The following is a 115423-nucleotide window of genomic DNA, read 5'->3' as shown; positions in this document are numbered from 1 at the left end:
TATGTCATTAGCCCTGTCTTGAATTGCCGTTAGTATCCTTGGATTATCACTGGATTGAAAATATTATCTTTGAATTGTCATAAGAGGGACCTTCCTTTTGAAAGGTGACATCATCTATCTCTAGAGACACATTAAGTTGTCGTCATAACTACCTCTAATGACAACTGGACTTGTCGTTAGAGGAACTTGTCGTCAATGAAAGTTGTCGTCAGCTGCCTCTTTTGTGTGCCTCTTGGACAAGATTCATCACCTTATCCTTATAAACTTGAAATTAGATGCTTCAAATTCTCAAAACTCCTTTACTTAGAAAAACCCTCCATCCAAGGCAATAAACCGTGGACAGATCCAGACCTATCGTTTAAAGGCAACCCATTTAGAAGTCGGTCATCTAGATGGATCCTGGATATGCAAGAATGTATCCAGATCTGCCTAAAAAACTATAAATAGGGAGCCACCCCTATTCTGGTTCTAAAATATGAGATTTGGCATCTATCTATAGTTACGAGCTTTTGTAACATCGTCGCTCAAAAAATAAAGATAAAGGGTTTCTGGTTTGACTGATCCTTGCTCAACAATGGAGGAAATGAACATCAACTTGAATAATGATCCCCACACTCTAGCAAATTCAGATTCAGTTTTCAGACCCATTTTAAAAAAAATTAATTTTTTGTAAACAAAAAATTTAGGGATCAACAAAATAGCAATCACAATGGGACTATTCGCTTAACTCCAACATCTAAGTTTATGGAAAATCGATGTTATGAGGTTAGTAGTTTCGTTGTTTTTGTGGTTTTCAGATCTTGGATCCAAAATCTTGTTTTCTTGTTTTTTGTCCTGACAGACATTATTCGATTGATAGAGTCATATCTCTTTGATCATGAGTCAGGTTTCAACATTCTAGGGCTCGTTGGAAAATAGATGCGCTACTCTTTTATTGTCATGTTCAGTGCAAACTCGAATTTTGGTTCTAGAGTCTCTAAAAAAGTGTGTGAACTGGAAAAATAGTTGATCGCCTGACTATTTTCTATAGAAAAATTTCTGCTCTTCGATTTGTACCTCTACGATGCGATGACAAAAATATATGTTTTTAATTCTTCAAAAAGTTGAGACGGTTTTAGCTCAAAGTTGAAAACATCTTTGATGTTCTCGTTGCTAAGATCTAAAACCAAAATTGGGATTTGTCCAATAGACTATAATAGTCAAGCAGATTATATTCCTAGAAGCTTTTCTCCTCAACCGTCCATTAGATCAATGTGATCTCAGTGTTGTTGGAAATCTAACATCTTGATATTTATTTGCTAATTGTACTATTTTCTCAGATTTTTGGCACAGGAGCCCAAAAAAATGGCATATATCACAACCATGCTTGTTTGTCACTAGTTTTAGGAACCTTCCTAAGTTTGTATCTCATCACCCAATTGTCATTTTCCAGGAAGTAAAGTATCATTAGAAAGGTATTTTAATTTGGAGTAATTATCTTGTTTTGATTTTTTACCAAATTCCTCTATTTTCTAGGTCAAAATCAGTAGCAAGATCTATTATTGATCTTCAATCTAGGAAAAATCTGGCAAAACCCTATTTCTTCGGATTGGGTCTTTGTTTTTTAGTCTAAGAGTCTCATGGTTCCTAGATCTGTATGTGTATCTTGCTTTCGAGTGCTTGCTTGTCATGTTTGGATCTTGATAGGCCTTTTGAATAAGGTCTTGTCTCGGATCCAAAATTTGATCCATCACTACCATTTTTTTTCTTGCGTGAAAACCGTTTTGGATACCAAACCATAGCATTTTCTTGTGTGATTCTTTCCTTTTTTATTTTTAAGAAGAAACCCTAGGTAGATTTTGTGTTTTCTTTCTTGTTTTAGTTCTTAGCAAAAATAACTTAAAGATCCTTATTGGAGAATCGCATATCATTTGGTGTTTTTTTTTAGGAAAATATCAACCTTCAACAAGTTAGGAAAGTTACTTTTTATTAAGACATTGCTTGCTTTGTGGTTGCCCTTCCATATTTATCCACACTTTCTTAGGACTTTGATTATAAAGTTGTTTGGTTTTTCAAAACCTTATCATGTCCTATATTTTGGATCTTCAGATCCCCCACTAGTAACATAAGCCTTCAAGTTGGGTATATCGGTGCTGGACCAAAAAGACCGAGAACCCAATCACAATACCAGGAGTCATAGCTCAGGTATATCGCGAAAGGTTCAGTCCAAAGAATAGTATGTCCTATTAGATTCTATTTGAAGCAACCTCACAGATCTGTGGAGCTTTCGAGAAAATCTAGGAAACCTATTTTTCAAAAGCTTGGTATGTGTGTTGTGTGGTTTGCATAGACTCTTGTTTGATTATAGATCCCAAACATGGTTCTACAAAAGGATCTCACCGATCCTCCAAGGAACCTGAACACTAAAGTCGGTCAGAGTTCTAAGAACCTTGACCAACCCAGGTCTGTAGGCCAAAATCCACCTAAGAATACTGGAAAAGTACCCATATGTACTCAGAAGTTGATGGCCCTATTGGTTGAAAGTTCACTTCAAGGAATGGGGATGACCCTTCTGTCTAGAGAAGTATCTTTCGATCACTCCATCGTGAAGGATTTCAATCAAGAAGAAGAACATGATGAGGTCTAGTATATGAAAACAAAAAAAAAGGCAAGGGATAGCCCAAGAATTCCTAAACATGCCCATTTTGGAAGAAGTAGAGAATTCTAATGTCATTTTAAGAGTCTTGATGCAAGAAATGCAACAAAAGTTCCTAGAAAATAAAGCAAAGTTGAGGGATTATAAATAGGTGCACAGACAAACGAGTCAAAATGTCCTAGTTAGAAAAGTTCAGCCTGTTAGTGTGCCAAAAATAGTAATCCCAACTGACAGAACTGCATCCTCCTCCTCTAATGAGTATGACGAGCGAGTCCAAAATCTAGAGAGAGGGACCTACGAAATCTAGGATTTCATCCTAAGTCAGGACACTGAACCATTGGGCCTCACATCTTGGAAGTTCATGAAATTCAACGGAGCAGGAAATTCCTAGACTCATCTCACCCTATTTCTGGGTACCTACTCTGACTAGCTCAATAATGATTGGTCCCTGATCTGATGGTTCTCGAGAAGTCTTAAAAGAGAGGCCTTGTCCTGGTTTTCAAATTTGGACACCCATCAGATCAGACAGTTCCAAACTATCATGAACTTGTTCATTTAGTGATTCTGATACAAGATAGATGTTTTGCCAATGATCTGTCAGGTCTATAATCTTAGTAAAAAGAAGGATGAGGATGCTCGATATTTTATCAACAAGTAGAGATCAGTATATCATCGCATGAAAGACCCAATCTGAGAGTTTTGTGCCATTATCCTTATCATAAAGAACTTCAATCAACTTCTGAAGGGCCTCTTGGTTATTCAAATGTTAGAGACATTTATGGATTTCATTGATATTACCACTTCGATGGAAGGAAACCTCAAAAAAGATATGTATGATGAGATTTTGGTCAATATTGGGTCTGAAAAGGATATATCCAAAAGGAATGAGTCACACAGAAGCCAGGTTAGTGTGGCCACCCCTCAAAGAGAAAAGAAAAACTCAAAGTATTCTAGGCAAAACCAAGGGCAAGCTCGAAATCAAAGATGCCCTAATGACAGAGAGTTCACCGATGTCCAGTAGACTCAATCTCAAGTCTTAGATATTTTGCTATAAAATAAGGATTTTGAATTGCCCAAAGTTTCAAAACCTCCATAAATGAAAGGAAGGAACCCAACAAAGTTATGCTGATATCATCATGCCCTGGGTCATGACACTAAAGAGTATATTCTCCTTAAGCACATAATCCAGAACCACATTGAGAAAGTTGAACTGATCTTGAAAAATAAAGAGGAGGAACTAAATTGCATTCAAAATGATCAATAAAATTTATAAATATTCAGTTTATGCCATGATTTTCTTGCAAGTATCGATTTGTATTAATAGAATATGTTGTTGTAGACCTTTTGTATAAATTTTAAGAATTTCTACAGTCAAAATCTTGAGATATTGCGATTTTAACAACATCGGGTTTCTTAGAAAAGCAATCAGTAAATTTAGAAAGAAAGTGGATTTCGTGGTTGGATTCATGCAAGATTTGATGGTTTTTGATAAATTATGATTTGTTAGATATTCTATGAATTGTGTGATTTTTTTTAAATTTTATTTCATGAATATTGCATATCTTAGTTAATTTATTGCATATTCTTCTGAATTAATTATTGAGAAAATAAAGCATGTGTATCAGGCATATTTTTCTAGCCAAAAGGTTGAGAAAAATATGATTTATCTCAAATAAAATATATTAGATTTAACTATATATTTTATTCTGGTTTTTATTTAAAATATATAAAAAAAATCATAGGTGTACGAATTCGGGTGGCCTGGTTTGGTCTGACTCGAATGCATAGACCCGAAATTACAATTTTCTGACCAGACCTTCGACCAGTAAAATATTTGTATCTTCCTCATCTTGAGGAGTTTTGATGAACAATTTATTGCGTTGGAAAGCTAACAAAATTTTGCATCTACTGTAAAAATTTGGGCTCTGTTCATAGACTGAGCATGACCCTGTGACAGTCGGAACATAATATGTTATGTCTATAGTAGAACATTCATAACTCCCTCATATGGAGGAATTTTTGTGAACAGTTTGCGGCTATGAAAAGCTAACAATTTTTTTTTATATAAACATCACCACTATTCACCAAACATAAAAATTTCTATGAGCTCTATAACAATCTGGCAGAGTTATTGGTTTCATAAATCAAGACCGGTGTTTGGACCGAGGTTCAACCTATGCATAGTTCGCATATTTTTGTGTTAATTTCTTCATTTTGAATAGCATGCAATATGTGAATAAGTATGCAAGTCTAATCCTATGCAAAAGCTTATATGAATATGCCTATGACCTGAATAGTTAATAAAACCTACACATTAAAATCAGTAATCAAAGGGACCAATGAATGCAAGTTTATGCTCTAAAGTATGAATATGTGTTGTTTGTAAGTATGCTCATGTTATGATGATGATATGAATGTTTCACTAAGATGGATGCTCATATTCATATTCTTTATTGCATTGGTCATGTACATACATATGTGTTAGCTAAAGTATGAAAATGAATAAGATTTTTATTTATGAATATGCTCGAGTTTATGCTATAAGTATGATTAAGTGAATTTTCCAATGCTTTATAAGAATGGATCATTGACTCATAAAGTGGCTCAAGTTTTGATGTTGCATGAAAAAAATAAGTATGTAATCAAGTAATCATATGACATTAAAACTCAAGATACTTGCTGGGAGAGTGACAAGTGGTACAAAACTTCATGAGGTAAGTATGTTTCGAGCACGAAGGGTTGCTCCTCTTCTCCCATAATTTTATGAGGAAACCTCTACATTAGACTGCATCGTAGAGGATATAAGGTACTCATGAGGAAAACTGATGCATCAGGTTGAAAGATGTTAAGAATCTCTCTCGTATTAACGTCCATCACCTCGTCCCGGTGAATGGACCTAGCCAGGCTAAAGTCACCCATTATGTAAAACATGTCTTGAGCTATGGTTCTAATATGAGAATATAAGACTGAATCATATCAGCAGGGCTAAGAAGCGATAACTTAAGATATATGTGTATTAGTTAGGCATTGTATGCATTATTTAAGAAAGAAAATATAATTAAAGATAAAAATATATGCGTGCATTAAAGGGCTTCTACGTACGGTAAGTCTTGCATATTAACTGCTCATGCATTTTACTTTTTGAATGTATGAATTGATGCTCTTTTGTTAAATTTGTAAATTTTGAGCATGCAGAATTAGTTGTGTAATTGTTTCAGTTAATTTCAAATGCTAAATTGTGAAATTTGTATTGAAATTTCTGCTTTGAATTTTTTTGTTACAAGCTTAGCATATTTCACTCTACTCAGACATGTTAGACCCTATATGGTTTAATATTTTCCAAGTAATGAGAAATAGCTTACATGCGAAGGCAGAAGGTTGCGACGGGAGCCGAGTCTACCTTTCCTTCGTATTTACAAGATTTTCATACTTTGATTTATTATTTAATTTTTATGATAATAGATAATTTAATTAATATTTTGCATGATTGTGGATATTTATTTATTTTTATGCAAGATAAAATCTATTTATTTTAAGTTCTCACAATCGTATGGTTATGCATGAATTCAAAAAGTAACATGCCAACTTTTAGACCCTATGAGTTTTTTCGCTGCTATTTGTTAAATATTTTTAAAAGCATTTAAAAAAAATCATAAATTTTTGGGTTATAAAAATTGGGGTGTTACATATATATTGTCTATGTTCTATAGATTTTCTCTCGGACTGGTAAGATTTCACGCAATGTATTGCATCAAAGCACATGATCTTGCATGTGAATGCCTTTACATTTTTTTCAGCAATATATCAGCTTCAAAATCACGATATTTTCAAAAACTGATATTATCATTGTTCAAAGTGTAGCAAGGTTTGTCACGAGTAATTCCATTAAAAAGCTCGCACACAAGACATGTGATTGATATTTAATTATCAACATAAACATTGTAATTGTATTAGTTTTTTTAATGCAAATTTTTGAACTTAGAACATGACAATTTTCTAGTCCTACAAAAAGGCGTAAGTCCAAGAAAAACTTAGTTTTCTTCTTGGTCATAAATTTAACATGACTTATATATTACTCATGTCAGGTTCCGAACAACCCATAAATTATTCAAGCAGCCATTTTAGTGCCCATGCCCATGAATTCAGTTCGGGTTGTTGGGTCACATACCTAATGCATAGGTCTAGACAACCGTCCAGGCAGCCCATGGCTCTGCCCTAATAGGTTAGGCTTGGGCCTAGTTTTTGGAATAAGGCCCGACCTGAACTTGACAAAATCACAGGTTAGATCCGGCTAATCCATGAGATAACGGGCTACCCACGGGCCTTATATATATATATATATTTAAGTGTTTTATGATATATCATTCTGCCCTATTATGCCCCATAGGTTTTAAGTGTTTTATGATAAATCTGAACCGTTAGATGTGTTTAACATGCTCAATTTAGTGGGAATCAACTCTTGGATCATGTTTTTCAATAGAAAAACATGTTTTTATGAGCCAAGAAAAAATTGGTACCTTCATAACTATTGATCTTGGTTCACCAAAAAAACCAGTATACAGGTTAGGTTCCGACGATCCAAAAGCCGGTTTCCACTAAACAAAAACTATAGATCACATCTACGGTATTAAATGTGAGAAAAAATACTTAAAACCATGAATTTTGAAAGGACTTAACTATTCCTAACGAAAATGAGAGCTTAAGGAACACATTACTCTCTCTCTCTCTCTCTCTCTCTCTCTCTCTCTCTCTCTCTCTCTCTATATATATATATATATATATATATATATATATATATTCAAATCGAATCAAGTATGTGATTCAAAAAATAGATTCATCTTGGATCCCATCTATTGTTTTTCACTTTTTAAATTTTCGCTAAAAGAATGTCAGAATTCATAAATGAATAAGAAATATTGTTAATATATGATAGTTTGCAACCCTGTCCAACTTGGTCCAAATTAGGCGCAACAGACCTTGGGTTTTGTATTAGACCTGGCCTGACCCGGTGGATCAATCAGTCTACTAAACGAGCCAGGCTGACCCGCCCTGCCCATTGATTAGGCCTACTGAGCTAGATTCCACGCAATGGCAGGCTTAAATGAGACAAGACCTGATGGCATGATTAGAGTCCATATTCAAATAACACCGCTCCATACTTGTTTTATTGATCCCCATTTGCTTTCAGGTAAGGACCCGCCACCAAGAACTAAGCAATCCATATTCGAATCAGGACCCAACTGATCCAACGCATTCATCCATCGCCAACCACACGAAAGGAGAAAGAAAAGTGCAGGGCATTATGTGACCAATGTTTTTCCAAAACTGCATGTTGTGTGAAACACTCCTCGTTCTTGAGATGGTGAAACACTGTTGTACCCCTACAACGGAGAACAGAACAGTGGTAACATGTTTTAAACATATATATCGAAACACAATTAAAGATTTGTCGGGTTGGAAGGCACCGGATGGTTTCCCTGTAGATTTTTTCAAAGTTTTTTGGAGAGTAGTGAAGAGTGATTTGTGTACAGTGTTTAGGGTGGCAATCGGGTCGAGTCGACGGGTTGGCAGGTCAGAATACCTCAACCCGAACATGACCCATTTATTAAACGGGTCAGATGTGGCAAACACGAACACGACCCGTTTATTAAACGGGTAACCCGACCCAACACGGTTAACCCGTTTAATAAACGGGTCGGGTTGTCACGACCCGATTACATGACACGACGACCTGTTTATTTAACGGATCGACCCGATAACATAGACCCTAAACACGACGACCCGTTTATCTCAATTGATTCCAACCTTTAGAACCCTAAAGCCCCTTTTTCTCTTTTTTTTTTTTTTGCTTTTCCTTTTCTTTCTTTTTGCTTTTCCTTTCTTTCTCACCCTCTTCCGTAAATCCCTTTTACGAATGGGTAAAAAACTAGAAGAAGAAGTGGGGTGGTTGCTATCACCTTCATCACGGGTTCTGACAGGCCCCCTCGTCCGGTGGAAGGGATTCCACCACTGGCTGCCTCTGTCGCTCCTACCTTAAAAAACCACCACCATTGCCTCTGAAGCCGCCTCCATTGACGCCGACTACAACTATCCCAGAGAGACCTTGACTATGGCATTGATGCTTGCGCGCTCCAGCGAAAACCTTTGTAGAAGCAGAATGTTGGGTTTCGTGACCGTCCGACGTCCACCACCACCTCCTTCTCAGTGGTGATGCAATAGCAAACCAACGATCTTCTGGCTGAGGAGGTGCCTCAACTCCTTTTCAAATGGGACGGTCCCCGATACGATGTTGAGGCAAGGCAACAGCCACATCAGCTCCTCGTTCAGGCAGAGCTGCTCTCTCGGTTGGCTTCAAACCCTGTCCACCATCTCTTGTGTTTGGAGCTCGCTCTCGAGCCAGTCCGCCTCCCTCTTCACCTTGCCCACAACCCACACCAGGGTTCGTGTCAATGGGTTGACCCGCCCGCCTAACCCGTTTATTAAACGGGTCAAACGGGTTGTTGGGTTGGCATACCCCTAACACAAACCCGACCCGTTTAATAAACGGGTTAGGCGGGTCGACCCGTTTACGACACAAACCCGTTTAAGCCAAACCCTAACCCGACTAAGAAGCGGGTTGGCGGGTCGGGTCAGATTTTGCCACCCCTAACAGTGTTTGATGAGTTTCATTGTAACTCTAGACTGCCTAGGCAGTGTCATGTCAGATTAATCTCCCTTATTTCAAAAGAAAGCATCACCACAGATATTATGCGCTTCCGTCCCATTTCCATAATGGGAGCCTTGTATAGTATAGTCGCAAAGGTCTTAGCATCAAGACTAAAATTGGTGGCATCTAATCTATTTTCTGATTTTCAATTTGCTTTTATTTCTAATAGGAGAGTTCAACAAGCATATATCTCTGCTTCAGAGGTCATTCATTCCATGCACGCGAATCGTACTCCTTACTTTATGTTGAAGCTTGATTTTAATAAAGCATATGATTCTGTGTACTGGCATTTTCTTTTGCAAGTGGTGAATCACATGGGATTCAGTAGCAATTTTTTTAGATGGGTGTCAGAGCTCCTTACCAATGCACAAGCCATGGTGTCCATTAACGGGGTAAAGGGTGAGCAGTTTTCATTGCGGCGTGGCCTACGATAGGGATGTCTGTTATCTCCGCTTTTGTTTAATACAGTGGCAGAAGGACTTGTGGTGGTTCTTAGACGCGCGTAGACAAGGGGCTTCGTACAGTCGTTGGATATCCAAGGTTTTTCTGGGCATATTATACAATTTGCAGACGATATGCGAGTCTTTGGAAGGGCTTCACTGTGACAAATGCTTCGCGTAAGGCTTATTCTCATGTTTTTTTGCAACTTTGTCTGGGCTGAGGCTCAATGAAAATAAGTGTTTGGTCACACTTCTAAATGGCGATCCGACTAGTCGAAACGTGGCAAAAAAAAAATTCAACTGCGCTTTAGGGCCATTGCCGATCAAGTACTTGGGGCTCCCCCTACAAGTCAAGTCAACCTCTAAAACATCATGGGCACCAGTTGTTGACAAGGTGTGTCTTAAGCTCCAGTCTTGGCATGCCAGATATTTGTCTCTTGCAGGCAGAAATACTTTGATCAGACATGTTTTGTCAGCGATTCTGGAATTCTTCATGTCGGTTTGTGTCATGCCAGTCAACGTTGAGAAACAACTTAAGCGTGTCTTGTCAAGTTTTTTGTGGCGTGGTGTAAATGGACCTTATAAGAGACACTTGTTGGGATGGGACTCTATCGTTATGCCAAGGACTATGGCTGGCTTAGAAATTTTTGCTTTGCATAAAAAGAGTGTGGCATTGGCTGTGAAGCCGTGTTGGTTGTCTCATACTTCACAGGATGCATGTGCAAACTTCCTCCGGTTGAAATATGGTCTAATCGATTCTCTTGTTGTTCGTCGGGGGGCTTGTGGACCATACACATCGCATTTGAGGAAAGTGGTTTAGGGTATTGCGTTTGTTTCTTGTCAGAGATTTGGACGTGGGGGTAGATAGATCTTGGCTTCAATGGGAAGTCTCAAATGCGAAAGTTTTTCAACTCCACAAGGTCTACCGTTCTCTTTTACCGCCAGGTCCAGGTTGGATCCCCAAAAATGCTTTATGGGCGAAGGGACCATCTCCGAGGACCAAGGTATTGGCTTGGTTGATGCTTCATGACCGGATACAAACCCATAATAATATCAAGAGGATGGGGTTTCAATTTCCCAGTTGGTGTGTGCTTTGTCGACAGGCTAAAGAAACTACACATCTTTTTTGGTTGTGTGAAGTGTTTCGAGAATTGTTTTCTAAAACTTAGGGCTCTATCAGTTGTCGTGCAGGAGGCTGTTTTGCGTTAGATCTTATCCTCGGCCCTGCTATAATTAGATGCGAAAAGAAGTGAAGGACTATTTGGAGAGTTTGGTTATTTAAAGTGTGGTGGTTCATATGGATGGCCAGAAATGATGCTACTTTTCGGGATGTCTTGTTCAACCTTAACCGTTTTGACTCATAGGGTCTTGGCTGATGTGTATGCTATCTTACGCATATATCTCAAAGACCTGCCTCTGCCTCCAACCGATCCTCATCTAGATGTTTGTGGTCCTTGATGAGTTTTCTGTTTTGTATTCGGGTTTTTATGTTTTTTGTGTAAATGGTGTTTTCATGTTTTGATGTTGTGTTTGTGCGTGTGTGACTCAACGCTTTGTTGAGTTTCACTTTTAAGTAATGTTGATCGCTTTTCGTCTCTCTCATTCACTTTCTCTCTCTTTTTTTCTTCGTTTCTTTTTTTTTCTCCTTTTCTCTCTTCTTCTTCATTTCTCTTTATATATATATATATATTACAATTTAGAGTTTGAATTAGGGATTTCATATTATAGTTTGAATTAAATAAAAAACAAAAAATGTTCTTTAATTAAGGGGTTTGAATCATATTTTTTTATCAAGGATTTTTATGTTTAATTTGATTTTTTCCCCTTGATTAGGGTTTAAAATAAAGTTTTTATATTTAATTTTATGGTTTATTTAGTTTTATGATTTTTTTTTTAGAATTTAGGGTTTTTGGTTTATTTATGATTTATTTTTTTGCAGTTTAGAGTTTATTTATGTTTTATTTTTCTAAAGTTTATTTATTTTTAAATAAAAAATATGACTTCCTATTTAAGTAAAAGCAAACTCTGGACGAAAAACAATTGTTACAAAATAGACAACATGTTCTGTCTGTTCTATTATACTGTACTATCCAATCTTGAACAAGCAATCAAACACGCCCACAGGGCCAAGTCAGTCATGCTAGCTCCCGTCTCAGATCAGAGCAGATGGAAGAGCAACCGCCGAGATATATACTTAAGCTCTCTCCCTCTTCTCTCTCTCAATGGCGACAGCGACGTCGTCTGCCTCGTCAACGAAAAAACTCCTGCCACCGCCACCGCGGGAGATCAATTTTTCCTCCTCCGACGATGATGGTGATGACTCCGACGCCCCCGATGACGTTCATTCCCACGAGATCTTCAAGCCCTACCTCCAAGTCTACGGCTCCTCCTCCCCCGACCTATCCAAAATCCAGGCCTTCCTCCTCGCCTCCAGAAGTGGCGCCCTCTCCTGCCTCATCTGCCTCGAGAGGGTCCGTCGCACGGACCCCGTCTGGTCGTGTTCTGCCCGCTGCTATGCCATCTTCCACCTCCTGTGCATTCAGGGCTGGGCCAGCCAGGCCTCTAGCCGCCCCCCCACCTCCTCCAACCCCATCCCCAACCCCTCTTGGCACTGCCCCAAGTGCCGCACCGACTACCCCCACTCTCTCCTCCCTCGCCGCTACCTCTGTTTCTGCGGCAAGATCGAGAACCCACCCTCTGACCCCTGGATCGTTCCACATTCCTGTGGCGAGATATGCGGCCGCCCCCTCCTCAGCGGTTGCGGCCACGAGTGCCTTCTCCTCTGCCACCCTGGACCCTGCCCCCCTTGCCCCAAGCTCGTTCGCACTGCATGCTTCTGCTGCTCCTCTGTAGACGTCCGGAGGTGCGGCTCCGCCGGATTCTCCTGCAATGGCTCCTGTCCTAGGCTCCTGCCTTGCGGGATCCACCGTTGTGTGGAACGATGCCACGAGGGTCCTTGCCCGCCTTGTCGGAGAAAGGGTGTTTTCCGGTGTCTGTGCGGCAAGAGGAAGGAAGAGAGGGAATGCTGTGAGTCCGAGTTTAGGTGTGGTAGTCCCTGCGGTAGATTGCTCGATTGCGGGAAGCATGTGTGCGATCGAGGGTGCCATTCTGGTGGTTGTGGAGAATGCCCGCTCCGAGGGCGGAGGACGTGCCCTTGCGGTAAGCTGGAGTACAAGGGAATCGGCTGTGACGTGGTTCCGCCTACGTGCGGGTCGACCTGCGAGAAGATGCTCACATGCGGACTTCACCGATGCCCGGAACGGTGTCATCATGGTCCGTGTATCGAGACCTGCAGAACTGTGTTGATGAAATCTTGCCGGTGTGGAAGCTTAAAGAGAGAGGTATCCTTGATGGCTATTAGTCAGAGTTCTACCCTGATTTGTTTATGAAGACTCTTGCGATTCTTTTTTCCCGATCTGGTTACATGATGATAATACAAGACACTTTTATTTATCTATATTGGCTGTTTCATATCCAGGATATGATAAGCTTTAACTGTGATTTACTCATCAATCATGGTTCTCGATATTAATAATATGACTGATACGATATTAACAACCATTGTATTGGAAAAAGGAGCCTACCTTATTATACAGTAGGATTACCTTATTGTATGATGTAGGCCCTATCCTGCCATATCATATGATAGAAGGCATACCATAAGACGTGGCTCTACTTTGGTACGTTTAACCAGAACTTTTTAGTGTTTTTTTTTCTTTCAAAATCTTGTTTAATAAGGTTGCAATGCATGCATCAGTGCATGTTTGGTTCTTTTGCTTATTGAAAATTAATCATTATGTCTACAACGCAATACGATCAAAATACATGGAAAACATTCAATAACAAATATTGTGTTGTTTTTGCTCTGTAATAGTATATTATGCTACTGAATCCCTAATAGGTACCTTGCCACAAAGATTTGGTTTGTGAAAGGAAATGTCAACGTGCAAGGATTTGTGGCCGTCATGCTTGCAAACGTCGATGTTGTGATGGTGACTGTTCCACATGTCCTGAGGTACATGTTAGTTCTATACAAACTGTCCTTACTTACATCATTCAGATTATGCATCTAAACCATTGAGTTCTATTTTTTCCCATCCTTAGATATGTGGAAGGAAGCTTCGTTGTAACAACCATAAGTGTCCTTCACCTTGCCATAGGTATGCAATATTGATAATTTGCTTTTCATGTTATTTGCTTAATATGGAATGAGATTTATTAAGTAAATAGTTTAGGAGAAAACACGATGTACGTGAATGCATATCTTGTCCAATCATCTATGAGTACGAAAAAATAAACAAAATCCTATTTTTGAAACAACTGGTGAGGGGCCTATACATGAATGTATACATGAGGGTACAAGATAAAAAATACTAGAAGATACTATTTCTTTAGACCCACATGGGAGATCATGGTTCTTAACTAACTTACGACTCTCACAATGTTGCATTATGGTTTTTGACTCATTGAGAACACCTGAAAACACATGTTGTAGCCCCCAACTGGATATATGACCCAATCATTGATGCTACAATACCAAAGGACCCAAAATTGCAGTGTTGGGGCGTAAACTATTATTGCACTCAGATCCCAAATCCAAAGAGTCCAACTAGTATAGATGCCATTTTCTATAGCTAGTCCCAATCTTCCTTCTTGATGTCTGAACTTACATTCCAACAAGGTTGTAAGTAGTGTAGCATTACCCATATCGGTCACGCCCAAAGTTAGATACTTATCGTAGGCTATCGAAAAAAATTGTAATTTTTAAATAAATATTTTTTCAAAAATTTCAAAAAATCAAGAAAACCTAAAAAAGTTAGCCAAAATTCTAAAAAAACCATGAAACAATGATGAATTACACAAAATACAACAATAAAATCACATATGAAACATTTATGTCTCTACGAGCTGCATAAGACATCATCAACCATCAACTAATATAGATAATATTGCATATATATCTCACAAGAATAATGTAAAATATTAAATATATTGCGATGAAGAACATGTCACAAGACTCATATTTTCATATTACATAAACAAAAACAAAATAACCAACTTTATGAACACTTTTAAATAACCAAGTTTTAAAAAAATATAATCTCAATCATCATCATCATTATCTTCTTCTTCTTATTCTCCTGATGTTATGCTAGAGATTGTATGATCAAAAGTAGGGAGCTCATCTTCATCATACATATCCTCCCAAGGCTGCACATACTTCATTTTTGCTTCACTAATATCTTTTTTAGTCTTTTTTCTCTCAGACCAATGAGTAATTGCTGGCATTGCCATTTTACGACATCCAACAAATCCTTTGACATGCAGGGGGCAACATTATGATGTGTCCCGACTAAATGATGCTTCAACCGAATGATACCACTTGAAACGATATGATGACAATAGTTGCACTCGATTTTCAATCGGTTTTCATTCACTACTTGAGTGCCCCGTTGCCATGTCAGATTATTTGATGTCATCTTCCCCTAAAAAAATTCAATTTACGGCAAAAAATACGAATTTGTTACCTTAGCCCACTCCCTTAAGTGAAAAAGGATGAAAATGCACTCTTATGTGAGAAATCCGCAAAAGCCTTCTCTTTTGCGAGTATGAATCGGCCCCCAAATTGTTCTCACGCCTCTTAGGGTGCGTGAGTTCTCCTCTAAAGGCCTCTACACAAATGAGAGAATTGGTTCTAGGAAGGTCTTTAAAACCCAAAATTAAAAAAGTTGAGTTTCCACCCTTTTAAAGTGTGTCTGACACTTATCGGATGATACATCATGTATCGTACGATACAGGGCAATATCATATGATTCAACTGATACAGATAACTGTGTATCGTATCGAGTTAGGCCATAGTTACGATACATATCATACCGTATCGTACGATACACTACGTTACTTACAAAATTGCATTCCAGCCAATCCAGGAGAAGAGTTTATGAAATTCCTTATGGAAGTTGATGGTGCATATGTTTAGCTCACAAAATCAGCCAGTCATCATGAAGTACCAGCTACCCACAATGAAAATTTTGTTATCTCAGATAAGTAGGGTAATAATGCTGGCGATGGCAACATAGAAGTGCAAAACCAAAGGCAGGCTTGGATAGGTGTATAAATGAAGAGAAAAATCTTCACGAGATGAGAAGAGTATGGCACCAACTCCAAGGAAACCAACACAAACAATGAAGTTTCAGAAAACTCAAACATACAGATTTTGATAAGGTCTACTTTAATGTGTCATTCCATTGAGCAATGGGTCTCATATAAGGGATTTTCAAATCAGTTTCAAGTTTTCTTGACTGAAGCATTGAAACAAAAGGAACCATGTTCATATTACTAGGCTGCTAAAGATAAAAGATGGGTGAGTGTGATGAATGAATAGATGGAAGCTATGCATTATAATCATAGTCACTTGTATCGTTCAAGGTAATTTCTCATCGGGGTTTTTTCTTGGAGATATTTTCAAAAAATGGGTTTTCTTGAGAAAATCTCAGAAGCCTTGAAAATCGAAAAATATAAATAACAATAATAAAAATAAAATAAAATAATGGGTTTTGTATTAATTTTCTTGCAAAAATATAAAGAAACAAGTTTTTAAAGTTCTGAAAATACAAAAGAAAAAAATGAAAACTGATCTCAAAATGTATATTATATATATTAAAAATATTGCGTTATCGTGATATTTTCATTTTAGCGACATGTTGCTGATATTATTGGCCTATCCTAAAATGGTGATAATATTGCAATATTTTCAAAATACCAGTGACTGATTATAATCAAACATGGGGAATAATAGAAAGAACCCAAAATAAAAATGTTATGGATATAAATGGGTCTACAAAGTAAAACACATGGCTGGTCTGGTGGTAGCCTGGAATGATTCAAGGCAGGATTGATTGCTGAAGGATATAAGCAGTAGTATATGCTTCATTGTGAAGAAAAATTTAGCCTAGTTATAAAATTGTGTGTTGTGACATGGTTGGCTTCCTTATCAATTGGATGTTAAAAATGATTTCTTGCATGGTGAACTGAGAGAAACACATATGGGGTATCCACTATGTTTTAGTGAAGCCGATACAAACAAGTATGTGTGTGAGCTAAATAAGTCAATCTACGAGTTGAAGCAGGTGTTCGAAATATGGCTTTAAAGTATCTACGATGCCCTCAAAGTGAAATGTTTTCGAAGGGATGCTATCAATCATTCTCTTTTCTTACATCGGGGAGATAGAAGTATTGTGATTATCCTTCCTTATGTAGATGGTTTATTATAACTGAAAATTTAGAGTTATTGTGATTATCCTTCTTTATGTAGATGATATTATTATGACTGAAAATTTAGTTAGTCTTATTGCTGAAATAAAAAGATTCTTGCAAGAAAGACCTGAGAGAATTTTGAGATATATGTTGAACATAGAGATAGACAGACAAACTACTTGTTTTAAAATGCCTTAGCAAAATATGTAGCAGATGTTTTGAAAATATGGCTTCTTCCAAACCACTTGTCACTCCTTATGTTATGAACAAAAGGCTTTCTAGCCTGGAGTAGGAAAGATAGAAGTATGGCAAGACCTTTGCAATACCTCACTATTACGAGACCCGATATATCTTATAAGTTTATAGTTTATACATGCTCCTACTACTTATTAGAAAAGGAGTCTTCACGTTCAGCTGTGTAGGAAAAGAAGGAACAAAATAATGGAAGAAGAGGCTGTAGGAAGAAAAGACGTTAGAGACTCAGTCTGTGTCTATCAATGTATTAATAATATATTGAGAATATAATTTTAGGGTACGAAAATACCCTCTAGCAACATCTTAAATTACATTACATAATAACTGGATCTTGACCCAGTTCAATACATGGATCGGGTCGAGTCCTGGGCATACACAAGTTGGGTCCAAGACCCAATAACGACTTCTTTTCAGCCTCCCTCAAGTTGTGCATGGTCCTGGACCATGGCCAACTTGCCTTTTAGAAACCAAAATCTATCCTTTGTCAGCCCTTTGGTGAAAATATCAACAACTTGCTTTTCAGTTCGCACAAACATGGGCTCAATCTCCTTTTCTTCAACCTTTTTCCTAACAAAATGTTGCATGCTTTGCTCGACTATGATGAATGAGATTGAAAGACATATTGATGGCACTTTGATTGTCACACAGTAGCAGTGACCGAGCAATTGGTTCTCCCATTTTGGTTAGGAGATGCCTTATCCATGTGGCTTCAGCAGTGACAACTGCCATCAACCTGTATTCAGCCTCAGTACTTGACCTAGCAATCACCTTCTGTTTTCTACTGCTCCAAGATACCATGTTCGATCCAATGAAGCTGCAATAACCAGATACTGATCGTCGTTCATCTGGATCACCCACCCAATCAGCATCAGCATAAATAATGATCTCATGGCCGCTTCCTGAATCTAATTCACTTTTCTTGTATACCAGCCCATCACCAATGGTACCCTTCAGATAACGAAGTATTCGTTTGACTGCCTCCATATGCGACGTATGAGGTTCATGCATAAACTGAGACAGCTGATTAACCGAATACACTATATCAGGTCTAGTAAAAGTCAGGTATTGTAGCATGCCAACTATGCTACGATACTTAGTGGGATCTCCATATATATCCCCTTCTTTAGAACTCAGTTTCTGATGAATGCCACTTGGAGTTGCTAATGGCTTACAACCTGTCTTGCCTGCCCTGTTGAGAATGTCCAACGTGTATTTGTGTTGAGTAAGTGTGAGTGTATCACATCTTTTATCAACTTCCACCCCAAGAAAATACCGCAGCTCCCCTAAATATTTCATTTTGAATATCTGATTTAATAACTTCTTTACCTCCTCAATGTGACTTTTGCAGTTCCCTGTGATGATGATATCATCTACATATATCAATAGAAGAGTAGTGACATCTCGTTCATTGTGAATGAATAACGAGTGATTCAGAAAGGACCGAGAAAAGTCATGCCTTTTTATCTCTAGTGAAAAACTCTTGAACCAGGAACGAGAAGCTTGTTTCAATCCATAGAGTGCCCTTTTTAGTTTGCATACATACTACTTGGCATCTCGTTCTACATACTCAGTGAGTTGTTCCATGTAGACTTCCTCTTTTAAATCCCCGTGTAAAAATGCATTTTTTACATCTAACTGGCTCAATGTCCATCCATGTTCAATGGCTAGACTCAACACAATACAAATGGTTCTCATCTTAACCACTTGACTGAAAGTTTCATCAAAGTCTTGTCCTTGTTCTTGTGTGAATCCCTTGGCTACAAGTCTAACTTTATACCTTTCGATGCTTCCATCTGGTTCATACTTTATCTTGTATACCCATTTTGACCCAATGACATTTCTATTTAGTGGTCTAGGCACAATCTCTCATGTCCCACATTCATGTAAGGCTTCCATTTCTTCATTCATTGCTTCGACCCATCTTCTAGAACTTGCAGCTTGATAGAACATGAGAGGCTCATCCTCTTTATTTATGGACGTCAAGAATAGCTGAAAATCCAATGAAATTTTTTTATAGCTTACCCACCTGTCAAGCGGATGTCGAATCCGTGAGGATCTTCTGATATCCATCATCTGTGGAGCAGGGTCAGAAGGACCCGTATCTGTACAAGGAATGGATGAGGGCTCTCTCTCTCGCTGAGTGTATACAACACCCTTATACCTTGTTGGCTCCAAGTTTTGTGTGACAATCTCTTTTGTTTGAGTTGCATTTGTTGATTCTTCATATATCTCATTTTGGCTGCAGTCTGCTGGGCAATCTTCCTTAGCATTGGAGAAGAGTTCTGAATTTAACCATGGGTAGTATACCTCAACACTGGGACTTGAGTTAACAACATGAAGACTTGAATTAGGCGACTGATCATCAAAATTCATTTCATAAAAAACTACATTTCTCGATATTTTGACTCGTTTACTCAATGGATCATAACACCTATACCCTTTGTAGTCTTCAGCATATCCCATAAACCTGTACTTTAAGGCTTTGTCTTGAAACTTATGTCTCAATGTTCTGTCAATGTGAACATAGCAAATAGACCCAAATACACGTAATTCATTATAATCGGGTTGTATGCTAAATAGAGAAAAATATTGCGACTTATTTTCTAAAATGGTCATGGGCAGTCGATTTATCACATGAACTGTGAAATGAAAGGCTTCAGTCCATAGTGCTACAGGAAGATTGCTCCCGTGCATCATGCTCATTCACTCTCAACAATATGTCGATGCTTCCTCTCAGCAATCCCATTTTGTTGAGGTGTATGTGGGCAAGACACTCTTCTCTTTATCCCATTATGTTGAAGAAAACTAACAAAGTCACTAGAGGCGAATTCACCTCCTTCATCACATTGAAAATTGAGAATGTTGGTAGAGAAATGGTTTTGAATAAAGGAATGAAAATTTTGAAACAATCCAAAAACTTCTGATTTGTGTTTCATGAAAAATATCCAAGTATAACGTGAATAACTATCAACGAAAATGAGATAATATTTACTGCCAGAAAGAGAAGCAATTGGGGCAGGACCCCAGACATCAGAACATATGACTTCAAAGGGCCTTGAAGCTCTCTTATTAATGGAATTGAATGGCAAAACACGACTCTTACATAAATGACAATTAGAACACTTTATATCAATAACTTCTGAACTCAGACTGGACTTAGGAATGAGATTATTCGAGACGAGTTTTTCAATAAAATGACGACCACAATGACCCAAACGACTATGCCAAAGTCTTGGCTTATTACATTCAGAAATGACAAACACAAACTCAGAAGGAGCGAGAAATTGATGTTGGTGAGGCTTCAAGGATGAATAGTCAGAATGAACAGAGGAAGGATCTTCTTGAAAGATGTACATGTTGCCCCATCTTTTTCCCTCAGCGAATGTCTTCTTCGTGTGAAGATCCTTAACATAAACAGAAGAGGGAGTAAATTCAACTGAAGCATTAACATCATCAACAAGTTTTGAGACAGAAACAATGTTCTTCTGAATATTAGGAGCATGAATAACATTTGAAAGATTAAGAGAGGACTTGGACATGGGTATAATGACATTTTCAATGTGTGAGATGGAATGATGAGAACCGTCTCGCGTGACTATGCTATTCTTACCAACATAAGGAGAGAGATTCAAGAGTTTACCCTCATCACCCGTGACATGAGTCGCTGCTCCGGAGACGATGTACCAAGTGCCTTTATCATTTTGCTTCATATTCAAGCTTGCCAAGGTTGCCAACAACAACTCTTTTACTTCTCCATCCCTCCTAGCCTCTGCGTGTGGAGCTTTTCCCTTGTTTTGAGGGTTGAACCAACAATTTGCTTTAATATGCCCTTTCTTATTACATAAAAAGCATGTGGGAATGGGCCTTTGTCCTTGTATATTGGGCGTTGAAAATATACCATGACCTCCAAAAGTATTTCTCCCTTGGCCTCTCTTTCCTCGAAAGAAATTTCCTCTACCTCTACCATAAGTCATTCCCGTGGCCAACACATCTTGGGTTCCTGAATGTCTATGAATGTCTTCAGAAGATCCTTTCAGAGTCATTTCATATTGCAATAGTTTGGCACGAAGGTCTTCAAACTTTGGAAGTTCTGGCAAACATAATAAAGTCGTCATCATAACATGATAGTCTGACTCCAACCCACTCAAAGTTTGGTGTACCTTATCCTTTTCACTGACGAGACACCCCACAATAGCCAGCTGATCCGTGATGCCTTTCATTTTGTTCAGGTATTCCATAATAGACATGGAATCTTTCTTCAACATTTGAAATTCTCGCTTGAGAAACATGATTCTCGCTTCAGAGATCTGCGAATATGTCTGATCTAGCTTATCCCACAACTCTTTGGCCGAACAATCATCAAGAATGGCTACAAGAACCTCTTGTGAGAGAGTTGAAGTGATGTAGGCCACTAATGATTGATCTCTTTTCATCCAAGTAACATATTCTGGATTCTTGAGAAGAACAATAGATTGCGCCCCCTTTATCGTCCGTCTTTTCCTGCGAAGTGAACTCTGGAGGAGGTGGGACTGATCCATTCAGATGACCAGAGAGGTCCTGACGCCTTATAAACGAAACAATTTGTCTTTTCCAGGTTAAGAAGTTGGAATTATTCAATTTTTCAGAAACTAGTTGACCGAGAAAGTTAAAGGAGAGGCCTGACTGGGGATGAGATAAATCCATTTGAGCGGAAACTAAATTATGACAGAATTTGGCACAGAGATATAAAAGAAAGTTATGACAGAATAAAAGTTTGACAGGGAATGAGATAATATTCAGATAGAAAATGAAATAGATTATTGTATATACTATTTCAGAACTGTGTAAGGCACACAGTAGATCTGAAATAATATTTAGTTATGTGAGGCAAATAATAAAGAGCTCGTGTGGACAGAAGAAACGAGAAAGGACAGATAACCAACAGGTATAAAGAATAAAAGGAGTAGAAAGGGAAGCTCGGCTCTTGCGTGATACAGGAGAAAGGGAATCGGATTCACGTGCCTAAGTAAATCACGTGAAGAGTTAGAAAGTAAAACAAGGGAAGAAGGGCCAGGTTCATGTGATTAGGCATATCACGTGAGAGGATAGGACTCGACTTTGACTTTTGCAAAAAAGAAGAAGAAGGAAGATAGTTAGAAACAGAATCCACTAGGTGACAACAGACTGAATATGATTCAGATCTGCGATGGAAGCTAGAGAAGAGGAAGAATAACTTGACAGAAAAAGAAAAAAGGAGAATAACCTGTCGACGAGGATAGAAAGTCGACTTTTCACGTTGACTGAGTGAAGCCGAGACAACTCTTCGCACCCAGAAGTCACGCTGCTCGGATACCATATTAGAAAAGGAGTCTTCACGTTCATCTGTGTAGGAAAAGAAGGAACGAAATAATGGAAGAAGCGGCTGCAGGAAGAAAAGACGTCAGAGACTCAGTCTGCGTCTATCAATGTATTAATAATATATTGAGAACATAATTTTAGGGTACAAAAATACCCTCTAGCAACATCTTAAATTACATTACATAATAACTGGATCTTGACCCGATTCAATACATGGATCGGGTCGGGTCCTATACATACACAAGTTGGGTCCAAGACCCAATAACGACTTCTTTTCAGTCATATATAAGGTTTGAAAAGAATCATGAGATACATTAAAGCCTATGTTATTAATTTTGCATGTTGATTTGCAAATGTAATTTTATTGCACTATATTGCACTGTTATATGTGGTTCCACGGACTGGAGTCCCGTGATGGTTCTCGCAGGGGTAGATGCGAGCTTTTGCCTTGTTTTTGCATGTTGAATTGCAAAACTCAATAATTAGCTTTTAATAAAAAGACAATGAATAAGAACAGTGTAATATACGTTCTGGGATATCTCATCTGGAGTATGAGAATCTTAGAGATCCGGTCTTGGGGAGACTATGAGGATACAAAAACTCCGTGTGCTTTATTTTGTCCCCTGAACCCGATATTGAGGTTTTTTCTCCTGACCACGGTTTTAGGGAGAATCCGCCACTTTCCCTAGGAGTGGTGTGTTTGACACAACTGTTGTTTTTGGTACAAAAGGATGTATTTGTGGGCATGGGTGTCCCTTGTGTCCCCGACATTAGATGTGGAGGTCTAATATTCCAAAGGTGATTCGGTCGAGGGCTAAGTTTGGAACCCAATAATAAAATACAAATTTGTGTGCTAAGTTACCCTGTGAACCTAACTTGACCTCGGGGATTGTACCCGTTAGGTGTATCTGCGGGCAATGGTAATTAAAAAGAGGAACTTACATTTGTATGCATTTAATAGGGCATGCATATGGAAAAGGAAAATCTTAAGGAAAGATAATAAAGTGTTCATGTATTGCACATAAATCATGCATATTCCTGCAACATGCATATGGTATCTGTTCCCATAATTGTTACATGTTGATGGGTGCATGATGCTTAATTTTTAATGAATGATAAAAGTTCTGTTTACTAAAATTGTGCATCATGGTATTGATTACTGTTATTTTATGCCTAATAGATGCACATTGTTGCATGAATGCTTACCTGAATTATCATTCCTCTTAATCATTACATGGATTCATATCTGTGGTTATGAGATATTTAAATGCTGCTAACGATGTTACCTGCCAGTTAGCTTCTGATATATTATTGACTGTCGTAGCATAGACTTATTCTTGTATATGATGAAAATCACACTCGACACCCGCACCACATACTTGACACATGATATACCTGAAAGAAAAATTACAATAATTTCTACTTAGTAAGTTGTAGCCTAATTCCTATAAATTTATCATTTTTAGGTGAAGAGTAGAGTTTATGAGCGGCTGCGTGATGAGGCTTCGATCGAGATTTTGGATTTACTGTTCCAGAGATAGTTCGAGAAACTCTAATGTTAATTTTCATTGATATTGAAATGAAATAAATGATTTTGGTTTGCTCCCCACTGTAATGTTTCAGAATGCTTAACCTTATAGTATTACTTGTTTCCGCTGTATTGAAAAAAAAAATCCTCAAAATTTGGGTTAAGATTTCGGGGCGTTACACCTTATGTTATGAACAAAAGGCTTTCTAGCCTGGAGTAGGAAAGATAGAAGTATGGCAAGACCTTTGCAATACCTCACTATTACGAGACCTGATATATCTTATCGGTTTATAGTTTATACATGCTCCTACTACTTCTCACATATAAGGTTTGAAAAGAATCATGAGATACAATAAAGGAACCATTAGCCATGGCCCATGGACTCATATATTATAAAAATGACCCAACCAACTTGGACATCTCATCTATTCTAGGATATTTAGATGCAGACTTGGAAAGAGACCCAAACACTCTTGAGAGATATAATATAGTATATTGTTTTTGTGTGTTCTATCCCTCTTTGTATATATTATTATTTGTAGGGATATTCTTGTATTTTATAGTAAAGTCAAGTGAGGAGGTCACAGTTGTCTATTTTAAGAGTGTTTGTTAGGGGAAAGGGTTGACCTCTTAATTTGTTGTATCTTACTCTCTATTGCTTAATGAAGTTTCCTCAAGTGTGCCTCTCTATGCCACTTGTTCTCTTTTTGCTGTGATATGATATCAAAGTCATATCTAAATTAGAAAGAGGGTTGTGTTTGAGCATTGGAAGAGGAGACTCCATTCTTTGTTATATGTGCCTTACCTTGAAGGTTGTGCCAGACTGACATTAGTAGATGCCTGGTGTAATTGAAGGCTTCAAACCAAGGTCAGACATTTTTAATGTCATTAATTCCCTTTTTGTCACTCTCTGTCATGATCATATCATCAACATATAACAAAAGTATGACAATAGTTGTACTTGTATCTTTAACAAAAACAACAATGTCAGTATAACATGACTTATATCCCAAGGTTAACATAACATTGCTAAACCTATCATACCAAGCTTTGAGAGCTTGCTTAAGCCCATACAAAGCTTTCTTTAACCGAATAACTTTCCCTATCTCAACCTCAAGTCTGGGAGGAAGATCCATGTACACTATTTTATTTAAGTCACCATTCAAAAAAGCATTATTAACATTAAGATGGTAAATAGGCAATTTTCTAATGGATGCTAAGACAACAAGTGTTCTAACATAGTCATACGACCTACGGGAGCAAACGACTCTTCATAGTCTATCCCGTATTTTTGGGGTTAAGCTTTGGCCACTAACCTAGCTTTATATCTTTCTAATGATCAATCCCCTTTGGTCTTGACTTTCTATACCCACCTACATAGTCTTTTTTCCTATAGGTAATTGTTGGATTTTTCAGGTCTTGGCTCTCTCGATTGCCCCTAACTCTAGGTTCATGACATCAATCTATTCAGTAATTTCTTTAGCCTCTTTGTAGGTTGAGGGTTCATAGAAGGAGTAGATAGACATAAGACATGCTCTATATCTACGTGAAAAGTTTTCATATGAAACAAATCTTTCAGGATGTCTAGAAGTTCTACTAGATTTCTTAGTGCTAGTTTCTCCTAGATTTTGGTTTTGAGAATACTTATCTAATGCACATGGAGGGTGTTCAACAATTCTTCTAGAATAGTTTTGAATATACTGATTCTGGGTATCTTCTATGGAAACCCCAGAGTCATCAACATGCATATCATTAGGATCATTATCAACATGAATAGCTTCATCAGAAGCTTTGTTTGGAAACAAATCAAATAAAAAGGAATACTAAAGATCATCCTTAGGCTTACCAAAACCATTTTCATTTTTGAGAAATTTAACATTTCTTGAAGCATACAGTTTGTCATTTTTCTTATCATAACATTTGTATCCTTTTTTATTTCTTACATAACCAAAGAACACACATTTGATGGCTTTGGGGGATAATTTGTCTCTTTTTTCTATAAGTACATAACACTTACATCAAAAAATTCTTATAAGTTTTAAATCTACAGAAATTTGATAAAGTTTTTCAATCGGGAAAATGTTTTGTAAAGAGGATGAAGGCATTCAGTTGATAAGATATACCCCGGTTAAGTCACCTTCAACCTAACAACTTTTTTTAACATTTTTAGAGACATGCAAAGTTCTCGTAGTTTCAATGATATGACGATGCTTTCTCTCAGTCAAACCATTTTGTTGAGGGATACTTGGACAATAATTTTGATGTGAAAGCTTACTATATTCCAAATAATTTTTGAAATCATTGGACAAATATTCTCCCTTTGAGTCTGATCGAAAGATGATAATATTATTTTGAAATTGATTTTTCATAATTTTATGAAATTCTTTGAAACAAGAGAATAGATCACATTTTTGCCTAAGAAAATAGATCCAAGTATACCTAGTATAATCGTAAATGAATACAACATAATAGGAGAACCTTCCTTTTGACATGACCGAAGATGGTCTCTGTACATCCGAATGCACAAGTTTAAAAGGTTTGGTTGAGATAAAAGTTTTAGGGGCAAAAGGATTTTTCTTTAATTTTTCAAGAATACATTCATTACATGTTTACATGTAAACTCTTTGGAACAAGCGCTTTCAAAAAAGGAAAAAGAACTTAGATATATTAGGATGTCCTAATGTTTGATGCCACACAAAAATATTTTTTTCTTTAACAAAATTACAAAATGATTATTTAGAAAGATGAAGAAAGTCTATGCAGTAGAGGTTTCTCCTCCTATGTCCCACCAATCACCTTCCCTGATTGGTGATCCTGCACCCAACATTTTTTTGATGAGAAGGAAACCTTATACCTATAATCCGAAATTTGAGAAACATATAATAAATTTAAATTGAGTTTTGGAACAACTCTAACTTTAGGAATTTGATTTTTTTTTGAAATATTTGAAAAAGTTTCAATAGTTTTGATTTCTAAATTAGTTCCATCGGTCGTAGAAACACAAGAATCATAAAAGGACTTTGTGCAATCAGATACTAGGAATTCTAAAGGAGTCCTGTGAAAGGAGGCAGCAGAGTCAAGAATCCAAGCAAGCATACCTGGAGAAGAAGAAGTAGATACAGTGGCACCAGAAGTAGAAATAGTAGAGTTCTTAAGGAATAGTTGAAATACTTCCGTTAGATGTTTAATAGAATCTTTAAGTTCTCCTTCTTTCATGTTACCTTCACCACTTTTTTTGGGTGATGTTTCTTCAACGATTGCTACCTTTCTTTTGAGCTTGGGACAATCCTGTGTAATGTGTCCCGCTTCTTGACAATTATGACAAATAACTCTTCTTTTTTCTCCAAGGTTATATGTTACTCCATTGCTAATTTTCCAAAATTGATGAGGTTTATATGCTTTGACATTGCTAGTGGGTCTGGACACGTCAAAAACCTCCTCACTTTCCTTGGTCATGCCAAGTCGGGTCTCGGCTTGGTATATCTATCTAAGAGCATCATCAATAGAGGCAGTTTCGGTCCTGTGTAAGATATTAGACCTAACTTCCTCAAACTCGGGTCTTAACCCGAATATGAAAAAAAACAAATGTTCTTCCTCAAGTTGCTTTCGCCCCACTTGGGCTCTAGTAATGCTAACTCATCCCAAAGAGGTGAGAGAGTACCGTAGTAATCTCTCACACTCTTATCACCTTATTTAATCATACAAATTTTCTTTTGAAGAAAATACTTTCGTGCCAAATATTTTTGCACAAACATTTTTTTGAGAAAACTCAGCCTCACATGCTTTTTTGAATTTAACTATACTTGCCACAAATTTGAGTTCCATACTATTAAGTAACCAAGAGAGAATTTGGGCATTTTCTGTAATAACCTCAATTTTTGTAATTTATTTATTTAAATTTATTTGAAAATAGTGAGTATTTTTAAGTTTGGGCCTCGGATCCGTTACCGGATCCATAAAAGAACGCGTAAATAACCCACAATGGGGTATTAAAACTATACTTATAATATTTAGTAATTAACAGTGTTTATAAGAAAAAAAATAATAATAATAAATAAATAAACTTTAGTATATAGGGTCGGACCCACAGTTGGATCCACGGATCCAACTGAGGATCCGTCACTCATAGGCGGAACCGGGTCCATTATTAAAATGGACCCAGCGTCGCAGGTCACGGGCTCGGACCCGGACCCGATATCGCTTTTTAAAGGGGGGCGTGAAACAGAAGCCCGATATCTTTAGCAGGCGTTAGGGTTCTGAGAGAACCCTAACCCCGATCGCGTACAAGGAAAAGGGGGTGGTCGGCTGGTGTAACCGAACCCCGCGCCTCTCGGAAGAGGGGGGGTTTCGGCAATAAAATGGGAGGTGGAAGAGGGGGTCTCACCCTCTTCCCTCGTCTCCCTCGTTTCTCCCTTCCCTCATCTCGCCCCTCATCTCTCTCTCCCTCTCTCTGTCGAGTTCGGTGTGCCGGAAGAAGAAGAGGTCGCCGGCGAGCTGCGGCAACTAGTAGCCATCGCCGACCTCCAACGAGCTCCTCGTCACGGCAGCAGCAAGGAGCAGCCCCAACCGACTGTGCGTACGTGCCTCCGATCGCCGGAAAACCAGCGAAAAAGGTACTGGTTTTCCTCTTGATTTCGAGTGAGAGAAAGGGTGCAAATTTGTTTTCCATGGAATAGTTTAGGGAAATCATTAGAGAGAGGCGGATTTGGGGGTTTGAGGCGCCAGAAACCCCAAATCGACAGATTGGTGAGTTGAATGTTGTAATAGCCATGTGTATGCTTTGTTTTTAACGTTGACAGGGATGACCAATCTTTCAGTTGTATTTATCCATCCAAAAAGGCCTCTCTGGACCGCACTTCTTGCATTTTCCTACCATGTTCATTTTAGTTCTGAAGATCACATCACTTGGGAGAGTCTTTTTTTTTTATTCTAACGTTGTGTGTTAATGAATCTGCCACCTGTTTGTCTTATAAAAAAATTCAGTATCAGTATAGTCATATTTGACTTTCGTGGATGGTGTCCTGTTTCATAACTTTGAGTTGTCCACTGCTGTAGATATTTGGAAGTTTTTACTCTTTCATTGGCAGCTGATGGTTGAAAATTTAAAATGTATACTCCCAGTGGTTACAAAGGTGTAAGGGCAATAGTCAATCCATGCCTGTCTTTTATTTGATCAGCTGACAGTGGCTCGTGAGACATTGAAAGACTTCCTTTCCCCCATTTATTGAATTTCAACTATTGTTACAAATTGGGGGCAACATTGGAGATAAAAGAACTCGTTCAAGAAAACTACACGCACGATATCTGGCATGTTCACAAAGATTCTTTGTGCAAGCCATTTGAATTGGGTGTTGTTGGCTTCATGGTTCAGTTTGGTTGTTGTGGAGAATACTTATTGTACAGGCTCCACCTCGGGAGTTTCTTCTCGTCTACTGAGATGGTTAATTGAACAGGAAAATAGATAGATAATATGAGTGGTGGGTTTTAGTTATTAACATGTAAAGTCGTGGTATAAATTTTTAACTCCTGCCAATGAATATAAAAATATGTTCTGAAGCTTTGATATCCAGACCCTTGCAGGAGCTGATTTAACAACCCTGCTAGAAATCACATATGTTCTGAATTCTTTTACATCCTCAGATTTTTATATGCTCATGGTGTGGGAATAGTACCTACCTAGTGTGGCTTATTAGAGCATGTATAAATATCTAGTTGATTAATGAAATCCTAATCACTATAGCTTTGTTGTGTTCATTGTTCCAAGGTTATTATGGTGTGTATCAATTCTAAACCGCAGGTCAATACCCAACTTTTTCTATTATGTCAAACTTTGGGTTGAAACATGATTGTCAAACAACTCGAGGGTTTTATCTGCATTATGTTTAGAAAGCCTATTATGGTCGAGATAGGTTGTTGTTTAGCATAGGCAATATATATTGGAACTGTGAAAATATATATATATATATATATATATATATATATATCAAGTGTATACTTTAACACTTAGTGTTATTATTCTAGAGTTAGATCTTTAAATTTGCAAGTTAAATTTCCAGATTTAGTTATATGCATGTAGGGTAATTTTAATACATGTTATGAATGAGATTGTTCATATGCATTGATTTGATCTGATATGCCTAAGTATTATGCTATCGAAAAATTTGTTTAAGTTCATATACATACATGAAATCGATGTGTGTGTAACATGTATAATACTGCTTGATTGTCCACATGTACTTATGAATCATAAATGAATGCATGTGTATGAAATGATTTCATAAAAGCACATGCACAGGAATAGTGAACTCATGCACATGCATAAATATATTATTGTTTCATGCACATCTTTAAAACTTGTCATAAATATACATCAAAAACATGTGGAAAATTATGCAGAGAGGCATGTAATTGATGATTTTTGTTTATGAATGCATTTATGGTCAATTGGATCATCAGGGGCTGGGTGAGCCTCGAGAACTAGTCGTTCTCTGATTTAGTTATTTTGATGCATTTCAACAAATCAAATGTGAGATTTGTTGTTTTACCACACTGTTCTATGTTGTCATGGGCGGTGGTCTCGTGAAAAGCTTAGCATGCTGATGTGCAAGCTTATGTTATTAATTCTGCATGTAAATTTGCAAACGTAAAAGAAATGAATTAATAACCAGATAAAAGAAAATAAAGAACAGTGTAATTCACTTTCTCCTTGATGTCCCTGCTTTAGCGTGAGAATCTTGGATATTGCGGTTTAGGGGAAACCGTGAGGATACAAAAACTCCGTGTGCGTTTTGTTGCCCCTGAACCCGATATTGAGGTTCTTTTCCTGGCCACGGTTTTAGGGAGAATCCGCCACTTTACCCGGGAGTGGTGTGTTAGTCACAGCTGTGAGTTTGTTTTGGTATACCAAGAAAGTGACGCCAGTGGATGCTGTTTTCCCTGGTGTCCCCGACTTTGGATGCTGTTTTCAAGGTTCCGATGGATGGTGCTGTTTCCTGATATCGGTCGAGTGCTAAGTTTGGAACCCGATAATAAAATACAAATTGTGTGTGAAGCTACCCCGGGAACCCTACTTGACCTCGGGGATTGTACCCGTTTGGTGTATCCGCGGGCAATGATAAAATAAAAAAAGAGGAACTTAAAGATTGTGTGCATTTAATAGGACATGCATATGGAAAGAACAAAGCTTAAATGAAAGATAATAAATGGTTCATGCATTGTACATAAATCATGCATATTCTTGCTCTGCATTAGTTCATGCATGTTTACCTGTTCACTTGGTTGTTTATGTTGATCATTGTATGATGTTGACCTCTTTTACCTTTAATTGCCTTATTGATTAAGTTGTGATCAATGTTACATATTTCGTGTTCCCTCCTGTTAAATGTTTAATTATGCATGAATGGTTAATTGACTTAGGAATTAATTATAATCGTATTCCTCAAATTATTACATGGATCTTATTTATGCTCTTTTTCTTATTTGATTCATTAGGGAAACCTGTACGCAGAATTCTTCGGATTTCTGACCCTCTTATTTTATTGGTTTTTCCCAGGCACAGGTGATCGGTGAAGTCGACTCGCTTCTGAGGGATACGAGGGTCACATTTGTTTCAGACGGCTTCACTTACGGACAGAGTGACTCTACCTGTGTTTTCTTTTAGTTCTTCTGATTTCCTGCAATTTGATATTTCACTTTTGACATTGAACATATTACTCTTATTGATTCATTAATAAAAGAGTTCAGTGGATTGGTTATGATTGATAAATGTAAGTTGCTTTGTGGTGTGTGGTTATCCAACTGAAATTGGAACTGTAGGGACCCCAGGTCTCTGGGAAGTTTTCCGCGACTCTTTAAAAAAAAAAAAATTCCGCATTTTTCAAAGGTAGGAGTTGGGGTCGTTACAGGTTTGGTATCAGAGCCACTACAAAGACTTACACTTTTATCATCTTTCTTGTGTTAAATTTCTAAATTTTGGTATATGAGCCCTGTCCTGAAGCGTCGACAAGTGTGACTCGTCCTCCAGAGCAGTCCTCTTCACTGGTATGATTATTTAATACTTTTACTTTAAGTATGTGAAATTGTGTGATTGATTGAAATTATAGTTTAATATTCCTTGTTGTGAATTTAAAAGTCTTGGTGTGATTTCATGAACAATTATTGTTCGCGATCAACCCTAAGGGGGTAGGATCAGTAGGAGTCTAATTTGTGGTAGGGATGTACGTTGTAGATGTCGCATTATACCCGCAGAGGTGCTTCGTCCTCTACTGCTGCTCCCGCGGACTGGCAGGAGCCAAGGGATTTTATAATGGAGGCCATTCACACTCTGACCGAGACCATGACGGCTCAAGCAACACAAACAGCGCAGGCGTTGCAAGCGGCCCAGAACCTCCAGGCGGCACAGGCTGCACAAACGGCGCAAGCGGCACAGGCTGCCCAGGCAGCTGCGCAGGCAGCCGCACAAGCAGCAACTCGAGACCCTCCTGTCAACGTTGTTTCAAACACGGGTAGCGTTTCTTTCGAAAAGTTCCTGAAGTTGGATTCGCCAACTTTTTCAGGAGAGGCAAACCCAGAGGCAGCGGAGAACTGGGTTGAGGAGTTGGAGCGGGTGTTCGACGTCTTGTCTGTTCCTGAAGACAAAAAGACATCTTTTGGCACGTACCGTCTGAAGGGCGATGCCAAGAAATGGTGGGACACCCTGCGAAGGGTGAAGTTCGCCGATTGGGACGAGATCCCCTGGGAGACGTTCAGGGAAGAGTTTCTGGACACGTATTTCCCCGCGTACGCCGAGGAACAGATGCAACGGGAGTTCCTTGATCTGACTCAGGGAACCATGAGTCTGGTAGATTACACTACCAAGTTCCGGAACCTCGAGAGGTACTGTCCGAACCTCTTTAGAAATGAGAAGGCAAGAACGTCGAAGTTCGTGCACGGACTAAAGGATGGATTACGAGCTCGTGTACTGTCAGGTCGGACTCCTACCTTGGCCGATGCGATCGAGTCCGCCACGGTTCTGACCAAGGACTGGGAGAGGTCTAGGAATGTATCACAAAAGGGAGGCACGAATGGAGGGAATGCTTCAGGCGGAAAGAGGAAAGACCCGCCGATAGGCGAAAAGACTCAGGTTGGCAAGAAGCAGCGAACCCAGGAAGGACGTCAGCAGGGTGCGCATCAGGGACAACCTCAGCAGAGGCAACAGCAGGGGAAAGCTCAATCAATGTGTCGCAGATGTAATGAGAGTCATCCTCAGGGTTTTTGTCCGTTGTTCAAGGGAGTTTGCTACCGGTGCCAGCAGCCAGGGCACATCGCTCCCTACTGTCCAAACCCGCCAGCAGCTCAGGGAGGACAGCAGCAGCAGCTACAACAACAACAACAACAACAGAGACCTCAACAACAACAAAGTCAACGAAAGACCAACGGGAGAGTTTATGCCGTTACGACTACTACACAAGACGATCAGGCTGATCTGGTCTAAGGTATCTTCTTTGCTGTCAATCGTTAGGACTCGTGTGATAATTGATTTTTGGTATTACTCACATTCAGTACGTTTTAATTTCGTGGACGAAATTCTTTTAAGGGGGTAGGGATGTAATAACCTCAATTTTTGTAATTTATTTATTTAAATTTATTTGAAAATAGCGAGTATTTTTAAGTTTGGGCCTCGGATCCGTTACCGGATCCATAAAAGAATGCGTAAATAACCCACAATGGGTATTAAAACTATACTTATAATATTTAATAATTAACAGTGTTTATAAGAAAAAAAATAATAATAATAAATAAATAAACTTTAGTATATAGGGTCGGACCCACAGTTGGATCCACGGATCCAATTGAGGATCCGTCACTCATAGGCGGAACCGGGTCCATTATTAAAATGGACGCAGCGTCGCGGGTCACGGGCTCGGACCCGGACCCGATATCGCTTTTTAAGGGGGGGCGTGAAACAGAAGCCCGATATCTTTAGCAGGCGTTAGGGTTCTGAGAGAACCCTAACCCCGATCGCGTACAAGGAAAAGGGGGTGGTCGGCTGGTGTAACCGAACCCCGCGCCTCTCGGAAGAGGGGGGGTTTCGGCAATAAAATGGGAGGTGGAAGAGGGGGTCTCACCCTCTTCCCTCGTCTCCCTCGTTTCTCCCTTCCCTCATCTCGCCCCTCATCTCTCTCTCCCTCTATCCCTCTCTCTGTCGAGTTCGGTGTGCCGGAAGAAGAAGAGGTCGCCGGCGAGCTGCGGCAACTAGCAGCCATCGCCGACCTCCAGCGAGCTCCTCGTCACGGCAGCAGCAAGGAGCAGCCCCAACCGACTGTGCGTACGTGCCTCCGATCGCCGGAAAACCAGCGAAAAAGGTACTGGTTTTCCTCTTGATTTCGAGTGAGAGAAAGGGTGCAAATTTGTTTTCCATGGAATAGTTTAGGGAAATCATTAGAGAGAGGCGGATTTGGGGGTTTGAGGCGCCAGAAACCCCAAATCGACAGATTGGTGAGTTGAATGTTGTAATAGCCATGTGTATGCTTTGTTTTTAACGTTGACAGGGATGACCAATCTTTCAGTTGTATTTATCCATCCAAAAAGGCCTCTCTGGACCGCACTTCTTGCATTTTCCTACCATGTTCATTTTAGTTCTGAAGATCACATCACTTGGGAGAGTCTTTTTTTTTATTCTAACGTTGTGTGTTAATGAATCTGCCACCTGTTTGTCTTATAAAAAAATTCAGTATCAGTATAGTCATATTTGACTTTCGTGGATGATGTCCTGTTTCATAACTTTGAGTTGTCCACTGCTGTAGATATTTGGAAGTTTTTACTCTTTCATTGGTAGCTGATGGTTGAAAATTTAAAATGTATACTCCCAGTGGTTACAAAGGTGTAAGGGCAATAGTCAATCCATGCCTGTCTTTTATTTGATCAGCTGACAGTGGTTCGTGAGACATTGAAAGACAGAGAGGGCTCTTTATGAATAATTTAGAAAGATCAGAACATTTGTTCATTTAATATGCATGAAATCTCCTTTCCCCCATTTATTGAATTTCAATTGTTGTTACAAATTGGGGAAACATTGGAGATAAAAGAACTCGTTCAAGAAAACTACACGCACGATATCTGGCATGTTCACAAAGATTCTTTGTGCAAGCCATTTGAATTGGGTGTTGTTGGCTTCATGGTTCAGTTTGGTTGTTGTGGAGAATACTTATTGTACAGGCTCCACCTCGGGAGTTTCTTCTCGTCTACTGAGATGGTTAATTGAACAGGAAAATAGATAGATAATATGAGTGGTGGGTTTTAGTTATTAACATGTAAAGTCGTGGTATAAATTTTTAACTCCTGCCAATGAATATAAAACATATGTTCTGAAGCTTTGATATCCAGACCCTTGCAGGAGCTGATTTAACAACCCTGCTAGAAATCACATATGTTCTGAATTCTTTTACATCCTCAGATTTTTATATGCTCATGGTGTGGGAATAGTACCTACCTAGTGTGGCTTATTAGAGCATGTATAAATATCTAGTTGATTAATGAAATCCTAATCACTATAGCTTTGTTGTGTTCATTGTTCCAAGGTTATTATGGTGTGTATCAATTCTAAACCGCAGGTCAATACCCAACTTTTTCTATTATGTCAAACTTTGGGTTGAAACATGATTGTCAAACAACTCGAGGGTTTTATCTGCATTATGTTTAGAAAGCCTATTATGGTCGAGATAGGTTGTTGTTTAGCATAGGCAATATATATTGGAACTGTGAATATATATATATATATATATATATATATATATATATCAAGTGTATACTTTAACACTTAGTGTTATTATTCTAGAGCTAGATCTTTAAATTTGCAAGTTAAATTTCCAGATTTAGTTATATGCATGTAGGGTAATTTTAATACATGTTATGAATGAGATTGTTCATATGCATTGATTTGATCTGATATGCCTAAGTATTATGCTATCGAAAAATTTGTTTAAGTTCATATACATACATGAAATCGATGTGTGTGTAACATGTATAATACTGCTTGATTGTCCACACGTACTTATGAATCATAAATGAATGCATGTGTATGAAATGATTTCATAAAAGCACATGCACAGGAATAGTGAACTCATGCACATGCATAAATATATTATTGTTTCATGCACATCTTTAAAACTTGTCATAAATATACATCAAAAACATGTGGAAAATTATGCAGAGAGGCATGTAATTGATGATTTTTGTTTATGAATGCATTTATGGTCAATTGGATCATCAGGGGCTGGGTGAGCCTCGAGAACTAGTCGTTCTCTGATTTAGTTATTTTGATGCATTTCAACAAATCAAATGTGAGATTTGTTGTTTTACCACACTGTTCTATGTTGTCATGGGCGGTGGTCTCGTGAAAAGCTTAGCATGCTGATGTGCAAGCTTATGTTATTAATTCTGCATGTAAATTTGCAAACGTAAAAGAAATGAATTAATAACCAGATAAAAGAAAATAAAGAACAGTGTAATTCACTTTCTCCTTGATGTCCCTGCTTTAGCGTGAGAATCTTGGATATTGCGGGTTTAGGGGAAACCGTGAGGATACAAAAACTCCGTGTGCGTTTTGTTGCCCCTGAACCCGATATTGAGGTTCTTTTCCTGGCCACGGTTTTAGGGAGAATCCGCCACTTTACCCGGGAGTGGTGTGTTAGTCACAGCTGTGAGTTTGTTTTGGTATACCAAGAAAGTGACGCCAGTGGATGCTGTTTTCCCTGGTGTCCCCGACTTTGGATGCTGTTTTCAAGGTTCCGATGGATGGTGCTGTTTCCTGATATCGGTCGAGTGCTAAGTTTGGAACCCGATAATAAAATACAAATTGTGTGTGAAGCTACCCCGGGAACCCTACTTGACCTCGGGGATTGTACCCGTTTGGTGTATCCGCGGGCAATGATAAAATAAAAAAAGAGGAACTTAAAGATTGTGTGCATTTAATAGGACATGCATATGGAAAGAACAAAGCTTAAATGAAAGATAATAAATGGTTCATGCATTGTACATAAATCATGCATATTCTTGCTCTGCATTAGTTCATGCATGTTTACCTGTTCACTTGGTTGTTTATGTTGATCATTGTATGATGTTGACCTCTTTTACCTTTAATTGCCTTATTGATTAAGTTGTGATCAATGTTACATATTTCGTGTTCCCTCCTGTTAAATGTTTAATTATGCATGAATGGTTAATTGACTTAGGAATTAATTATAATCGTATTCCTCAAATTATTACATGGATCTTATTTATGCTCTTTTTCTTATTTGATTCATTAGGGAAACCTGTACGCAGAATTCTTCGGATTTCTGACCCTCTTATTTTATTGGTTTTTCCCAGGCACAGGTGATCGGTGAAGTCGACTCGCTTCTGAGGGATACGAGGGTCACATTTGTTTCAGACGGCTTCACTTACGGACAGAGTGACTCTACCTGTGTTTTCTTTTAGTTCTTCTGATTTCCTGCAATTTGATATTTCACTTTTGACATTGAACATATTACTCTTATTGATTCATTAATAAAAGAGTTCAGTGGATTGGTTATGATTGATAAATGTAAGTTGCTTTGTGGTGTGTGGTTATCTAACTGAAATTGGAACTGTAGTGACCCCAGGTCTCTGGGAAGTTTTCTGCGACTTTTTAAAAAAAAAACAATATTCCGCATTTTTCAAAGGTAGGAGTTGGGGTCGTTACATTTTCGGCCTCTAAATTCTCTACTTTGATGAGATGATCCTTGAGTGTTTCTCTCTTGCTTCTTCATGATCAATTTTGGTGGGAGAAAGTTGAGGTTCACTTGAATTACCACTCACATGTTCTGATGCTCCATAGTGGCGGCCCACATTAAATAATTGAAGTCATTTAGCTTGAATGCAACCACCATCATGGATTCTTTTTCGCCATTTAATAGAGAGTTGGAGAAGTGACCTTCCTTGCGATCTCGATCTTTGGAGAAATTTCTTTCCTTGTAATCACAATCTTTGGAGAAGTCTCATACAATCCCAAGAGCCGTAGGCTCTTATACCATGTAATGAAACAAGCTAAAATACAAATGACAAATCCACAAAGGGGTTACAATAAACAAAAGAGATTACGCAAGCAATAGTCTACTGTGAGACAATACAACATTCAAATGAGAACAATTACCAAGGCACACTATGTGCATACAAAAGCCACAAAGGGCACACACAACACATAAAAAAATATAGATCTTCACTTATGAAAATGCTTAGCAAGCATTGAAAGATACAAAGGGAGAAGGCCCTATTTATAATACAGCCAAGAGATAATAGGGTAGCCTAATACAGCCAAAAGGTAAAAATGATGCCAAGAGGTAATGGGGGCAGCCCATCTAGTTGGGCTGCTGCCCCAACAGTCATATGAAAACCATAAATAAAAAAAAGAAATAAAGAAATAAATAAAAGAAAGTCAGCCTCTACTAGGCTGACACCCATTACATACAGGAAATGACTGAAATACTCCTGATGGGTATTTCAGTGTGTATATATATATATATATAAAATTTAACAATTACATGTAAATAAGCAAACGCTCCCATATTTAATCCATTAAAAATATCCAAAAATTCAAATTCCTGAAGGATAAAAGCCCACCTTCAGAATTTCGGTACAAATTTCAGAATTTTGCGGTTGGGTAAAAAATTGCGCCTCTTGAAATATTAAGTATTTTTTAGGTCTTATATTTTTAAAAGTTCTCTTTTTACATATTATTACTTTGTGTCAAAAGTCTGAGAGAAAATCTTTCATAATTTAATTATTAAAAACATTTTCCTGTTGTGGGTACCTTTCACAACACTTGGACATATAAAGACCTAGGTTTGTCTTTTATATAAATTGCTATATCTAGAGTAAAATTAAGTCCTATAACTTGGGGAAATAGGGTGGTATGTTACAAATGTAGCATGTAAACTGTTTCGTGCTTATGCTTGTTTATTGCTTATCATTTATTAGTACTCGTTTTAACAAGAGAACATTCTATACCAGGTTTTATTTTTATATGCAAGTCTGGTCTGGTTGTGCTTTGTCCATTTTTTGTCTTTTCACCATGCCTCCCTTATTCTAGTTTCACTTTTACTACAGTGGTGCTTGTGCTCCATGTCCTTTGATGGTGACCATTGCGTGCTTTTGTGGGGAATCTCATTTTGAGGTAAAATTTCTCTAGCCTTTTTGTATGCACTCCTTCATTTTAGTCATTAATCATTAGCTTGTTTTTCATTTTCGACTTTTGAATATGTGATGCTGTCTGTATGCTTAACAAGCTTGCATATGGGTAATTATTCAAGCCTACTGCAACAAACTGCACTCTGGTTATTTCTGCACCATTTGCTGCTGTTCCACCCATATCAACATAAAACAACTATTTCTGTGGACACTGCCTAGTCTGTCATGTACCATTTTCTTTTTCTTTTTTCTTTTTAAAATAAAGAGGAAAACATGCATGGTTACATAATCCCCCAAACCTACACAGTCAAAAACTCACATGATCTCTAAGTCTAGCAATCTTATTTCACGCCCTTTATATCCCATCTACCACACTAACATTTATAGGATCAATATACAAATTTTCTTGACTCAACAAAAAAGATTCTAAATAGATACACTTACAATGATGAAACAAAATGATACTAATGAAACAAATCCAAATATAATTCCCTTCATAGCAACTATAAAATCACTTTCTACTTATACTACTACTATTACCAATACAATTTATTATGTGCCAAATGGTCTAGATTAGCACCTCTAAAATGGAGAAATAAAGTCAATCAACATCGTACAATTAAAAATAACAACTTACAAAAATTAGATTCGTATGAAGAAGACCAATTAATTCTTTCAGAGATAAAGGATTGTTATAAATTGGGCTTATTAAAGAGTCCGAGTCACAAAAAAAAATGGAAAAAACTACAAATATGATATTTTAACATTTAAATATATTAATTATGAACATGTGAAAGACTCCAATATTTATGTATCACCATTACAAGTAAACATGCATGAAGAGATTTTCTCTCTATTTAATTACAATACATACAAATATTAAAATATGGGTAGTTGTTATATATATATACACACAGTCCAGGGGTATTTTGGTCTTTTGACCACCGTAATAGGTGTCACCCCTTTTATCTTTTATTTTATTTTTTATTTTATTGTACATTGTTATATTGTCAAGGGCATTTCTATCATTGACAATACAACAATATTATAGCTGTTGGGAGCTCCCAAGGACTAGATTTCTAGCTGTTGGGGAGCCCCCAACAACTATTTCTTGGAGCATCTCACTCCTTCATTTGTATATAAATATGGGCCTTGAGCCCCTTGTAAAGCCATGCATCTTGTGTGCATTTCAAGTGAAATAAATATTATTTTTTTATTATTGCGTGTACCTCTAAACCCTTAAGTGGCTATTGTGCTTTTGCCCTCTTTGTGAGATTTGTATTGGCCTCTTGTTTGAGGTGTGTGGAGAGCTCTTGGTTTCATTACATGGTATCAAAGCCATTGCTATTTTGATCGTGGTAAAGCGTGCTCATGTGGACGTGAGATCGTAGATCGTATGATCGTGGACTCGTGGTGCCCAAAAGAATTCTGCCTTCACTTTCTTCTTTTTTCTCTCTCTTCCTCTTTTTGTACCTATGAAGAATGAACGAAAAGTGGTTGTCACCCTACCCGTGAGACTCAATGATACAAACTATGTGATGTGGGCATCCACAGTAAAACAGGAAATTAAATATGGTATGCATAATCAAATCATTGGATAAAGAATTGGATGACCAAAAGTTTTAGAATGCATTGACTGCAACACGTTATACATATATATATATGCCTGTATATATATGTATATATACATATATACATATATACATATATAAATATATGCTGATATATATATATATATATATACACTGACTGTTATGTATATATATATCCTGATCAATTTATATATGTTGCTGACTGATATATATATACATATATATCCTGATCGGTATATATATGCTGACTGATATATATATATATATATATATATATATATATATATATATATATATATATATATATATATATATATATATATATATATATATATATATATATATATATATATATATATATATACTGATCAACACATATATGCTCAAGAAAACTGAAGATGTATGTAACAAACAAAATACATGCTTGACATATTCAAGAAAAATCGTAGATACATATTGATTTCAACTGCATTTCATACACACATCCATGACAGCAATCCAGGTTCAAATCATCACCAAAAGAACCTAGGTCTTAAACGGTATTCTATATATTTATATATATTGTCTTTGATCAACTCAAAAATTTGGATTCTTGACACACACACACACACACATATATATATTATACCAAAACCATCAGACCCAACTGAAAAATCAATAATCTGTCATTTAATTCAGGCATAAGTTGAATGTCGACAACTCGAATACAAGGTTTCTATATATAAAAAATTTCAGGATACACGTTAAACTGAACCAGTACATGCGATAATCCAAGAACATCACATTTTAATGGCTCTTGAGCTCATCAACGTGAATGCAGCCCAAGAAACTCACAGATTAGAAAAATAAATAAATAAATAAATAAAATATATATATATATATATATATATATATATATATATATATATATATATATATATATATATATATGCCCAATACATTTAATCCTAGCAGATTTTTTTTTTCTTCAGAGCATTAGTCCCTAAAGAAAATTTACATTGGTAGGTTAGACAATCCCAATCAAGACAGTTGATCAACAATCAAGAAATCAAAGTTTAGTCGATCAAGACATGCAACAACCACGATTTTTCGACAACCAAGATTTCAGGCTTTTCATATATCGAAAATACAGATCTTTATATTAAGCCTAAATCCAGTAAAAAACGCAGATTTATTTATAGGCCCAATGTGAAACATTCAGACCCAAATTTAAAACCAGTACATTAAAAATTCTCAGCAAGAATTTCTAAAGGTATTTAGATTTTAAAGCATAACCAGTTTAGGTTATAAGAACACATATTTAGATATTGAACACCAAACCAAAAACAACTGTAAATAATCCTAACCAGCTTAGGTTTTAAACCCCAAGGAAAAACGCAGGTTCATATATTGAACATCAAACCAAAAAGAAATTTATGTACAGACCAGCAAGAATCAAGGCATGACTATTCCAAAGTCTGTGCATAAAGACACAAATTTTTATTTTTCTTAAATCCAACACTTGATTCAACCCATGCCAGTCTCCTCATCCATCGGATTAAGAGAGGAACTCGTACCTTTTTCCTTGTTGTGGGCTAAACCTCGAACAAAGTAGTAGGAGGAGACGTTGATAGAGCTGCAGTTGCCCCTCCCCACGCTGATCTCTCTCTCATTCTCTCTCTCTTTCTCGGTTCAGCCTCCCCTTCTCTCTCAAAAATCGATGTTGAGAGAGGGAGGCGTGAGCCTCTTCTTATAATACTAATAGGACTCCTCTCTAAAGAGGACGTCCCCTATTTTTTGGGAAAGATTTCTATTCCTTTAAGGCAATAGAAATCTTTCTAAACTAAACATTAATTATAATATTAATATATATCTATATATATTATATATTCTATTTTTTTAAAAGCTTATCTTTCCAACTACTCATGGATCTTGGATCTCGGCCCATAGGGTCGAAGATCCATATCTGGATCCATTTAACATCAGCCACATATATGTATATATATTATATATTATATCAATTTAAATAATAAAAATGTATTTATTTAATAAAAATTATATTTATTAAATTTTAAAATTAGGCAAAATTTGTGAGATATTACATGGACGATGCTCGTTCTTCAAAGGGTCAAAAGGCCCTTTAGCGGCACACAAAAGCATCACTAAACGCTATTATCGGCGCTTAGGCGCGTTGCTAAAAGTCATTTTTTAATGACCGCCAGCATGGGGCATCCATTGCGTGTGCAATAGACATTCCACGTTCATCCACTGGTGGTTAACCAGTTGAATGGTAGGCAGCTACCATTCTCTCTCTCTCTATATATATATATTATACACAAAAAAAATTCTACATTTTACAAATGCTATAGATATGAAGTTATTGATTGTCAATTGCAAACTAAAAGTCCAATGCATGTCAAAGATATATAGTTAACTAACAAATAATGATCAACAAATATAAAATTAAAAGTAGATTATGACTCGAGTTGGACATTTGGTCGGGTGCCCAATGGGTAGTCAGGTAACCAGTTTGAGATGGGCCATGATTTGACTGCTTATGCAGCCCAAAGCCCGATAAGACTTGAGCCTAGCATGGCCCTAGTAAATAGGCTGAGTTTGGGTAGGGATAAAAAATCGTCTAATTGGATCATGACCCTCTCGGCCTGTTTACTTGGGTATAAAATGGCCTGACCCAGCCCACCTTGAACCTAGTCTGGTCAGATCCTGACCGAACCTGAACTTGACAAGGGTAGGGTTGGGCTTTCAGCGGATCATGAATTGGGTCGGGCCCTAATAGGCCTCAGGTTGGGCCGGGTCTAGTCTGCCTGATGTCTATCCATACTTCTGATGTCAAGTGTAAACTGCACAATAAATAAGATGAGTAAGATGGGTCGAGTTAAGTGTGAAACCCAGTTGACCTGTACCTCGGAGTACCCATTATAGGTATGGGTACGACACTGGTATGCAGACTTGGTAGATAATACTCATGTCAAACAGGAGGTTATTAGTTACTTGGATGCAATAAATAGATATACTATTTTTTGTAGATTGACTGATGGAAATGAGGAACGGGCCATGGCCAACATTGTTTTATAACAAAGCGATCAGACATACAAGCAACTGAATGAACACATTCACAAACATAAGAATTACAAAAAAAATGGAGGTATTAACACATCTTATGCTTTTCTGAGGCTAAGTATGTATAAAATGAAATCTATAAATACATGAAACATGCGACACTTCTATTGACTTATCTTACTAGGTTTTCTAGTTGTGATTATGTTATCAATATTTACTAGTCTGTGCTTATGAATTTGTTTCAGGTCCCATGTGGAGTTGAAAAGGAACAAAAGCCACCCAAGTGTGGTCAACCGTGTTCTTTGTCTCGTTTATGCAGGCACGCATCAAGTTGCAAGGCATGCAGTTCATTTTGTGTTTCTTTTCTATTTTGAAATCATTTAGAACTATGGTTATGATTCTACTGTTATTCTTACAGTTGTTATTATTATTTCCTGTTAATGTAATATAAAATGCTACTCAGATCATGAGAAAAGTGGTTAACAGTCATACTACAAGAATTTATTGCACTGGAAATTGAGAATTATTGGAAACATGTTGTCATCATGTTCTAGTTATCATGATATTTAAGTTTCCAGTGCTAGGTCTTGAGTTGATCAAGTTAAAGTTGCAGATTAATTTTGTTTATATATAGGGTTGGTTAGCAGTCCAATATTATGCTCCAGAAACATGCATGAATATTTGTGTGTACTGTTCCAGACAAGATCCAACATGCAAAATCACATGTTATCATGACATATATATATATATATATATATATATATATATATATATATATATATATATATATATATATATATATATATATATATATATATATATATTAGAAAGTGGTAGCTGCCTACCACTTTTCTGGCGTACCACCAGCCTACTGCAAGCAAACAAGTGTTTTCAGCTTGTTTTCTGCAAATCTGACCCTACAGATGTGTTTGGCGTGGTCAATTTGCTAGGAAACGACACTTGAATCATGTTTTTCGATAAAAAACATGAATTTTTGAGCCTTGAATATTTATGAAAATTTTAGACCGTCGACTTATATATATATATATTTATTTATATGAGTAGGTGGTACTTGCCTGCCACTTTTTTGGTCTACCACTAGCCTACTATGATTTTAAAGGGGTTTTTCCATGTTTTCCTTAAATCTGACCATACAGATGTGTTCTACATGCCTGATTTTATAGTAATCGACTTTTGGATCGTCCGGACTTATATATATATATATATATATATATATATATATATATATATATATATATATAAAGTAGCTGGTAGCTGCCTGCCACTTTTTTGGTCTACCACTAGCCTACTAGGCTTTTAAAGGTTTTTCCATGTTTTCCTTAAATCTGACCATACAGATGTGTTCTACATGCCTGATTTTATAAGAATCGACTTTTGGATAATCCTATTCCGACATGCAAGTAGGCTTTTATAAAATTTTAAAATCGACGGTCTAAGATTTTCATAAATATTCCAGGCTTAAAAAATCATGTTTTTTTTTATCAAAAAACTATGATCCAAGTGTTATTTCCTAGCAAATCGACCATGCCGAACTAGTTTTATCAGTATTGTATCTTATCGTATAGTACAATACAATACGGTATATCGTAGTATCAATACAATACGATATATCGTAGTATCACCCATACGTGATACGATATGCCGCTGAATCAGAAAATGCACTGTATCGGACCGTATCATAAGATACAACTACTTTTTCACTTTTTTGTGTTGAAACTTTTCAAGTAATTTATTTTGAATTCTTTTTCACTTTTAGTGACAACTTTTTACATAAATAAGACTTTAGTAGAGTCCTGTTCATTTATTTTGCAAGCTATGTGAACAAAAAAATAAAAGTTTCTTCTTAATTTATTGTGATTAGTGAAGACAAGAAAGAAGAGAAAAGAAATATTATTATGGAAGAGCACACATTGTTCAACTCTTGTGCTTATTGTAATTAGTGAAACAAATTAATGAAGACATTATGAAACTTATTGTTTTAATTGTTCAACTCTTGTGCTTATTGTAATTAGTGAAACTAATTAATGAAGACATTATGAAACTTTTTTTGATTAATGCTTACCACTTAGAAATGGCATATTACTTTTGATTTTTTAACTTTTTAATGTTTAATTTCAGACGCTTGATATATGTAATGGATACATTGTTATAATATCAGAATTATAACTTTTATATTTGATAATTGTCACATATTTATTCATGCTCAATTGTCATAATTAAGTTTACTTAATATTGTATATTAAGTTGTTGAATGTGTTTTATTTCTCTTTGTGGTCATATTTTTTATTTTTTGTAGTTATTTTAAATTTTATTTTACTTATGTATTATGTGATTGTTATAACTTTTTTACTCAACTTTTTTCTTTTTTTTGTTATCTAATGTAACTCTTTAACAGTAAACCTTTTGTTTTGTTAGTTGTTAATTTGTTACAATATTGTTTCACATGTTATAGTAGTACATGTGTATGTTTAATCGTTCATACTACTTAAATTTGATTTCTTATTTTTCTATTTTATTCTATGTTTTTTTCTATTTTTTTGATTTTTTTATGATTTTTATGTTTTTTTATTCTTTGTGAACTTTAAAATGGGGTTTTTTCTATATCTTACGTATGATACAATACACCCGTATCACCAACCTTTCTGATATGGGTTACGATACCATAATTACAACATTGTGTCGAACACATCTGTAGGGTCAGATTTGCGAAAACAACCCAAAAACGCTCGTTCGCTCGGGGTAGGCTGGTGGTAGGCCAATATATGTATATATATGAGTAATATTTATTACAAACGTTTCTAGGTACAAATGCCTCTAGATCTCCATGGTGAAAGCTGTTTTTGTAATATACCACCCTATTTTTCGGAGTTATAGTTTCTAATTTTATTCCAAATATAATGATTTATATAAAATTCAAACCTAGTTCCATATCTATCCAAGCGTTGTGAAAGGTGCCCATAATGGGAAATATTTTCAATTATTAAATTATGACAGATTTTCTCCCCGAATTTTGATGCAAAGTAACAATATGTAATGATAGAATTTTTAAAAATATAAGAATAAAGAAATACTTAAGATTTTGAGAGGTGTAACTTAGGACCATCTACAAATTCTGAAATTTGTACCAAAACACAAGTTGTCTTTTTATTCTTCAGGAATTTGATTTTTTAACTATTTTTAATAGATTCAAACAGGGAGATATCTTAAGTAAATGGAGAATAAAAAGAAAATAATAAATAAATAATCTGTCTATCTATCTATCTATCTATATATATACTATGTCACAGGGATTCGACCAACAGGGTGCCGCATCCACATCGACGCAATGCGACTTGGGTGTTGGTGAGGGTGTGGCACCCAGTGCGGTCAAGCCGACCTTGGGTGTGGTCAACGCAACTAGAGTCATAAAGTCCAAACCTGGACAAAAAAAATGATAAAATGGGCTGGGCGAGGGATTAGGGCAAAAATTTACCCCCCGCCCGATGCCTCCCCTTCTCCTCTCCTACTTCTCTTCTCCTTCGACACTCCAACCCGAGCTCTCTACCGACTGCATCCACTGACTGCACATGCAAGGTATTCTCTCTCTCAATCTCTCTCTGGGTTCTGCGCAAGTTGGTAACCTAACCCTGCAGGGTTCTACGTTGTCGAACCCAGCCCTGCAGGGTTCTACATTGTCGAACCCAGCCCTGCAAGGTTGGTTCTGCACTGAGCAACCCAACTCTGCTGGGTTGGGTTCTGCATTGTCGAACCCAACCCTACTGGGTTGGGTTTTGTGTTGTCGAACTGAGCCCTACAGGGCTGGGTTGCTCATTGTTGAACCCAACTTTGCAGGGTTGGGTTTTGCGCTGTTGAACCCAACCCTGGGCTAGGTTCGGCTCCCAGCACCCTCGGTTGTTGAACCCAACCTTGTTAGACTGGGTTCGACTCCCAACACCCTGGGTTGTCGAACCCAACCCTTCTGATATGAATTTTATTTTAATATAATATTTTTTTTGTTTTAAGGACTAAAATGACTGATAAGGGGAAAGGACTTGTGTCATCCTCATCCCCACATGTAAGTTTTGCTGGCAGTGGTAGTGGGAGTGTTGATTCAAGTTTGTTAGCCCCATCATGTGATGATGGGGCCCCACTATGGGCACATGTGGATAAACTTGAAAAAGCTGAAGGAGGTGGTGAAAATAAGACATTTCGATGCAAGCTTTGTGAGAGAGATTTTGTTGGGTCTTACACAAGAGTTATGGTTCATTTGTTGAAGATATCAGGACAAGGCATTTCAGGATTTCAAAGAGTTGATGAGGTAATGCAAAGACAATACAAAAAAAATACAAGATGAATATGAGAAGATGAAGACAATGAGTGATTCTTGTGCAATTAGTGTACCATTTTTAAGCCACCAAGAAGATGCAAAAGAAAGAAAGAAAGGTGGATGTAGGAGGTACAGGAAGAGGAACGATACAAGCATCATTCAATACATATGGAAGAGAGGAGATAGATTGAAAAGTAGGGAGGTATTTTTATTCTAGTTCATTTTAATTTAATGTAGCTATAAATCCTTATTGGAAGGATTTAGTTACTTCTCTGGCAAATTGTAACTTGTGTGACTATGTACCTCCAAGATCAAAAAAACTGCCAACGACAATTCTTGCAAAAGAGAGGGCAAATGTTGAGAGATTGCTAGAGATTAAGAATTTTTTATGGGAACAAAATAAAGTTTTCATTGTTTTTAATGGGTGAACAGATATTCAAAGGCGTCCACTGATTAATTTCATTGCTTATTCGCTTAGTGGCCCGGTATTCTTGAAAGCAGTTGATGCATTAGTTCAATATAAAAATGCTGAGTATTTGAAGTGGTTATTTATAGAAGTAATAAAAGAAGTGGGTAATCAGAAAGTAGTGCAAATCATCACAGACAATGCTCCAGTTTGTAAAAGTGTGACATTGAGTTTAGAGACTGAGTATCCTCATATTTTTTGGACTCCCTGTATAGCACACAACTTGAATCCGACCCTCAAGAGCAGAGAAGAAGAAAATTCGTTAGCATATGCTCTATGTTCATGGATTGAGGAATTAGAAAGAAATGTCAAAAACATTAAGAATTTTGTTGTCAACCACCGTCATGCTAATGCCATATTTAATAGGCATTCTGATATGAAATTGTTGAAAGTTACTGAAACATGTTTTGCATCCATCATTGTGATGGTGAAAAAAATTAAGGAAGTCAAGAATGCTTTAGTTAACATGGTAACTGATGAAAATTAAACATTCTATTGTGCTGATGATGTTATCATGGCTTAAAAAATTAGAAAATTCATTATTGATGATGAGTTTTGGGATAAAGTCGTATATTTTCTTAAGTTTACGCAACCTATTTGAGAAATGCTGAGACAAGTTGACAAGGATGAGCTCATGCTTCACAAAGTTTATGAAATGTGGGATAATATGATTGAAAAAATACAAGTTGTAGTTTTCAAGTATGAGGGAAAAAATACTGCATTGAATGATTTAGAATTTTTTAATAATATGCATTCAATTTTAGTCAGAAGATGAGATAAGAATTTTTTAATATATACATTCAATTTTTTAATAATACTGCATTGGATGCATTGCATTTCTTGACACATTCTCTCAATCCCAAATGTTATGCAAAAAAGTGTCAAGAAGGTGGTGTTGGTCATGTTTTTAAACGCAGAGCTATCAAGGCATAGAAATATGTGTATGACAAGACTTTATCAAGAATCACATATTCTAAATCAAGTCACACAAGAGTTTGAAAAATTGTCATCTTCGAGGTTATATGAACATGCATTAATGGTGAGAGAGAAGGAGAATATAGATTATCACATGATGGTCAATATATGGATAAAAAATACCACTTCTTCAACGTCTTGCATTGAGATTGTTATCCCAACCCGCTAGTTCATCTTGTTGTGAAAGAAATTTGAGCAGATATGCTCAAATCCACAACATGAAGAGAAAAAAACTCACCATCAAACGTGCACAGGATTTAGTTTCTATTCATTTTATTCTTCGATTACTTTTACGAATGAGCGAGAAATACATGTACTAATTGCTTTCTTAGTTATTTGACTATTTCTTAGTTTTCTCATTTAAATATTCAAACATTTAACATTTTCAAATTGGGTTTGTAATGCAGATAAAGATCATCCAAATTTTTGAATGTAAACCCCAAAAAGTGTGACTTAGAGGGAGAGTATGATTTCAACATTATAAACATGGACTTATCTGAGCCTACTTTTCCTTCTTATGATGAATTTGATGATGAAACAAAAAATTATTAGGATCATTACTTCTTCGTCTTATACATTGTGTAGGATATACTTTTGGTATGTAATTATGTATTGTTTGCTTCTTTTATTAGTATACTAAAGAATTTACTTCTTTTCTGATTTACTTTTTTGATTGTTTCCATAATATATTTAGGTCGATTTAATTGTGGTGTTAGTTTTTATGATAAATAGAATTATAGATTGTTAATTTGATTTATTGCATGCATGATGAATTGATGATATGATAATTGTTTTTTATTTCATTAGTGTTACTATATATATATACCCTCCCACACCCCAACACCCAAGTTTTTTTAAAGTGCCGCACCCGCACCTATGTGACATAAAGTAGCACACAAAATAGTGATACATATATTACATCAATCTTAACACTCCCCCTCAAACTTTAGATAATGTATGAGGAGTCATCCCAAGTTTGGAAAGGAAATAACTAAAATGCAAAAGAGCACGACTCTTGGCAAACACATGCACACAAAAAAATACAGAATCCTATAGTAGCTTTTAAACCCTGATGAATATTCAAAACAATTTAAAAAATAGTTTATCTTGGAAAAAGTTGCTATTTTGCATTTAATAACAATAAAATTGTGGTTTATAAAAAATCAGTAATTTAAGAAGTATATAGAAGCTAGAAATCAATTATTGGTCTTATCAGATTAATTATTAATCATCTACTTAAGCAAACACTAGCTTTTAAAACATGTCAAGCATGAGTAATCCAAATTCAGAAGCTTTGGCTAAAATCAGCTACATAGATGGAAATTTATATGTAACATGCTTAACTGCAATTATAACCATTATAAAACTCATTTCAGAAAAATCTAACTTAAACATGGAACTATAACTAGTTACAAGAAAATAATTGATTACCACTAGAAAATAATTGTTGACCAACTAAATCCTAATTATCCAACTATAATTTCTTTTCAAAATTAATTCAAGGAAAATACCTATATGCATGGAAATGCATACTGCATATTTGCAAATCTAAATTAACAAAATTCCTAACCTCTAACTATCAAAACAATAATTAACTAGAACCAATAACTAATTACTTACCTGACACGAAGCTCCTCAGGCCGACCTGCACACTCGATCCTGAGCCCCCTCCCTCTTCTGTCTTCTCTCTTCTTTTCATAACCCCTAGATGGGTTAAGGTGGCAGGGGGGGGAGGAGGGTCGGTTGGAGGCCAAGAGAGAAATTACTTTTTCACCCATAGCCTTCTTACTTATTTACATGAAATATCTTAAGTAAATGTCCTCCATTTACTTAAACGATATTGCATGTAAATGAGCAAATACCCCCTATTTGAATCCATTTAACATATCTAAAAATTCAAATTCCCAAGAAACAAAAAGTCAACTCTAGAGTTTTAGTACAAATTTTGAAACTTTGCGAATGGGTCTAAAGTTGTGTTTCTTGAATTCTTAAGTGTTTCTTTGGTCTTATATTTTTAAAATATCTATTTTTGCATATTGTTACTTTATGTCAAAAGTCTGAGAAAAAATCTCTCATAATTTAATTATTAAAAATATATTCCTGTTATGGGCAGCTTCCACAGCAATTGGACAGATAAGGGCCTATGTTTGACTTTTATACAATATTTGGGGTAAAATCAAGACATATAACTAGGAGAACTAGGGTAGGATATTACACTTAACGTGCTTCTTGTCTATAATTATAATGTATTATGAATGCTTGGATCATGCTGATGGTGGGCTGCCACTTGCTTCATTCACATTTTCATGATTTTGCTTGCTATGGTTATATTCTACATGTGAAATAATGTTCTATGTGCACATTTCTTTCCTCCACTAGCCACATAGATGCCATTATGGAGCTTGCCCACCATGCCGACTGATCTGTGAGGAAGAGCTTCCTTGTGGCCACATATGTAAACAAAGGTTTGCTGTTGCATGCCATCAGTTTATTATGTTTAATAATAATGTCAGTTGAAATCCCTAATCTTGTCTTCTTCCTGCTTACTCATTCTTGAAAAGTTAGATGTCATGGTCCTCTGCCTGCACCCAACCCTGATTTCACATTAAAACCGAGGAGGAAAAGGCAGTTTCTTCAGACTAATAATATCCCTGGAACTCCATGTGCACCTTGTCAAGAAATTGTTTGGCGGCCTTGCTCTGGGAACCACATAGGGGCAGACAGAATGGTTGGTTGAGAATTTTATGCTAAAAAAGTATACCTTCTCAAATTAGCACGTCATCAATTTCATACATGCATTATTTATTTATTTTGATTTTTACAATTTCTTATTCGGAATTGATAAATTGTTTTTTGTTTTTGTTTCCAGATGCTCTGCTCTAGTCAAAAACCATTCTCATGTGAAAACTTATGCGGAAATCTTCTTAACTGTGGGAATCACTATTGTACCAAGCCTTGCCATGTGATACCAAGTAACTTGGATTCCCAGGCAGAGGTCAATTTTCTGAGTCAAGGAATGCATGTACCAACTAAGGACACAATGGAGGTTCTAGAACCATGCGAAGAATGCACCCTATCTTGTCAGAAGGTGTAGAAAGTGTTTCTATAATCATTCCCTCTGTTATTCCAATTCGCAGAGCTTTTATAAGATGATGGCTGTAAACTTTTTCCAAATGGTATTCATTATTTAGGTTAGGGCAGACAAGCAAAATTTTATTTGGTTGTACTCGGGGTTATTGCCACTATAGAAATTATGGTTGATAATTCTATTAGCATAAATTATTTGTGATGCTTTGTCATTTATCCTTTTGTTTCCTTTTCATACTTTTTAGGAGAGAAAGCAAAAATGTCCCCATCCTTGTCCATTACCATGTCATATTGGAGATTGCCCTCCTTGCAATGTGCTAATCAAAAGAGCCTGCCACTGTGGTGCCATGGTCCATGCTTTTGAATGTTCATACTTCAACGGTATGCCTGAAGAGGGTCAACAGAAAGTGCGCTCTTGTGGTGGGCCTTGTCACCGGTATGAAATTTGGATTTTTTCATGCTTCTCCATGCCTCTGACTTTTTTCTATTTACAATTCCTCAGCCATACTTGTCACCTTAAGAGTAACAATGTTTTTTTTTTATGGAATTATAGCAGAGACCTCAAGGGGTTGTTTATTTCATGCCCTTTCCTATGAAAGAAGCTCTCTTTCATAGGAAATAGGGCCTCTTTCTTACAAAGAGTGAAACAAACGTGTCTATGAGAAATATATGGCGGGGCCCACATGATAAATTAAAAAAAGCTGCTTTCCTGTTAAAATGGGTTCATACCTCTTCCCTTAGGAAAACAATTTCCCTCCAAAGTGGCTCTTTCAAAGGAAAGAGGCTTCCCTTGAATATGAGTGTAACAAACGACCCCCAAATGAATGACGACGAAAACATACATGATATAAAGAAAGATGTAATATCGTGTGTTTTTACACTAAGTTAGATTTAGAGATTTTAGAAAAATTGTCTAAGTGTTGTAGAAACATCCGTAAAATACTCAATAATAGGTAATGTCATTTGAATATGGGCTTGGCCCAGGTCTCTTCGACAAGACCTAAATGAGCCAATTGAAATGTGATAAAAACTTTTACTTTCGACCTTTAAAATCAAGCAAAATTTGAGCGAAATTCAAGTTATATATCATTAGATGCGTCTCAAAATTCTGAGAACGATATTTTAAAAAAGGCCCGCCTCGATGAGACCGGGTCTGGATTAGATTGGATCGGACCTGATCCGTATGATCCAAGTTAATATGGATCTGGACCCCCTCCAAGTCCCATATTAATTAGGATCTAGTCCAGTCCAAGATCTATATGGGTATGGATTTGGATCTTGGATCTGGATCCAGATCCAAATTTAGGTCCAACAAAATTAAAACTTTAAATTCAGTATAAAGGTTTAATTTAAGGAAATCTGAAGTTAAAAAGACTCTTAGAGGAATAAGACACCTTCTGAAACTTTCTGGACATTTATTAATTAATAAATAAATAAATATTAATAATTAATTAATTCTGTTTTTTTTATAGATATGGTAGTTATCAAATAAGTAGGGTCTCTAGAAGAGACCAATTTGTTAAGAGAACAAAAAGGTAAGCAAGTAAAGAAAAAAAAGGGAAAGAAGTAAAAAAGTAGAAAAGTCAACAAATTTTGAGAAGAAATAGGAAAGAGGCTGAAGATAACCCAAATGGATGCCCTAGAGGGGCATCACCCTCTAGAGGATTCCCTCTTCTATAAAAAACTCAAAAAAAAAAAGGAGAGAGAGAGAGAGAGAGAGAGAGAGAGAGAGAGAGAGAGAGAGAGAGAGAGAGAGACTTTCTTCCTCTCTGATCATCCGACACATCTCCAGTTTTTTTTCCGTCTCTCAACAAAGGTACGGATTCCTCTAACGATTTGAATGGGAGAAAACAGCCTAAGTCGAACTCATATGATGTTTTGGTGGAAAAGAAAGGGAAAAACCTGTTTTTTTATGAGTATATATTTATATACTTGTAGAAATTCATGGCTTCGAATATATATATGCATATATGGCTTAACATATATATATATATATATATATATATATATATATATATATATATATATATATATATATATATATATATATAGGTGCCGATTTGCACTCATGATGGCCGATTTTTCCTATGCACTGTATATGTATAGGTTTGGATTTTCATATACCGATTTGATATGTGTGATGATATTTTTTTCCCGTATATGCATTGAAAGAGGACAAAGACTACAATTTACATATTCTTAAAGTTCGGATCTGCCATATGTACAGGTGGACAAGTCTGGACAGACCTGTCCAACAGTACATGTGGACAGATCTTGACAGATCTGTCTGGTAGTACCGATGAACAGATCTGTTCGGATACATACATGGACAGATCTGCCTACATACATATATGCGCAGATCTGCTTGTTTTAAAACTGCCTTCAGATTTTAGCTTTAAACAATCCGCTTCCTATACTCATAGCTGTAAATTTTTTTGTCATAAATGGACTGCTCATGTTCATACACATACGTATGTGAATACATATATATGTACCTAGATCACAACTATGTTTGGGGCCAGATTTGATGTAACGCCCCAAAATTTCAAACTTTGCGAACCTTTCAAAAAACAGGCAAGAGACTGGAAGAAATCTCTTTCCTTTAGAGTTTATTTATGAAATCAGCGGAAAACTATTCTTTCGTTAATTCAGAAGGCAAACTGACAACTTTGGTCACGTTAGCTAAAAGAACCAAAACTCATAAAATTTGGGTATCCTAAGAAAAATCCGTTACAAACCCAAAGCGTCCAGGACGCGAGCTAAGAGCAGGAAGAAGAAGTCTTGAAGCCATCTTGCAATCGCGCTATCGCCCGTAGTGTACCTAATCATCACCTGTACTCATAGAATGGGTTAGTTTCGCGAAAAACTAGTAGGTGCACAAGAGAGACTACAGGAAACTGAATTAAGTATGTTTAATTCAGCATGTTATGCAGTTAAAAGCATATATCAGTTAAATAGGTAAGCAGTATAAGCGGGTAAATAATGCAAGCGAGTAAGTAGTGCAAGCGCGTAAGTAGTGCAAAGCAAGCGCAACTGTCAAAACGTAGAAAGACGATTCATTTGATCGTAAGCTATGAACTACCACGCAACAAGCTTGTTCTCGTTCCTAGAATGAGGTCTCTGCATCTGATCCAGGTCATCGTTTATCGCTCTCACTACTTCCAACAAACACTTTGTCCTGAACAATCTTTATCTATTCCCATCTCTCAAGGCCTTACGCGGCCAACTATCACCTGTTATGACTCACTTAAGGCGTCATACTTCTCAGAAAAAACCCACCCTTCCATAGAAGGTCCAAGACAGGACCACTATCTAAAATCGCTAACGATCTGATTCTCACATCTGAGTCATGCATGTAATCATGCTAAAACAGAAAGCCAAACTATAGATTTATAACTGGCTATCTCAAACAATCTCAGAAGATCATCACAGCTCACTATAACTTTTTATGGTAAGCAAAAACACAAGATCCACGTTGGATTGCTCGGTCCGAGAGATATACGACTTGACAAGGAATTACTGCCCTAGAGGGTATACCTGGTCTTGGACCATACACTTCCTCACAGGAGTTTACCATCTTTGCGGCTACCCGTTCGTGGACAGTGTACATCCTCAAAGAAATTCCACCGCTCTAGCCGGATTACCCGATCTGGGAAATGTACAACCTCACAAGGAATTACCGCCCTCGATGGTATACCTGGTCTTGGACCATACACTTCCTCACAGGAGTTCACCGTCCTTGCGGCTACCCGTTCGTGGACAGTGTACATCCTCACAGAGAATCTACCACTCTAGCTGGTTACCTGGTCTTGATCATACACGCCCTCGCAGATAATCCTTTGAAGATCAGGTCCTCAACAGATACCATACTCAGTGATACATGCATCTATACAATCGACTGCTCCGAACAATTGACCGCTCTTGGGGTCAGTAGCCACAATATAGGCACAAACACGTATATCAGCAATATGCATTGTATCACTTCACATAGTAAAACACAACATGCGTGAACATGCAGATATGGCAATCCAGCTGATTCTATAGGCGAAGAGTAACTAACTCTATTCGACAGTCAAACAAAACAACTGAATAAGACAAGCACTCATAACAATGCTCATAATACATACAATTACCATCAAATGACTCAATCCATCTGCAAGTAATTAAATTAATCGTAAGGCATAAACCATTGCATCACAAGTCATTCATAAGCAATCATACGACAACAATTATATCACAATATGTAAGCAACTTATAAGACAAACAACCACATCAATCCTAGTTGCCACCAGTTCGTAGATTACGCGCTGTATGCAATCACATCAATCATAAGAGATGCAAGCCAACAAGTGCTACGCTACAATAAGCACTAAACAGTTCGATCAAGGGGTAAAGCAAGTCACATGCTAATATGTAGCAACTGACATAATGCTATTATTATAAGCATTTAACTAGTATGAGAAGCTAGATGTTACTTAGCAAAGAACTGCGTAAGCAGTTTAACAAACTAGAGCTACGCCTCGACAGGCGGGGTACAGCTCAACGAGTAGTATACTGAACTACCGAGCAAGCAAGCAATCGACCAGTGTGAACAAACTTTATGTTTTGATATTACTGGTCTGCGGGTACGCGCAGGCAAAACGTAGAAACAACTGAGACTAGTTCGGGCGTCTGTTATTTTATGTATTTTCAATAACCCGAATAGCTTGTTGAGTCCGCTCCAAAGGGGACAACTTTAGCCGAGAGAGGATTCCCAGAGGCTGATAACCAGTGCCACGGATGCATCCAACTTCTGCAGAAGTGTTGAGTTAACTGTTGTAACCCCTTTCCCCTAACTCCAATGACTGGGGAGGCCGAATCATCTGCCCGTAGGGAGGTTGTTAACAACCTGTCCATTGGAGTTTTAGTACCGCTCTGTCCTCTCCCTTGACAGAACAACAAGAAGCGAATGAGTGCGTTAGGGGTTGTTTAACTAATGACCCATCCTATGCTGTATTCCTTTAACCACTCGAGCATCTTGCTTGCGAAGGCGAATGTGAGACCATTTATGTGATTACAGCATTGTGCATTTAACACTGTTCGAGGTCGCACGACCGTCTCATCCGATCATCGCAATACTAGCGTGTAGTGCACGACTACAAGTACTCTAGGATGAAGGAGGTGACTGTTTCACAAAAATGTAATGCTTCACAAACTATACTTTGACATTCTTTGTCTTTTGAAACAACCAGCAACTTGTACCAACATTTGGTATGTGATTATCTCGAATCTCATCCGCTATCGGGGTATTTACATGCCTCGCATGACTCGATACCAGCCTCGATAGACGGGATACGGGTTTCTTAACAGAACACCCGCTAAGAAGTTCGCTCGAACCCCCAATTCAGGATCACCCGAGATATATTGAAAAGATGAACAGAACCAGCCAATCACATCCTTGTAAATGCTTCAATTTGGGGCAGTCTTTGATGCTTTTGCGTAGCTCTCTAAATCTCAAGTCTACTATGCAGGAACTGCGTACTCGAAGAGCCAGGATCCTTACGAGGTATCCCTCTCCTTAGACGAGGATGTATCGCTCGCTCTGGACTGAACTCTTGTCGCAAGAGGGAGAGTGATAGATGTCTCTTGCATCCTCCCTGAGGATGCCTCAAACGTGTATGTAATGAGCGAAAACCTGAGCGTCATCTGCAATAGCAAAACAGTAACAACACATATGCAAAAGCAAGAGTCTGGGCGCAAAGCGCGATGACAAAGTAAAGACTGTAGGCAGGAGTGCAACGTAGAACCTTTGCGCGATACACGACGACAAAGTAAAGACTATAAGCAGGAGTGCAACGCAAAACCTTTGCGCGATGTGCGACAATAAAGTAAAGACTGTAGGTAGGAGTGCAACATAGAACCTTTGCTCTATGCGCGATGGCAAAGTAAAGACTATAAGCAGGAGTGCAACGCAAAACCTTTGCGCGATGCGCGACGACAAAGTAAAGACTGTAAGCAGGAGTGCAACGCAAAACCTTTGCGCGATGCGCGACGACAAAGTAAAGACTGACAGAAAGTAAGGGACAAGGATCGCGAATCCGCGTCCTTGAGTTAAATGCGTACTCGTATAAATATATATATTTTTATATATATATATATATATATTTATTTAATGGTCCTTTTTAGTTAATTGAACTCAATTCAATTATTCAAGTCTTCTGTGCAATCTTCCCCTACCTTTGGGAGTTGCAAGCTTGCTGGCGTCTGTGAGTGTAAGCGATGGACGACTCAGGTCGCGGAGCCCGAGCAGGATCCATCGTACGAGCTGCAAAATTGACGATCTTAGCAAGCTAACACCAAAAATAGAAGGTCAGGGGCACTGTCGCCATCCTGACGTAAGGGAAGCAGAGGCAGGGGCACCATGCCCTTGCGCACCAGCCATAAGCGCAAGAAGTAGGGGCAGGGGCTGGGGTTGCGAGCCCCTACCGACCTGCTGTCAGCGAGAAACAGGGAGGCAGGGGGCTGCACCCCTGCCTGAAGAAGACAACGAGGGAGGCTTCGCCCTGCTTGCCAAGAGAGCAAGGAGGTGAGGCCCTTCCCTGCAAGCCACTAAGGGGGAGGCTTCGTCCCTACCTGCCGAATATGCAAAGAGGGCTAGGGGACTCGGTCCTCTGCCATCTCTGGAAAAGGACAACGGCGACGACCCTGTTCCATCCTGCAAAAAGAAACAAAGATAGGGGATGAGCCCCTGTTTGCCAAGCAGAACACAGGTTGGGCTTGGCCCTCCCCTGAACAATAGAGGGAGGAAGGGGGGTCTCGGCCCCTTCTCAGCGAAACACGGAAACAGGGTGGGGATTGACCCCTTCCCTACACAATAAACAAGCAGGGAGGGGCTCGACCCCTCCCCTAACATCAAGGGACCGAGGAGGGGGCTCGACCTCTCCTCCTGCGTATTACGAAAGCAGAGGGGGGTTGAACCCTCCCCTGCATAGCACGTAGGCAGGGCTTGAACCCTTCCCCGCAACAAACAGAGGTAGGGAGGCTCGAACCCTCCCCTGCACGACAAAAAGGAGACAAGGAGGGCTCAACCCTAATTATGAAAAAAAGAAGGGACAGGGAGGGCTCGACCCTCCCTATGACCAAGAAGAGACAAGGAGGGGTCTCGACCCTCCTTGTGAACACAAAAGGGCAAGCAGGGGCCCAAAAACCCCCTGCCAGAACCCTTCTCACAGGCGGCAGGGGTTTTACCCCTGTTGACCTGTCGAAAAAGTGGCAGGGGCTAAAGCCCCTGCCGGACGGCCATTCCCTGCCGTAAAAGACCGATAGGCAGGGGCTTTTGCCCTTGTTGGTCGACGGAAGGAAAAAAGAAAAGGGGAAGAGAAGTGGCGCGTACCAGGAGGGGGTCGTCTGAGGAAGGATCGCCGGCGAGGTCGCAGAGTGGAGGCTCGAGCAGGCTGCCGACGTTAGGGCCTTTCGATGAGCCGAGAGATCGCAGCAGGGAGAGGAGTGACTGTCGCCGGCGAGGGTGGGATCCGGCGATGCTGTCGCCGGTGGCTGTGCTTGCCGACGATGGCGGTCGAGGAAAGCGACGAGAAGGAGAGAGAGACGAGAGCAGTGGGGGAAGGAGCGTACCTAGGGAGGCTGCCGGAAGGTGCTCGTCGGAAGGAGGGGGGCATCGGTGACCGTGCTTGGCAACGCAGAGAAAGGGAGTCAGTCGGGGGTGAAAGAATGCAAAGACTGAGAGACGAGAGGGGGAAGGAGGTTTCGAGAGCCTCCCCCCTTCGCCGCTGCGTGCTTTTAAAAGCACGCAGCCGACTTATCACCCGGGTCGGATCCAGGTCTGGATCCGGCCTGGATCCAAACGATTTTTTTTCTCGGGTTATTACATTTGACCCGAGCCATGTTTTCCGTAGGGTACTATGCATATATATATGTATGGGATTCCGATTTTTTTTTCTAAGATGTATATGTTGTTTTGGTATTCATCATGCTTCAAATCTAATCAAGTAGGCATGCATAGATTTAATGCACATGTGTTTGATGCTTGATATTTCACTGATTTTAATTAAAGTAAGCATGATCAGAATTTTTTACACATGCATTTTTTTTTGATGTTATCATGTACTGATTCTAATTAGGTAAGCCTACTCATGTGTTATGCCTACGCAATCTTGACCCGGTGTCTCATCTTTAGCTCAGCCGACTGCTGTCAGCTGGTCAGCTTCTCAAAAAAATATATAACGAAATACATTATGTTCCATGACTGTTTCTGAACTATCATATGACTGATTATTGGACTGCTATATGACTATTTTTCGGACTATCATATGACTGTTTATTGGACCGTTATATGACTGTTCTTTGGACTGTTATGTGATTGGTTTTCGAGCTGTTTACATAACTGTTTATACGAGACTGTTATGCTTTATTAGGTGTAACTGAAATGCATATTGAATATAACTGTTCATGTTTATTAAGTGTTGCTGAAATGCATATTGCATGTAACTGTTCATGTTTATGAAGTGTCGCTGAAATGCATATTGCATATAACTATTCATGTTTATTAAGTCTCGCTGAAACACATAGTGCATATAACTGTTCATGTTTAGTGTCACAGAAAAAGTATGTTAGATATGTTAAGTCTTAATAGAAAGCATATTATATGCGATTGGTACATGCTTTATAAGGTGTCGCTAACATACCTATTTATGTGACTGTTCTGCACAGTTTTACGGGACTGTTATGCTTTATAGAATGTTACTAAAATACATGTTATGTGAATGAATATGCATGCTTTTATAGGTCAGTCACGCTTTATGAAATGTTACTAAAATACATGTTATGTGACTGATTATGCATGCTTCTACGTGACTGTTCATGCGTTATATTATGTCACCAAAAATACATGTTTTAATCTTGTAAAGAGTCATCTCATACATCACTGTTATATGCAGAAAATAACTGCGACTGCATATGGTAATCATCTGGGCTATGATTGTTTTGTCTAAACCTAGCCGATTGCCAATAGAGTCTTAGTGCTGTTCTGTGTGTGGGGTAGCATAGCCTCGGGATTGGTAGTCATGTTTTGTATCCCGGCATGCCCGAATTTGGCAAAAACATGGTTGTTTATGTATGCTTATAAAATTTAATATTATGTTGGCATAAATATGCATGATATGAACACGTAAATTCTGCAGTTATATGATCATGTGCATGTTATACATGAGATAAATCATGAAAACAAAATGGATGTTGTAAGCATGTGTTCATATGCATATGTAAATTGTTTTGCCTATACATTCATATGGTGTGTGAATGAATGTGCATTTGGGGACATGTTGAATTATTGTGTGGTTACATGTTCAGTATGGTTTTTGCATGAGATGCATCCGTGGTCTGATGTGAATCACTGTAGGCTATGTGGGTCACGGGCAGGTGTTGCTATAAGTCTTGATGAATGCATCTCAAAAATTCATATGAAATCTATTGAATTTCTGAATTAATTACACTGTTAAGTTTTATAACGGGTCAAGGTCCCGTGTTGTGTTTTGCATGATGATTTGCAAAACAAAGTTTTTAAAAAGAATGTCTTTTGATAAAAAGATAAAAGAGATAAAATAGTGTAATTAATGTTTTTCTTTCTTGATATCTCTTCCACAGTGTGGGAATCCTGGATGACAGTTTTGGGGAACCGTGAAGATACTAAAACTCTGTGTGCGATTGTGACCCTGAACTCAATATGGTGGTTCACCTTCTGGCCACAATTTTAGGAAGTTTTCAACTACTTTGCCTGAGGGTAGTGTTTTAGGCACAATTGTTGTTATTGGTATACCAAGAAAGTGGCATAAGTGGATGTTGATTTCCCTGGTGTCTCGATATTAGATGTTGATTTCTAATGTTCCGATGGATGGTGTTGATTTCTGATATCGGTCGAGGAACAAGAGTGAAACCCCGTACTAAAATACAAATTATGTGTTAAACTATATTTGAGAACCTATCTTGAACTTCAGGAATTTGTTGTGCCCGTTTTGAGTATCCACGAGTTTTAATGAAAAGTGAAATTAAATGTGTGTGCATTTAATAGGGACATGCATGCAAAAGAAAACTCTGATAATAACTTAATAAGTTATTTATGTATGGGCATTGGTGTCATGGGCCTATTTCCTTCAATAGGCCAGTGCAGCGCGACGGTCCTTCCTCACCGCCGCAAGCCTACTTGCCGCTCGCTTGCTATTGAGATTAGTGCTTGTTATTTGTTAGCAGTAATTATTGTTTATATCCAAATTAAATGGATTGGGTTTTGGGTTATGGTTGTACATTTGTATTTCATTTATTTTGGGTCTGGGTTCAATGTATTTAACCCGACCCAATCATCCTTTATATAAAAGAAATAGGGCACAACTCCTAACGTGAGTTGAAGACTTCCCTTTTGCTGCAGTAGCCTCCTCTCTTTCCTTCTCTCATCCTCGCTTTTTGTGCTGATAAATCTAGTGGAGTTTTTCTTACATGGTATCAGAGCAAGGCAAAAACTCTGATCATGGTTTCTGTGCAGTGAACCGATTCCAAAAGGTATGTATTGTGAGATCAACTCTTGTCAGGTATGTCTCTTCTTCCTACTTCTATTCTCCTACTTTCTTCTTCTCTTCGAGGAGTCTCCTTCCTTTGCCTGTCATCCAATCTAGTTCTTTTCAGTCTTCTTATCCGACCAGGACATATCTGATCTGGTTCTCTATGTAAAAAAAAAAAATCTGTCGTGCCCTAAATCTGGTCGCTAGATATGTTCTTGTTTGTCGTACCTTGATCAGATTATCAGATCAAAAGCCTGCATCTAAGGAGGGAATCTAGTTTCGGATCTGATTTTGTCTAGGCGTGAATCTTGTTGACAGACCTGAAATCAGATCTGAAATATGTCTTCTGCCTATTCCAACCTCAAATCGATTCTAGCGTAAAATCTATTCCTTTTACTGCTGCATCAGTTCTGTCCAGATCTGAAACTAGGATCAGATCTGACGTTCTTCTTTCTGGATCTCCTTTCTTCCTTGTCTTAGTCTGGTCTGAAATTATATCAAACCTGATGTTGCTTCTTTTTGAAATTATACCAGTATGGAACTTTTTTTCTTGAGCGTTTGGCAGCAGTCAAAGGTCGAATCTGACCTGATTGATTGAAACGACAACAAAAAAATCCGATTGCTACCCACATTCAATTGCATTATCTTGACCTTTTTCCTTTTATTCTCAGTCCCGATTTCATTCTCATTGATTCTCCTGTCTTGTCATCCAGTTTTTTAGGTCAACTTATTTCTAAAAAACTGAATAATACCAACTATTTGACCTGGAAGAGGCAGATATTGCCTTTTATCAAGAGCCTTGATCTCTATGGACACCTAGATGAAACGATTTCTGCGCCAACAGAATTTGTCGTGCAGGAAGTTAAGGATGATAAAGGGGAGGCTTCTAACAGGTTTATTCAAAATCATGATTTTACAACTTGGAGAAAGAGAGATCAAACAATCGTCGCTTACATTACCTCTACTCTTTCATAAGAGGTTATTGTAGACATTCCAGATGAGTGCTCAATGATAGAATTGTGGGAACAACTTGCAAAGACCTATTCGCAAGTTTCAAAAGCAAGAGTTTTGCATCTAAAGAGGGAGTTCCAACTCCTAAATAAGGAAAATATGACTGTCACATAATATATGAACAGAGTGAAGACCATCACTGATCAGTTGGCTATGGTGGGTTGTGTGGTCTCTGATAAGGACAAAGTACAACAGACACTAAACAGGCTTAGATCAGATTATCATATGTTGGTAACATCCCTCTTGTGCCTTCCTTCACTTCCTAACTTTGAAGAACTTCAGGCAAAATTGCTACAATATGAGATTACCATCAAAGGAGAAGATGTAGGTCACAATTCAGGAAGCCAAGAAGTATTAGTTACAGGAATGCATTTAGGGAGAGGACGTGGAAGTTTTCGAGGAGGACGTGGACAAATGAGAAATAATCAAGGGGGGCTTGGACTGTTGCCCATGCTTAACACACCGCTAGGCTTATTTTTGGGAAACCAGAATTTCAAAATTGTCCCAACATGTTACCTATGCAATAAAAAAGGACATATTAAGGCGAATTGTTGGCACAACCCGTAAAACAAAGGGAAAATGAATGACACAAGGTCGTCAAGTAAGGGAAAAGCTGGAGAAAATCCGAGGGATGAGGAAAACGTCAAAAACCTTTTAATATCCACTTTGTCGGGATTGAATTTCAAACAAAATGACCAGGGAACTTGGTACATTGATTCTGGAGTTGCTGCCCATGTGACGGGTGATATTGGTAAGATTTTGAAACCTATTCCTTATCATGGAAAAGCAAGTATTAAAACTAGAGATGGAGCTCTCCATCCAATATCTTACACTGGAAATGTGAACATTCCCCTTTCTGATGGTTCCTTAAAATTGTCCAATGTTTTTCATTCTCCTAATATTGTCAAAAATATTATTTTTGTCTCTAAACTTGTTGATGACACTCATTCTTGCGTTGAATTTACTCCTTCTGTCTGTGTCAAGGATCCACTCACGAAGAAGACACTCATTGAGGGAGAGCGAAAGAGAAACATGTATGTCCTCAAAGGGGTTTCTTTGCCTGTTCAAGGGGTTGCGTTGGAATCGTCTCTTAATCAGCCAGTAAAATTAGAGTAGTCTAAGGATTGTTTGAGTTTGTCTTCATGTAATAAGCCAGGTATTTGTCATCGTCGTTTGGGTCATTGTAATAACTCCTTTCTTGAGAAACTTGTGTCAAGTGGTTTTATTTCAAACTCAAGTCAATATGACAAGACTGATGGTCCTCTTTGTTCGAGTTGTCAACTGTGTAAGAGTCATGTACTTTTGTTTAATTCAATAAATGAAATAACTTCTTTTCCCTTTGAACTTGTTTATTCTGATGTTTGGGGACCTGCTCCACAAGCCTCTTTGTCTGCTAGTCGTTATTATGTCACATTTATCGACAATTATTCCAGTTATACTTGGATTTATTTTATGAAATATAAATCGGAAGTGTTTAAATTCTTTCGTGTGTTTCATGCTCTTGTTCTAAATCAATTCTCGACTACCATCCAACATTTTCAGTGCGATGGAGGAGGAGAATATCTATCGAAAGAATTTACTGAATTTCTCCAAAATAATGGGATAAGGCGTAGAATATCTTGTCCGCACACGCCACAACAAAATGGAGTGGCAGAAAGAAAACATTGTCATATTGTTGAAAGTGTCCTAAGTATGCTATATGATACCTATATTTCTTTAAATCTTTGGATAGAAGCCTTCCACTTTGCAGTTTATGTAATAAATCGCTTACCAACGAGGTTGTTGGATAATTTGTCTCCTTATTTTGTATTGTTTGGTACTCAGCCTGATTACAATGAATTACGAGTGTTTGGATGTGTATGCTATGTTCACATTGATAGTTCTCAACGTAACAAGTTCTAGGATAAAGCTTGTAGATGCAGATTTGTTGGGTATGCAGATGAACATAAAGCTATGTCACACAGACTCTTCTAACAGGGCACCGCACCCGCGTCGCACCCGCACCCAGGCAGGTGCGACACTTGGACACAACTTTCTTTGTGTTAGGTGAAATCAACCACATTGAGGTCCATTTCTATCCAAAAGTAGATTCAGTTAACCCTAATCAAGTCCATTTTTATCTATATAAATACATAAATGTGCAGACATACCCAGTGTTTAATTAAAACTGTTAAAAATTATATATATACATATACCCTCCTCGCACCCTCGCACCCAAGTTTTTTTAAAGTGCCGCATCGCCGCATCCGCACCTATGTGACATAGACATAAAGGATATCGATGATATGATCCCGACACTCACCTCATTAAAATCTCACGAAATGTCATGTTTGATGAGAACAATGTTTAGGACTTGAACAGAGGAAGTGAGAATATCAGAGAAGTAGAAAGCTATCAGCCGTGGCTTGCAAATGAATTGTTTGATCAGTTGGAGGTGCATGATCCTTCACTATGCCGTACAATGACATATGAGTCCATGGAAGCCAATACAAAACCTCGTGGGAACGTGTTGATGGATGCTCAAGAATCCATCATGCCCTCTATCACAGAGGAGCCTCAGACATCTGTCCCGTCTTGTCCAAATGACAGAAGATTTAAAGGAGCAGTATATGTCAAGCAGAATATGAGACACACTCTTCACATAACTGAGCAGGTCAGATGTTCAGAGATAATCAAACATCCTATTGAAAGATGGGTAAGCTACTAGAACTTCTCGACAGAGTTGCAGTTATTTATTGCGCAGGTTGAAAAACAAGATGAACCCATCAACTTTTCCCAAGCCTCTCTGTCATCAAAATGGGTTGATGTTGTGAATGAAGAAATGGGAGCTTTGCATGAATGTGGGACTTGGAAAATAGTTCCTAGACCTCCAGATAAGAATGTTGTAGGGTCCAAGTGGGTATACAAGATCAAGTACAAGCCTGACAGATCCATTGAAAGATATAAGGCAAGACTTGTTGCTAAAGGCTTTATGCAAGCGTATGGAGAAGACTATGACGAGACTTTCAGTCTTGTTGTGAAAATGGGGACCATTCGACTTGTGTTGTCTTTGGCGGTTCAATATGGATGACCTCTCAGCCAGCTTGATGTCAAGAATGCATTTCTACATGAAAATCTAGAGGAGGAAGTCTATATGGAGTAACCTCTTGGTTATATAGAAAATAATCCTGAAACACATGTTTGCAAGTTACGACGAGCTATTTATGGCCTGAAACAAACATCCCGTTCATGGTTTGACAACTTTTCATTGAAAGTTCAACATGGATTTGTTCGTTCTCAGCTCGATCATTCGTTGTTTATTTTTCGGGAACAACAGGCCAGTACTTTACTCCTTATATACGTGGATGATATCATCATTACAGGGAGTTCTCATGAACATATAGAGGCCACAAAGACCTTGTTGAGTCAAAAATTTAAAATGAAAGACTTGGGCGTTCTACGATATTTCCTGGGGGTTGAGGTAGATCGACAAAATACTAGCCTCTTGTTGACTCAACATAAATATACTTTGAATCTTTTGGAGAAGTCAGGTATGAAAAACTGCAAGCCACTAAATACTCCCGGCGTGTTGAATCATAAACTCAGTGCTCAAGATGGGGAGACACATGAAGATCCAAAGCAATATCGTCGTTTAGTGGGAATGCTTCAGTATCTTACTTTTACAAGACCGGATATTGTATATTGGAGTAAATCAAGTCTCTCAATTCATGCATGATCCGCATACAGAACATATGAATGCTGTCAAAAGAATTCTTCAGTATTTAAAGAGTACTCTTGGAGATGGACTTGTTTATCATCAATCAAAGACAAAGGGAGAACACAGATAACAAGAAGTGTATACAAATGCAGATTGGGCAGGAGATCCAGATGATAGAAAGTCAGTTTTCGGATATTGTGTATTCGTTAATGGAAACTTAATAGCATTGAGTAGTCAGAAGCAACATGCTGTTGCACATTCCGGCACAGAGGCTGAGTATTGATCCATGGGAGCTGCTACTGCTGAAGTTACATGGTTAAGGCATCTATTAGCTGAGATAGGAGAAAAAGTGAAGGCTGCCACCCTTTTCTGTGATAATCAAAGTGCCATTCAGATTACCTTCAACCCTATCCATCATAGTCGAACGAAACACATAGAGATTGATCAACATTTCATTCGACAAAAGGTAGAAGACAAAGAGATTATCTCAGCTTACGTGCCGACAGGAGATCAAGTGGCTGACTTATTCACCAAGGGACTTACAAGTGCACATTTTTGGTATCTAAAAGGCAAGTTGTCCATGGTGCTAGACCATGCACAACTTGAGGGAGGGTATTGAGATTAGTGCTTGTTATTTGTTAGCAGTAATTATTGTTTATATCCAAATTAAATGGATTGGGTTTTGGGTTATAGTTATACATTTGTATTTCATTTATTTCGGGTCTGGGTCCAATGTATTTAACCCGACCCAGTCATCTTTTATATAAAAGAAATAGGGCACAACTCCTAACGTGAGTTGAAGACGTCCCTTTTGCTGCAGTAGCCTCCTCTCTTTCCTTCTCTCATTCTCGCTTTCTGTGCTGATAAATCTAGTGGAGTTTTTCTTACACTTGCCCGTCGCGAAAGCTTGCAATTAGAGTGCAAGAGAGCAAGAGAGAATAGAGGGAGAAGAATTGCAATCACAAGAAGCAATCACAACGAGGGTGAACAAAAGAAAGCTCAACGCATTTGATTCATTCACAATTTTGCCTGCATGCACATTACAGTTCAAGTATACAGGCTGCCCCTTCGGGGTATTAATGAAAAGACACTGTCATTCAACTCTTGTTTTATTAAGAGTTTTATTTAAACACATGCTCATTAATGGCATGTTGTAATTTTAACATACCATGTAATGGGTATTTTAGTACCCTAAATATTGTTCCTGTGTATACTTAATGAGAAAAGCAAGCCACCGAATACCGTATTGGGTTTTCGGCAGCCACCGACGCCTCTCTCCCTCTCTACTCCTCTTTCTCTTGTGATTGACGGTGGAATACCATTTTCTTACATGGTATCAGAGCGTCAGATCCTTCATTGAAGATCGTGACCTCCTAGAGCATTCAGTCCAACCCCTTTGTTCTCTTATAAGGTATTTTTCTTCTCTTTTTTTCCCTTCTTTCACTGTTTCTTCTTATAAGGCATTCAATCCAATTCGATTTCTTCTTCTTCTGTGTGTTTCTTCTCTCACCTTTTTCTTTTATCTTTCATCATGCTACATTTTTTTACAAAACTCTTCTTCTGTGTTTATCTTTCTCCTGTGTGTTTTCTTCTTTCACTGTTTTCTTCTTCTATGTGTATCTTTCTCCTGTTTTCATCCTGCTGCACTGATTTCAACCCCTTCAAAACTCTTACCTAACCACGCAATATCAAAATCCATATTTGCGTGATTTCCTCTCTCCCATATTGACATCAGTGCAGAATCTGACTTGCTGTTCTACTTTGACATTTTCCCCTTTATCTCTATTCTACTTTGACATTAATTGAACTCCACTTTATCTCTATTCTACTTTGACATTTTCCCCTTTTAGAAAGAAGACACGTTAAAGAAAACACGTCATTTTCATATTAACGTGTTTTCTTACTGATTGAATATTTATTTTTTCTCAGAGCAGTTTTTTTCTTTACTGCATATTCTGCCTCGGGTCTGCAAGTTCAAAAAAAAAAAAGGCAGCCGAGTTCTCTGAAATTCATTGTTTTAAATTTTTATTTTGTTTACTCTAAAGTGACTTCTCTTTCCGGTCTCTTAATCCTTCTCGTTTTTTTTTTGCTCCCCATTAACTATGGATTCATTCTCTTCTTCGCAATCTAGCCTTTCTTTCAACTTTCTCAGTCAGCTTGTGTCTGAGAAGCTGAACAATTCTAATTTTCTAACCTGGAAAAGACAAATCATCCCATTCATAAGGAGTCAGGATCTTTCTGGACATCTGGATGGCTCTGTTCCTGTTCCTCCAGAGATCATATCACAAGAAGACAAGAATGAGGAGGGTGACACTTCAATTACCTTTGTTAGAAATCCAGAGTATGTATCTTGGATGAAGCGAGATCAGGCTTTGGTTGCCTACATCACTTCCACTCTGTCACAGGAGGTGCTTGTGGCAATCCCAGATGACTGCTCAACTATGCAATTGTGGCATCGTCTTGTTCAGACATATTCTCAAGTTTCTCAGGCTAGAATTTTATTTTTAAAGAAAGAGTTTCAAATGCTAAGTAAAGACTCCATGACTATCATAGAGTACTTAAGTTAGCCATCGTGGGTTGTGCGGTCAGTGACAAAGATATGGTGCAACAGACTTTGAGTGGGTTGCCAGAATTACCTACATTTGAAGACCTTTGTGCTAAACTCTTACAATATGAGATGACCCTGAAAGGATTCTCCAAAGGTATTCACAATCCCATTGGAGCACACGATGTTCTTGCCACAGGAGTTACCTATGGTCGAGGACGTGGCCTGTATGTATTTCGTGAGAGGGGAGGTCAAGAGAAGAATGGACAAGGAGCCCATGGAATATTACCTACTCTCAGTATGCCTCCTAATTTGCAAAGGCAAAGAGCAATACCTACTTGCTTTCTCTGCAACAAAAGGGGGCACATCAAGGCAAATTGCTGGTATAACCCGCAAAATAGAGGAAAACAATTGGAGATAAGAAAGGACACATAGATATTGAAGAATACTGGAGAAGTCAAAGAGTTGTTATTATCTGCCTTGGCTGAATTAAATATCAAACAAAATGATCAAGGTACTTGGTATGTTGATTCTGGTGCAGCCACTCATGTCACTGGTGATGCTGGTAAGCTCTTAAATCTTGTTTCTTATGTTGGTAGAAATAGTAGTCACTGGAGTTGGGTCTCATCACCATATTTCGCACATTGAAAATTTTGTAATCCCTATGTCCAACTCTTCCCTTGCTCTTTCAAATGTCATTCATGCTCCTAATATCAAGAAAAATATCGTTCCAATCTCTAAGCTTGTCGATGACATTAATGCTTCAGTTGAATTTACTAATTTTTCTATTCATGTTAAGGACCTTCACACGAGGGAAACGTTCGCTGAAGGAAAACGACAAGGGAATATGTACGTGTTTCAAGAGAATCCTTCATCTCGTGTTCAATATGTTGATTCTACCTTGAAGCTCAAATCATTGTCATCATCTTCAGTTCCTCCTGAGAGTTTTCTTAATATTTCTGAATGTATTGAGTCACATCTTTGGCATGGTCGTCTAGGTCATTGTAGTAGTCGTTTTATTGATAAGCTTGTTTCAAGCAGTATCATTCCCAAGTCAAGTTTGAATTTAAGTGTCGATAATAAAAAATGTTCTAGTTGTCTTCAGTATAAGAGTCATGTTCTTCCATTTCATTCCATTAATAAAAAACTTCAAGACCATTTGAAATCATATGTTCTGATGTTTGGGGTCCGGCTCCAGTTTCTTCCATGTCTTGCACTAAATATTATCTCATTTTTTTTATAGCTATTCTCGATATACATGGATCTTCTTTATGAAAAGTAAATCTGAAACCTTCAAATTGTTTCAGAATTTTCATTCCTTTGTCCAAAATAAATTCGGTGAGAATATTACTTGTTTCCAATGTGATGGAGGGGGTGAATTCTCTTCAAATGACTTTATTAATTTCCTCCAGACAAATGGAATAAGTAGGCAGGTGTCTTGCCCTCATACCCTTCAACAGAATGGGATTGCTGAACGGAAGCATCATCATATCGTCGAAAGTGCAATGAGCATGATGCATGATAGTAATCTTCCAGTTAACTTCTGGGCAGAGGCTTTTCATACAACAGACTATGTCATAAATCGTTTGCCCATGAATATCTTGGAAAACAAATCACCTTATTTCTCTTTGCATAGTGTGCATCCAAATTATCATGATTTGCGTGTATTCGAGTGTGTATGTTATGTTCATGTTGGCAGCTCAATGCGACACAAGTTTCAGGATAAGGCCTTAAAGTGCAGATTTGTGGGGTATACTGATGACTACAAAGGCTACAGATGCTATGATCCCATGAGCAAGCACATCAAAATATCCAGAAATGTTGTGTTTGACGAATCAAAATTTGGTCATAATGCTAACACTCCTTCTGAAATTGAAGTTTATCACCTTTGGTTGAACTCAGATCTCTTTTCTAGTATTGATGGTGTTTGTTCTTCTGAATGTAATCAAAGAGATGAAGGAAACATATCTATCACTGCCCCAAGGACTCAGAAAAGTGTGATTTCAGGACCACTATTGGCCCCCGAAAGGTATAAAGGCAGTGTTTACTCTCGACGTGAGAAGGAGATACCTCCCAACTCTAATCAGGAGCAGAATTCTCCTTCTATTTCCATTTAATCACCTGCTCACAGAAGGTCTATCCGACCTCGACATCCTATTGTTAGGTGGGTTAGTTATGAGAACTTCACGATGAATTTTCAACTCTTCTTAACTTCTTTGGGCAAGGAAGATCAACCCACAACATTTTATCAAGCAATAAATTCTAAGAGATGGATTGAAGCTACGAACGAAGAAATGAAGGTTCTTCACAAGTGTGGCACTTGGGATATTGTTCCCAAACCACACACTCGAAATGTGGTTGGGTCAAAGTGGGTGTATAAGATAAAGTATAAGCCAGATGGTACTATCGAGCGATACAAGGCTAGGTTGGTTGCTAAAGGATTCACACAGGAGCAAGGACAAGACTATGATGAGACCTTTAGTCTGGTCGTGAAAATGGGCACTATTCGCATCGTATTATCATTGGCTGTTGAGCACCAGTGGACTCTCAGCCAACTAGATGAGAAAAATGCGTTTCTACATGGAACTTTGAAGGAAGAAGTATACATGGAGCAGCCCACTGGGTATGTAGAAGGGAATTCTAAAGAATATGTGTGCAGATTAAAGAGAGCTACATATGGTCTGAAGCAGGCATCTCGATCTTGGTTTGACAGTTTTTCTCTTGAAGTAGAAAAATATGACTTTAGTCGGTCTCTCCTTGACCATTCTCTTTTCATATTCAAATGCAAATATATAGTTACCCTGTTATTGATATATGTTGATGACGTCATCATTACAGGTAACTCTAATGAACATATTGAACAGGTTAAATTTTTTTTGAACCATAGATTCAAGATGAAGGATCTTGGTAAACTGCGATACTTTCTTGGAGTAGAAGTTGACAAAACTCCTGAAGGCATGACACTTACTCAACATAAGTATACCACTGATGTTCTTAGCAAGGCAGGCATGAGAGATTGCAAGCCTCTAAGCACACCCAGTGTACTTCATCAGAAACTCAGTTCCCAAGATGGAGATTTGTATGAGGATCCTACAGGATATCGCAGGATAATAGGAATGCTTCAGTATCTGACCTTCACTCGGCCTGACATTGTCTATTCTGTCAATCAGGTATCTCAATTCATGCATGAACCGCACATTGGGCATATGGAAGCTGTTAAACGCATTCTTCGATATTTGAAGGAAACTATTGGAGATGGTCTTCTGTACAGAAAGAGTATGCATGGTCATCACATGCATGAACTTCTTACTTACACAGATGCAGATTGGGCAGGAGACCCAGATGAGCGTAGGTCAGTCTCAGGGTACTGTGTTTTTATTGGCCTAAATCTTGTCTCCTAGAGCAGTAGAAAACAAAAGGCCATAGCTAGGTTGAGCATAAAAGCTGAATATAGATCAATGGCAGCTGCTATAGCCGAAGTAACATGGATCAGACACCTGTTGACAGAAGTAGGAGAATTGATTTCTAAAAGCATTTTCTTGTGTGACAATCAAAGTGCTATCAACATGTCATTCAATCCTATCTACCACAGTCGTGCCAAACATATTGAAATTGATCAACATTTTGTAAGACAAAAGGTCGAAGAAAAGGAAATTGAACCAGAATACGTACGGACTGCTGATCAGGTTGCTGACTTGTTTACCAAAGGACTTATCAAGGACAAATTTTGGATGTTAAAAGGCAAGTTGTTAATGGTTCAAAACCATGTACAACTTGAGGGAGGATGAAAAGACACTCTCATTCTACTCTTGTTTTATTAAGAGTTTTATTTAAACACATGCTCATTAATGGCATGTTGTAATTTTATCATACCATGCAATGAATATTTTAGTACCCTAAATATTGTTCCTGTGTATACTTAATGAGAAAAGCAAGCCACTGAATACCCTATTGGGTTTTTTGCAGCCACCGAATACCCTATTGGGTTTTCTGCGAGCCCCTGCCTGCCGGGATCGAGAGGCGACAGGGGCCATGCCCCTGTCAGTCGGACTCCCAGCGGTTGTAGGGGGCGAGCCCCTGCCTGCCGAGATCGAGAGGGTGAGAGCGTGACAGGGGGTTGCCGACCTCCTGCCTGCTCTCTGACCAACAAACGAGAGAGAGGGGGAGGGCACGACAAAGGCTACCGACTCTCTGTCAATCCTCTGGCAACCACAAAGAGGAAGGGTGGGTTCGGCAGGGGCCGTTGCCCCCTACCGACTCTCCGACAACTAGAGAGAGGGGGAAGGCACGACAGGGGCCGCTGGCCTTCCGGCAAACAAAACAAAGGAGAGGGGAGGCGCGACAGGTGGCCGCCGACCTCCTGCCGACAAACGCAAAAAGAAAGAAGAGGGGTGGCACATCAGGGGGCCGTTAGCCTCCTACCGGCCTCTCGACGTATGCAGAGAAAGAGGGGAAGAGGTGGGAGTACTTGGAAAGGGGTCGGGGTCGGTTGTCGTGCGAGGATGCCGACTGCAGCAGTCCGCGTCGAGCGATCATCAAGGTACACCGAAACGGGAGGAAGCGAGGGAGAGGCGAGCGTCTGGCTCACTGAGGGTTGCAGAGGGGAGGTCACCGAGAGTGGGAGCAGGGAGGGCGCAAGTTGAGAGCCCTCCCTCCCTCTGCACGATCTTAAAAGGGCACATCGATCGGGAAACCCTCAAAGGGTTTCCCCTTTTTTAGCGAAGGGTGGAAATAGGAGAGCAGCGGCGCGGGGGAGAGGGTTTAAAAGAACCCTCGCCCCTGCAGTTTTTAACCCTAACGGGTTGGTGGGTTTGGGTCAGATCTGACCTGGGTCCAAAAACTTTGTTTTTTTTCTCTCGAAAAAAACAAGGGTTTTACACCTGTTTTGTGGACTGTTATGTTTCCTATTGATATATTCATCTCTGATTTCGTTGAAGCGTTGACAGTCGTGTGAATGTGCATGCGTCATATCATCATACCCTATTGTCAATTGTAAATATCCTCTGCAATTAAAAAAAAATCATCGAAGTGTAGGGATATGATGCTGTTATCCTTTATTGAAAAAAAAATATATGTATGATTGTATAATACTCCCAAGGGTTTTGAATTTGGTTTTTATCACTTAATGACTGTGTTTTACAACTGTTATCAGTCATACACAGATACAACCACAGTGGTTGTCCTGTGTATGTGTTGATAGGGCCAGTCGACAGGGTCGGTTGAATTTGTTTGACTAGCTGGCCAGTAGGCTGTCCGGTCCGGGGCTCACATACCCAACCAACAGCTCAAACATGTGCTGAATTATATGTTTTGCCAGGAGGAAATATGAATCTTATACATGCAGAATTTTATTTTTATGTACATTATTGTAGTTGTGCAATTAAAACATGTGGATGTTGTGCTGTCATGCATTGCCAGGTCATTGATGTTCTATATTTAATGTGAATATGCGCACGTGATGGGAATATGTACTTTCATGTGCACACACACACTCAAGGGAGTATGCATTGGCATGGATATATGTATGTTGATGCAAGATTTCATAGGGCAAAGATGCATATGAATTAAGCACTATCATGCTTATGAATAGTCTATTTGCATGTTCGATAAAGTGTTGCATGTATATATGTGCATTTGGAACATGAATCTTGTATGATAATGGACGCAATGCTTGGTTTTGGCATGCGATGCATCAATGGTCTAAACGGACTATCACCGGCCTAGAGCTGTGGGTTTGGTTGCTTTTCATATATATTTAATTTCATCGCTTAAATCACACTTGTTGGTACTGCACACTACTGCATTGTTCTTGTCGTCCTCACAGGCTGGAGTCCCGTAAGGGTTCTCGCAGGGGTGGATGCGAGCTTTTGCCTTTACTTTTGCATACTGAATTGCAAACCTCAATAATTGGCTTTTAATAAGAGATAATAATTAAAAACAGTATAATATATGTTCTGGGATCTCTCATCAAAAGAATGAGGATCTTAGAGGTCCGGTCTTTGGGAGACTGTGAGGATACAAAAACTTTGTGGGCTTTATTTTTATTTCTTGAACTCGATATTGAGGTTCCTTCTCCTGACCACGGTTTTAGGGAGAGTCCGTCACTTGACCTGAAGGTGGTGTGTTTGACACAACTGTTGTTTTGGTATACCAAGGAAGTGGCACTTGTGGGTGTGGAGTGTTCTTTGTGTCCCCGATATTAGATGTGGAGGTCTAATGTTCCGAAGGTGATTCGGTCGAGGCCAAAGTTTGAGACCCAGTAAATAAATTACAACTTGTGTGCTAAGCTACTTTTGGAACCTAACTTGACCTCGGGGATTTTACCCGTTTGGTGTATCCACGGGCAACGATAATTAAAGAGAGGAACTTAAAGTTGTATGCATTTAATAGAGCATGCATATGTAAAAGGTAAACTTAAATGAAAGATAATAAAAGGGTTCATGTATTGCACATAAATCATGCATCTTCCCTGTTATGCATTAGAACATGCATATTTTAATTGTTTCCTTAGTCATTACATGATGGTGACTGTATGTTATTTATTTCCTAGTGCATGCTGAATGTCTTGTTTACTTAGTTTGTGCTACTTGCCACTGCTTTAATGTTTCTTCATGCTTAGCATATGTAACCTGTTGCATGGATAATTACTTAAATGCTGTAAATTGTCATATTTACATTTTCCTCAAATTATTGCATGAAATCTTGTCTATACTCTTTATCTCACCTATTTCACTAAGAAGTAGCTGTACTAAGAATTTCGGTTCCGACACCCTAGTTTATTGGTTTTTCGCAGACACAGGTGATCAGTGAAGTCGGTTAGCTCTTGGGAGGGCACGAGGGTCACACTTGATTTTAGACTGCTTCACCTATGGACATAGTGACTCTTCTGTTTGTTTCTTTCAGGTCTTTTGTTTCAGTTAGTTGCTACTTTACTTTCAGTTGAGTGTGAGACTGATATTGATTCATGAATAACAAGGTTCGGTTTGGTTCTTTGTCGATGATAAATGTAAGTCCCTTTGTGGTGTTTGACTATCTAATTGGAATTGAAACTGTGAGGACCCCGAGTCTCTGAGAAGTTTTCTGCACTGATTTAAAAAAAAAAAATCGCATTTTCAAGGGTTATGAGTTGGGGTCGTTACAACAACTGCAGACTCCACACTTTCTTGTCGCTCGAGGACGTAGAAAAATGCCTTATGCATGCCAGTTTGTCAAAAATTAGTAGGATCAAACAAAGTTGGCAAAGACGTACCTGAATAAGGCGACGAAGCTCATGAAGAAATAGGCGGACAAAAAAAGTGACGACCAATAGAGTTTCACATTGGAGATAAAGTGTTAGTGAAGCTCTTCCTCGAGCGCATAACTATCATTCGGGGTCACCATCGAGACCTTATTCGCAAATATGACGACCCCTTCACCATCACAAAACACATTGGGAACTTGGCGTACGTGCTGGAGCTACCATCAAATTTTCAAGTGCATCTAGTCTTCTATATCTTCAACCTGAAGCCATTCCATGAAGATGAAGGAGATCCTCAACGGAGCATACCTTAGCATACTCCCATTCTGTAGTGCACTCCATCAACATTCAATATCTCAGCCAGAGAACCAAAAGTCATCCTCAACCACTCCGACAACTACATCGACGAAGTGAAGAAGTACCTGGTGCAGTGAAAAGGTCTACTAGATAGTGAGGCTACATGAAAGAAAGATGCCCACATGTTGCATCATTGTCAACTTGGGGAGGATTACCATGAACGATTGGCGCCGAGGACAGCGCCAACTTAGGTGAGAGAGCATATTTGGGACTATCATGCTTTTCACTTTTTGCATATGATGTGTATACCTCTTTGACACTCTCCAATGCTTGTAAATGGTCTTTGGCCTAAGAACCTCCATATACTTCTATAACAAGTCCCTTTCCCTTTCTCTCTATGTACTTTCTTACAATTGTTATAAAGAAGTTTATGTCTTCACATCTCCTTGCTCCCTCTATGTGTTTGTGCATGCACGTACTCTTGCTTCCGCTTCTACGCATGTATTGAGAAGTTTGTTTGTGCGCTTGAAAGGCCTGCTTTCGGTGTTGAGATAAACCGATGCGCCGTCACGGGGGCGTTCACTTTTAAGCCTGTGATATTTGAATTAGCACATGTAGTGCCTTTACTGAGGCATTTGCCCACCTATGCTAAGATTCTTAACCCTATTAGCATCCCATTGCTAATTTTGGTCAATCATATCTAAACAGTTGAGGATTCTAACGTGTATTTAACAATTTGGTCTCAATTTTTCCTTAAAAAAAGAAAGAGGAAAAAGGCAATTTGGGCTTAAGTTAGATATCTTGTACTCATTGCTACATATGATGTTTAGCATTTATAGATTTAGGATAAAAAGAGTCTTCAAATTAATGAATCAAATGCACACCCTTGAGGGTGCAGTGAAAGGAAAGGTAGAAAAAGAAAATGACTGGAAAAGGAAGATCAATCTCTCTAAACATGCAAATGGAACTTGATAAGAATAATTGATGACTATGAAATTGAAAGAAAGCATCATTAATGAAAAGGAGCAGTATGTCGTTTTGAAGAACGTGCATGTGACAATGTCTTGAAAAAGTCCATGTATGTATAGAATCTTCAAGATCATGACTGATGGATGGATCATACTAATTACATTTTCTAGGTGTGGCACTTGTTATTGCCATCAGGTCATGACGTTATTTGGTTCTTTGTTCCTCCCCACTGTTTCTCCCTTACTGGTTTGTCAGCTCTCATGCTTGTATTTAATCTAAATTTTGAATGTTTTTCCTTTTCTTTTCCTTCTTTTTAATCATTATTCATTTATATTTTGGCCTGTATTCTTATATTCCACATTTTTACATGATTATAATGTGTAATTTTAACTCATTTATGGGATTGCTTGTGCAACTGTGTGAAACATTTTGTCTTAATGACATGCAGAAAGCTAGCAAACTGCACGCACCTGTGCTCAATGACATGTCATTCTGGTCAATGTCAATCTTCTGAGAACTGCTGTAAAAAGGTTAGTTCATCAGAATTTTACTCATCTCCTCTAGGATACTTGCTAACTGTTTTTTTTTGTCACATTTTTATCTGCTTTCTTTAATGTGATTTGTTTCTTTTGAGATGGTCTGTTTTATATTAGTATTTGTTAGGTCTTTATAGTCATTAAACTGATGTATGGTCAGATTTGTTCAATTTGTGTGTGTTCAAATTAATTGTATATATTTGTAATTTTCTGGAGATGCATCCATCTGTCCATAATTATTATTTTTCTTTTGAGTTAAATTTGCTGTTAAGCTTTTGGTTCAGTGGGGGATCAATCAAAGTTTGATTGGTTGAATCTTAGTTGAGTGATTGAATTGTGTTAAGGAATGTAATATCAGTATTACCAGTGTTGGGTCATACCCACTCATGTATCTCTTTTCTTCATTATTGGAAGGTGTAGCTAGAACATTAGGGTTGTTCTTGCTTATACCCATACGAGTCTCTTCTCCACTTAGTTTAGTAATTACATCTTCAAGAGAGGGGAAAGTGAAGGCGGATAAAAGAGAAGACCAGATTTGTTCGAATTCAGCCCTAAGCCCATTAAAAAAATTAAAAAACTCTATCTTCTTTCAATTGTTTACGACGAAGCTCTATGGATTCTCCACTCCACTTGGGTTCGATCATAGCAAGTTCATCTCAAATAGAAGACAGTTCGGCAAAATACTCCCTTATAGTCATCTTTCCTTGATTAAGAGTTAGCGCCCTCTTTTAGAGGTAATATTTATGGGACAAGTCCCTAGAGGTGTACATCTTCTCAAGGTACTTCCACGCTTGAGAAGCCTTCTTAAACTTGATATTATTGGCGTTAATTTTTGTTTCTACGGATGAGAAAATCCATGAGAGAATTTTAAAATTCCTCATCTCCCATTCTTCATGCTTTTTGGTGTAGTCTTCACGAGCCTTGGCTCTTTCTTCGCCTTCAAGAATTTTTATTTCTCCTTTCTCCATCAAGGTTATCTTTGGCTCCGGTTCGGGAATTGAGCCTTGGACATAGCCCCAAAGCTTTTTTCCTTTAATATGAGCCTCTATGTTTCCGGCCCAAACGTGATAGTTGGACCCATTGAGTTTGAAGCCGAGAGAAAAATGAGTCTTTTTCACCCATTAGAGAGGAGAGATGATGAAAAACAATACGTACCACAAAGGATTTTTAGACCTTTCTTGATAGAAGAGTCTTCTAAAATATGGGATGAACAATCGGATCCACTTCAATCACCAAAAAACTGAGGGCACGCTTTTCGAGGCACCCGAAAAAGTGAGAATCCACACGATCTTTCTTTCTCCAACCTTGCTCTAATACCATGTAAAGAATCCTTGCAAACAATCAAGTTTTTAAATAACTTGATACTTCAAATACTCAAGACACAAAATAAATGCACAGTGTTTATAAGCTTTACACCACAAAAGAAGTGCAATAAATGCAGTGTTTTTAAGCTTTACACCACAAAAGAAGTGCAATAAATGCACAATATTCATACGCTTAAGGAGACAACTCCTTACTGTAAAGCATAACTTCAATGGGCTCACATAGCCCTTATTTATAAGCACACTTAAAGAGTCGTTGGGCTATTCCCAACGGCTCTTAATAGAGACGTTGGGAATCAGCCCAACGTCTATCTTTTAAACTGTGTACAACAGTTAGTGGCTGACTGTGTACAAAAATATTACATAAAAAGAAAAAATAAGAAATGAAAAAAATTACAAAAATAAGAAAAAATAAAAAGGAGGAATTACAATCATATTCAAAAACATGAATATGCGTAAAATGTAGAAATGACTAAAATACCCCTACAGCTAATACACGAAAGAAATATATATTTTTATATATATAAGTAGATGGATACATGTACATATATATGAAATATATATTATATGTATCTTCTTTTATATATATAAAATATATATAGAAAATACATTGTCTTTTAAATTACAATTTAACACTAATATGTTCAGTTCTCTATATATTTATATTTATAATATATATATAAATCTTAGTCAACCTAGGTTGACTAAGACTTTAGTCAACCTTTATTCATCCTAGGTTGACTATTTCTAGCCTCCAACGGCTAGAAGGGATCCTCCTCTCATTTAATCTCTCTCTCCCCCCTTCTTTTCTCTATGTATATGGGTGGGTGTGTGCCTTTGTAATGTGATAGAGTGATGGGTAGTTTCTTAGGTTTTTGTGTGTTTTTTAGTGTATTGTAGTGAGTCCCTTATATATTTATTTTTTTTATGTATTTTATTATTCATTATGAATGAAATCATTTATTCATACTTGTATCAAGTTTGTATATTGTGAGTATTCAAATATATTTCGATTGGCATTTGGACTACATTTTGGAATGTCTTGGGTGCCGTGCTATTTTGTTACACCTCCCACACATCGTTCCGCCTCTACCGCCCAACCAATAGGCCAATGCCGCAACCTTTGGCCAGATTGTCTGATTTTGGCATTCTCCTTGGCATTCCCAAAGCATATTAGCTTCGGGTGACCTTTGTTCTTTGTAGCAATCGAGTCTGCCAGGTAATTCCCTCAAATTCCGGCTGATCCCTTGGGATTTCCATCACCAAACACCTAATGTTTGCCTTGTGCGCATCCCTAGCTGCTGGCTAGCCGAATTTGAGCACAATTGACTTCAAAGCTGCGCTTATCAACTTGGGGCCTATCTCCTCATGCTTGGTTTGATAGGTTTAGTAGAGCTATTATGGAGTTTAGATTTTAAAGTTTTGCATTTGATCACACACTAATAAAGAGGGATAGGCTTGTCACTATTCTCATTGTTTATGTAGATGATATCACGGTGACAATGATGATGAGAAGGAAATCACAAGGTTGAAATACTATTTGTATCAAATATGTGATATCAAAGACTTGGGATTATTGAAGTATTTTCTTGGAATTGGAGTGTTGAGATAAAAAAAAGGGTATAGTGATCTCTCAAAGGAAATAGGTATGTTCTGATGCTAACCAATTGACACTCCTATTGAGTACAATCTTAAATTTTGTCATGGTAATGGAGAACCTTATGAAGAGAAGGGTAGATATGAAAGGCTCATAGGAAAATTGATTTACCTAACCATTACTCAACCAGACATTGCATACGTTGTAAGTGTATTAAGCCAATATATGCATGCTCCTAATAATCTACACATGCAAGAAGTGTTCAGAGTGTTGAGGTGTTTATATCTTATATTAGTCTCTACACCAATGATTCTCGTGGATTGGGCTGTGTTTGTAGAGGATAGGATATGCACCATTGTGTATTGTGTTGTGCCTTTGTAGGTGGGAATCTAGTTTCCTGGAAATGCAAGAAATAAGATACGGTGTGAAGGCCGAGCACTTAGTTGGAATATAAAGTGATTGCTCTTAATGCGTGTGAAGGGATATGGATCAGATCAAATCCTAAATCAGATGGATATTGAGGTGGCTCTACCCATGCCACTTTATTATGATAAGAAGTCTGCTATAGATATTGCCACTTATCTTGTACATCATGAGAGAACAAAGCATATAGGTGTAAATTGGCATTTTGTTTGGGAAAATTTTGAAAAGAGGGTCTACTCAAATCCTCATGCAAGAACTCAACTTAACAAAGGCCATCAATATGGAACTCCTCCACAAGTTGGGGATGATTGATGTGTTCACCCTCAGCTTGAGGGAGAGTGTTGATGGAAGGACATTTCTGTCCACACATACCTTTGACCAATTTTTTGGTGGGTGACTTTCTCTTGTAATTGTAAAGGTTTTTTTTAAGGGGCAAGGTTGTCTTCTTGTACTCCTTTGAAGACATATAATAAAGTGAAGGGGTCAACCACAAGAGACCCATGTTTTGTGCTTCTATTCTTCTTCTCCCTCTTCTTCTCTCCGTTTTTTTTCCATCTTTCTTTTCCTCTATAACTTGCTGCAATTTTTAACCACAAGCAATGATGCAGAAGGGGCACTTCAATTCAGGAATAATGAGCAACAAATATTGCTGTTTTTACGTACTTTGAGTATTTTGTTTTCCTTTGAACTAATGAAGAATCAGAGATGTAAAACATCAAATAATTGTATTTAGTGTTATGAAATTTTTGGTCTCTGTCTTCCATGGTTACAAGTAAAACTTTCCTTGCCATGTTTGGACATGACTGTTCTGGCCCTTCTATTAAATTAATTACAAGAGTGAACTGATGTTGCCATCCTCTTCTAATTGATTATACAAGGTCACTGTCCGTTGTGCTTGTCAAAGTCTACGAAAGGAGTGGCTGTGCAAAGATGTTCAAGCTTCATATCGTAACTCTGTCCATGGTTTAAGAGAAATGTCTAAGAGCCATTTTGGATTTGGGATTCTTCCTTGTAATTCAGATTGCATGAAAGCTTGTGAAAAAGAAATTGGTAATCCTGAACTGCATCTACGTAAAGCTATAGAGGTAACTGTCATTTGGTCCATCTGACAAGGTGCTCTTTTTTTCACTAAACATGATTGCAGCTTGCCAGTTTTTTTTTTTGTGTTTGTGAAATTTCTTCTGTATAATAAATATCTGATTGCTGTCTATTTTTCTTTCTTTATTTTAGAGTAAATACTGAAGTGATGCCAAATCCAGAACAAATTGTGTTATGTACATTTTGGTGGTTTTACTTGCTTGGTCATCTTGTCCTGTTGCTATACCAATTCATCATCGTGCATTTAACATTATTGATTTTGTCTCTGCATTGCCATTATTGGACTTTTCATTATTTAAATTGTCTATCTCCACTTATAGTGATTTAACATTCACTGAAACAGTTAATCACCTAATTTAATTTGAGAACAGCAGTAAAATTGTAATGGCATTTTGTACATATAAGAACCATTGAAATGTTGCCCATTTTCTACACATGCAGGATATATTCCATAGGAAGAATCATCAGTAGATAACAATGCTATCTACCTGCCTGACTTATTTTAGAAATTTCTGGGTAAGTGACTAGGATGAGAAAAATATAGAAAACTCTTTTTTTTTGGGTAAAGGAGCATACTAACTACCCAGTTTTCTATCGATGATGATATATGTAATGACTATTTTTTGGAAGTCATTGCCGTCATTAATATTATTAACTGGTTAATAAACCTGTACTATATGCCAGTTGCCACAGATCCATCGAATTCCATGTTTTCTGTTTGTCTTTCAGTGAAGTTTATGTCATCCTCTTATGTCCATATGCTATTAGCATGTTTATTGATAGTGCAAGGGCATTAATATTGATCCAGTGGAGATATTTGTTAAATGCCATTGTCTTTTATCTTTTTGGATGTAGGAAACTAAAATTGATGTACCTAAAATGTAGGTATAGGTTGTATCTTATATTAGTTTCTAGATCATTCTATGTAATTTGATTTGTAATTTGTCACTGGGGTGGCTGAAAAGTGTTTATGGTTGAGCCAACATGTTAGGCTGCATCATCCTGACTATTTTCAATCACTTCTTATGTGGAAAATAGTTACTAATCAAATGATTAGAGGTGACAGTTGTTATGGTGACACTTGACAAGAATGACATCATCTTGATCACGTTCTGCCATGCTAGGGAGGAATAGTGTACAGCCAAATTGTTGGGTTCTCAAACCAACAAGAATGAATCATTCGGCCGCTAATTTGAGTCATTCGAACACAACCTTGCATATTCAACCACATTTGAGTCTTTTGCAAATGAGGAGGTATTTTCTAAAGATTTTCAAGAACAAGGAGCCTTTTGGAATATTTTCAAGCTTAATGAGCAATATCTTAAAATATTGCAGGTGTTTGGGGTAATACATACCTATTTGGGTAAGTCTTTTACAAAAATGACTTTTTAAAGGGGTTTTCTAAACTTATGGCCAAATTTCATCGTAAACCCCAAATAATTCTTGAAACTCCCTGAACAAGCCCCCATTTTCTGGAAAATGCTGATTAGGTCCTTGGGACCCATCTTCAATCCATGGAATGCCGATGAGTCACCCTATCTGGCTTCAAGAATTCCTCATTAAGCTCCTTGAAGAGCTATGAGTAAGAGTTCTTGAGTTCTCTTCTAAAATCTTGTGCTTGAGTCTTCATGTCATTATTGGAGGAGTGTCGGTAGCGCCAACCTTCCTCTTTGTCCTTCACTTCGGGGAGTAGCCTCTAGGTAATTTTCTCATCTTCCTCACTAGATTAGGTAGTTTTCCTAGGTAGCTTAGCTTCTTAGGTAGTCTACCGAGGCCAGTTTTCCCACTTGGCTTAGTCCAAGCTTGGGAAAGGTTAGAGTGCCAAGCATTCTTACCACTTTCTAGGCTAGTTTGCTTTTGCTGCTCCTTAGGATTTTCTCACTCTTGCGAGAAAATACTAAGTAACTATTGGAGGCTTAGGAATTTACTTTCCTGGCATTGTAAAGTAGTTTCCTACTATGAGTGCCCTCTCCCATGTAGGACATTTGGTTAGAGTAGCAAAACTTTGCCAAATTTCTGGCTAGTGGTTGAGTGAAGTGACTCTGCCTGTTCATCGCGCGAGGGCTATAACTTAGCAAAGCCTAAATGAGTATCTCTTTTCCTTCTCTTTTGTTTTGTTATTTTCTTGTGAACTTTGTTTCTTATGCACATTACTAAATTGTACACACTTGTTTTGTCTTGTTTGTGTAACGACCCCAAACTGACCCTCGAAAAATATGATTTTTTTTTTATAAATAAATAATTTTAAAACATTGCGGAAAATATCTCAGGAACCCTGAAACGTTACATATTTAATTAACACAATCCAATAATAACTCTAGACATAACATAAATCAAATCATAAATTGAAATTGAATTTATTTAAATCAAATAATTCCCATAACGACTTTCAAATACGTCATAACTTTGGCCACCAGATCATAATCCTCACACCCTCCAACAAGCTATTCCCAATATCACTATGCCTCAGTACTTGAAAAAGATTTTTAAAAGCAGGGTAACAATCGAAGTTCCCGTACGAGATCCTCTCGAATCCAACAGTAAGAAAAAATTAACATAGATTAAATCAAACACAAGTTTAAGAGGGCTCTCCAAACAACACTCATTCAGAACATCTTACCATTTAAGCAGTTCAAATAAAGCAATCAACAATTTCATGCTACATTAAACAATTAGGGATGCATGAATCAATGCAACATGCATGAATAACTTTTTAAGTTCAATTATTAGAATTTCTTTTGCATGCATGTCCCTATTTAATGCACACCATTTAATTTTCAGTTTCTTAAAACTCGCTGATACTAAAAAACATGCAAAATTCTAGAGGTTTAAGGTAGTTCTCAATGGTAGCTTAACACAAAATTTGTATTTTAATTATTGGTTTCTACACCTCGACCGACGTCAGAAATCATAACCATCAATCGGAACATTAGGAATCATCACCTAATGCCGGGACGACAAGAAAATCAACATCCATTGATGCCACTTTCTTGGTATACCAATAACTACAGTTGAGTCAACACCACTATCCCAGGCAAAGTGGCGAAAGTTTTCTACAACCGTTGCTGGGAACACGAACCAAACATCGGGTTCTTGGGGACAACAAATGCATACAGTGTTTAGTATCCTCACGGCCCCTCATGACCGCTATCCAAGGTTCTCACCCTTTCAGAGAGACACCAAGGAAGAAAAAAAATTATTACACTGTTTGGTCTCTTCTACCATTCTTAAACATTTTACAATTATGCAAATCATCATGCAATAACATATTCGGGCCCTTGCCTAATCAATTCAACAATGTAATTAATTCAAAACAATACCAAAAATCATTGTGCAATGCATTTACAATTTACTGTCTCATGATCAATACGTGCTCCTAGCCTCCAAAGGCCCATCAGTGGTCTACACGTACAACCACTGTACAATTTAATAAAATGACGTTGCAAAATTTTAATGAACAGAAAGCACACATAGATGTTCAAGTTTTATGTTCACGATACAACATTAATGCAAATTCATATCCAATAAATGAATGCACATTGAACCAAACATATCAATTTTACCATGTCAACTAAAAACACAACTTTTATAACTATTCAAATTCATCACTGAGGGAGGCGACGAACCCGTGTCGACACGCCCCGACACGGGTGCGGACAAGGGTGAGGCTTCAGACACAGGGCATACTCAATCAACAGGTGTCGGACTCGGTCAACACACCTAGGCCGAGTCCGTCTACTTTATAGACTCAGTCAACTTTGATCGAGTCTATAAAGGTCCATTTTAAACTCATTTTTGGATCCAGGTCGGATCCAGACTCGACCCATATCCAAAATGTTATATGCGTCGGGGCCGAACCCTAAAGAGGGGTTTACAGTAGGGGGAGGGGCTTACTTTATCGATCTTTGTCTCCCCCCAGTAGTCCGGTCTTCATCCCCTGCAGTCACGCCGGTGACCTAGACCCCGACGACCGTAGCCGCAGGCGACACCAGCCACCGGTCTCAGGTATGCCTCCTCCCTCTTCCGTTCTTCTTCCTCTTCGTCCGACAGGGGGCTCCCACTTCTTCCTTGTTTTCCGGCAAGGGGTTGCCCCCTGCCTTGTTCTTATTTTCCGGTTGTGGGCGAAGCCCCTGCCATACTTTATTTACTGGCAAGGGGCTCCGCCCCCTGCCTCGTTCTTTTTTTCCGACAGGGGCCGAAGGCCCCCGCCATACTTTATTTTCCAGCAGGGGGCTCCCCTGCATCAGATGTATTTTTCGGCAGGGGGCTGCCTCCTGCCTCGGATATGTGTTTAGGTAGGGGGCTCTGCCCCCTGCCTCCGTTTCTCAAACTGTAAGGGCAAAAAAAAAATCTTCCGGGGGGTGCTGCCTCCCTAAGGCCCCCCACCAGGTAGCGGGACCAGTGCCAGGGGGAGCCCCAGACCCCCCTTCCTGTAAGGGCAAAAATCTGAATAAGGCTCCACAACTCATTGCCCCCTGCCTCGTTCTTGCCAAGCTAGTGCCTTTTGGGATCTCTGTGTTTGCTTTCCATTTGCCGCAGCAGAATCGTGTCCCTACTCGGTGTTAAGAGCTCAACTGCAAGGTTCCTTGTGCATCTTGCCAAAGGGCTTGGACATGCAGTTTGGCAGGCCGCAACATATGCTTGCATGCACTTCTTGATGTGCACAGTTGCGGCATAGAGTGAGAGGGGTGGAGCTCATGTTACTATTTTTTTGAAGTGTTTATTAACTTTATTTTATTTACGTATTTTCTTTTCAGATTTCACTTTTCAGATATAATGGCTAGTTCTAGTGGCAATGTCAATATAGTTGGTTCAAGTTCTAACGCTGAATTAAAAGTTTTTCAACCACTTTGGAGGCTTGTGACAAAAGGGATAAAAGCTAGTGGTGGTGGTGGGAATGTGCAGTTTCATTGTAAATGTAAGAGTGTTTTCACGGGTTCTTATACGCGTGTGAAAGCACATCTTTTGCATATTCGTGGTCTAGGAATTAGGGCATATTCTGGGGTTCACAAAGACTTGTTAAAACAATTAAAGAAAGAACAAGAGGAAGCTGAAAAAAAGAAAATTGCAGAGATGAGAAGCGATTCGATTAATCTGCCTTTTCCTATTGCTAGTGATGTACAAGAAGAGCTTTTTAAGAAAAGAAAGATGGAAATCAATAAAACAATACAAACGTCATTCAAAAACATGGCAAGAGTAGAAATTAATAAAAAGATTGGTCGATTCTTTTACTCAAACTCAATTCCCTTTAATTTAGCTAGAAGTCCATACTGGAAAGATATGATTACATCTTTGGCTAATTGTAATTTGAGTGGTTATGTGCCTCCTAGTTCAGAAAAACTAAGAGCAGTCGTTCATGCAGAGAAAAAAAATAGAATTGAAGACTTGTTAGAGACCCAAAAATTTGCATAGAAACGACATGGAGTGCCTATTGTTTCTGATGGGTGGACTGATATACAAAGACGACCATTGATAAACTTCATTGCTTACTCACTTAATGCGCCAATCTTTTTGAAGACTGTTGACGCATCTGGGAAGTATAAAGATGCTGAATATTTAAAGAGATTATTTGTCGAAGCGATAAAAGAAGTGGGTGAAGAAAGTGTGGTGTAAATCATTACTGACAATGCTCCAGTTTGCAGTCGTGCATGAATGAATTTGGCAAGTGAAGGTACATATTCACATATTTTTTAGACTCTTTGTGCAACACACAGTTTAAATTTGACACTTAAGAGTATATGCAATCAATCAAAAGATGATGCACATGCACGTGAAATGTGTTTATGGATTGAGGAAATAGAGCATGATATTCGAAATATTAGAAATTTTGTTGTAAACCATCATCATGCCCTTTCTATATTTAATAGGTATTCTGATCTCAAGTTACTAAAAGTTGCTGAATCTCGTTTTGCTTCTCTCATTGTTACGATGAAAATAATTAAGCAACTCAAGAATGCATTGATGATGATGGTGGCTGATCAAGATTGGGATTTTTATCGTACTGAAGATGATGTCAAGGTTCAAGCTATCAAAAAATGCATCTGTGATAATTTTTGGTGGGATAAAATTACATATTTTGTTGAATTTACAGAACTTATTTGAGAAATGTTGAGAGAAGTTGACAAAGATGTACCCATGCTTCATAGAATTTATGAAATGTGGGACAATATGATTGAAAAAGTTCAAAGTATCATTTTTAAACATAAGAAGAAAGATGTTGCACTTGATGATTCAGAATTTTACAATCATGTACATTCAGTTTTAGTGAAAAGATGAGATAAAAGCAATACACCTTTGCATTGCATGACACACTCTCTCAATCCAAAATATTATGCAAAAAAATGCTTGACAACAGGTGTTGGTCGTGTTTCTTCAAATGAAGATCCTGAGATATTAAGGAATATAATGATATGTTTGAGAAGACTTTTTAATGATCCTCATATATTTAAGGTTGTAAATAGTGAGTTAGAAAGTTTTCTACTGGGAGATTTGATTCTTTAACATCACTCGTGGCAAGGGACGAAGAAAATCCCCTTATTTGGTGGGCAACATATGGATCAGAGACACCAAATGTGCAACGTCTTGCAATGAAGTTGTTATCCCAACCTGCTACATCATCGTGTTGTGAAAGAAATTATAGTATATATGCTCAAATTCACAACATTAAAAGAAACAAACTCACTAGTAAAAGAGCAGAGAATTTGGTTTATGTTCACCTTAATCTACGATTAATTTCTCGCCGCACCAAAGAAGAGTATAGGTACTTTTTTTTCTTTTGTATTCAAAGTTCGTATTTAAATATTTGTATTCAAAGTTTGAAGTTAGATACTAATATAGTCATTTTTTGATGCAGTTGTGGACCATCCAAGTATTGAGATGTAAATTCAGAAGATTTTGACTTGAAGGGAGAACATGATTTGCATACTCTCAACATGGACTATCTCGATCATGTTCTTTCCTCTAATTCAGACGACGAGGCAGATTTATGATAAGTTTTGTTATTTATCACACTCACAAGCTTCTTTATGTATTATATTTTGGTAAGTTTGTGTTGTTAAGAATTACTTTTTTATTTTTTCTGTAAAATTTACAATCTTTATGTATTAATTTATTGTTATATATATATAACTACCGTCTTGATTATGTTTTGCAGCTGGAATATATATATTTCTGCAACCCTGTTTATGTTTGCAGTATACATTCTGTTAGTGATCGCAGCATAAATATATATCTCTGAAAATCTTGATTAGTTTGGCAGTATATATATATATATAGGCGGAGCTGGGGGGGGGGGGCAGAACTGTGCTGTATAAAAATTTTTAAAAGCCCAGCCCTGATTCCATATGAAATATACTTTTGTCTTTGATTTTGATAATGTTCACAACACATATATATATACAGTTGTTTGCGATTTTGATAAATGATCACAACACACACACACAGATATATATACTATGTCACAGGGATTTGGCTAGCAGGGTGCCGCACCCGCGTCGATGCGACTCGACGCGGGTGCGGCACTGGGTGCGGGACCCGCGCCGGGGGGAGCCCCCGGACCCCCCTTCCTGCAAGGGCAAAAACAATGGCACTTCCAAAAAACCTGGGTGCGGGGGTGCGGCAGGGGCAAAAATATAATAAATAAATAAATAAATAATATATATATATATATATATATATAGTGTATATGTATGAATGTATGGTAGCTGTTAAGGTCCATAACATTTATGACCAACTTACTTTTTACCATTTTTTTATCTTATATGGTTGTCCCCAAAGATAAAAGTGATGAGTTGTGGAGCCTAATCCCCGCACCCGCACCCATGTGACATAATATATATATATATATATATATATATATATATATATATATATATATATATATATATATATATATATATATATATATATATATATATATATATATATATATATATATAGTTGTCTTCGATCTTTACAGTGTTTGCAATATAGATATATACATATGCCTGCGATCTTGAGAAGTACATGTATAGTGTTCTATAATCTTGACAACACTTACACTAGAAATATCTATATGTCTGATAGATTAACAAAATTTACAGCATATATATATATAAATATATGTTTGCGTTTTTGGGAAGAAAGTGGTTTTGTCATGGACAATTATTTAATCCATAGATTTTTAACTGACAACATGGTAAGACTGCTATACATAGTTCAATATGCTTTCAGCAAATTTCTATGATTATACCATGAGTTGTATTGTGAACATTAAAATTTGAATATCTATGTGTGCTTCATGTTCATTAAGATTTTTGCAATATATCTTATTATGGTAATATAGGAACCACTGATGGGCCTTTTGAGGCCATGAGCATGCGTTGCTTATGAAATTTGCATTGCAATGATTTGATGAAAAATTGGTTTTTGAAATAATTACATTGTTAATATGACAGGAAAAGAGCCCAAAATTGTTATTGTATGATGATTTGCATAACTGTTCTTATGTAAAGAACCCTGAATTGATTAAGAATGGTAAAAGAGACCAAACAGTGTAATAATTTTCTTCTCTGGTGTCTCTTTGAAAGGGTGAGAACCTTGGATGACAGTCATGGGGGACCGTGAGAATACTAAATACCGTGTACATTTATTGTCCCCAAGAACCCGATGTGTAGTTCTTGTTTTCGGTCACGGTTGTAAGAACGTCAGCCACTTTGCCTGGGGGTGGTGGTGTTGACTCAACTGTAATTATTAGTATACCAAAAAAGTGATGGCAATGAATGTTGTCGTCCCCACATTAGGTGATGATTTTTAATGTTCTGATTGATGGTGATGATTCTTGATATCGGTCGGAGAACTAGTGTAGAATCCAATAATATAATACAAATTGTGTGTTAAACTACCACTTATAACTGTCTTGAACTTCAAAAATTTTGCACGTTTTGAGTATCCGTGGGTTGTTAAGAAAGTGAAAATTAAAAATTGGTGTGCATTAAGTGGGGACATGCATACAAAAGAAATATCGATTAATGAACTTAAAAAGATATTCATGCATGTTGCACTGATTCATGTAGTATAAAAGTGTATAAAAGTCTTGTTTGTTTGCTTACACTGCTTAGATGGTAAGTTTGTTCTGATTATGTGTTCTTGTGAGCCGTGTTAAACTTGTGCTTGATTTAATTATGCTAATTTTCCTTATTATTGGGATTTGAGAGGGTCTCATATGAGAACTTCAGTTCTTACACAATTTTTAAAAATCTTTTTTAGATACTAAGTTATCGTGATGGAGGGACTAGCTAGCTGGAGGGCATGAGGGAATCTGGTGGCCTAGGTTCTGACGTATAAGGATATTTTGTTTTGTGAATAGTGTGAAACTTCATTGAGACTATTCAATTAAGTTCGATTCAATTTCAGTTCATGGTTTAAAATTATTTTATGTATGAAATGGTTGACAAATTGTGTTAATTAAATCTGTAATGTGCCACGGACCCTTGGGATGTTTTTCGCAAATGTTTAAAAAAAAAGAAAAAATTTCACATTTTTTGAGGGTCAGTTTGGGGTCGTTACAAGAGAGGTGCTTGCAGTGGGAGGAAGCAGAGAGAGAGAGAGAGAGAGAGAGAGAGAGAGAGAGAGAGAGAGAGAGAGAGAGAGATGGTGCTGGTGGCACAATGAGAGGTGTAGTGACAAGGAGCGGCCAGGAGGGCAGCAAAGAGGGAGAGATCATGTTGTACACCCCCTCTTGTTTTTTTTTTTTTTTACTATAAAACTAGGACCAAAATGGATTCAGTTAGAGTTGACCGAGTCCATTTTTGGACAAAAAATGAGCCCGAGTGCGTTGACCACACCCAGACTCACGTTGACTGCACCAAGTGCGATCCACATCCCCGTGCAGCTGGTGCCACACTTGCACCTGCATTACGTCGCATTAATGCAGGTGCGGGGGGCTGTTAGGGGAGCTATTTTACATAGATTTCTGCATTATATTGGTGAGAGAGAGGTAGTGGCATTCATTCTTTTTGTAAAGAGAGTTCATTTAAGATGAGAGCACTCTGCTCTCACAGAAATCTACAAAAATGCCTTGATTGGTGGTAGATATAAGAATTAAATTATGGTCACACAAAAATGCTTTTACAAATGTATAATATAAAACACAAAAATACATGCACAATACAGAATATTTTATATTCATACAAAATACTTTTTCATTATGTGTGTGTGAGCTTGTGCTTGTACTTCTGCATACACATGCTACCCATATGTTCTAAAAAATTTCACGAAGATGTGCCCTGTCCATCATGTGCACGTACCCAACCCTGTCTTTGTGACAGAATTGTTGAACACATTCATCATGATAAATTCCCTTTAGTTTTTTATAGCAGTAATAAAATTGCTATTCAAAATATCTTCGATGTTGCAATATATTTGATCATCAGCAATATTGAACGAAATTTGGGAATGTGTGGACTGCTTTGGTGAGAGAATTAATGGTTGCTTATAGAACAGGTTTGACTAGTTAAATGGGTTTTCCTTTTGTTATGCTGGGTATGGTATTCCATACTCTGGGATGGGGTTTTGTGTTTCTATTGAATACCCTTGTATTGAGTTCATTCCTCGGATGGGCTTCTCGCAAGGATGGATTGTAAATGTCTATTCTTTTGTTTAATGAGATAAAAAAAAAGGTGTGTGCAATCATGGGAAGTCTCTTTGTTGTTTGCCTGGTAAATGTAATGAAGTTGGTCCGTAATGGTGCTGCATAAATTTCAATACAATTTTTATATATTGGCAGTGTGAACTGCTAATCGTCCAGCTCTTGCATATCGTCTTTGCAAATACATTGATATGATCATATACATGTGACCAAGTGCCTCCAGTTTTACACCATGTGACTTGTTGATGTAGAACAAGGTGAATGATCCTAGCTATGTGCCAAAGCGCCGGAAAAGGCTTGACCGAAAGCACGAAACTAAACATTCCTCCAAGTTACAGGTTGGCGTCCTTCCTATCCCATGTTTCTTGTCAACTGCAGACACAAAAATGATGTTGTCCCTTACAGGTTCTTGTTTCACTGTCAAAGAGATTGCTTCTCGTTACTTTCGTAGTTGCACTGGCAGTTGCAGCCATATACTTTGGGCTCAAGGGTCTCTTTCGGCTGTCTGACTGGATGAATGAGATTGAAGAAAAACGCATGAGAAGATACCCAAGGTTTTGAACGTAATGAGCTTTGTATTTGTATTTGTGAGATACAAATGTCTGTACTTGTATATGTGATATAAGTTCTTCGTATTAAGGCAAAACAATGCTGACATTCATTCGCAATTGATGTTATATTGTTTGAACCACAACTTCATGGGAATAAGATATTGCATAATATCTACTTTTGACATTTGTTTTTTTGGATAAATGCTGGAGACTGTGCTCCTGATTATATTAATAATAGATTATCAACAAATGATCATCCAAAGAAGGGAAGCCAATCCGCTGGCTTATCTTTCCAATACAAAGTTTCGTCATTACAAAGCAATAAAAATAGCCCATAGCCATAGACGGACCTCTACTAAACCTCTAATATTAAAAGTAGACTAAAGACAAGGCAGCAGTTGATCTTCCACGTTCTTCCAATGCAGCATTAATGGCTTTGCACCACTTATAGTTTGACACCAGAACATGATATCCTTGCTCCAAATCATCAATAAAAAAGCAGAAAATGACCGTACTATATGGGTAATTTGATGTATTTTTCTTAAAATACTTACAATTTGTGATATTTCTCTTATGTCCAAAATCTCAAATAGTCAGCATTAAAATATCTCTTTTATCCTTCGCATGCATGAAATTGATGCTACTTCTCAGGTGTCGTACTTAAAATGAGGTCCACACATTTTTTTTTGCAGACTTTACAATGTGAACTTCATGTTAAACTTAAATAAAATGAAGAAGTTTACATATATTTTATGCGGATTTTAAGTCCTCATATATTTTATGTGGACTTGAAGTTCACATATTTTATATGGACTTTCTCAAGTGCGCATGTATTTTATGTGGACTTTCTCAAGTCCACATATTTTATGCGGTCTTTCTCAAGTTTTTCTTCAAGTCCACATAAAATATATGCATACTTTCTCAAGTTTGCATAAAATATATGCATATATATTTTATGCGGACTTGAGAAAGTTCCCGTATATTTTATGGAGACTTGAGAAAGTTTGCCGATATTTTATGTGGACTTATTCATCTTCACCAATGTTCGTTGTTTGCATGTTTAGGAGAAACACTATATTTTCTAAATGATGTTTATCTTCAACCGCTTATCTTATCAAGGTGATCTTGGTGGCTATGAAAAGCTAACCTCTCGATATATCTTTTTTTGTAGATTTTTGGTGAAAGTATCCAAAAAATAACATAGAATATGTGAAAAATACACAACCTAGAGGATGTAGAGTATGTTTCTATTCCGGTTTTGGAACTCAAGTACGGGAAACCTAGAAGAGTTTTCGGTTATGACTCAAAACATGAAAGTTATAGGCATGTGCCTAAGCTTTCCAACGACTATAAAAACACAAGTTTTTTACATCTAATCAGAGAAATACATATATGAGAACAAATATTGTTTTGCAAAAAATAATCATATATTTGAGTGGGAGTTCACATATATAGGAGTCCGCAGGTGCAAAGGGTAAAAGGTTTTTTTAAATCCAGATATTTGTGATTTTGAACATAGGGAGAATATTGAAAATTAGTGATTTTTTAAAAAAATATGTCAAATTACTCATACTGTATGGCCATTTTTTGATAAAAAAATGGTAATATTCAACCTCTAACATACGATTGTCCCTAGAACCCTCCAAGCCACCAATGACGCAGTTTTTTATTATTATTATAACTCACAAAAACAACTAAGCAATACTGACCACACGGAGAGATGGCAAAGCTAAAACCAAGCTGATCATTATAAATCTCCATAGGAGGATCTACCACCAGTCTACCCAAAGCAAAAAGACGGATAATGGGAAGCAACTTGGAAGGCCATTTATGAACCATGAAACTTTCATTATAAGCATTCCAAACACCTCTTAAAACCCTCTCTTTAAAGTAAACTTCATCTTCATGTAAAATATACATTTTGATTGACTACAACTTTCACAACACAACAAGGAAAACTGAATTTGAATATTTTTTTACAAAAAATGGCTGTACTGTACAACAAAATGATGCGTTATTAAAAAAAAAATTTAATTTTCACAAAACTACCTGATGTCCAAAATCGCAAATGTTTGATATTAAAAGGATCATTTTAACCTTCACGTGAGTGGGTTTTCTTCAGATATGCAAATTTTCTCTCAAATATGTGCCCAAGTATTGCATCCAAGATCTGTGATAGACTTTGCTATTGAATTTTTACTTAGAAAATGAAAGATTACAAAAAATACACAGAAAAAAATAAAGAAACTAGACAGAAATATTTTTTCGATGACACTTGACTTATTAAAAAATAATGAGTGAGTGTTGAGATACAACCCCAACAACATTCCTAAAACAAGTAGTTGCACCTATCTCGATTATTATGTGCTACTTGTTGTCCACCTGCACTGGAAATTCAGAAAAATAATAAAACTGACAGAGATAGATCGGGGTGTTATCTTTCCAATGTCACCAAGATTACCTTGATCTAATGAGTGGTTAAAGAGAAACATCCTCTGAAAAAGAAATTATTCAGAAGTCTACAAAACATATTTGAAACTCAAAAATGGGAACCTTAGAGGGGTTTTCGGTTCTAACTCGAAACACAAAAGCTATAGGTATGTATATCTCAGCTTTTCAATAACTATAAGATTGCAGGTTTTCAATATCGGATCAATGAGATAGAGATATGAAAACATAGACTATTTTGCAGAAAATATGTGAATATGCAAATTTCCACATAAATCTATGAATTTCCTTCTAAACATGTGAGTTTTCTCATAAATAGGAGAAAGTTTGCATATTTTGAAGGAAGTTCACATATTTAAGAGAGAGTTTGCATATAGTTGGGAGGAAGTTTGCATATATAGGAGAAAGTTTGCATATATAAGAGGAAGTTCATATATATTTTGGAGGAAATTTGTATATATAGGAAGAAAGTTTGCATATATTTGGGAGGAAGTTCACATATATTGGGAAGAAGTTTGCATATATAGGAAGGAAGTTTGCATATATTTGGGCGAAAGTTTGCATATATATAGGAGGAAGTTCGCATATATTTTGGAAGGAAGTTTGCATATATAAACTTTCTCCCAAATATATGTGAACTTCTTCCTAAATATATGCAAACTTTCTCCCAAATATATGAGAACTTTCTTTTATATATATATGAACTTCCTCCTATATATGCAAACTTCCTCTCAAATATATGTGAACTTTCTCCTTAATATATGCGAACTTCTTTCAATTTAAGAGGAAATTCACATATTTAAGAGAAGATTCATATATTCACATATTTTTTGTAGAACAATCCTTGTTCTTAGATCTGCATTGAAAACTTGCATTTTTATAATAGTAGAAAAGTTGAGACACAAAGTTGTAACTTTTTTTTTTAGTTAGAATCAAAAACCCCTCTAGGGATCTTGTTTATGAGTTTCAAAGCTATTATAGAAACATGCTCTGAAGACTGGAAGAATTGAACAATCTATCTTACAGAGGATATTTCTCCTAAACTATTTATTAGATCAAGGTGATGTTGGTGGTGTTAAAAATATAATGCCTCGATCTGTCTTTGTCTGTTTTATTATTTTTTTAAATTTCTAGCGCAGGTGGCCACAAAATAGCACAAAATAATCAAGATAGGCGCATCTGCACCTGTTCATCTCTTGTTTTAGGAACACTGGTGGGTTGTATCTCAACATTCACATATCATTTTTTAAAGAATCAAGTATCGTTGAAAATATATTTGTCTAATTTTTTTGTTCTTTTATATGTTTTTTTAAAATCTTTCGTTTTCTAGGTCGAAAATCAATTGTAAAGTCTATCATAGATCTTGGATGCAATACTTTGGCATATATTTGAGAGAAAATTTTCATATCTTTGATGATATTATACAATACCAAACTTATAATATTGAACTTATACTTATAATCAAACCGACGATGTTTCAAGTTGCTTTTGACAACATTTCTGATTGCTTTTATCGAATCAGAATAGTAAAAGTTTGAGAGAGGAGGGGGCTAAGGGAAGAAAGCAATTGAGGCAGTGCTCCAGTGAGAAGGAAAAGATTTTTATTCTAATAAAGTCTCAAGTTCGAATTAATTCTTATATAGACAAACATTCTAGGCTGATTTCAAAATTTTTGATATTCATCGTACAATAATATAAAAGCATAGACAACACATAAAAACAAAAAGAAATAGGCACAATATTGACCGATGATAGACATAAAGTAAAAAGTACAATAATTTAACACGACAAAAATACTTTAAAAAAGTAAAATATAAAAAGAGAATCTGGAGACACATCGAGTGCTACATGTGGGCCCCATAGACATGTGTATTTTGTCCTTTATTGCTTTTACTAAATAAAGATAAATTATTTTGTCTTTTATCATTATTGATGCACAAAAAAGAGGGTTTTTTTTTCCTATATCATGGCTGATATCATATATGATGCCATGTCTGATGTCATATATGATGTCATGCCTGATGCTGACATCTTTGTATTTTGGCTTGGAACTCCGTATATTGATTTGGAACTCCGCATATAATATTTTTTATTACTCTTTTTCAATGAGCATTTCAATCAGAGTTTCCTGTTAGGATTTTCTTCTTCAGGATATAAAATCCCATATATCTGCTATTGTGGGATTTTCTTCTTTAGGATTTTGGGATTCTCCTTCTAGGAAAGTGTAGCAATTTCCGCTTTGTTCTTCTAAATTTGTTTGTCTGGATTTTCTGCTAGAAGAGGCTTTTATTGAAATGTCCTCTGGGAATTCAAATGAGTCCAGAATTTGATTTTTTATATGATCCATACATTTTATTAGGATCTCATTATCTGATGCCTAAGGAAAATTCTTAGATAATGATTCTTTTAATTTTTTCATAAAATTTTCTCACTTGATTGTGAGGTTAATGCCTGAGAATTCATGCTTTTGAAGTTAGCTATATTGTTGTTAATGGTGGAGATTATTTCTTCAAATTTTTTATCAAGAAATCCAATCCACCATTTATAGAGAAAATCTCTCTTAAGCACATGGATGTTTAAATCATCCTCTCATGTAGAGATTGACCATTTCCATATCCATGGAAGTTTAATTCAATAAAAACCTCATTGGACATTGACCAGAAATGATTTCATGGTCCTGAAGTTTGAAGATGTCCAGGTGGTTTACAATGCACTCGTCATATAATTTTCCAAGTTCTTTGCATAAAATGTCAAGATTTGGGCCAAATTTTGACCACCATTTGAAAAACCATCTTAGGATATTTTTCTTTATGATTAATGTAGAAAAATCATGAATATTTCTTCTTGGGATTTTCATAATAGAAAGCCCAAGAGAAAGCATTGGTGTAGTCCCAATAATTGTATGAGACTACTTGATCTTTTATTTTAAAAGATTTATCCTTATTTGGGTCTAATCCCCATTCTTGAGGAGAGATGATTTTGTTTATAGCACATTTGCTATAATTAATGTGTATATACATTATTATTTTGGTGGTAGTGATGTATTTCCACCGATTCGATTAGAATCAATAGCGCTTCTATGTTAGGCCTCAACTTATAATTTGGACTAGCATAACTTAACTGATCAAAATATTTTTGTCTTATAAACCATGGATCATTCATCCATTGATTATCTGATTCATCTAAATAAAAAATTATTTAAGACATGTCTTTCTGACTAGAATATTTCTAAAATTGATTTTTGAATTATGTCTTTCATTGAAGGTTTTTTGGAAGAAGATGCTTCCTTTAGGCTTTCAATATCCTTCTGTTACTTATTTTTGTTCAAGAACTCATCTAGATCGATATATTGTGGCATCATTTCTCGGTGTGGTACCATATTACCATGACCTCTTCCTCTTTTGTAGGCTGAGGACATTCCTCTGCTTCTATCTCTAGAGGTCATTTGCCTTGCAAGAATTTTCATGTTAGAAAATTAGCAAAAGATTTTTTTTCTCCTTTGATATATTCAATATTGAAATAAAAAACAGATAATTGAGCCTACCATCCAGCAAATATTTGTTTTGCCACTAATTTTTTTATGTCTTTCTCAATAATTTGTTTTGTTGCATTGCAGTCTATGCGAAGCAAAAACTTTTGGTTCAAAAGATCATTTTGAAATACATTTAACCACAGAAAGCATTTCTTTTTTAATAGTGAAATATTTTTCTTGTGTATTATTCTACTTTCCTGAATTAAATCTCACTGATTACTTCTTTATTAGTACCAGAATTTACTTGTTTAAGTATACCTCCATAGCCTACATTTGAGGCATTGGTTTCAACTATTTTAAAATAATTTGGATTTGCCAAAAATAAGCATTATAATCTCTTTACCTTTGCTTTTATCTTTCTTACTATTTTGGTACATACTTCATTCCAAGGGAAATGATTTTTCTTTAACCTGGAATATAATATTGCAATATCTTGTGCCAATTCCTTTTAGTAGTCTGGAATATAGTTCAATCTTCCTAAGAATCTTTGTAACATTTTGATATCAGGAAATTTAGATGCAAATTCTATTCTTCTGTCAATAGGAACAATTTTCCCTTGGTAATGCCCAAATGGGATAGTAAATGTTGTCTTATACTTGTTGGATTCATCTATTTGAATTGACCAATAACCAAATTTTGAGAATATTACTTCATTATGCAATCTTTCTAATAAATAATTTTTATTAGGTATAGGATATCTTATCCATTTCAAAACTTTATTTAAAGCTTTATAATTAATTACGAGACTTGGAACACCTTGTTTTTTTTAATTATTTTTATTTACATAAAAAGTTGTACAACTCCATAGAGACTTTGATTTTCTTATTAATCCCTTAAGAGACTTTCAATTTCTTTTTTACACAATTCAAGGTATTCTTGATTCATTTGTGTAGGTCTTGCCTTATAGGAATATCCTTTTCTTTGAAATCATCTTCATATGGAAGATTTACACTATGCTTTTTCCTATTTCAAAAAGCATTTGGAAGATCATTACAAACTTCTCTTTTGAATTGATCTTCTAGATTTTTTTTTTCACAAGGTTATCTTGCAATTTTATATCAACATTTGGAACCATTATTTCTTGGTGAAGAAAATTTAATTTCCTTTCTTTCTTTATCAATATTTCTTTGATCTCATTCAATGTGTTTGTTTGAGGATCAATAATAAAATTAAATACTACTTCTCTCCCCTTAAAACTAGAATATATTCATGTTTGATTTATTTGATTAATAGGCATTATATCATTTAGGCAAGATGATATTTTTGGTCCAACTTTTTACCAAAATAAATTTTGTAGGAATACATGCATCTTTATTACAAATATAAGTATCAGATAATTTATATTTGATAGGAATTTTACTGCATCCTGTTGTTGTTAAAGTCTGGACTGTTTTTTCAAAGTATTTTATAGGGATTATTCTCTCTTGTATATAGTCAATATATATGCTCCACTATCAACAAGAGTTATTATGTTATGTAAAACATAATCATTGTTGATAATCGGAGTGATATTAATATACCATTTTTGTGAAGTAACTTGATTTAGTATAATCAAGTAATTTTTCTTTTATAGCAATCATTTCATTAAAGGGTTCTTCTATTGATTTTCCTTTTAGTATTGTTTCTAGACTTTTTGTATGATTCTCTGGATTTTCCAGAGTTATTAATCTAGAATTAATCGTCCGATTTTCTCTTTTTAATAAGGAGATTCTTATTTCTAACTCATTTATTTCATGTTTTAAATCACCAAATGAAAATGGTTTTTCCTTTATTTGTAAATTGTGAAACCTATCTAAAACTTCTTTTAATTGATAAGTTTCTTTAGAAATTATTGGTCTTTTAATTCTTTCTTTCGAATTTTTGACTAACAAAAATTCTAACAATTGTTTTTCATTTGATCCATAATTCCAAGGATTTTTCTTGATTACTAGTTAAAATGTTTAATCCGTTCATATCAACTATGGCCTTCCAATAGTTGTTACTATTACATCCACATTGTCTTGATTCACAATCCGATTGTGACTCAGTACTAGAGGTTTCATAGATTTTGTTTAATCATCTGAATTGTCAGAATCACTTTCTACTTCTGATTCAGAAGTGGTATTTTGCTATTTGTAATTTGTTCAATTTTCTTTTATTATAACATTTACTGGCACAATGGCTGAATTTTTCATATTTATAGCATTTTATATCTTCATTATTTGAATATTTTCTTTTCTTTTTATTTTTTGAAGGTTCTTTCTTTTGTTTATTCTTTTGTTTATTCTTTTCTTTAAAGAATTTCTTATATTTTAAATATATCTTCTTTTAAGACTTATGATGTTTTGGTGACCATCTTAATTCTTTTTTATCCATTTTTTTGGTAAATCATACGCAAATTGATTACGGAATTCTCCTAACTGCCTTTTTCTATAATTCTTTGTTTATTGATTTGCCTTCTTAGCTTTAGATCATTACATAATGCTAATCTTTCTTGGACACATGTATTTATTAAGTGTCCATAGGTATACTCATTATAGTTGATAGAAATACCATTATTTCTATCTCTAAGAGTTTTCTTAATTCTTTCAGAAAATAAGTGAGGTAATCCATCTATAAATTTAGATTTCCAATGTTCTAAGTTGCATTACTTTGGACAAAAATGTGTCCTTATACCATCTAAAATGTGTTAATGATGGAAACCTTAAATTTTATAAAAGAGTTTTAATCCTTTCACTTATAGGTGCTACTTGTCCTATAAAATTTTGTAAAATTGTTAGACATAGTGTATATACTGCATCTTGTTCTTTAGACTAAATTATGGTACTTGTACCTTCAGTCTTCATTATTATTTTTTCATGCATCATAATTTTCTTTCTTTGATTGTCGATAAGATATGCATCCCACCATCCTCTTAGTTGGCCAACAAATCCGGTTACTACAAATTTAGCAATTTCATGGTCAATATTATCATGTTGTTTACAAATGGTAGAATACATTATTATTCTATGTATAACATCTAGGATTTGTTCATCATTTAGCTAATCTATGTTCCATTCATAAATGGATTTTCTAGAGTAAGAATTCTGGAAATTTTCATGTTCCTCGAGTAACACATCTTGAGGAGCAGACCTTTTATAATAGTATTTTTCTAAAGGCTTAGGCTCATGCCTAATTTTATTTATACCAAATTCTTGATGGTATATTTTAGATGCTTCGTCCATACTTATAGCGTCTTATTCATCTTCAAAGTTTACTTATAACTTATTTTTTACCACTCTAAGATGTAAATTTTTTAATTTTTCTTCCAGGATTTCTATAAATTCACTTGTAGATTTTAGTTTAAATCCTATGACCTCTATTGGGGTTGGACCATAACAAGTTGTATTTTTTGTTCTTCTATAATTTTTTTTCTTTTTTTCTTTAGATATTTTCTGAATTTCTATTTTTATTAACTCATTTAATTGAGAGATTTTTTCTCAATTTCTACTATTCTATCTCCCAAGCATACTAAAAATGCATTAGTATAGTTTTGTGCTTTCATTAAAGAATTTATCTCTTTTATAGAGACACCAACTTCTTCTATCTTGTTTAAATTGAAATAAGCATAGGCTGTCATTGAACCAAATTTAATTAATTTTTCTGGAGTAAAAGAAGATATTATTTTTTCCTCCTTTGTTATAGTCCATTCTTTCTGAATGGTTAACACTTCTTTTTTATTTTTGGTTTTTGTATCTCTTTAAGGGATTTATAATATTGCTCCTTAAAGTATTTAAGTTTATCTTCAGTAAATTTCTGAAAGTACCATTCTCTAAATTTTTTATTTTTTTATAGAAAAAACTCTTGATTTAGAATTTTCCTAGTATCACTTCCTTCTTCTAAGTTCATAAATGAAAACTCATTTTAGACTGGGTAGGAGAATCCCTATCTTTTGGGTTTTGTTCCTTATGGTAAATTCTACAAGGGATCTCATTTTGACTAAGTCCGACTCCTACTAATTTTGTTTCATGTATTTGAGAAATAGATACACTAGAAGGAATTGATTGTTTAGCAGTTTTATAAGACTGCAATGATCTAGACGGATTAGATCTAGATGGGCTTGGTAACCAAATACTTCTAGTAGAATCAAATCTGATTTCCATGTCTCCTTCTGTAGTTTGAATTATTTAATCATTTTTTTATTTACTATAGGTTTAGGAGCTATAGCTTTTTGCAATTCTCATGATTCAGGGAATTTAACTTCTTCCCACTTAATTATTTTATTTATGGCAATGTTTGATGTTAATAGGTTGGATTCTACTAATATTGCTTTTCTCGAAAACAATATATGTTTTGCCCTTGGTGTTAAAGTTTTCATTACTTTGTAGTGAATCCTATAACAGTTAGCTTTAGTTTTGGACCCTGAATAGAAATTATATCCATGGGTATGAACTAGTTGAATTGCATCTAACATATTTTTATCAGTTAGTGATAGGTTTAGGTTATGGGAAACATTAAAGAAGACTGGTCCATGACAGACTAGTTTCTACTATTGCAGCCAATGAAGGTTGAAAATCCATACATCTTCCATCCCTAACATACACTAATATGCTAGCATTTAACCCAAATAATGTTAGGGGTTTAAAGTCCACTTGTATCATTCCTATATGTAGAAATTTATATTTTCTAAAATAATGTTGTAGATCTTTCAAACTTAATAGTTTGAAAATTTGTGAAGATCTAGACATCTGGATTGTTTGCTCTAATGTTTTAATTGCAAACTTTGATTTGAAATCAAATACTCTTATATTATATATTTGATTTGGTTTTACAGATGGAATAGTCCATTTGTTTAAGGATTCTAAACATTTTCGAAATTCAATTAATTAAGCATTTTTAATTAGCTCATCATCTTCCTTTTCATTATTTCCTATTGAGATTTCTTCCATTTTTTAAAGTGGCGGATGATGTGTACTCATATTATCTTCTAGTATCTTTTCATAAGCTTATAGTGTTCTTACCAAAACTATGTTAAGATTTTTTCAAACAACTTTTAAAGCCCTTTGTATGTGAATGACTCACTTGCTCCCTATGTTACAATGATTGCATTCCTTTAATCGCAGTACCCGGAGGGGTCTACAATGATCATCATGCTATCACATAACATAGTCATACAAACCATACAAAGGGGTTTTCTATTCTGACCAAGTTATTAAGTCCATCCCGAAAGCGACCTATAAGCCTAACACACGGCCATCCCGGCCAACGATAGGGCGAACTGTGGCCATCCAATAACTTGGTCATAGAAAACAAATGATTTTTTATTAAAATAACATAATTTCAATTTTGATATGTAAACATATGAACTAATGTTAGTTAATAATATGAACACATCACCCTATGCCAATATAGCCAGCCATTACTGGCTTAGTCGAGAACTTGGGTTCTCTGGCTTTGATACCACTGTGATTTTGATGATGTTGTACAATACCAAACTTATACTTTCAAAGCTAAAACCAAGTTGATCATTATGAATCTCCATAGGAGGATCCACCACCAGTCCACCCAAAGCAAAAAGATTGATAATGGGAAGCAACTTGGAAGGCCATTTATGAACCATGAAACTTTCAACATAAGCATTCCAAACACCTCTTAAAATCCTCTCCTTAAAGTAAACCTCATCTTCATGTAAAATAGAAATTTTGATTGACTATAACTTCCACGGTATAACAAGGGAACTGAATTTGAACATTTTTTTTTATGAAAAATGACCGTAATGTATGACAAATGTTGCGTTCTTGAAAAAATTCTAAATTTTTCATAAATCCTCTGGATGTCCAAAATCACAAATGTCTAGCATTAAAAGGATCATTTTAACCTTCGCATGAGTGAATTTTCTCCAGATATACAAATTTTCTCTCAAATATGTGCCTAAGTATTGCATCCAAGATCTGTGATAGATTTTGCTACTGATTTTTTTACTTAGAAAATGAAAGATTACACAAAAAATAAAGAAACTATACAAAAATACCTTTTCAATGACACTTGATTCACTGAAAAACAATGAGTGAATGTTGAGATATAACCCTGACAATATTCCTAAAATAATTATAGTTGTGTATATTTCAATTATTCTATGCTATTTTTTGGTCACCAGCACTGAAAATTTGAAAAAACAATAAAAAATAAAAAGACAGAACAATTGTTATCTTTTCAACGCTACCAATATCACCTTGATCTAATGAGCGGTTGAAGAGAAACATTCTCTAAAAGATAGACTATTCAGTTATTTTAGTCTGCAGAACATATTTTTGTAGCGGTTTTGGAACTCAGAAATGGGAACCCTAGAGGGGTTTTCAATTCTAACTCAATATACAAAAGCTACATGCTTGTGTCTCAACTTTCAACAACTATAAAAATGCAGGTTTTCAATATCTGATAAGAGAGATACATATATGAAAATAGAGACTATTTTGCAAAAAACATGTGAATATGTAATTTTTTTCCTCAATATGTGAATTTCCTCCTAAACATGCAAATTTTTCTCATAAATATGAGAAAGTTTGCATATTTGGGAGGAAGTTTGCATATATTTAGGATGAAGTTCGTGTATATTTGGAAAGAAGTTTGCATATATAGGAAGGAAGTTCACATATATTTTGGAGAAAGTTTGCATATATAAGAGGAAGTTTGCATAAATAAGAGAAAGTTCACATATATTTTGGAAGGAAGTTCTTATATACAAACTTCCTCTCAAATATATGTAAACTTCCTTCTAGATATATGCAAACTTTCTCCCAAATATATGCAAACTTCCTTTTATATATGCAAACTTTTTCCTATATTTACAAACTTCCTCCAATATATACAGACTTCCTTCTATATATGCAAACTTCTTCCTAAAGATATGTGAACTTCCTCCTAAATATATATGAACTTCTTTAAATTTAAGAGAAAATTCACATATTTAAGAGAGAATTTATATATTGACATATTTTTTGTAGAACAACCCATGTTCTTAGATCTTTATCTCTCTGATCTGATATCAAAAACCTGCATTTTTATAATTGTTGAAAAACTAAGACACATACCTATAACTTTTATATTTTGAGTTAGAACCGAAAACCCTTCTAGGGTTCTTGTTTCTGAGTTCTAAAGTCATTATAGAAACATGCTCTACAGAGTAGAAGAACTGAACAATCTATCTTACAGAGGATATTTCTCTCAAACTGCTCATTAGATCACAATGATCTTGGTGGCATTGGAAACGTAACACCTTAGTATGATTTTGTTCTTTTTATTATTTTTTTTAGATTTTTGGTGTAGGTGGCCAGAAAATAACACAGAATAATCAAGATAGGCCCAGTTGCACTTGTTCATCTCTTGTTTTAGGAACACTGGTGGGTTGTATATCAATACACACTTATCATTTTTTAGCAAATCAAGTATCGTTAGAAAGATATTTTTGTCTAATTCTTTGTTCTTTTGTGTTTTTTTAGAATTTTTCATTTTCTGAGATAAAATTGTGAAGTATGTCATAGATCTTGGATGCAATACTTGGGCACATATTTGGAAAAAAAATTGCATATCTAGAGGAAATTTACTCATGCGAAGGTTAAAATGGTCATTTTAATACCAGACATTTGTGGTTTTAGACATCGGGCAAATTTGTGAAAATGTTAGGGTTTTTTAAAAATCACATCATTTTTGCCATACAATATGGTCATTTTTTGAATTTTTTAAGCCAAGGCTGCTTAAATTGAATAGAAGACCACCAAGAAAGCTCTCTAATAACTGAAGAATGAGGTATCCTTCGTTTCCCATACATAGAGCAAATGAATTTCCGCACTATTTGAGAAATATGACGAGAAGAATAATTGAGAATGATTCTCTTCCCCCTTGCAGCAAAAATAACCTGTTTGGAAAAATTACTCCAAAATTTCGCAACCTATCTTGCTTAAGCAGTTTCTGAAAACACGCTAAGTAGACTACCTAGCATGCTCTAGGAGTATCTCCTTTTGCCCAAATTTTATTTAAACCAATGTTGCTTCTCAGCGTCGGCTCTGATTGAGTTCCAAATCTCTTTCCTAGAGACCGATATAGCATTTATATGCTCTTTCCACCAGATGTGGTCCTTGCCCCTTGAAGTGGTAATGAGTAAATTTGATTCATGCAACATCTTAGCGCAAGTCTCTAAACGTCAACCATATTTAATCAAATCCGCAACACCATCTTCTTCTAGAGGAAATTGTAACTTCCCCGTTTCATCATATAAAAGCTTTATAACCTGCTCCATGCCTAATTAGACTTTTTAACCCAACTTGATTCTGATAAACTTATGTCCAACCCACCAACGGGGGCTCCGGTTGTCTGGTAGGAGCAGCTAGTGCACGTCACCTTGTGTTGGGACGTTGCAGGTTCAAAACCCAATGGTATAGTTGTATAACTGGTAGGGGTCTGCCTAACCCCAGCTTGCCTATCAGAAAAAAAAAACTATGTCCAACCTCTATGAAATCCAAGTAACTCCATATGTAGGGACAGTGTCCTATATGGACTAACCCGTATCTAAGGACCACTTTTCTTATTTATTTAAAGTGCATGCTAAAATAGGCTTCTAGTCAATTAGAACTGTAACTAAATGCGCTAATTTTAAGTTTTGATCGAGCCAAGCCTTCTTTTTCAAAAGTATGGAAAATATCAAACGGAATGATGGTCTTTCGAAAAGATATATCATATTAAGCAGGAAGCATTATCTAATTTGACCTTATTGAAAAAAAAAATGGACAAAAATGCAAAGAGAGCATGAACTTTCTAGATGTGACATTTTAAGTAGGATGCTGATCTAAATTGCTTTGATTGGATTGAGCTTAAATATAATGAGGATTGAATAACAGAAGAGAAAATTACTTGGTCTTAACTAGGAGTTTCGCTTGATTTATCTTTTCATGAATTGTTGATCATGACTCGAGCTATCGATGCTAGTAGCAAGTTGTGCACGAGTGCCCCCCACCAAGCAACTCTCCCACGTGCTTCGATCTCTTCTTGTCCAGCTGAAATTGTCTCATGTAATGATCTCATTACCCTTGGATATGGCCTGAACAAAAAAGATAAATAAATTCATCTTTATTAGTGAAAAATGAGCAAAGACGCCAGCAGTGTTCCTCGGTTCGGCCAAACAAATATTCATGCGACAACGGAAATTGAACCTTTACAGCAAACAGGAGCGGTGTTGTCAAAGTGCCAACTTCCTTAGGTATTAGAAATTGATTTCCACAATTAGTTATAAAATGAAGTAAAATCTGGATGGTGAAGCTGTCCTTAATGAAGTCCTGGTACCAAGAATACAGAGAAATGTTTGCACGATTTCAATATCTGGTAGAAGAAAGTTGCTCCAATTTTGTGCGGGTCATCTCAAATGTAGTTTTTTCAAAGGAAATTGACTCAACTGTCTTTGCAAAAGGTCACACTTTTGGAAACGCCTATTAGTATGATGAAACCCAGAATTTCCATTTTCAACTTTTTTAAGATGTTTTTGCTCTTATGCAAATATAATATGACTTTTGCAAATTATGTTTGTGAATGTCTTCAAAATGTGTAAACCTCCTTTTACTAAAAAAAATCATGCTTGAGGACATTAGTAAATGTGTGAGGACATTTACAAACTATTTTTTTATTTTTACATAATTATAATGGATATTGAATCTTTATGCTTGATTCATATCTTAATTAAGATCAGTTTTATCTTTTTAAGAGTTTATGAAATTAAGTAGTTTACTTGAATTATGATTTGGAAAACCGCATCTATAAAAAGATAAGAGCCTTGCTTAGAAGGAACAATTCAAAGTTTATGAAATTGTTGAAATTGTTATTCTTTCAGTTATTTTTTATTTTTATTAAATTTATATAATTTTTTATTATTTTTCAGCATTTTTATGAGTTTTTCTGTTTTTCCTAAATAATTTGTAATGTGAATAGTTTTCTTGTAAATAAAGCCTTCTCAATTTACATCAATTGGTATCGCATCCAAAATATTGATCATATAATGGACAATCTTTCGAAATCAAGAGCAACACTTATGAATCGATTATTGTTCTGATATAATATTTTTTGCATCTACCATGCCCGCGGCTGATGTCGACATTTGGATGCGACTATGGGGGTCATCAGAGTCCAACCTAGGGAGCGGCGCAAACAATATAAATCAAGCAGCTGATTCGATGACATCAATGATTGTTGGGTCATATCGTCCATCATCATTGCCCATCAACCCAATGACACCACCGATCAAAGTAACTATTCCCGTGAAGTTGCCATGATACAATGAGATGGGAAAGATGCTCGTACAAATAAACGAAAAAGTAGCTCTCAAATCTAGGAGGGTGTTGTGTGTTCTCCCCTAAAGATGCATTGTTTGCTACAGTGCATGTTCGAGGGTTCGAATGAGTGCCACGTATATAACCACGTGGGGCTCGTATCCTCATGTGTGTCAGCATCACTTAGCATCGGAGTCTGGTGCGATTGAAAAGACTTAAGTACCCTTTCCTGTTATTCTCGCCATGAAACGACGATTTGAGAAAGGGACAAAAATGTCCTCCATCCAAAAAAAAGGGAAATGACGGTTCAAGAAAAGGACAAAAATGTCCTCCATCCAAAAAGTCGAGGATGATGTTAACTCTTCAAAGTCCAAACATTTTGTTTCGACCATCTGCTGTAACAGGAGCTCCTTTTGATGACGCACTCTTTATCGTCGTCTGCTTTCGCTGGAGCACGCTTTGTCGTTGTCTCGAGTCCAGGTTCTTGCCTTGGTTTTCAACTTGTGTTACAACACATTGTCGCCTTCTCGTTCCTTCCTTGTGTTACAAAACATTCTCGGGTTCGTTCCTACCTCATGGAGATAACTATAAATCGATCGACTGGTTCGATCAATGGTGGGCGTCATAGAGGCATTTGTCAGCCATCTCTTTTTACAGTCTTCTCTTCTTTTTCATTTTTATTAGTCAGTATGGAAAAAAGCAATGATGCACAAACATTCCAACAAGTGTCATTAAGGCGTCGTGAGTACCTTTCCATGTCATCATGCTATTGTTGAAGAACGTATGTCGTAGTGAGTAGCATTAAGGCATTGTCTTGTTATTGCAGGTGGATCTTGTCTTTTCGACGGTTGGAAAATTAAAGATATTTGTACGCTAGGACCTATTGACAAGATTGCTTGTTTACAGATGCGAGGAAGGGCCTCTACTCCATTCGGTATCGTCAGTATATGCAATGTATCGCAAATCGCGGTTGTAGTAACATACTACCGATTTGTGAGATATTGTTTTGCTTGTTAATATCGATTTGTAAGCTATTATGCTGAATTTTGTATCAATTTGTAATATATTTTGCGATATGTATATTGATTTGTAAGATATTATGTATTTTGTAGTGTCGATTTGTAAGCTATTATGCTGAATTTTTGTATCAATTTATAATATAATTTGCGATATGTATATCGATTTGTAAGATGTTATATATTTTGTAATATCGATTTGTAAGCTATTGTGCTAAATTTTTGTAGCGATTTATAATATAATTTGTGATATGTATATCGATTTGTAAGATATTATGTGTTTTGTAGTGTCGATTTGTAAGCTATTATGCTGAATTATCGTATCGATTTGTAATATATTATGTGATATGTATATCAATTTGTAAGATATTATGTATTTTCTAGTATCAATTTGTAAGATATTTGTAGAAAGAATTTTAAAACGTATGCATGCAAAAATACATTATTGCGTGCTTGCAATGACAATTTTCGTATTCAAATCGCTGCTCATTTAGCTATTTCTATTAAAATTGATTCACAATGTCGTAGATATAATTAAATCGCTGTCACGGGAATCGCTATCATCAACACACATATATGACAAATCATTTCTTTTATTGGCATGGTAAGTAACAACTCGATGCATAGTATAAGCAAATAACAAATCGTTGTTGCTTTTATATTGTGATTCGTTGAATCATTTCTTTGACTTGCTTAACCTTATCGGTATTCGTTATTATATGCATCTTGAATAAATCATAGTAAACGTATGTGCTGGCTAATACAAAACGATATCTTGCTTATGACAGTGGTGAGATTATCATCTGGTTGCAATGAAGATGATATATCTCAATCATTGAAAAGTTATGGAGAAGTGAACATCTGCACTAATGACGCACCTAAAGAAGTGAACATGTGCACTAATGATGCACATGATAAGAAGGGTGCAAGCATTTGATTCACTCTTGACTTAAATGTTCCAGGAAAAGAAATGCAATTCGATAATGAGGTAGACGATCATGACAATACACTTGATAAAGGTGCAGGCACTAGGAATGTACATGATAGTACACTTGACTTTGTTCTCATAGAAGGAATACAGTTTAATGATGAGGAAGCTGCATATAAATTTTACAATGATTATGCCTGGAAACTTGGCTTCAATGTTAGAAGGTATTCTTAGTCAAAAAATACATAGGGTGTCGTGATTAGAAAGACATATGTTTGTTTTAAGGAAGGTTGAAAGAAGTCAAGTGGAAATCCCACAAGGAGCAAGCTAGATTCAAGATGTGAATGTCCAGTGAGAATGATGTTAAGAAGACTTCCAAATGAGAAATATGTAGTTTGTACTTTAATCAGTTATCATAACCATGATTTAGTAGCCTCATTTGTGACTCTTATGTTAATGTCACATCGTAAAGTAACTGAAGCGCATGCTGAATTACTGAAATAGTTGATAGCATCGGCATTGCACCAAGGAAGACATACAATTTATGCACATACATAGATGGTGGTCGCGAGAATATGTCATTCACACCTATGGATCTAAGAAACCACTTGAGAAGGAAAAGGACAGATAACATGAAGAATGGAGAAATATGTTCTTTGGTTGATTACTTACAGAAAAAATCAAACATTGACTCTGGTTTCTTTAGTGCAATACAACTAGATGAAGATGGATATGTTGTGAATATATTTTGGGTAGATTCAAAGTCAAGAGTAGATTATGAATGCTTCAATGATGTGCTTATTTTTTATACGACAGTGAAGATTAATACTGAACAATGACCATTTGCGTAGTTTGTTAGAGTGAACCATCACTCGCAGAGTTGTATATTAGGCAGCGCTTTTTTGTATGACCAGACCAAGGAAAGCTTTGAGTGGTTGTTCAGAGTATTTACATAGGCAATGAATGGGAAACAACCTGAAGCTATACTTACAGATAGTGATCACGCAATTGCGACTGTAGAGTCTCATGTATGGCCAGATGCACATCATCGCCTATGTTTGTGGCATATCTTTCAAAATGCATCAAAGAACATAGGACACATATTTAATCAGAAGACATAGTTTGACAAAAAGTTTACAAGGTGTGTACTTGAGAGCGTAGACGATGTTACATTTATGTCTGATTGGGAGGCAATGATTCAGATATACGACCTTGAAGACTGTTTGTGGTTACAAAATTTATATGCAGAAAAAGAGAAGTGGGCATTGGCATATGGAAGACAATACTTTTGTTTAGGTATGATAATCACATAAAGAGCTGAATCTATGCATGACACACTAAAGAAAACCTTATATTCATGTTTAACAATGTTTCGCTTCATGAAACAATATGAATTATTTGTATACGGTCTTAGACAGAATGAGCTTGAATAAGATGTAAAATACTTCAATACACGCCCTGTAACTTTGGGCATGAAAATATTGATGCGACCTGCATATCTGTATACACTAACTTTATTTGAATGGATTAAGAAGAAGGTTATACAGGTCATGAATTGCAACATAGGACGTATGCAAACCAAGAATATGCACAAATGCCATATTGTATGAGAGGGCAAAGAGCATCCAAAAAGGCAAGAAACACATGTCACGTATAATATTGACAATGAAACAGTTAAATATACATGCAAAATATATGAATTCAAAGGTATTTTATGTCGTCATGCATTAAAGGCACTTAATCAAGAGAAGATACAAGAAATACCTAAATCATATTTAATGCGAAGATGGACGAGACAAGCAAAGATTGAACTATTGGATACAGATAATGTCAATCAATCTGGTGTTGATGAGAAGTGTCACATAGCCTCCTGTTACCAAGAACTGTGTAGGTCACTTATGCATGTTGCAGATTTGGCATCGA

At 36.8% G+C, this 115423-nt stretch overlaps 1 protein-coding gene across 1 annotated transcript; it reads left to right on the top strand.

The window, feature by feature from the left end:
• Positions 1-12003: 12003 nt before the first annotated feature.
• On the top strand, positions 12004-95555 carry NFXL2 (NF-X1-type zinc finger protein NFXL2). Its single transcript, XM_090004900.1, has 13 exons — positions 12004-13122; positions 13683-13796; positions 13886-13941; positions 39261-39327; positions 44239-44331; positions 52141-52226; positions 52327-52489; positions 52631-52849; positions 53094-53284; positions 79600-79681; positions 83908-84114; positions 95006-95092; positions 95160-95555. Exons 1-13 carry the CDS (start codon positions 12004-12006, stop codon positions 95313-95315), a joined length of 2640 nt encoding a protein of 879 aa, XP_089861026.1. The 3' UTR covers positions 95316-95555.
• The last annotated feature ends 19868 nt before the right edge of the window (positions 95556-115423 follow it).

Source organism: Nuphar pumila, chromosome 4, assembly GCF_984573655.1.
Source record: "Nuphar pumila chromosome 4, dmNupPumi1.hap1.1, whole genome shotgun sequence".
Taxonomy (NCBI): domain Eukaryota; kingdom Viridiplantae; phylum Streptophyta; class Magnoliopsida; order Nymphaeales; family Nymphaeaceae; genus Nuphar; species Nuphar pumila.
This window is presented reverse-complemented; position numbering and strand designations above follow the sequence as displayed.

Bases quoted from the DNA above. Each gene is read 5' to 3' on its own strand.
- NFXL2 (XM_090004900.1), top strand. From the start codon at position 12,004: ATGGCGACAGCGACGTCGTCTGCCTCGTCAACGAAAAAACTCCTGCCA. The intron at 39,328-44,238 runs GTAAAATTTCTC...AATTTGTTTCAG, and splicing joins GTGGGGAATCTCATTTTGAG to GTCCCATGTGGAGTTGAAAA. The intron at 53,285-79,599 runs GTATGAAATTTG...AATGACATGCAG, and splicing joins TGTGGTGGGCCTTGTCACCG to AAAGCTAGCAAACTGCACGC.